Below are 134,446 nucleotides of genomic sequence, written 5' to 3'. Positions count from 1 at the left end.
TCAGATCTCTGTCATTACATTGCCATGACAGGTCTGTTTTCTTCTGTTTCTGTTTTTTTTTTCCAGACACTTTTTTTTGTGGTTAAGTGCCGAGCTGAAAGCTTGTTACTTTATTCCTTGCATTTTCCATTTCCTTGTTTTGGTCATTGTTTCTGGTTTTGTTTTGTTTGGCGATTTCATTTTTTTTTAATTATCCCTTGTTTGCTTGTCACTTTGTTCCCCTTTTTATTTAATAATATCCCTCTTTTTGACCACCAATGCCATTAGTACTTGCTTTCCCCACAAGTCAGGTCAAGTTTATTTGTATAGCCCTTAGGGGAGGGGTGTCAACCCATTTCAACTTGGGGGCCACACAATAGAACATTCTCTCGGGGACCGGACTAGTCAATTGAGCAGAAAGAAATAAGAGAGAAAAGAGGGAGAGAAAAAACGAGAGAGAGAAAAAAAGAGATAAAAAGAGAAAGAGTGGGAGAGGGGGAAATAAAGAGAGGGAAAAAAAGACATCCAAAGAGAAATTGAGAGTGAAAAAGAGAGAAGGAGAGAACAGAGGATATAAAGAGAGAAGGGTAGAAAGATAGAAGGGAAAAGCAAGAGAGAGAGAGACAAAGAAAAGGAAAAGAGAGCAAAAGAAGGTAAAAAGGCACAGAGAAAGTAAGAGACAATGAGGAATAAAGAGAAATACAACTACTGCGTGTTTGTGAGAGGCACCTGGCTTTGGCAACATCAAGTGGACATATTTCAACCAGCAGCTTGTTTTTCTCGTGGGCCTGATTCAATGACTTAGCGGGCCGCCTGATATACGTATATATATATATGTAAATATATGTGTATATATATATATATATATATATATATATATATATATATATATATATATATATATATATATATATATATATATATATATATATATATATATATATATATATATATGCATATATATTATATATACATAAAAAGTTAAACATTTAAGGTATCCCACAGTTGAATGGAGCAGTCTTTTTCAACCTTTTTTGAGGCAGGGCATGTTTTTTACATTGGAAATGTATGTTTAATTACAATAAAATTTATGATACCCCCAGTACAGCACAGACACTTGACAATGACGTAATATTGGCAGAAAATGATTCATAAATGTTTTATAAAATTTTTAAATTTTAAAAAGTGTCACGGCACACCTAACGATATCCCAGTTTGTCGAGGACACAGTGGTTGAAAATCACTGGAATAGAGCACTGTCCCCCTGACAATAGCATCGTTACCCATGGGGAAAGTCTTGCCCATCCTGCTCAACTTTTGCCTGAAGGTTAACAACTGTATTTTTTATGAAGGTTAAGAGTTGGAGTTAGCTTTATGTGATATTATATTCAAAAAGGTATCGTATTTTCATGACCATAAGGAACACACAAAGGTCTCAGATTTTCTTCAGATTGTGCAGTGTGCACTACGTGTCATGCAAGGCGGCAGACGTAGCTGAGGACGTAGATGAGGCTGCTAAGGGGTGAACTGTGTGTAACCACCGCATGGTGAGGTGTGGGCGTGTATACAAAGCTAGGTTCACACTGGAGAGCTCAATGCTCAATTCTGATTTTTGGGTGAAATACAATGTTTTTGTGAGATTGTTCACATTCCCAACTAAATGTGACTTGTATGTGATCTCCTGCGACATTTATCCTTCTTTATGAACGCCATCATTTTGCATGATGCAAGATGGCGGCTGCGCATGGATACATGCTTGCGGCTAGCTCTCCAGCTAATCTTCTATTTATTGCCGTTCTCTTGTCTTTTTTGCTTTCACTTTTGGACACATGTGTGGCCAAAAACACTTACAGTAGGGACGAACTTATTCGGTTGGGTGGGTGTCTAAATTTCGATTTTTCGGGCACTTTTTATACCGCCCATGATATACCGAGCGAACTTCAAAGAGACCCGGCATCCTTGTGGACAACTATTCCTCTTAATAAACGACGCCGACGGCGCCGTAAAGAAAGGAAACAGAAGCGTGGTTGCCGTGCAGGTAGATGTGTGAAGCGTGTGAAGTCCAAGCAGCAAGATGGACGCGAGGATGGACGCGAGGATGTAACTAATTCCACCATTCATTCCTCGCCGGACAACCGACGCTTTAAACTCAGCGCTCACGAGCGGCCACAACGCCGGGAGCTTTTGAAGATCTCGACAAAGACTACAAAGAGTTCAGCTAAGTCAAATGATTCAGCAAAGCTGAAATTTGGTCTGTTAAATATTAGATCGCTTGCTCCAAAAGCTTTACTTGTTGATAACATTATTCGTGATTATAAACTTAACTGTATGGGTCTTTGTGAAACGTGGTTACGCCCGGATGAGCACTTAGCGCTAAATTATGCCTCTCCCCCAGACTACGAGAGTAGTCATATAGCACGCACGCTGAAAAGAGGTGGTGGTGTTGCGCTAATCTCTGAAAAATCGCTCAAATTTAATACACGAACCTCTAATAATTACAAAACGTTTGAGGCTCTTGTGATGCGGTCCCCTCAATTGTCAATTGATGTAATAACTATCTATCGTGCACCTGGGCCATACACAACTTTCTTAGACGAATTTGCTGAACTTTTGTCTGAACTAGTAACCTATGTAGACAAACTTATAATTATGGGAGACTTTAACATTCATATGAACTCCCCACACAGTTCACTTACTATTGCGTTTAGTTCTCTAATTGATGCATTTGGTTTTACTCAACTGGTTGACTTGCCAACCCATAAAAATGGGAACACGCTAGACTTGATTCTGACTCGAGGAGTTTTAACCTCAAACATTATGGTTCTACCGTGTACTACTGTTATCTCTGATCATTATTTAGTGACATTTGAGGTGCTAACTAAATGTAGACTTAATAAAGCTGAGGGATTTAGCGGACGCAATATAAGCACTGGCACAGTTTCTGAGCTCTTTGAACTCCTTCCTGGAGCAGTTGCGTCCTTTCCTAAATACAATGGCTCGATTGACTCACTCATGAATGAGTTCAATACCACCCTGACTAGTGTGCTGGATTCAATAGCGCCCATAAAACTAAAAACACGTCCTAAAAGACGCACACCTTGGTTTACTGATGAAACTAGAGCCCTTAAAAAAGAATGCAGGAAATGGGAGAGAAAATGGCGCGCTACCAAGCTTGAGGTTTTCCATCAAACCTGGTGTGACAGCTTGTTAAAGTATAAAGCGGCCCTTGCCTCTGCAAAATCGGCCTACCTTTCGAAGGTGATTGCGTCTCAAAAGAACAACCCCAAAGCCCTTTTTGACACTGTAGCATCGCTTACAAGGCAACAGGCTATCGCAGACAGTTCGACACACTCTGCTCAGGACTTAATGGTCTTCTTCACTAAGAAGATTCAATGCATACAGGAAGAAATTGCAAAAGATATTGTTAGTACCACACGTATTAAAGGACTGAAATTTACAGATGCACGACAGGGTGCCTGCCCTGGGAAAATGGCCGGTTTTAGTGAACTGTCACTTGATGATCTCAAACAAGTGGTGAATGCGGCCAAACCGACAACTTGCCAGTTCGACCCTCTCCCAAGTTCACTTATTAAAAGTCTTTTTAGCGTCCTTGGGCCTTCAGTTCTAAATATTATAAATACATCACTCTCCTCAGGTGTAGTTCCAGCAGCTTTTAAGTCCGCCGTTATTAAACCCACACTGAAACGACCCAACCTTGATCCAGAAATATTAAGTAATTACAGACCTGTGTCAAACCTACCTTTCCTCTCTAAAGTACTCGAAAGAGTAGTGGCACAGCAGCTGAATGCTTTCATATCGGAGAATAACCTTTTTGAATCCATGCAATCAGGATTCAGGGCTAACCACTCTACTGAGACAGCTCTGATCAAGGTAACAAATGATCTCCTAATGTCAATGGATTCTGGCGCTTCATCACTTTTGCTGCTGCTGGATCTTAGTGCTGCTTTTGACACAGTGAGCCACAATATCCTACTAGAACGGTTGGAAAAATGGATTGGTCTCTCAGGAGCCGTCCTCTCGTGGTTCAAATCTTACCTCTCAGATAGGACGCACTGTGTTAAATATGGTGAAACGACATCTGAGCCCTTTAATGTTACCTGCGGTGTTCCGCAGGGTTCAGTGCTCGGCCCCCTACTTTTCAACATTTACATGCTTCCATTAGGTGATATTATTCGCAAGTACAATATCAGCTTCCACTGCTACGCAGACGACACTCAACTATATCTTCCGTTGGAGGAATCTTCCACACTAAACTGTGGAAATTTGGAGGCCTGTCTCACTGAGATAAAAGAGTGGATGTCACTCAATTTCTTGCGTCTTAACTCTGAAAAGACCGAAATGTTAGTCATTGGTCCTTCTAAATGCCGGGACTTATTCGCAAAAACTGCTGTGAACATTGACAAATGTCACATCACACAGAGTGACTCAGTTAAAAATTTAGGTGTCATATTTGACCCTGATCTATCCTTTGAGATGCATGTAAAGCAAATTACTAGAACTGCCTTCTTCCATCTTCGCAACATTGCTAAAATCCGTTCAATACTGTCTCAGTCTGATGCGGAAACAATAATTCATGCATTTGTTACCTCCCGTCTCGATTACTGCAATGCACTACTCTCCGGTCTCCCGAAGTCCAGAATCAAGTCTCTTCAGCTAGTACAAAATGCCGCAGCGAGGCTTTTAACTAGGACAAAAAAGTACGATCACATAACACCGATTATGGCTAACCTGCATTGGCTCCCAGTTAGCCAAAGATGTGACTTCAAAGTTCTCTTAGTATTGTACAAAATCATACATGGACTTGCTCCCTCTTATCTTTCAGATCTGATCTGCCACTATGTCCCGGTCCGAAGCCTACGATCTGAGAGTGCTGGTCTTCTGATGATCCCGAGAGCAAAGAAGTCTTCTGCTGGTTCGAGAGCGTTCTCCATCCGGGCACCGGTGCTGTGGAATGCTCTTCCCCCTGAGATTCGATCTGCAACCTCAGTGGAAATGTTTAAATCTAAACTTAAAACTCACTTCTACTCCATTGCATACGAATAACCTACTCCTCTTGTCGGTTGAAAATAGTTTGTGTAATATAGTGTAACAATCTGTGAAGCCCTTTGAGACTCTTCGTGATTTAGGGCTATACAAATAAAAATGACTTGACTTGACTTGACATCATTCCCTTTATGCGCAAAAGAGGACACGTGGAGATACACGCAGTTCATGATGACTATTTTTGCACCAAATGCATATTGCACAAACCCAAACATTCTATATGCCGACATTTCTTGGGTAAATTTTGTGTAAACTATAACCTTATCCTCCTTGTTTTATAACCTTATCTTCTCTGTTCCTTTATCTTCTTGTTTTTTTTTACCTCACTGTGAATGTGTGAAACTGGAGTGTCATGCCCAATCTCGTTGTCACAATATGTTAACCCATTTTGTAACAATGACAATAAAGGTGTATTCTATTCTATTCTATTCTATTCTATTCTATTCTATTCTATTCTATTCTATTCTATTCTATTCTATTCTATTCTATTCTATTCTATTCTATCAATTTTACAGAAGCAGTTATGGATGCTAACGCCGTAACGTATCTAGCAATTTGTAAGTTATTGTACTGCTGGAGGCTGAACAGAGTTGTCCCCCCAAATTTTAATTAAAACCAAAACCTCACTTCCCTTGCTTCCCACGGTTTCAGCCACCATGGTGTGTTAATTTCCAAGCTACGTGGAAGAACATGGAAACGCATCAGTCACAAGAGAAGTGAAGATTAATGAATTGATGGAAGCGGAAAAACATACTCTGACTAGTTTTTTATCTGAATTTTACTTTGTAATCAATACTTAAATAAACCACAACCAAATTCAGTTTTCCTCCCACTATATTTTTAAATATGCACACTTATATGTTTGTGTCACGATTGCCCATTGCCCTCACCTATGCCCGCTCGTCTGGCGCCAGCTGCTGCTCGTTGCCTGATTGGCTCTTCCCCTATCTAAACTCAGTGCTCTCATTCACTCCTTGTCAGTCCGTCAACAAACCTCTGCACTTGCAAGGCATACATTTTGACTTTGTCTGGTATCCTGCTCGTGTATCCGGTATCGATCCCGTCAGTCCCGTCCTGTCTAATATCGATCCCATCTGTCCGGTAACCTGCTCCTGTATTCAGTATCCGGTATCGCTCCTGTCTGTCCCGTCCTGTCTGGTATCTGCTGGTGTATCCTGTATCAATCCCATCTGTCCTGTCCGGTTTCAATCTCGTCTGCCCCTGGCTTCCTGTTCTCCCGCGCCTGACTTCTCTGTCTCACTTCTTCTGCCCAGCGATCGGCAAATCGCTGGCGTTTGTATCCTTGCGCATGACTACCCCGTTTCCGTAAAATAAAGCTTGGTGTGAAAACGTTAGGCATTTGGGTCCACATCTATTCAGGTTCTGACAGTTTGTCTGTATTGTTGTCAGGCGGCCGTAGCAGAGGGCACTCGCGCCATATTGGGCAGTGCACCATGTGTATATGTTAAATACAGAAATAGAACTAGAACTAGCTATGGGCAGCACGGCGGCGCAGTGGTTAGAGCGTGTGCGGCACAGTTCTAAGGTCTTGGGAACCTCCTGTGTGGGTTCAAATCCAGCTACCGGACTTACTGTGCGGCGTTTGTATGTTCTCCCCGTGCTCGCGTGGGTTTCCTCCCACATTGCAAAAAAATGCAATTCAGGCCGGTCCAAATTGTCCCTAGGTGTGAATGAGCAAGCGAGTTGTCTGTCCCTGTGTGCCCTGCAATTGGCTGGCAACCAGTTCAGGGTGTCCCCTGCCCACTGCCCGATGATTGCTGGGATGGGCTCCAGCACCCCTGCGACCCTACTGAGGATAAGCGGTGCAGCTAATGAGATGAGATGAGATGAGATGAGAACTAGCTATGGAAACTTCACCTCAGAACATGGTGCACCCTAAAGTTGTGAAAATATGTTGATCAACCTAGCAATGGCGCTCAAGGGCACTTCTGGCAACCAAATAAAACAAAACTGAAGCTACATAATTACATGTAATAAATTAAGAAGTTATAACTGACTAAAGTGTCATATTTCAATATTCCAAAGATTTTCTATGAAGAGCTGGTAACCAGCCAATATAGTTGTGTTTATGTCCACAACAGCGCCAAATATTCCTGTTTTCAATTTTCTCATAATCACTCTTTTTAGGCATGTTTATTTTGCTGGCCAAGGTGGCAGTCTACTTATCGTCCGTTCTGGTTTTTAGATGCAACACAGTTCTTATTTTTATTCCTATTTCAGCCGTTGCCTAAAGCACCTTGTGAAGTATTAACTCTTCCATTTTAAGCTTGTCTTTATTTGTATTCGCAGTCGTGTTTTATTTATTTTTTTCCTATTTTGCTGGCGGAGCAGCTCATTTCTCCTCGCCGTGACTAAGCGTCCTCTCCCGGGATCCGATGTTTATCCTCACATCTCGAATTCCAACCTTCCCAAACAGGGCATGGCTGACCTGCCAGAGTACACAGATACTTTATTCCTGCAGCTCTAATCTCTCAGGACTTCCATATACACGCCACAGAAGCAGCTTGAAGAGATTGCGAAGAGAGGTGTTGAGACACTGTTTGCATCTTAATAGTGTGCACACTTTATCCTCTCTACTGTATCCAATTCACTTCTATTGATTTTTCCACCCCTCTCACTGCTTTAAATCAGTGGATAGCTTTGTAGACTAAATGCGCCTGGCTAGGCTCCCTTCTTCTCTTTTTGCAAGTGTGCTTTAAAATTGTAATGCAATTTTCCTTTAACCACTGTTGACATAAAAGCAGTAAACTGTCTATATAATTTCTGCTAATGTAGCAACCAGGACCATAACACATTTATCGCAAAGAGTGCCTGTACTTGGTACGTTTTGTTGTCGATAAAGCGCTACACACCTTACTGTGTCCAATTCACTTTAATTGTGCTCTTCTTCCCTAGCATTAAATCAGCTTTGTACGTTACACCCACTTCTCGTTTTGTACGCGAACATGCGCGAACGTGTTCAAGGTGTGCTTTTGAAAACTAAAGCAGATGATATCAAGCAGTTTACGCTTCATCCAAACAAATTAAACATACGCTTGAGTATAAATGTCACGGTGCGGGGAGGGAGGCGCATTAAATTCTTCAGTCCTTTGTTTGCTTTTTATTGACTGAAATGCGTCACTGTAGTCGGAAAAACAAAGATAACAAAGGGGCAGGTGCAACTTCCTCTTCTCATTCACATACTGGAGACATTCTGTGGTGATATATGAGCGTTGCACAAACAACAAAACTTCTACTTAGAGCCATTTAACGTCTTTTGTCCGTATTCAAGTGAAAATTAGATTGTGTATAATGTGTTCAATCACAATAATTTTAATTCTCAAATCACAATGCGCTATGTGAATCAGTGAAGGAGTATAACCTGATAACGAAAGTTCTCTCTTTTGCACAATTTGCTAAGAAATATATTAATCTTTTTCTTCATAAAAAACTAAACAAAGACAAATACCGGTAGTAGAATTCTTATTTTTTCTTTCCATTGTTTTAATCCTTCAAGGAGCCATCATGGCGACTATCTCCTGGCTTCCGTTATCTGTGCAGCTTCAAACAGCTCTCCGTGATGTGCATGCAAGTATGTGCATTTATTAGAAACGCTCGAATAAACACTTTGTCAGAACCAGATCAGGCAGTAGACCCAAACGCGTAACGTTTCACACAAAGCTTTATTGGAGGATTGCGGAAGTAAGGTGCAGGGAAACAAATATCAGCGATCCTGTGTTTGCTGGGCAGGAGAAGCAGGAAGCCATCACAAGCGAAGCGTGGTCAGAGATTGGAAGCAAACTGGGCAGCCGGGACGGGAGAACAAAATGTGTTTGGAGGACGGAAGCAAATCGGGCAGGACAGGAGATTGGAGCATGGTCGGAGGACGGAAGCAAGTCGGGCAGCCGGCATCGGAGATCGGAGTGTGGTTGGAGGACGGAAGTAAGTCGGACAGCCGGGACGGGGAAGCGGAGCGTGGTCGGAGATCGGGCCAAGTCAGGTAACCGGAGACGATCGGGAAGCCAGGGACGGACGAGCAGGAAACAGGACAGGACGGGACAGACAGGAGCCAGAGTCAAAAAGTGCTTGCCTTGCATGTGCGGAGGTTCGCTGATGGACTGACCAGTATTGAATCAAGATGACGTGTTTAAACAGGAGGAGAACTAATTAGGAAACAAGGGACAGCTGAGGCTAAATGAGAGAGCGCTGGTGAGAGCAATGGGCAAATCATGACATTCTTTTTTCACCGTTCTTGGTGTGTGGGTTGGCTTTTGGACTCTACTCCACACTTACAAATAGAAACAAAATAAAAATGCGGGGCTCAAGTTAGTCCACCCCGCCAACGCCCACCTACCCCTGGAACCCAATTCCTCCTACCTACCATAATTTTCGGACTAAAGGTATCCCCAAAGGCATGGTCACACAGCCTTTTACGGGCGTATCGCAGCTGAATCACGGCCAGAAGTTTCTGCCCGTGAAGCAGACGCGGTGGAAAATGTGCAAAATTGGCTAAACCCGCTGTTTACCCGTGGTATGCCCGCGAAACAGTCGCCTGCGTTGCCTCATCGCAGGTAACCGCAGCTGCATCGCGTTTGACCGTGCTTACACGCGGTACACGCGCTAATGCACGTGATAACACCGCGATACAGGCGCAGAAAAAAAGTGCTATGACCGTGCTCCACCCGCGATTACCCGCTAAAATTTCGCGTCCTACCCGCGTGTAACCACGTTTTGGCCGCGGCCGTAGCACATCCTAGCACGTTCGTACCGCGTCTTTACCTCGTGTGTACCACGTGTGCCGCACGCGGTTACCCGTGGTCTAAAGTTTTGAGCAGCGCAAAACTTTTTGGCGCGGCCAACCGCGTGTGAATTTCTTACCGCGTGTAAAGCACTGCTGTATCTCAAAGCGATCTCAAAGCGTCCAACAGCGTCTGCTTCACGGGCAGAAATTTCTGGCCGTGATTCAGCCTCAATACACCCGTGAAAGGCTGTGTGACCATGCCTTAAAGTATAAGTCAGACAAAGCCAGATATTCATAGTTACGAAAGAAAAAACATTTTTAAGCTGCATTTTGGGGGGATATTTTTTTTTTTATAAGATCCATCTTGAAAGGCAATTTAAAAACGAAATGAAATGTATAACACGTTATACTAATGTTACACGTACGTGCATATCTTAGACATGCTCATCAGTAATGACGTAAATAATTAAAAGTTATTCAAATAATGGTGTCACTTCTGGCGGTGAAAAAAAAAAACTACCGGTAGTTCCTGAAGATAGACGATAAGCTGGCTTCCTCCTTCTGCTTTTACGTTGGTTCATGGGATCAACACAGGCCTAAAGCGCCCTATTGTGGTTCATTGTGAAAATAACGTGGAAAATTAAATCCTGTACAGTACCAGTAATAAATATATACAACTCAATGATATAAATGGTAAATGGTCTGCATTTATATAGCACTTCTCAAGTCACTGAAGACCTCCCAAAGAGATTTACAATTCGCAGTGCTTCACACCCATTCCCACACACACTCACACACCGATAGCCGCGACGACCATGCAAGGCGCCTACCTGCTTATTGGGGGAATCAGCGGTTCAGTGTCTTGCCCAAGGACACTTTGACATTTAACTCATAGATCAACAACAGTCATCTAAATGTTTTTGAGGTGTGTGTGTGAGTGTGAGAATCTGTACCTGCCATGATTTTGAGGTATTGTGCATGTATTTATGTTTTGTGTTGGGTAGCGGGACCGCTTGTTGAAGAGGAATGTTTATAATAATTACCGTATTTGAAAAATGTCTACTTGCTAATGCTATCTTCTGAGTTAAATCCTAACTGCAACCTTTGTCAAGCTGCTTGTGTGGCAGGTGCAAGTTTGTGGATTTCTTAAGGGCACTCAAATAAACTGCTATTTTTATCTTTTTTTATGATGTGTGCTGGTCTTTGGACTATATTTGAAACATTCCTTTTCTTACTTTCCCTATTTTCATGCTACAATAACAGAAATCCGCAAGTATGAGTATGAAATCTTTCTTTTTGGTTTGAACAAATTTATTGACACTAAAAACAGAAAACAATCATGACAATCTCAACAGCAAATAAGCACATTCACAATATTATATTCCAATATGACGTTTTTAACAGCAAACACAAAGTGAGGTTTGAACAAACCTTCTCGAAAATCTTATTAGCAATCAAGCATATTCACAATTTCATTATATAACATCTTTGTTAGTGTCAATAGATCCGTCCAGGCCAAAGTCGATTGTCCTCTGTCTGAACAAATCCACCGACACCAACAGCAGCAAAACAAACACAACAATCTCAACAGCCATCAAGCATATTCACAATTTTTTTTTATATCTGACAATATGACATGATGATATGACGTTTTAACATTTTTTCCTGACATTTTCAACATCAATTAAACAATTTCCTCCTCCCAACTCCTGTCCTCCAACTGAATGTGTTCAATGGGTGAAAAGCGGTGTTAACCATTATAAAGATGCTTTGAACTAAGTTGGGTGCATATTTAATCGAGAAAGTATTTTACTTTTAACATTTTAAGGAAACCTCAAACAACATCCCACCTTCAATTATAAGTATTTGTTTGAATAACCTCTCTGGCGGAACGGCGTGTGAGTGGTTAGCGCGCAGACCCACAGTGCGGAGGTTCAGGGTTCAAGCCCATCAACCACAACCTCCCCGTGTAGAGTTTGCATGTTCCTCCTGTGCCTGAGTGTGCCTGCACTCCGGTTTCCTCCCACATTCTGAAAAAACATGCATGTCAAGTTAATTTGCCAGTCCAAATTGTCCCTAGGTATGAATGAGCGAGTGAGTTGTCTGTCTCTGTGTGCCCTGCGACTGCCTGTCAACCAGTTCACGCGACCCTACTGAGCATAAGCGGTCCCGATAACGGATGGATGAATAACCTCTCCAAGAATATATTTTTTTCAGTAGGTAAATGGCTAAAGTTTGGTGGCCTTGGGGTAGGGCGCCCGCCCCGAGACTGGGAGGTTGTTGGTTCAAGCCTCGGCCGGGTAATACCGAAGACTTATAACATTGGTACTCATTGCCTCCCTGCTTGTCGCTCGACATTAGGGGTTGGAATTGGGGGGTTTGGTCACCTAATGACTCCCAACACATCGGCTTGAGCGAGTGGGCAGGGAATCCCCTCCTCTGTATCAGTCTCCCAGAAAGAGTCAGAAATGTGAATGTGTTCTTGACTTTAGCCACCTCCCACTAGGGGGATATGGCTAAGGTATATATATATATATATATATGGCTAAATGACTCGAGTAAGCAACTTCATTTTTTTTCCGACAACACAGCTGCTCCGCCTTGAGAAAAAAAGCGGTAACAGATCAATAATACAACTTGTCATCCATTATTGACGGTGCCATTCTTCTTTTGTGTGGACCCACGCCAACTCGGCAACTTCTCCAGTTGTTTTCTTCCACATGCAGCAGGTGGCTCCCGCTGTGTCCTTATTCGATTGCCGTTTGTGAACTTGAGCCCCAATTTGGCACAGGCGTGTCCTCCCATGAGACTCCGAAATTGAGCTTCAGGTTTCCATGTCCCGATCTGTTTGTCGAGTTCTTTTCCCAACTGCTTCACAGGAAGAAAAAAAAATGGACAAATGAACAGGTTTTGGACGAAACATTTTGTTAAAGGGACAGGTTGTATTATTTGACCACAAGATGTCGCTGCATTGTCATGCAAGTGAAAACGAGAAAACGTTGTTCTTCTTATTTTTCTGCGAAGCCACTCTGAAGGTTTTTGGGTTCCGGTAGCAACAACATGTCAGCTCCCTTTAGGTTAGGCTCATGTTATGTGAAATGAATACAAATGTCTTGACCTTTAAGTAGTGAAAAAAAAAAAAAGTTTGTATGATAGTTCGTGTACCGTAATTCCAGCATATAAGGTGCAATATAGTCTTTGGTCATATATGTTTCATACATAAGGTGCACCAGACTACAGACGCTGCCCTACTTATGAACGAGCTCCGGACGATCGTTCGTAAGTTGAATTTGTTCGTAAGTTCCCTCAGTGCTATATTTTGTATGTTTGAGGTTTTCATAAGTAACCGGTATTGTTTTTTTACTAAAAAATAAACATTTAATAAAATAATATTCTCTATAAAAATAACTAAATTGAGGTTTAACTTACTTTTGGAAGATGGGCTTTAAGAGTTAGGCGCATTCTTCCTCCGTGGTGAAAAGTGGCTGGAAAAAAAGTGATCCAACTATTTTCTCAACCGCATCACGCTTTCTTATTCCACTTTAATTTCAAGGGAAACGGCTTGCCTCTTCTTCACACCTTACACCAACCATATGAAATGGATGCACGAGATATTAAAAAATAAAAACGTCAAAGTTCTTAGCGCGCCAGAGATACAGTACAGTAGTATGTTTACACACAAACTAGAAAGAAGAACCAGATTTCTTCTTGGTGTGGATGCTGGGTCACCTCCCACAGCGCCACCACATGACGGTAGCAGCAGAAAGAAGCACTACAGTACTGTCCTATACCCGGAAAAAGGTGCACAAAATATAAAATGTAACTTATAGCAAAAGCTGGATATTTTTCGACATTGCGAAAAAAATCATCGTATCTACCTTTTTTCGTAAGTTAAATGGTCGTAAGTAGGGGAGCGTCTGTATAAGGCGCCACAGTAAGATTAACAAAACAGTCAGATAGTTCAGTCAAACTTTGTTTAGCCCTTACTGTTGAGAAGCCAATTCGGTGTCTGTACAATGTCAACAGTCACTGAAATGCGTCATGCCACATATCATTGGAAAGCTTAAACTACTGGGATTCAAGACATGTAAAGCCCGAGTAACTCACCAAACACGTCCTCTTGCAGCCATCACATTCGATGTTAAAATGCAACCATGGTCCTCTTACATCCATGAGTGTAAAATGTACTTACTCCAAAACGCGATATCACAGAAAAAAAAAACTCTACCGAAAAGTATCTCTGCATTGATGGACACTGCTTGTTGCTAGATGTCTGTTGAGCCCCATTAAATAATTTTATCTAGGCCGTAGACCAACCTAAATTGTGATTCGCGCCTTTTTCGGCCAATTGCAGTCTTTGTTTTACCCCGCTTTAGCATGTACAAGCCTGATAATGCTCAAAAGGATTCGTCTCCTGTAGTGACTGATTCAAATGATGATTGACACGTTTGTTAGGAAATAAAACATTGGTATATGTATCCACTACCTCTACGAGGGTGGGGAATCGAGTCGAGGGCTGCTTACCGTAGTTGCCAGACCTGTTTCAACTAAATATTAAAAGGTGCACCATATTATAAGGCTCATTGTCAGCTTTTGAAAAAAATGAAGGCTTTTAGGTGTACCTTACAGTGCGGAAAATATAGTAGTTTTGCTTTTTATTTTAATCAATTTATTTTTTGAAAGAATGAAACAGGAGGCGCTAAAGCATTCACACTTTTCCGATTAAGTCACCTTCATAACACCTGTAAATCAAAAATCCAAAAAGAAGCATCTGATATTGCAAGTCGTATTCATATTTTTTACTTTTGTTTTTACAAACATTCATTGAAAAAACATAAAAATGACAAAAGAGTATTTTTTGAATATTAAGTGAATTGTAGAAGAACATACAACTTTTTTGAAAAGTGATTAGATTTCTTAAATAGATTGGCTATTCCTTGCACAGGGCAGCACGGTGGGGCAGTGGTTAGCGCGTGTGCGGCACAGTTCTGAGGTCGTGAGATCAAACCCCCTGTGCGGAGTTTGCATGTTCTCCCTGTGCTTGCGTGGGTTTTCTCCGGGCACTCCGGTTTCCTCCCACGGTTTCCTCCCACATGCTTGTCAGGTTGATCGGCCGGTCCAAATTGTCCCTGGGTGTGAATGAGCGAATGAGTTGTCTGTCCCTGTGTGCCCTGCGATTGACTGGCAACCAGTTCAGGGTGTCCCCTGCCCACTGCCCGAAGATAGCTGAGATGGGCTCCAGCACCCCCGCGACCATACTGAGGATAAGTGGTGCAGATAATGGATGAATGGATGGATAGAGACAACACAAGGAAATACAAGATGCAATATTGAATCATGAAATCCATTTATTAAGTCACAAAAAAAAAATCAAAACCTATCTGGCCTTGTGTGAAAAAGTAATAGCGAGTTGGGCAACCTTTGGCAGTGATAGTAGAAATCGAATGAGGAATTTTGCCCACTTTTCTTTGCAAAATTGGCTTGAAAATGGCTTTTTGACCCTTTCCTGATAAATTTCAATCACTTTTTTTTTTCAAATTCCCTCTGGCATGTCTCGTGTGTTCTTGAGATTTTGTTCCCTAATTTACTTTGTCTAACAGATTAGGTGATTTAAGTGATTTTTTTGATTCAACACAGGTGGTGGCAATCTATTTTGGGTGTGGGATCTGGAACTCAATTTAGTTTTCCTGAAACTGTAGTCAATCACCGTTACTTTTTGATTTACGAAGGGGTTGAAGGGGTCTAAGTTTTTGGGTGCCTTAATAAACTGCATTTTGTATTTCCTTGTGTTTTCTTTCTGTGATAATTAAATTAGTTGGATAATCTGAAACATTTGTGAGTGATACATATGCAAAAAAAAAAATCTGAATTCGGGAAGGGGGCAAATGCTTTTTCACAGCATTGTATATTGACGTGTCCCAAGCTTTGTTGCTTTTCTAGTGCGTGCAAAACTAGTGACATAAGTATGTATCCTAATAATTAGACTGAGCTTCTTTTATGCCGGAAACTAGCATTTTTTTAATCTATTTTTTTACAAAATCCAACATCTTATTCACAAAATCTAGCGTATTTTTTTGTCCGCAGAAGACTAACACCAGCTCTTTGCGCCCGTGACAATTTTGTATTTTGTAATACAGCTAATTTAACAACTATTTTAGACCCAAATCTAAACTTCTAACACAAACCGAATGTGAATAGTAAATAATTATACTTGAAAATGAGTCAAATACGTATGGACATTGTATTTTGGAATCATTTGCAACAAACAAGATTTCAAAACACCAGATGTTCACCAAACCACTGGTGAAAATTAACTACATACATCGTATGTAGCTCTGATAATAAAGCTCAATCGCCTTGCTTCCATGACCCACATGTCCTTTCAGACCCTGTTTGACCAGAAAAACTGTCTTGGTCAATCTGGCAGCAAACTTCCTCCACCACTATCCCTCTTCGTTCGGTTGCTGTGGCCTTGTTCCAAGCTGGGCAGATAGCCGTTAGCACAAGGCCTCCTCTTTTTTTGTTGGACGTGGCCCATAATGTCAGTGTCTGAGGGCTGCTGCTGCTTCTTCAAATGCTATGGCTGGTCGCCATACGGCCCTGTGGCCAAGATTGGTGCATTGCTGCTCATTGCTAAGTCTCTAGACCATTTCAGTGTCTTCTGGAGTCTTGTTCTTGCAGACTTGAACTCCTCTGTGACACTGGTTAGGGGAAGCCTGAGGCCACCATCTCCAACTTCCCCACAGTTTTGATATTGGGACCTCATAAAGCATGAGGGCCACAACATTCGAGGTAGGAGTCCAAATTGTAGGCACCAGGCCTTGCGCTTCCTAGGCAGTTGGGTGTCGTCGATAGACTGTATGCCAGTGCTTATGTCCTTGCGGAGTTGTTTCACCTGGTCTTTGTCCTTCAAGCTTCGATCATACGACTCTTTTCATGAGCCTACAGAGAAACCCTAGGACGTCCTGCTGCTATTTTCGTTGCATATACCTGCCTATTCTCCGTGCAATGACAGTAAAGAAGATTTTGTCTTTAGAGTTTAATAGGGAAATTGGACAGAACTGGCTGATGTTCTCTGCATCTTTTTCGTTTTGGATGAGGACTCCACCTGCCCTACGCCATGTTATTTTGCTATCATGTTCTACAGTATAGCTTTGAGAAACTTAAGGGATCTTTGTAGCAAAATATTCTCGGTTGTTCTTTCTTCTATATGAATTTCCATAGGAACTCTTCTCGGTGAAGCAATGCCAGTTGAGTATTAATGTTGACTTGGAGCATATTTATGCCCTACCTCTCCACTTCAGAGGCTTTGTCCCACTGTTTCCCAAGTTGTCTCCTTTCAAAGGGCTTGATCTCATGCTGCCTTCTTGAAACTGGTGCAATGTTTTTCCCACCTTTCTTTTTTTGCACTTCGAAGTTATCTGACCCATATTTATATACCACGTTCCCCGTTTTCTCCAACTTCTTTTTTACTTTCCCTTGTGGCTGTCTAAGGGACAACGCCAGGCCAGAATTCAATGTTTACCACAGCTTTTATCTATGACCTGCAGGCCACTTCACAAGCAGTCTAAGCCCTGCCAGTCTCTTTTTGACTGCGGGTCTAGGGGATTGCGTTGGTGCTAGCATCATTGTCATCAGCTCTTTGCTTGCTTACTTTGTGACAGTATTACTGATGTAATGAGAGCTGTGGTTTGTGTCCATTTGCTGTACTTCACTCGACTGACTTGACTTGGTTTTATATAAAACCATTGCCTTGCGCTGATATTAAGGATACTCCTAAATTAATTCTAACAACTAAAAGTAGGTTTTATTAATCATTTTGTCAAGACAGCATCTGTCCAGCTACTTGTCTACACCATTCCTCCAGTTCAGTGTTCCACACCTACACTGAAACTCGTTACTTCACCATAATGCAGGAATGTATTTGACATGTTGCTAATTCTTTTTTTTCCCCCCAACCACTTTGCAGACCCACATGGATGTTTTTCCCCATGCCAGTGAGAATATTATGTGCACCTTCCCATTCCATTTGATGTTTGGAAATCACATTAGATAGCACTAGCAGAATAGAAGCCGCCATTTGGTTCCACATGAAACAATAATGTTCAGCTGTGTCCTCCGAACTATCTGTGTTTTTGAAGTGTCTCGACGTTTGCCAGCTCCACAAAAATGACTTGGGCATTAATTGAGTGCGTGATGTTGTCAGAATTAGACAGGTGAGTTTATTTGATTGCTGGTTTTTCCAAGCGGACGTGAAGGGTATCATTAATTCGCTCATCTGTATGCTGGACAGTATCGAGACAGAGCTCGGGGGGGAAATTGCTCGTCATACTCTGCGGCTGTTAATTGTTTTCCTGATGAGTTCAGCGTGGGAATGTGTCTATTCACCTAAATGTTAACAAGGACAGCAGTGACCCACTTATTTCTTTCCCCCCTTCCTCTGAATGAGGGATGAATAAAACCCATTTGCAAACCATGAACGCTAGAAAACAAGCTTTGTTGCACTTTAAGAAGTGCCAACATGATATTAAGTCTTTCTAAGAATAAAAGTTTTACTTGGTATCTATTTTCAGGAGTTATATGATTAATCTGTTGATTATTCTGTCAATGAGTCAATACACCTGATAAATCGTGTAATGTATCGGAGAAGAAAGCAGTATTTCAATTGTATAAAATAAATTACAATTGCGTTATAGGTTGGAACCATTGTGTTACAGGTACAGAGGTTAGACCCAAGAGACAGGTAAGCGGGAACAGAGGCAATATAAGGACAGTATTTATTAACAAAATTCAGGAACAAAGTTTGAGAAAAAAACACACACAAGTGGACGCAAAACAAAGGACGAGTCTGAACAAAATAAAAACAAAAAGTCAAAACCAGAAACCAAAGGTAGAAAATGCAAGCTGAAAAGTAACACACTAACAAATGGGCTCTAAACTACTCACACATGTTCAAAAAGAAACTAGAAACAAAAGAAACACATTGCATGGCAGTGGAAATGCAAAGAACAAGGGAACAAATAAACAAAACCAAAAGCATGATGAAACAGCATGATTATTAAAAAAAGCCTGCCCACTCACACAGCCTCACCAATGTACCAATGTGTGACCCAATCGTCTAAATTGTTTACTGAATAATTCGTGAAAGGGTGCACCAAGATCTGAAAGAGCAAGGACAAATCACAGCAACCTAGTGGGCCAGCTCAAGTCATCTATCTAATATCTGAGAGGCGTAATCTAACAATCCCCCTGCTTGAGTAAGTTTAAGGGTCACCCAACTAAACTTGAGCTTTGATTAAAAGTTTTTAATAATGTAATGTGAAAATTCACCAATTTTGAAAAAAAAATCCCAAAATTGTGAAGTTAACTGAAAACATTTTTAACACTGAAAAAATATAACATTTTGATATATATATTCTTTTTTATATTTGCATGACTGTGCCTCACCCGCCTTCCCTGATTATATCTAACCTTCTTTTATTCAGTCTTAATTATACAACTCTTCCATCATATCAGTTGTCCTTTATTTTGTCGTCAGGAGTGGCCTTGATTGTAATCATATCAACACTTGCTGAAACCTGTTTGTACCAAAGCTTACTGTACAAGTATTTACGGTTGTGTTTAGTGAGGAATTTCAACTTATCAGTTTAAATTTTGACAACACATCCCTTCTGCTAGTTTAACAATATGATATGTCCTTTAGGTCTGTGCATTTCTACATTTCTACAGCCGTTGTATGTATTATATTTTTGCCCTGAATATTCTGTGACAAAAACCTTTGCAGGAACTGCTCATCATCCCTGGCCTTTGTTTTAATAGCTTAACTACTTGGTAATTTTGTATTAAACTGATGACAAGTGAGGCACAGCCTCAAATGCCTCACAGGACTGCACGTCACTGATTCATAGTCACAACCCAGTTTTTAATTTTCTGTTTTCACATTTGTCAGTGTAATCCGACACGTCAGTCATTACAGTAGCACCACTGGTTATTTACCAGCTGAAGCAAGAGCAATTTTCCTATCTTCAAACTTTAGCATACATAGTCGAATAGACATCATCCCTTGTGTCGTAGACATTGCCATCACTGCTTTACATCGGCGGCTGTAATTGGCCGACACGTCTATAAAATACGAGCAATATAAATGTCGCGTATACCGAGAAAGCTAGTTGTCGTAAGGAAGGTTGTAAAATGTCATGAGCTGCAGCGTGTTTGAGCAATAACAAGGTAGCACGGCAAAGAGATGCATGAATAATGTATTTTGTGCACACACATACACACAGCCACAGGCACACAAAACACACAAAACAGATCACATCAAATAAATGCTTGATTATAATGTATGAAATGTTTCTGATCAGTCAGCTGAAAAACTAATTTCATTTTCTCATTAGAGCTCTTGCCCGCGGGCCCCTTCTCATGTCAATGTTTATTACTTGCAAAAATAGAGAATGTGAATCATCTGGCGCACTTGCAATCGCATCTGGAACAAGAGAGGCTGTTTGTAATGAAAACGGAGGAAAAATGTGGGGAAAATGGGCAAGAATTGAAGGAATCTATCTTGTTATTGTGTGCGTTTTTTTCCTTTTTGCAGTGGGTTTATGGCTGCTGTGACCTTTCCGTCTCTGGAGATTTGCGACTCTGCACTCATCCATCATCTTTATAATTCACTGTGGAGTCGCTCGGTGGATTGTTTGCGCCAGGTGACCGACGCCATTAATGTTTACCATTTTGCCCTATATATTCGCTTCTTGGGGGACAAAAACAAACATCATGGCAGAATCTTTTGCATGAGGGATGATACAATTGATTGAAAGTCAGTGAACAACATAAACTACATTTGCCTTATCCACCTAGCCCCAGACTTAATTTAGATGTTGCAGTTCTGACTAAACCTGGTCTAGTCTGTTTTACATGTTATTTAGTCCAAAAAATAATCATCTTAAATTGAGTTATTGTCATGGTCGCCTTGGTGACCAGTCTGCCCCGCCCTCTGGGCAACAGCTGAAGCAGTTCAACTAATTGTGTCTGCTATTTAAGGCTGGATTCTGGGCTTTGCGGGTGCTGGCTCATTATACATATCTACACAATCCCAGGTCTGTTATGCCTTGTCCTGTTTTAGGTTTAAACACTTTCTGTCTGTTTTGCCTTGTCCTATTGAGTTCGTGCCGGAGGAACTCTGTACCGTTCTGTTCTGATTGTAAGAATGTTTTTGTTTGTCTTGTCCCTGACTTTTGGACAACTTTTATTTCGTTAAATAAAACTTATGGATCGTCACGCAATTGAGTTCTCCCTTCCTGCCTCCTGCCTCCGTTCTGGTCCGATCACCCCTTCCAGTTCCACCACGCCTCGTGACAGAATGAGCCAGCCACGACAAGAACTCAGCGAACGATCCCAGCGCGATTTGGGGAGACCTGGAGAACGCAGCTTGGCAAGCGCCCACTGAGTCCGACTTCGACTCCCTGCCCGTTCGAACCACGGCCCCGCCCGTCGTGGCCATTGCTGTGCCTCGAATGGGGTCCCGGGAGGAATTGACGCCTGCCTGTTCGACTCTCATGCCTGCCTGCCCGACTCCCGTGCCGATTGCCTGCTATTCAGTCTCCCCTGCGTGCCAGTCCGACTCCGCTGCCTGCCAGTCCGACTCCGCCGCCTGCCAGTCCGACTCCGCCGCCTGCCAGTCCGACTCCGCCGCCTGCCAGTCCGACTCCGCCGCCTGCCAGTCCGACTCCGCCGCCTGCCAGTCCGACTCCTCTGCTCCTGTTTTGCCGGTTCTGATTTTGACTCTCTCATGTCTTGTCTGTTCTGATTCCGCCTGCCCTGCCTTGCCTGATCTGATTCCGCCTGTCCTGTCTGAATCGCCACTTCTGAATCTGCCTGTCCTGAGTGTGACACTTCTGAATCGGTCTGTCCTGAGTGCGACTCTTCTGAATCGGTCTGTCCTGAGTGCGACTCTTCTGAATCGGCCTGTCCTGAGTGCGACTCTTCTGATTTTGCCTGTCCTGCTTATCTGTCCTGTTCTCGTCAGTTCTGCCTGTCTGTTATCCCCTGTCCAGTTTGCCCGCCGGACCCCCCCCCCTGCCGAGCGCCGATTCCGATCCGCCTGACGCAGATGGCGCCTGCCTCTCCCCGTTCCTGCGTGTTCGGAGGAGGGAGCGGGGTTGCCCCAATCGTGAGCGTCGAACCATTCCGGGGCGCGAGGTAGTAATTCTTTCTTTTTGGGACCTCGGGAGCTGTCCCTTAAAGGGGGGGCTCTGTCATGGTCGCCTTGGTGACCAGTCTGCCCGGCCCTCTGGGCAACAGCTGAAGCAGTTCAACTAGTTGTGTCTGCTATTTAAGGCTGGATTCTGGGCTTTGCGGGTGCTGGCTCATTATACATATCTACACAATCCCAGGTCTGTTATGCCTTGTCCTGTTTTAGGTTTAAACATTTTCCGTCTGTTATGCCTTGTCCTATTGAGTTCGTGCCGGAGGAACTCTGTACCGTTCTGTTCTGATTGTAAGAATGTTTTTGTTTGTCTTGTCCCTGACTTTTGGACAACTTTTATTTCGTTAAATAAAACTTATGGATCGTCACGCAATTGAGTTCTCCTTTCCTGCCTCCTGCCTCCGTTCTGGTCCGATCACCCCTTCCAGTTCCACCACGCCTCGTGACAGTTATACTAAGTACATCCAACATGGTCGTGGTTTAATCTAAAAATACCTGATGAGAACAACATTTCATGTTTCTTCCAACATTTACATAAATTAAGGAATGTGGTTCTATTTTGACTATTGAACACCCCGAAAGGATGAAACATGATAACTGATCAACAACGCGTTTAAGGACTTTTCAAAGAGAATGAATAATAACCACTTGATTTAAATAGCCGTTTCATTTAAATGAAAGTGTAATACGGAAGCTTGATGCTGTTGAGAATATGGTTGGATTGCTTTTTTTCGGCCACTTTAAACCACGGAGGAGGAAGTAGCCTAACTCTTGAAGCCCGTCTTCCAAAAGTAGGTCAAACTTCACTTTATTCATGTTTATAGAGCATATTATTTTATAATTTTTTTTAAGTACAAAACAATACAGGATACTTATACAAGCCTTAAACATACTTATATAATCCTTAAACATACAAAATATGCCACTGAAGCAACAAACGATCGTCTCGTTTGTAGGTAGGGCAGCGTCAGTGCACACACTCACATACATATATATATATATATATGTATGTGTATATATATATATATATATATATATATATATATATATATATATATATATATATATATAATTTTTTTTTATATATATCATCTCATCTCATTAGCTGCACCGCTTATCCTCAGTAGGGTCGCGGGGGTGCTGGAGCCCATCCCAGCAAGCAGTGGGCAGGGGACACCCTGAACTGGTTGCCAGCCAAATCGCAGGGCACACAGGGACAGACAACTCGCTCACTCATTCACACCTAGGGACAATTTGGACAAGCCAATTAACCTGTAATACATGTTTTTGGAATGTGGGAGGATACCGGTGTGCCCGGAGGAAACCCACGCAAGCACGGGGAGAACATGCAAACTCCGCACAGGAAGTCCGGTAGCTGGATTTGAATCCACACTGGAGGTTCCCAGGACCTTAGAACTGTGCCCCACACGCGCTAACCAATGCGCTACTTTATATGTAAAGTAATTCTACAAAAAAATAGCATAGTGTGATAAAGTTCATTGTTTTGCAAAGTATAATGATAAAAATGTAACTTTCATATATTTTAGATTCATTGCACACCAGCAGAAATATTTCAGGTCTTTTATTTTTTGAATGATTTTGGTATACAGCTGATGAAAACACAAAATTTGTATCCAAAAAATTAAGGTGCTTTAAACAAGCTACTGAACTAATCATCTGAGTCAACGAGTTAACTCTACGCACCTGAAAATTTTTCTTGAGGCTGGTTGGTTACTCAAAACTGCAACCATGGGTAAAAATGCTGACCTAACTGCAGTCCAGAAGGACACAATTGACACCCTCAAGCAAGAGGGTAAGACATAAAACGAAAATTTTGAACAAAAAGTCAGATTCCAGAGTGCTGTATCCAGGCACCCTAGTGGGGATTCTCTGGGAAGATAAAAAAGTGTGTCAGAAAACGCTGCTCGACCAGAAGAGGGGACCAGAGCCTGAGGCCACCTCCAGACCTTGGGGGACCTGAGGAAGCAGTTAACTAGGTCTGGGGTAGGAGCATCCAGAGCCACAGTGCACAGAGGTGTGCAAAAAATGGGCGACAGGTGCCACATTCCCCAGGTTAAGGCCAATTCTGAACCAGAAACAGCGGCAGAAACGGCTGACCTGGGTGACAGAGAAGCAACACTAGACTGTTGCTTAATGGATCAAAGTACTTTTTTCAGATGAAAGCAAATGTTGCATGTCCTTTAAAAATCACGATGCCAGAGTATGGGGGAAGACGGGAAGAAGCACATGACAAAATGCCTGAAGTCCAGTGTCAAGTACCCACAGTCGGTGATGGTCTGGCGCACCATGTCAGCTGCCGGTGTTGGTGCACTGGGTTTTATCAAGGGCAGGGTCAATGCAGCTTGCTTTCGGGAGATCTTGGAGCAATTCATGCTTCCATCTGCTGAAAAGATTTATGGAAATGATGATTTTAATTTTCAGCACGACCTGGCACCTGCTCACAGTGTCCAAACCACTGGTAAATGGTTTAATAACCATGGTGTTACTGTGTTAACTCTCCTGACCTGAATGCCAGAGAGAATATGTGGGATAATGTGAAGAGGAAGTTGAGAGACACCAGACCCAAAGCTGTGGATGAGCTCAAGGCCATTATTAAAGAATCCTTGGCTTCCATAACACTTTATCAGGGCCACAGGGTGATTGCCTCCATGGCACGCCGCAAAAGGATTCCCGACCAAGTATTGAGTGCATAACTGAACATAATTATTAGAATGTTGACTTTTTAAAAACAGAAACCCACATTTAATGGTTGGATGAAATATACTAATTATTTGAGATAAGGATTTTTGTTTTTTTTCATATTTTTGCCAAAATCATCAATATTAAAACAATAAAAGGCTTGAACTATGTCAGTTGCGTGTAATGAATCTAAAACATAAGAAAGTGAAATGCATATTAGTACATTACAGAAAATAATGAACTTTATATATATTCCTTTCAAGCTGGGGTGGTTTTAGGTTCAGAGCTTTGAGGGGTGCTGAGCATCCAGACTGAATGTTTTTTTTTTTTTTTTTTTTTTTTTTTTTTTTACTTAAAACAATTTCGAATCATTCAACCCAGTTCCTGAGCGTCACTTCCCATTTGTGAACATCACATTACACTTTGTGGTTAACAGAAACACTATTACTAGACTGATCATTGTTTCATTTAATTCAATGCAGTCAAAATGAGGACAAATCTCTAATGATGATAACAAAGTAATGGTATTGGGTAATTAAATAGTTGTTCAACATAACCACTGTATGACATACTCTTACCGTAATACAACGGAGCTTCCACAGACTCCGCTTGTGCTTTATATCAAATGGACTGAACCAAAGCAGTGGAGTAACTTTGACGCTGCGTTGTACACAGTTTTGTTTTGCTTAACTTTCTTATAAATGTCTAGCATTTTTCATCATATGTATGCCTATCTGTCCTTTATAGAGGAATACAGAGTTTTAATTTAATCTATGGGAGTGCTGGGGTTGAATTCAGGGGTGATGGAGCAATACCAAAAACGGCCTGGTTACGCCAAGGCTTTCAGGGCTCACTGAGTCCAAAATGATCCCAGGCTTTTGAGTAAACAAGATTTTGAGTAAAGCGTAATCTGGCAAAGCCCAAAAAAAGCACCGGGGGTCACCACCCACCTGAGTGACAGAAATCCTGCGAAGTCTAAGCATGTTGGAAAGAACTGCCAAAATAAATCTCACCTACTGAATATTAGGTTTGAATGTTTCAAGCACTGATGTCACATCTCACAAACCCGTGTCTCGGTGTTTCAGTCAGCGAACACACAAGCCATGTTGGTATCAAAATCAATTTGTAATTTTATAACTCGGAAGTGTTAGCGCTTCCCCAATGTGAGAGGTAAAAACAGTCTGGGCTGGGCTCCATGGAAATAACATTTGCTCTCCCCTTGACTCGGCCCGCATATATGGCATCCAAGTCAATTAAGGAGCGGCTCATGTCCTAACCATTCGTGTCAGTCCCTTCCTATGCTGTGAGGCCGCCCTACCACACAGTCACTTTTGAGGCAGAGGATGCTTTCAATAGTTGCTCTGTAGAAGTTGAGGAGCAGTGGTGAGGAGAGAACAGTATGTTTCCTGAGGAGAAGATCCTTTTCTGAGCCTTCTTCACCAGGTTGTAAGTGTGTTAGTACACCTGGAGAGGTCTGATGTGATGTAGGGACAGAGGAACTGTATGTTGTCCTCAAGCTCCACCACCTCTCCTTCCAGAATTAGGTGGTGGTCAGTCTTTCTGGAGCTTCTGTACTCTATAATGATCTCTTTGGTCTTCTTAGTGTTCAGCTCCAGGTTGTCCCAAGCAGTTTTGGTCACGTTACTCTAAAAAAGTTATTATTAATCTGTACTTTTTCTAAAAATTAACTCGGTCAGTGATTGAATTACTCTATAGTAGAAGTAGATATACCATGAAAAGTTATTTTTTTCCGTTACTTTAAAAATAGGTTGGCGTATGTCAAGGAATTAAAAATGTTCTGGGCAAATAACAAACACCATTTACCTGTAGAGATGGTAACTTCAATTATTTACCAGCTTTCTCAGCTCGGCTCACTTAAAGGCTGTTTTGGTTCCCAAACAACTCATCAGGTTGTTTTGTTTCTTTAATTCCTACATTACCAGTTATTATGTAACGTTATATGCAGATCAACTTTAAAGGGGAGAAAAAGAAAAAAAAGGACAAAAATTAAAAAAATGAGACAAACATACAATAGGAAAAAGAGAGATCTCACCTCATCTCATCTCATTAGCCGTACCGCTTATCCTCATTAGGGTCACGGGGGGGCTGGAGCCCATCCCAGCCATCTCCGGGCAGTGGGCAAGGGACACCCTGAAGTGGTTGCCAGCCAATCACACAGGGACAGAAAACTCATTCGCTCATTCACACCTAGGGACAATTTGGACCGGCCAATTCACCTGAAATGCATGTTTTTGGAACGTGGGAGGAAACCGGAGTGCCCGGAGGAAACCCACGCAAGCACGGGGAGAACATACAAATTCCGCACAGAAGGTCTGGAGCAGGATTTGAACCCACGACAGGTTCCCATGACATGAACTGTGCCGCACAAGCGCTAACCACTGCCCCGCCATGCTGAAAAAGAGAGATAAAATAAGAAAATATAATAAACTTTACATTTTTATACAAACATGTGAACACTGAAAAACACAGGTAATTAAGTTAAAATGTTTATAAATCTACAAAAAAAAATCAGAAATTAGAAAATAATTTAACCTTTTTATGCTGAACAAATTTAAAGACAACAACACAGAATCCCCAAAATTGATTATTGACCAATCACAGAGAAAAAAAAACACTTTTCTTCGTTAAAGAGCCTGCTTATAGAAACGTTTCTTTCGGAACGACACCAGTCGCTTGCTGTCAAATTTAGGGCTCGCATTTTTCTCGACTCAGCCTTCATCTTTTTTTTTGGCGCATAAGTAAGTACTATTTTCTTAATCACTATCAAAGAATAGGGTAGTCGATATTTTGAAAGGTGACAAGATAAGATTTATTTACATAGTCAAGTCTTTTGCGCTTGTTTGGGGTGGTGATGGCCTTTGGTGAGACCTATCTTTCACCCTGTGAGTCCTTTCTTAAGGGACCTGTAGCACCAGGTTTGGATTGAAAACGTGGCTCAATTTGAGGGAAAAATCTCAGCTAAAAGAAATGTGCAAGGACAAACATCGAAGGGGGCAAACCTCAGGCGTTCAAGTCCACAGTACAATGCAAAGACTTTAATTTTTAGTAAGAACGATCGTCTGAACATCCTTAATATTCAGTCCAAAATAATCCAAAGAAGAGAAGGGGAAACAAAAACTTCCGTTCATCAACAACAATTTGCTCAGCAGGATCCTGGAATTTAAAGAGGAAGTGAGCAGGAACAAAGATAGTGGAGTGGGTGTGTTGCTATTGGTGCCTTGTCAGGATGATGGTGATGGATGAGGTTGCTTGCGACTGGGAACATGACGTTAGCACATTAGAACAGGGGTGACAAACAGAGAGTGTGTCGGCCTCTGCAAGTAGATGGACGGATTATTGATTGCAGAGTCAAAGACAAAGTGGCAAGTTCACCCCTAAACATGACATACATCTATAATGCACAAATCTGAGAAAAATTAGCCTGGTAACAAGCCACATGGTCTATAAATGAATGTTTCTTTACGTTTATGACCTACCAAATAGGTCACGAGTATAAACGGCCAGCATCAAGGTCACTAGTATGGGCCAGGGGTCAGGAATCTTTTTGACACAAGCAGACATGAAAAAATAAAGATTTATTTTTTCAGGTAGAGCTACATCATACATTTTACGCCAAAATTAAACAAAGCCTACAGACCTGATCTTCGGTCAAAAGCTTTGGAGCATTTATTTTTATATTGTGACGCTTGATGATTTCATAAAATAGATTAAATAATTTTAATACCACAACTTGTGTCCCATATCTAAAAATATTGAATTTGTCACTGAATGAAACCTAAAGTAGCATACAGTACACTTAGCCTGTGTCTAAATCATTGATTGTAAATACTGATATGATAATGCTAAAGGACACTTCTGGCTACACAATAAAGCACAACTGCAATACAATAAAATAGAATAGAATAGAATAAAATAGAATAGAATTTGATCGTGTGTATTGACATTAATATCAACATTTCGATACAATGTATCCAACAAGATTAGACATGGCACTCTGGGACATTTACTTATATTTATTTTAAATTGCCTTTCAAGATGCCATGCCTGTTTTGCTGTTGGATTTTATCAAATACATTTCTCCCAAAAAGGCAACTAATACGCCAGTGCAACTTATAAATGTTTTTTCCTTCTTATACATTTTCTGGCTGGTGAGATTCATAAACCAGAATTGAATAATAATATGAAAAATACATAAGACATGCTCTGATCTGAAAGCGTCATGCGGGCAAGGAAAAACTCAAAAACCTCAGCAAGAGAAAAATAAGAAACCTATAAGAAAATAAGAAACCTATAGACAGAATATATGTTGCAACAAGACATGAGCCTCTCCTAGAGGGAGCTACCATCATTGTCCGCCATCTCGCTGCCCTTGCTTCCCTTTTTTTTTATTTTTACCTCTTTTTTCTTGTTGTTTTTTTCTCTTTTTCTTTTCTGTTTTCATCTTTCCTTTCTTTTCGATTGTCTGCCACCTTGCTGCTAAGGGTACCACAAAACACCTGCACAATACATCAGCATTGAGTGGACAAATATTACACACCATGCTGTTATAAATGAAGCTAATTGAGCGTTAAACTGAATGTTATTATTTGGAGTCATGTTGGTTTTTCTGGTCATTTTGTTTTTGTTTTCAAACATGAACGTATTCTTTTATCTCTGGTTTATCCTGCACAACACTTTTCAATCAATACATTTGAGAAATGGAAATTATTTTCTTATTCCGGGTCATGTCTTTCTATTACGGTGCGACGAGGGGTTCTCAACTTAGACCAGTTGAGAACCTCTGCTATAAAGTGAGTCCTTCAATCAGTTTATCCTATAGACTTGAGAAGGTCTGCCAAAAAGGTACCAACAAACAAAACCATTTGTGGACTTCCAGGACACGAAGGCCACGAGGTTCATTGAACCCTCGCACTCCCCTTTGGCTGGCCCCCCATCCTCAAACAAAGAGAGCACTCAAACAATGGATCACTCAGAGAGCTGAATGGATGTAAGGGCCGGGCACTATCACCCAACCCTCCCCCTTCAATTCCCTTGCGCTTTTGACAGAAACATACTTGTTCTTTCCAGTGAGGAACTAATAAAGATGGGCTGGGCAGTAAACTGTTAAAAGAATGGGGGGGGGAACATGAATTGGAAGGTTTGCCAGACAAATGCTCCTTAATGGAGCATGGCTGGAGTCTGTCTTATGTTGTCCACTGTACGCTATCGTGGTCTCGCATTGCAGCTGTTCGCATTGACGCTCGAAACAAGTCGGTCACGTGTGTTTGGAGGTAGCGTCGGCTGATTTGTTAAGCAAACCCGCTCATCTGCCAGTGCATGAGGATTGGCATGCCCTCAAAACTCGTAATGCTCGTAAGTGGTTCCATACTAGTTACAGTTACTGTATGTGTTCAGCTAAGTCAGGTGTTGGGAACCCATAATGTTGAACGAGCCATATTGGACCAAAAATAATTCTGTGGCCGCAAAAGAATAAATGCTTTTTCAAGCCTTATAATCAATGGAACATTTGCCATATGTATCTCCATAGCTATTAGAGGAAAAAGACAACGATCCGGTGCTCGCTGGGTAGGAGGAGCAGGAAGAAGGCCATGGTCGGAGATCGGAACAAGAAACGGGAAGAAATCAAACAGGATACAGCAACAGGTCGGGATCAGAACGGGGGCTGGATTCAAAAAGTGCTTGCCTTGCATGTGCTGAGGTTTGTTGACGGACTGACAAGGAGTGAACGAGAATGATGTGCTTAAATAGGGAGAGGGCTAATTAGGGAACGAGTGGCAGCTATGGCAGAAAGAGTGAGGGCAATTAGCGAGCAAAAGACAGAATCATGACATCCAATTTCCTTGTACTATTTTCTGAGTATTAATGACAATAAAGACCATTCATAGGACTGCAATTCTTTGTTCTGTGTTTTTGGTAAGTCTATAGTCGTTATTTTTTCACAGCCATGTACATTAAATGGTGAAATCTAATAAATAAACAAATGTTTGTACTTTGCAGGTTTTGAGTATAAAAGCATGTTTTTGAAACTCAACCCGGCGAAAAACAAGTAATTACTGCTCTGCAATTCAGTAGGGGTATTACAAACCAGGCCTTCTTATTTCAAGTATTTAAGTGCCTTGGAAACTCTTCTAAGTTGTTTCATGCTAATTACAGCTACACTGACTCATCATGCCTAACTGCAGTAGGTATTGAATGATACATAACATGTATAGATTTGTTAGAAGGTTTTTATTACAGACAATTTAAATGAAAACCAAGCTGCTTACATCCCCAATGTGCGGTTTACTTTCATGGGGTTCCATTGACAAGATGTAGCGGTTAGAATCACATACATTAGCATTTAGCGTCTCTGGCGCACATGCGAACATTAGCACCATTCAGTGCTGGCAGAGGCATGGATTCCTACAAATCAGACAGTGTCAGGCAAACATTTCTGATTTGCTAAGCAACCAAAAAAGAAACGTTTTAATACCCCGATTCAAGATAAAATATCTGTTGTAGCGTACAAATAAATCATATTGTTTACAATAAAAAGTCAGTCTCAGGTAATTTGATTCAGTAAAATAAAATATTACACATTAAATAGATATCATCATCAATCTTGAATAATATTCAATTGGAGAATTCAGTATGTATCCTCAAAAATATTCTGGAGAATAATAGGGTTTTTTCATCCTTTTGAAAATTGAATTTCTTATTATGTGATTGTTACGTTATTTGTTACATATTGTTATGTTATTTGTTACATTTTTAAAAATGTATGAAATGATATGTCATTTTTAATACCACTTGTATGTCTTTTTTACAACACAACTGATAGATACCCACAATTGTATCCATATTATTCAAAACAGGATTTGCAATGCAGTATTTTTTTTAATAATGTATTCAAATAACTCATGTCCGAAGACACAATAATGTATTTTAATGAGAGCACAATAAGCCTCCAGCCTGAGTGCCACTGTGTTGAATTTAAATCCATAACTAATAATTTTTTTAGTGAAAAAAAATATAAATATATTCATTAAATTTTGCGGGGTGTAGTGGGTGGAATTTTTCTTTGAATATTATAAATGATGATTACCATTCTTATCACATTGTAATTTATTTATAAAAGATAATTTAGGAAAATTAGAATTATTTACAGGATGGACTACTTTCTCAAAATATGGACGAACAATCAAGTCATGTTTATTTGTATAGCCTGAATCACAAATAGTCTCAAAGGGCTGCACAGACCACAGATTATTGCAAACCACAGACTATTATGACATCATTCCCTGATCTAAAACCTACATGAGGGCAAGGAAAAACTCAAAAACCTCAACATGAGGAAAAGAAAGAAACCTTGAGAAAGGACTGTACATGAGGTCATCCCCACTCCACGATGACCAGGCTGCAATGGATATTGCAATAACAAATAATAAACATATATTGTCAACATCAAATATAGGTTATTCAAATGCTATAGAATAGAATGTGTTTTTAAGCTCAGATTTAAACATTTCTACTGAGGTTGCAGATCGAATCTCAGGGAAAAGAGCATTCCACAGCACTGGGGCCCGAAAGGAGAACGCTCTTGAACCTGCGGAACTCTTCTTGGCTCTTGGGATCACTAGGAGACCAGCATTGGGACGTATGGGGAAATTAAATCTGAAAGATAGGAGGGAGCAAGTCCATGCATGATTTTGTATACTACCAACAGAACCTTAAAATCACAAACTAACAGGGAACCCATTTTTAAAATGCTTATAAGTCAAGAAATTTGTATTATTTTAGCTAACTTTAGGCTCCACGAGAAGGGCTGACATATTTGTCCGTCATCTTGAATCCTGTCTTTTTTCTTTCGTTTTCCCTCTTTTTAATCTTCTCTTGCTTTTTTCTGGTTTTTCCTCGTTTTTCTATTCTTTCCATCTTCTTTACTCTCTTTCTTTTTTCTTTCATTTTTCTTTTTTTATCTTCTTCTTTCCATTCTTTTTTATCTTTTCTTTTCCTTTTTCTTATTTTTTTTAAACTCATCCTTAAATTACGAGCAAAACTAAATAACCTATAATATATAGGTTTTTTTATTCTTGTAGGTCGAGTAATTTGTATTTATACAACCAGAGGCTTTAGAGGGAGCTGACATGAATGTCCACCCTCTTGCTGCTACAGGTACATTCAATGACCAAAAACCGTTATAGGGCAAAAGATTAAAAGAAAAATGGTGCATTCTGGTCATGTTGTTTGCACTCACTTTTGGTTGCACAACACAATGCAGCGACTAGTGGTCAAATATGACGAATTGTCCCTTTAACATTTGTAGTAAAACAATAAGATACAGAAATGCTCAATTTTTCTATAAGGTTCAGTACAATTCAAAACGGACTAGTGAAATAATTTGAATTAAACAGCTGACAATTGTTGTGTCCAGAATGTTCAGGCGTTTACAATATGAAAACAATTAACTCCTCACCTTGTGCATTAGCTTGTTTCCTACGGAGCAACTGTAAATGTTTATAGTTCATACAGAGCAAATGAGTCATTATTGCTCATCTCTAACCTTATCCCTCCCCCCGCTGCCACCTTTTGTTTGGTAACAGCTGTGATCATGGTTTTCTTTTTTTTTTCTTCTTCATCTTCTTCGTTCTTTTTTTTTCTTTTTCTCGGTCAGCTGCGATTGCTGGGGGGCAAAACAGGAGCAGATGGTGTTTGGCTATGCATGAATGGAGCGTTGGAGGAGTTTGCCTTGAATAGGGGCAACTTTTCAATGGTGTCTACGCGCCACCTGCCCCTTGTGGCACGACATGGAGGTAAAAGAGAAATGGCGAGGCCGGGCATGGTCCGTACAGTGCCTTGCAAAACTATTGCCCCCCCTGCCCAGGAACCTTTTGGCATATTGACATATTTCAGGCTACACACATGGATAAAAACTCAAATGTTTTCTAAGAATCAACAACACGTGTTACAAAATTGTGAAAAGAAACCAAATGTATTCAACATTTGATATCATGCTAAGGAATAAAAAATTTAAAATTAGACGTTGCAAAAACATTGGCCCTTACGTTTTACAATCTCCTGTTGCTGCAATCACAGCCACAAATCTTTTTAGGTATGTCTTTACACATTTTGCACATCTTGAAAAAGAAATAGTTGTCCATTTTTCCTGAAAAAAAAAACAGTCCAAGTTCTTTAAGGTTTGATGCTGATGGTTTGTACACAGCATTTTTCAACTCTTTCCACAAATGCTTTATAGGATTTAGTTTCTGAACTTTGGCTATGTCATTCTAAACCCCTTTTCTATTGTTGCTTTCAACACTACCTTTGTAGATTTTGTTTGATGTTTAGGAACTTTGTCCCGTTGGAAGATTAACCTGCGCCCCATTCTCAGGTCCCTTGAAGACTCCAACACATATTCTGCCAGAATCGCCCTGTTGGCTCCATCAGCCTTCCCATCAACTCCAAACATCTTTCCAGTCCTTAAAAAAAGCAAACCAGAACATGATTTTTCCAACACAATGTTTTACAATGGGGATGGTATTTTCGGCGTTACATGCTGTGTTCCTGTTACGCCAAACGTAACCCTTAGCAATCAGCCCAAAAAGTTAGATTTTGGTCTCATCTGACCAGAGCACCTTGTTCATTGTTCCACATAATATTTGCGTCGCCGCTGTGTCGACTTGCAAACACCACACTGGCCTTTTTATGGTAAATGTTGAAATAATTTGGTTCCACTAAATGATTGTGTCTTAAATGTTGTTGATTCTTAGAAAATACTTTCAGTTCTCCAGCTTTAAGTTTGAAGCCTGAAATGTGCCAAAAAGTTCCCTGGGGAGGGGGTAATGCTTTCGCTAGGTACTGTATGTATCGATTATCCCTGCGAGAGGTGGCGTATGGCGCAAATGGCGGGCTCTCCGGCGTAATTGGATGTGGCACAGCCCGCTTTTGTGTAATCTATCACTGCTGCCGCGCTTAATCAGTTGAGTTGCCATAGAAACATGTCGGCCAAGTTAATGGCTTTTATGATTACCAGTCCGAGTGAGCTGCATTAAAAAGGAAGTGATGATAAAGTAGAGGTGGATTGGAAGGAGAGTATCTTGCTGCGAGATGTGGTATCGATAGAATGCCGAGAAGATACATGGTCAATATCGGAGACACCTTCACAACCCTTTAATGTCGTGATTACCTAACTGGAGCCACCTGAGGTAATCAGCTGGCGTGCTGGAACGCGCTTTCCTGATTGGTGGAAGCTTTCTACTTAAGCTGTCAGCGTCCAGAGATGGACGTTCGAGTGTACTCCTCGTTTCCATGAGTGAGCCTCCAACATTGAAGGTACCCACGTTCCCTTTGTGTATTCCAAGCCTGCTTCTCGTTGCCTGACCCTTTTCTGTTAAAAGTTTACGACCTACTCTCCCGCCCCGGCCACCGACTTACCTGCTACGTTACTCGTCACGCGTTTCACCACGGAGCTGCCATTTCGTCCAAAGAGACTTTCTGCCACCAAGAGACGACGTTCCAAGCCTGCTCCACCGACCCTTGTCCAAATAAATTATAAAACTGACGTGATTGGATCCGAGTGCTTGTTCTGGTCTTTGACATTTAAAGGTTTGGGTTTGTTTAGAAAAGTCCTTACTTCTGAAATAAAGACATTTTTTTTCAATCTAGATAACATGAAATGAAGTCATTCAAGAGCCAGTGGTCAGACAATTTTTCTAATTGTATTCATTTTTTACCGTGTACGAAAAATTTAGTTCTGTCGCTTTATGGGAATATATAGTACCATATGCAGTTTCTACCCTTTACCATTATTTTGTAAACAACAGTTGAACATTGCTACATTTCTTGAAAATATTAGTTTCCAAGAAAACTTTTGAGAAAAACAGCTTTTTGGGAAAGGATGCATTTCCAGCAGAACATTCACTCCATTGCATTTTTTGTTGCATTTGTGGTACCTCCAATATCTAAGCAACACTTTCTAAAAACACAAGGGCACTTTGCTTGCAAAATAACATTTTGTTGCAAGAACACTGAACTTATGCATGAACAATGCATGAACTTTGCAAGAAATAACTGTACTTTTCCATGGATTCGCTAATCGGACCTCACTGCTTCACTATGCGTATACTGGCCATACAGGGCTGCCTATAGACTTTCTATCGCTGGATACAGAGAGCAACACAAGGTAGTAAAGCCGTCCTTGATGTGTGGACAAAAATCTGAATTAAGCCACTCTTGCATTAAATGGTGATTTATCATGCTGAAATCATTTCCAGAAATTTGATACTTATTGATGAGCTGCGCTAAACCCTCCATAATAGTCTCATCTCATCTCATCTCATCTCATTAGCTGCACCGCTTATCCTCAGAAGGGTCGCGGGGTGCTGGAGCCCATCCCAGCAATCATCGGGCAGTGGGCAGGGGATACCCTGAACTGGTTGCCAGCCAATCGCAGGGCACACAGGGACAGACAACTCGCTCGCTCATTCACACCTAGGGACAATTTGGACCGGCCAATCCACCTGAAATTCATGTCTTTGGAATGTGGGAGGAAACCGGAGTGCCCGGAGGAAACCCACGCAAGCACGGGGAGAACATACGAACTCCGCACAGTCCGGTAGCTGGATTTGAACCCACACAGTAGGTTCCCAAGACCTTAGAACTGTGCCGCACACGCGCTAAACACTGCGCCGCCTTCATAATAGTTTCTTTTCTTAAACAAAACCAGCGGAAAACAGAAAACCATGTTGTTTTTTCCTTTTTTTGTATTCATGTGTAGCACTGAATACGTTAATCAGAGATTACCCCATACATTGTTAACATGGTAAGGGACAATTTTAGAAGAAAATGTCTGTTTCTAATGCAATATATATATATATATATATATATATATATATATATATATATATATATATATATATATATATATATATATATATATATATATATATATATATATATATATATATATATGTATAGAGGACAATTTTCAGCAACATTAATCTTGTGTTTTAATAGTACATTATGTTTACTAGTTATGTCAGAAAGCTAATGGATGATTAAAAAAAACTGTGTGCAATCATGTTAGCAGAGCTGAAAACAGTATAGCTGGTTAAAGAAGGTATACAACTGACCTTCCTAGACCTAGTTGGGTATCTGGAGCATCACATTTGTGTAATTATACTTTCACATTGGGCAGTAAAGGGATACTTTTGTGTGAAACCGTGAGGAGTTTTATTACAAGGAAACAAAATAAGGAATACACAGAATATTCTGGGCTTGTGGTATGTACAAAGTCCTCCCTTGACAAACATTAAACATCAAAATTAAACTTAACTGACTTGTGATTCTTCGGAAAGTAAAGGATTCATATCTTTCACAAAATACCTTTTGTTAAGACTGGATCTAGCTGGATTTTGCAGGTGGTATAATACGATTATGGCAGACTCAAGGGCAGACTTATTGGAACAAGTACTGAATAAAAAGATACATGGATACATCAAACGAATACAGCAGGTAAAATACTTGGTTCAAATATGTGGATAAACATAAATTGCATTTATAACAACCAAATGCTTACTATGATTATTAAAGCAATGATGTGATGATTGAATAATAAAACTAGCTGGAAAACACATGCAATTTAACAGCATATTCAGTGACGCATTTAAACAATCAAACATGCTGTTACTCTTTTAGTTGGGACAATAATCGGTTAAAAGACGAGGAATGTGTTGGTATTCACAGTTTCCCACAGCAATATTCTTAAGAAATATGAGCAGTGCAGCCGTATTTCTTGGCCTTTATTGAGTGTGTTAATGGTGAACTACTCTGAGGAGAGAAGGGCTATTTGCTCTCATTAACAGCAGGATGAAGCATATTAGAGCGCTATCAATCAGCTTGCTGCCTTGTTCCCACGTGGTGGCTTAGCTTTGCATTTCGCAGGCGGCTGAACAAAACATCAGTGCACTCTTGATGACTGACATAATCATTAGCAATATTAAAATATTGCTGGGGGGAGCTGGTTTGGAAATAATAACAAATATGTACATTGTGGTATTTTCATTTGCATGTGGTAGACAGTGCACATAAATATTAGTGCTCGGATCAACTATTATGCTTTTAGTTGATGCTGAATTAATACATAACTTATGTCAGTGCAATTCAAACCAAGGGCTTCAGCAGCGGTTAGAAACCTAAGCTCGAGCCTGACGAAAGGGTTGGGCTGTGCTTCTCTTTCGCTGACTTTGCTTTATCATTATCCACTTGTCATTGTGCTTCTTTGTCACTCTTCCTCTCTCTCTTAGTGCAGCGCGTCTTAAGGACAGACTGCTGCTGTGGTTTGTGGTCCAATTTTCAAAAGGTCAAAATAACGGGCAGCCTTAAAATGTTCTCATCAATACTTAGAAAAATCCATCAATGATGGAAAATTGTCAACCAATGTAACCTCTGCAGACACTGAAATATAAAATACCTAAATGTATTTACAGTCTTGTTTTTGGTACAAAAGACAGGCTTTGCACTGCTGGACCAAGAGAACGAGGCGCGCTGGAGGCCTGCTTCGGCCAAAATCACCTTCTCTACTCCTCCAGCGTCCTCACAAATAAAATATTAAAATTCGTGTCTGCTTCAGGCTTTGATCAGTATAACTTTTACCAGCTAGCTGGGGTTGATATGAAATAATGTGTCTATTTATCTATCTGGTCATATCACTTGAGAGGGGTGACGGACTGCAAGACAAACACCTACACAAAAAAGAAAAAAAAAGGAAAAAAGGCAACAAAAGTAGAAAAAACACGAAAAATGTGACCATGGCCAACCAAAATGTACAAACACACAAGCGACTTAAGCACCTCGGCTCCCAAGTTGGTCATGCTTTCGTCCCTCCAGGTAAAACGGGATATAATAAAGTGTCACTCATGTCAGGGTGACATAACACTCTTTTCTTCAACAGCAAGGACAGCTTTCACTGGTTTACCCCTGCCGCATCATACAGGTGCCATGCCCATTCCTTAGAATGCGTCCAAACATCCCACTATCCTTTCACATTATGACATTATTATAATTATGATATGAAATAATGTCATTGTAATTCTCAAATATTACTATTATATACTATAATACTATAATGATTATATGGAGTTTCATAACATGGACTTTTTTTTATAGAAATGACAAGTTGTCCTTCGCACAATTGGTGCTTGTTGTAATATGTAATTGCACAAGACATATGCAAATGAAGGTTGCTTAACACAAAGCTTGTAGATTAAAACATACAAGCAAAAAGCAGGAATCAGAGACAATATATACTTGGATGGAAAAATATTTTGTTTAAATTACCTCCCGGGGAGCCGATAAGGGTCTTATTCACTTAAATGTGAATGCCTTTTTTCTGCCTGATGAAAATACTCTATAAATAATAAAGCGGCCAACAAAATAAACATCTCATAATCCATAAATAACTGGTGCAACAGATGCCACAGCTTGACAACATTTGTTAGAAATCTGTTTTGAAGCTTTTGCACTGATTATCCAACCGTCTCATTTCAGTGTATATAACATTACAATGTAAATTATATACAGAGTGGACAACTGATTAAAAACATGTTTCCAAGCAATGATGATTTGAGCAACTAGTCCCTTACTCATCCCTTCGACAAATGCCTGGTAATTACTGTAGTTGAGTAAATACCCCCCGGCTGCTTTTTGACAGAATAGGGTCTGTCATTGTAAGTAATACAATCACAGGATGACCTAATTATGCCCCCCTCCACTCCGAGTCGTCACGATGGAGAGTGTGTGCAGAGTCAGATGTGCAGGCAAAGGGATTTTCTATTTCAATGATTGATTGGAGTCTTTTGTGGATTTCTCGTCCGCCGCACATAAACAATGGGACTGGCACAAAAGCCGTGCTGACACTGACCATCTGACCAGCAGGCCCACGCCCACCCGCCGCCCTGCTTGCTCGCTGGCAAATTTCAGCGCAAGTCACAACATTGCTAACTCAGCGTTCTGTCCTGTTTTGTTTTGGTTGCAGGGGAGGCTATCCGCAAGCAGATTACCCTCATAAATCCATAAACCCTGAATTATGAAGTCTGCAAGGGAAACACTTTAGACAAATTGTTGAAAAGACGTCTATAAAGGATAAGGCAGTGGGGGGCCAGCCAGGCCTTCTCTGCTACCTAAAAAAATATCTGACTCATGTAACGTTGATTGTATTTTGTCCATCTATACTTATTAAAGTTTGTGCCAATATAATCAAAATGCTCTACTTACCTTCTTCTGGCTAATATCATCATTGCAGCTCCTCACATAAAATCTTCCTTTGTCATTTGGTCCGTATTTGAAACAGTCCTTTTCTTAGTTTCACCATTTTCATCCTGGAATGAAAGGAAATCGCAAATAAGTTCCCTCTCGTTCCTCCATGTGCCCCACCTCCTTTCCTCCGGCGTAGTATGCTTCATGACCAATAGATAATGGGCTTTTGCCAAGATATGTTTTTGACATAAATAATTGATTTACATTTTTTTGTGTCAACGCCTTAAAGATTATTTCTAATGCTAAAAAACAAATTCAAAAACATTGGCATAGAAGAAGCTAGATTGGGGATTAAAAAACGACAATGCTATTTTCGATTAAAACACAATGTTACTGTTGCCCATGGCGCCCAATTGGCCCCGCCCGTTTGGCGCCAGCTGCGGCTCGTTGACTAATTGGCTTCCCTCCTATTTAAGCTAAATGCTCTCACTCACCCTTTGTCAGTCCGTCAACAAAGCTATGCACCCGCAAGACGTGTGATTTGACTCCGGTATCCTGTTTGTGTATCCTGTCCGGTATCGATCCCGTCTATTTTGTCCTGTTTTGATATCGGTCTCCGGTCTCCAGTGTCTGGTATTGTTCCTGTCTATTTCGTTCTATCTTCTGTCTCCAGTCTTCTATATCTGTTATCAATCCTGTCAGTACTGTTCTGTCAGGTATCGGCACCATCTGTCCGGTAACGGCTCGTGTAACTGGTATCGATCTCGTTGTTCTCTGGCTTCCTGTTGTTCCACGCCAGACTTTTGTCTTTCTTCTTCTGCCCAGCGATCGCCCAATCACTGCCGTTTGGGTTAATGTGCATGACTGCCCCATTCCCGTAAAAGAAAGCTTGTGTGAGAAACGTTACGCATCTGGGTCCTCGCCCTGATCGGGTTCTGACACACAAAGCTAGTTTTCCACGTGGGCCCTACAAATCAGTACGTTTCGGCTTTTAAAAAAATAGAGTCACCCTAGTTTTTGGCAAAGACAAAGTTGCTAGTTATTGGCAATGATGATTTCAGCCCGAAGATGTTGTCAAAAAATAGAATATTTTCAAACTACAGACACCACCTTTAAAACTAAAGAAACAAATTAAAAACAGTATAGCTAGTTTTCAAATAAAGGAAGGCAATTTTCTGTTACAAGAACATAGTTTCCGCATAATACCGATATTTGGATCGTTCTGCCCACCATCACTCAGTTGCATGACGTGGGTGACCTACAAGTGGAAGGTGAGCCTCAATTTGTGCCCGGGCCACAATTTGAACCCCACTTTGTAAGCATTACCATTCCTATTCAACCACACTTTTCTGCAAGACCAGAATTTCAATTGTATTTTAGTTGCATGATTTCAGAAGCAGATTCAAATTGTGCGGTGTGAGGCATTGCGAGGGAATCGCATTCATCCCAGCATTAAATGATGTGTTTCCAAACGAAGCCGTAACCTTTTGATTGGGGCGGCTGTGAGATATTTGTCCACACGCTGACCGAGTCAGCTCTGAGGGCTTCTAGGAGCAACCAGGAACTCTTCCATGCATTATGTATGGGGCCTCTGCCTGCAAATCCTCTCAGAATAATAATAACAGCCATTTCCCAGAGGCTCATTATTGTGTGTTTTTTAAAAGCGTGCGTTGCGTCGCCATGGAGACTCAAGCTCCTTCATCCTCTCACTCTCTCTCTCTCTCCATCCTGCATTGACATTCAACTCACGCTCTTGAGCTCTTTTAATTTTCATCACATCATAAGGCTTTTTCTATTTTTTCCTTTTCTTTCATTGTGCTCGCCTCCTCACCAATCACTGTGAAAGAAGTTGGCCTTTTTTATTTGATCACCTTCACACACATACACACACTAACAGGGAAACAAATTAGAGATGTTTTGAAGTCAGAGTCAATTCACACTGCTGATTTGTAAGACGAAATGCTCTCAGTTGCTTTGGAAAGGACGAGAAAAAAAGAAAGGGGGGTGCCTATTGTAAAGATATGATAATTATTGTTTGCCAAGAGACCTCCAACGCTCACCCCTCTCTCTTTTTCAAGCCCTGGGGACATATTGAAAATGAAGCAATTCTGAAGGCAGTTTGTAAAGAGCTGGAGAGTGGGAGGCGAGGGGGGTGGTTATTATGTTGTTGTTTTTATTATAATGATACAGCCCTATACTCCTCCTAACTGGTGAGGAGATTACTGTTAAGTACTACTCTCTGGTCTCTCGATGTCTGCATCAAAAGTTTTTAGCCGGTACAAAATGCTGCAGTGAGGCTTTTAAATAAAACTAAGAGTCATATTGATCACATTACCCCAATTTTAGCTGACTTGCCCTAGGTTAAGTTTTTGGGATATCATTCAATATTTTGCATGGACTTGCCCTCATATCTTTCAAATTTAATTTCCCTCATGTTCCTGCTCTGAGCATTCGCTCGGAAAAGGCTGTTCTACTAGTGATCCCAAGAGCCAAGAAGAAATGCGCAGGAAATGGACGTGTTGAAATGTTGGCTTAAAACACAATTACGGGCACTAGCTCATGAGTATTGTTGACTTCCTACTCTTGTCTAATTGTCCTTGAGAGGGAGGATGAGCCTGGTTGTTGCACGGTGCATACATTTCAAGCCATCACACCAGCACATGGCATCATCTAGAACAATGTTCCCAAACCTTAGCAGGATAGCCCTCCCTTAGCTCCCCGGTGAATTCCTCCCACCTCCCACCTCCCAGTCCACTTGTAGATACACCTTTTTCGTCTTTTACTTGTTATCCTTTTTGACATACAGTTTATTTTAATACGTTACCTTTTAAAGTGCTGGTACAAATTACTTGTGTTTCCTCTGGACCTAGCCACTACGCGAAAGCAAATTCTGCAACAGGCGTTTTTTTCTGTTCTGATCTCTTGATCCTAAGACAAACGCTCTACTTCCTGAGCTAAGATTAATAATTATTTCTTATACTGTAAGTTTCCATTGTAGGTAAACAGTAGACTTTTGATGCATAAGATTGTTGTGGTGTGTTTATCGTAATTATTAAGTAATTCATGATGGGATCATGATTTACAACATGGGTGCCAAACTCATTTTACCTCGGGGGCCACACGATAGAACAAACATTCTGTCGGGGGCCGGTCGAATAGATTAAAGAGAAAGAAAAAGAGAGATGAAGAAATAAGAGAAAGAGGGAGGGAAAAGGAGAGAGGGCCGGACAAATAAAGAAAAAGAGAGCGGGGAGAGAGCGTGAGAAACAAAAGATAAAAAGTCATGAGAGATGGGAAAAAGAAAGGGAGAGAAAAAAATAAATCCAAAGAGAAATAGAAAGACAGAAGGAGAGAAAAGAAAGCGCGAAGGGTAGGAAGAGAGAAAGAGAAAAAAGAGAAAAGGAAAAAAAGGAAGTTAGAGAAAAATAAGTTAAAAAGACACAGAGAGAGAAAAAAACAAAGAGCATCAAAGGAAGAGAAAAAAGAGAGACACAGAGAGTGAAAGAGACAGAGAAGGAGAGTGGGAGAAAAGGGGTGGAAAAGAGAGAGAGAGAGAGAGAGAGAGAGAGAGAGAGAGAGAGAAATAAATACAAGTACAGTGTCTTTGTTCAAAGCACCTGGCTTTGGCAACATCAAGTGGATATATTTCAACCTGCAGCTTGTTTTTCTCTTGCGCTTCTCTGAGTGTTGTCTCGCAGGCCGGATTCAATCCCTTAGCGGGCCTGATCCAGCCCGCGGGCCACCTGTTTGACACCTGTGATTTACAGGGTAAAAGTATCGCGATCGATAACGATCTAATACTAACCTGCATTTATTTGAATTGGATCAATACCAACATTCCCGGCATCAACTACCCTGAAAGTGGAGTTTACTCAATCAAAAACTAACCCTGAACCGAGGTTTCTGCAAACTAATTGTCTCAATTTTCAATAAACAAAGAGTTGAACTGTCATTGACATCTTGCCTTAGATATTCCTGCAATAAACATTTTGCAGTATAATGATTCATTCATCAGTGTGTTTTTTTCAGAAACTAACAATGAAAGGCAAACTCACTCCTGAGACAAAAAGGATCTTGCCAAATAGATATTTGCGATTGAGAGTTTATTCTGAACACACACAAATATATAATACTTCATACAAAAAAAAAATATGGCTACCGTCATAATAAATGCGATGGAATGTCTCTTGGATGTGTCGATGACTTCTCTACTTGGATGGTAAAGCGTATGTAAAAACAAAAAAAAGAGGATCGGCGCTATTAAAAGTTACTTTCAAAAAAAAGTAGAAAAGAGCAGAAAATGCACGATGCGATATAGCAATCCACAGGTCATTTGAACAATGTTTTCATTAAAGCCTCACATATTAAAACTTTACAAGTGATATGAAAAATGTACATATTCTTGTTTTTGTTTCGGGTTTACTGTACAGCTGGCAAAAATACCTCCAATACTTTTTTGATATTATTTTTTAATTCATTTTTTGTTGACTTTGGCAGTGCTGTAGCAGACTGGCTCTGCTTTTAAATATTTCATTTTTTTTTACGGCAAAAATATGTCAGTGTCCTCCAAAGTGTCCGCCTCGAGAAATGGATTATAACATATGCTTTTTTGTTCAAGAAAAATAAAAGATAATTTAATTGTGCGGACGACTGTGTGTAAAGTAATAATGGAGGATTGACTTTTGAGGGAGTGGGTGGAGGCAATTTCATCTTCCTCCGACAAAAAAAACACAGACAGCAGAAAACAGCTATGCTTTGACGACACTGTGGCAGAAAAATGATCCTTCGGGTCTTTAAATGCCCCAAATAAACAAAAAAAAAGACATCCAGAGTCCAGACAAGTCTTTTTAGTCGCTCCTTTTTGTCCATTTGTCGTCGCTTTTGGCCTCCATAAATAAAGCTTTAGCATTAAATTAAAAAAAAAAAACGGGGACCATCGAAAAATGAAAGACACCACAAACGGATACTGACACTCCCCTACTTACGAACATTGATATATTTTTTCTACACAAGTAATGGATATTAGATTTTCTGGGTCAACTCCTTAAATGTGTTTTCATATAATACGTCATGACTCAGCACAGATTAGATGATAAAGAGTAAAAATTAGTGGACAAATTGATTTTATTGGGTAGTGTTTGTGACTGAAATATGTCCAATGATTTAGGACAGATTAATATGAACAGAACCAGCTCGGTAGCCTAGATGGTAGGGCGCCCGCTCCGAGACTGGGAGGTCGCTGGTTCAAGCCTCGGCCGAGTCATACCTAAGACTTAAACATTGGTACACGTTGCCTCCCTGCTTGGCGTTTAGCATTAGGAATTGGCGGGTTTGGTCACCTAATGACTCCCAACAGCTCAGTTGGGTTGAGCGAGGGGGCTGGGAATCCCCTCCACTGAATCAATCTCCCAAAAAATAGTCAAAAATGACTCTAGCCACCTCCCAATTGGGGGATATGGCTGTGGTATATATATTTAATAGGAACAGAACAGTTAGCCCTCAAATCACGGTTTATTTTTTGTGGTTTTGAAACTTTGCGGATTTTGAATTGAGTTGTCTTTATTGCTGTTAATATCAATGTATTGTGCATTGTGCTCTTCAGCACATAGCACACAGCAAATGGGGTAAGTTGGGGAGGGCTTAGTGTGTGTGTGTGTGTGCTGGGTGGGTATGACTGTGTGCGCAACTGTGATAGACTGGTGGATACTGTCAACAGCTAGTATTGTATCGTCTTGTTACATTGAAAATTATTTATCGATTAAATCAGACTTTGAAGAAAGTCAGAAGAGCGCAAAAAAATGCTGGTCACCCCCGTTTTTTCGTGGATTATTATTGGGTCTGGTAAGATACTGAGGTGGCCTACTGCTAGGGCTATGCTACGTGAAAACTCTTAAGACCCTCTGCCAGGCCTGGATTTTACCAACACCAGCTCCATGACCCATGAAACGGATGATGTGGAGCTACAACCCGTGGGCAACCGCTACATTTGTGATTCTTGTATTTAAATCATTACAGAGACCTGGCTCAACCCGTAGATCCCTGAGACTTGACACTACACCGCTCTCTTACACTAAAAGGAGAAGCCCTCCAATTTCATTGTACTATTGTATAATGCCAATAAAGACCATTTATTCAGCCGCAAGTCAGTGTTCTGTGTTTTTACTGGTCGATTGAAAGTTGTATTCATGTTATGTTACTGATATCTTTCTGTTTTGTGGGTTTTGATTTCGGCCGTACTTTGTTGTCATGCGCCCCCACGAAAAACAAGTGATTACGATATTTCGAATAAAAACAAGCTAGTTTACGGTTTACAAGAAGACAATGCTAAATTTTGGTTAAAAGAGGTAACTAGTTTTCGTCATGCGGCGGCGCAGTGGTTAGCGCGTGTGCGGCACAGTTCTAAGGTCTTGGGAACCTCGTGTGTGGGTTCAAATCCAGCTACCGGACTTCCTGTGCGGAGTTTGTATGTTCTACCCGTGCTTGCGTGGGTTTTCTCCGGGCACTCCGGTTTCCTCCCACATTCCAAAGACATGCATTTCAGGTGGATTGGCCGGTCCAAATTGTCCCTAGGTGTGAATGAGCGAGCAAGTTGTCTGTCCCTGTGTGCACTGCGATTGGCTGGCAACCAGTTCAAGGTGTCTCCTGCCCACTGCCCGATGATTGCTGGGATGGGCTCCAGCACCCCCGCGACCCTACTGAGGATAAGCGGTGCAGCTAATGAGATGAGATAATTTTATCCTCGCCAAAAATTACTACAAAAGTTAGCGGCTTAAAAAAAACCCTGCACTTCTTTTTAATGGGAACAATAATAAAGTTTTTATGTGTAGAAAATGAAGCACATTTTTACTAAAGAAGAATATGCTATTTTACTGCATGGAAGAAGACAACAAAATTTGTTCAGTGAAGAAGAAGCAACTTTACAGTGTAGCAGAAGAATGATGTGTTTAGCATGAATTCTGTTTGTTATCTGCTTACATGAAACGTATGCTAGTTTATAAAAAGCTCCATATACTATGCGTCCCGACAAATTTCCCTCTGTGAATTTATATAGAATATTTTTCATGAGTGAACTGCTTTTAAGTATCCATTGCAGAAACAGCAAACCTATAAATAAAAGTTTGGAAAATACGGTTATTCCGAGAAATAAAGTTTTCGTGAAAAAAAATGTAAAAAATTCGTATGAGGATTTTTGAGTCGTAACTTGTTCGTAAGATAGGGAGTGTCTGTAAACGCCGTCCATGCTTGGACGAAACCCTCCCTTTGGCCTTCCATTTCCTCACAAGTGCATATCCGTCTATAACAATGGACACCAGTTCTTCTTGGTTTAACATTCTAAATTGTGACACACTTGTTAAGTGCAACGCTGAAAAGCAACCTGGACCGATGCTTTAATTCTTTAAGTCCTTGGAGGGTGTAGGTTTAGAAAATGCTGACTTGGGAAAGGGCGTGGGCCTGGACCTGGGATGGGTGTTGTGGTGGGGGCGGCGGTGGGTTCTGCTGCTGGGGGGCAGCAGAGGGCTGGGGGCTGCCAAGCGAGGCGGATCCGGCCGAGTGTGGCGTTCCGGGTGAGTGATGCGGAGGGGAACACTGGGACTGGTGCTGTTGGAGATGTTGGATTTGCTGTTGATGAATTTGCTGTTGCATTTGCATGTGCTGCATTTGCAAGTGCTGCTGCTGCTGCTGCTGTTGTTGTTGTTGTTGTTGCTGTTGATGCTGCTGCTGCTGCATGTGGTGCTGTTGGAGCTGCTGCTGGAGGTGGTGCTGGAAGTGCTGATGCTGCATTTGCTGCTGGATCTGCTGGTGATGCATTTGCTGCTGCTGCATCTGATGGTGTTGGAGGTGCTGCTGCATTTGCTGCTGCATAGCATGCTGCTGCTGATGCTGCATGGGTGGACTCATCTGCGACACGGCTGTCGAATGCGGCATGGTACCGCCAGAACCCATCTGGCCCAGCATCTGCGGCATGGCCGGCGACATTCCCTGGTGGGAAACGGTGACCGAAGTGACGATCTGATTGCCGCCGAGTCTCATCTGCAGGGGCTTGGGGGCGATGGCTCGGGGCAAGACTTGCTGAAGGGCCTGGGAGGCTGAGGGCATTGAGGGGTGCTGGTTGAGGGGCGAGGGCAGTACCAGGCCTGGGGAGAGGCTCGTGGAAGCCAGGGTCTGTTGAACTGACCGGATGGTCTGCGCTTCTGCAGATTCCGCCGCAGCCTGGTTCCAAGAAAAACGGCCACAAATCAATTAATTTAAGGTTTCTTCATCTTTTGTTTTCAGTACAAAGACAGAAATATCTGACCTTAGAGACCAGACTTGCGCGGTATGCAGCCAGGGCCTTCAAGTACTCCTTTTTGGCAGCCTCTGTTTTGCTTTTGTACACCTGCGAAAACACAGCGACAGAGAGCTCACTAAAACTCCTTTTCCACAAATCAGTACAGTTATTGCTTAAAGTGTCAGAATTGATTAGCTGGATTCTAAACACGTTTCCCTTCAAGAACAATGTTTTTTAACCTTTTTTCAGCAATGCAAATAAGTGCTCGATCAAAATACCCCTTAACCAGCGCAAGTCAATTTTAGTTGTAAAACTTTGGAATATTGGTTGGGCTAGATATCAAACTTACACAGTAACAGTATATCTTTCTCAATTTTGCAATCATTTGTTCTATTTTAGTTAACGTTTTAGTTACTTAAATTTATATCAAAAAGCAAAACACAAAATAGCCAAATTAATGGATTTGTTGAATTAAGATAATTTGATAATTGCATTAATAGTGTTTTTATTCAAATAAATATAATAATGTAAAATCTACTAGAAAATACATTTAAAAACAATAACAAAAATGACAATACAACAGCAAATAAACCTCAGCCCCGAGGAAAAAAAAAATCATTCTCAAATGAGTCTTTATTAAGAAAATATTTTGAGAAGAAGAAATGGTGTTGAGACAGATAATGAGATAGTTGTATTTCTTTTGTTTTGGACATAAAGTACCTGTTTCTGCTCCTCCCCAAGACCGTCCCACATGGATGCCACAATCTTGGACACTTCTCCAAAGGTGGCGTTGGGGTTCTGACCCTTAATGGCAGCCTGGGTGTCTCGGAAGAACAGGGCATATGCCGACACGGGCTTCTGAGGCTCATTGGGGTCCTTCTTCTTCTTCTTTTTAGGTGTCTTGGGTTTTTTGGTGTGATCGACGGGTGCTGGTCGCTTTTCGCCGACCACCTGCAAAGGAAATGGACTCAATCAGACGCACAAAATTACAGAATGTTCCATAAGTAATATCTCGGAAGCTATTAAGGATATAAAAACACATCTGGTAAATTCAGAAAGCTTGTAATCTCAATTTGTACATGGAATGTTCAAAGATGTTCAATGTAAGCACCATTGGTCACACGACACACATCAAGCCAAAAGTCAAATTCTTGCCAATCATGTTCAGGCATTGCAGTTTCAATGGTAACTTTGACATGCTGGAAAACTGAATAAAAAATAAATTGACTGAGGAAGAGTCTGGTGACTTTATTTTCCAAACGAGTGAAGTGCCCCACAATGTAGCCTCAAGTCAAGTCATGTTTATTTGTATAGCCCTTAATCACAAAGAGTCTCAAAGGGCAGACCACATATCATTGCAAACCATAGACTATTATTACACCAACCCCTGATCTAAAAGCTAAATGAGGGCAAGGAAAAACTCAAAAACCTTAACATGAGGAAAAGGAAGAAACCTTGAGAAGGGACCGCACATGGATTGGACAGTCTGGGCAGAATGGTCACCATCTCATGTCCTGGCTACCGAAATCTCACACCATGAGATTTATTTTGTGGGGAATTGTGAAAGGATTTGTTCATGTATTCCAAGAGAGGTGGATGAGCTGAAGGTATGAATAACAGAAGCTGCTGCAACCATTGACAATGTAATGCTGAGTCGCTTTTCACAATAATTTAACTATCGACTTGATGCGTGTCGCGTGACCAATGGTGCTCATATTAAACATTGAGATCACGAGTGTTAGGAGGAATGTAAGACCCTACCATCAGAGAGTCAGACCTGATTTTAAAAAAAAAATCTTTGTCAAATTGCCACCAAGACTTTGGGAACAAGCTGAATTTATAGAAAACTCTAAGATGCAAATATTTGCGCAGTTCCTCACCCTGTTGCCATCGTCCTGGTCATCTTCATTGATAGAGCTGGAGGGCGAAGGCGTGGCGGACTTGCTTGCCGGTGGCGATGGCGAGGTGTGGGAAATGTGAGCTCCGCCCATGTTCAGGTTCAGCTGTGAGTTGAGATGCGACTGGTTGATGGTTGAAAGTTGATTACGCGAGATCATCCCGTTGGGCCCGCTGATGTTGGCGATAGACTTCATCAGCATGGCTGGGTTAGAAGCATACTGGCGGATATGGGTCGGTCCAACGTTCTGTGGGAATGAGGAAAAGGGGTTCATGATAAATCACGCTTTATGCTCCATTTTTTATGTGTAGCTGGTGTTTGTGCAGGTTAAAATAGGAGGCAAAAACATCATCTAGAATATTTAGTTGATTGAGTGCAGCTTGTAAAAGGAAAGGACTATAAGGCACACCTAAAAACTTCATGTTGGCCAGAAATTTAAAAGTGCATCTTATATTCCACAGAATATAGATCCAAACCTGCCAGCCTTTAACTCATTCAATGTCAGACATTTTAGAAGACTTACATAAAATGTATATATATATATATATATATATATATATATATATATATATATATATATATATATATATATATATATATATATATATATATATATATACACATGGGACATATCAAAATAAAGGTTGAACTCTCATCTTTCATTCAAAAGAGTTTATAGCTTCTCCAACAGTATTAGTATTGTTTTTTTTTCTTGTTTATGGTCTCTCAGGAACTGTCCTCTTATGGTTCATATCCTACCTCTTAGATAGGACACACTGTGTTAAATATGGTTGAATGATATCTGAGTATTTTAGTGTTATCTGTGGTGTTCCGCAGGGTTTAGTACTTGGCCTCCTTCTTTTCAGCTTTTATATGCTTTCAGTATGTGATATTATTTGCAAGTATAATATCAGTTTTCATTGCTACGCAGATGACACTCAACTATATCTCCCGATGGAGGAATCTGCCACACTTAACTGTGGAAATTTGGAGGCCTGCCTCACTAAGATAATAAAAATGGATGTCACACAACTTATTGCGCCTTAACTCTGAAAAGACCAAAATGTTAGTCTATTGAAATGCCGTGACTTGTTGTCAAAAACTGCACTGAACATTGATCAGGGGATGGTGTAATAATCTGTGGTCTGTGCAGCCCTTTGAGACTATTTGTGATTAAGGGCTTAACAAATAATCATGACATCACAGTATGAAAAAATCACCTGAAAAGAAAAAAAAGAAAGACAGGTTGAAGCCAATGGCTTATAAGAGACCCATTCCCAAAATAACTTCTTCAATCAATCATACATCGTTTCATACATCATTATAAAAATTGTTTGTTATCCATTCAAAAACGACCACATTATTGAATCATATACAGTACAGTATTTTACAGTTTCTGAGAAGTTTTTCTTTTCTCATTCTTCTCCTCCTGACTCTCTAAAAACAATAAAATGTGTAATACCTGTGACAAACATGCATTTTCTCATCAAAATGTAAACGTTTAAAGTAGGATTGGACGTGCATCAAGAGTGAGCCACAAGAACCTGACCAGACCATTGCTTTTTGAAGCTCGGATGACATCAGCCTAATCAAGGGTGTACTCAAGTGTCGACTGTTTGATGAAGACCAAGATGGGATCTCGGCGCTACTCACACGGAATGCCATCTTGGCGTTGCTCTCACCAAAGTCGCTACGATGAGCATACTGTATTTGCAGGACAAGGTCAAGCTGAACATCAATATTGTGTCTTCTTTGGGAGGCCGGTTCATGCTCAACACAAAGCCTGCCAGAGCAAAACTTTCACTTGGGATCTTTTTTTTTTTGCATAATTGGGATACCCCAATATCTAACTGATGCTATCCATAAACACAAGAGCACTTTGCTTGCAAAATTAAATTGTATTGCAAAATCACTGAACTGATGCACGAACTATGCAATAACCGATGCATAAACATTCGGTCAGTATGGCATTCGGATTCCCTCGGGCACCACATTTCTGCAGATGTGCACAAAACTTCATCCTTCCCTGACCAGACAATGACAATGGAACTTTGTCATCTTTTGTTGTAGAGGTAATGTCCTATTACTATTTGTCCATACAACACACACTCATTCCCCGGAATAAGGAAGCCACATTTCGAAGTGGGGGACTAAGATCTGATCAAGGCCATTTTCTACAATCTAGTGATGATATATCATACTGAAACCCTTCCCAGAGGCTTGATACTTACTGATCAGCACCGTCAACGCCTTTAAAATAGTTTTAAGTGAAACGAAAAAAATATATATTTTTACAATTTGGAGATCAGTATATTTACATGTTATGGCACTGAAAGAGTAAAGAGACTATGCCTCATTAAAAAATATATTTACTATCTTCCACACAAAACAACTGGATTCATCAGTTTTTTTTTCTAAAGCACCTTATGCAAGGTGCATGTTTTCGCATTGATTGCTGCTTGGTTGAAACCAAGAGCCGTCCCTGAAGACCACCAGCCATATCGGAGAGCTGACATGGAACAGAGGAAGAGATGTGAGCATAACACAGGAAGGTGATTTGTTCCCTCTGGCTGACTCCATCTGGTATTCAGCGGCACAAACTCAATCTGCACCTAAATCAACACATCATAAAGCAGCGCATGAGGCTCCATTGAAGTTGCCCATCTTGCAGAAATATTGTGACACCTTTTAACTCATTCAATGCCAGACGTTTCTATCAAATGGAAAAAGCCTATGCCAGCCAATTTTTGACATTTTGACTCCTTTTTGGAGGCAGACAGAAATACTATATACCTATATAGGCAAAGGACATATCAAAAGCATGCTGGCACCCTCACTTTCATTAGATAAAAGGATGTATTTAGCTTTTCCCATTATTTGGTAAACGGCAGTTGAACATTGCTAAGTGTCTTCTAAAAACTCGTTTACAAAAAAACTTCAGAGAAAGAATGCATTTCAAGCAGAACTTTTACTTTGGTGCGTTTTTTTCCCCGCTTTTTTTTTCATTTGTGATATCTCGACCATCTAAACAATACTATACTTCCAATACACACGATTTCGGCCACCATGGCGTCCTTCCTCTCCGCCCCGAGGAAGAAAAAAGGGACTATGTCATCTTTCTTAAGAAGAAAAGTAGTGTTTACTGATTGTATGAAACCGGAAAACTGTGAATATATCCATATCTTTGCTACTCTGACCACACTGCTTCACTATGACTACACTCGCCATATGGGGCTGCGTACACAATTCAATTGCTGAATACAGAAAGCAAGACTAGGAAGTGGTGGCTTCCTCAATGTGTGGACAAAGATCTTCACAAAGCCCGTCCTGCCGTATAATGAGGATTTTTCAAATTGAAATCATTCCCAGAAGCTTAATACTGATGAGCTGCACCAAACCCTTTAGAACAGTATTTTAAAATAAAACAAAAAAACATTTTTTTTTAAATGTTTTGGCACTCAGGGACAATGTTTATGAAAACGTATTGATATATTATTATACTACTGCGTGAAGGACAAAATATACTGTTTTCACTTATTGCTTATCATACAGTACTATCGTTGGAGTGATGGATGGGCTTGATTAATGTGGCATGAAGAGGTTGTCAAGAAAAAAAAGTTTTGTTTTCTCCAAATATTGAATAAAAGGAATACACAACCTTGTGAGCCTATTTGCATAGCAACATCTCTTCCAAGTGTTTTGTCATTACGGAAAACGTGACGGGTTGCTGTTTGCGCCGTAAAAAGGAGGCATGCTGAGCTCATTAGTCGCGGCCATCTGTATGGCAATGATGCAGGTCGGGCAATGGGCCGTTGCCGCCATTTGTTTGGAATATGCTGATTACCTTAAAATGTTATTCGAACAATACGTTTTATTCTAAAAGCAAACTGAGGGTGGAACCTCAAACCTCAAACAACCTTTAACTGGGTTCATTGTTAAGAAAATAAATATCAATAAAATGCACCTTTTTAATTGCAATAAAAGGAACACTTTCTTTAGATATGTCAAATGTATTTTCAATTTACTGTTTACCAAACTTGTTAATAATAAGATGTTGACGCATACGTTCAGTTTAACTTAGGAGTAAATAGTCTCCTAAACCATTTCCATCGCCAAAATCTGAACAACACGTATGTAAATAGTTTTGAGACATATCTCTCCCCATAAAGGTAATCTGTAGCCTACATTTTCAGTTGCAGGAAGTTCTTCCCGTTACAATTTACGACTGGGAAACACTACCTTCATTTTTCGCATGGCCCATAATAAATGTCAATATTGATAAATAATCCTTGCAGTAATACACATTTAATAGTACCCGGTTTAGATGTAGCATGCACATGTTCTCTTGGGAGCGACCTGTAGGGATCGATGACGCTTTATAGGACAGTGTCATACAAATGAATGCCAGCTGCCGTTTATCACGATGGAAAAATAAATGCAATGGCCAAGCAAAGCCACCAGAGAGCAATTTCAGCGTCATTTTCAAACAGACTTATTATGAAACATGGCAACAGTTTCAAACATTTAGAACCACTTTAGCCAAAATTCAAGCAATCCTAGAAAACACATGAAAATTCAAGCATTTTCAAGGATTTCTAGCACCCATATGAACCATCTCTACAATAATTTAATTGGAAAATATACAAAATTAGTCGCTGTATTGGAATTCCAAAAACACATTACAGTACTCCGTAGTGTAAACATTGGCTTGTTGGGATGGATTACAGGACTGCCATTGTATAAACAGTAGACCATTGAGCGTCCAGGCCTTACGGAGTTTTCACGGTATGAAATAAGATTGTTTTTTCGGCCCTACTTTATGGCATTTTGCGGTGTTTATGCATATGACTTGTTAAGTCGCAAAGATGCATGTCTGTTATTTGTCAACGTCATATAAAACACTGATTTACTATTCGGCATAACGAATGCCAATATGGTATTGGCTAAACTCCCTCCCACATTGCATTTCCATTTATTCAGGACAGAATGTTCTTTGCTTTGTAAATACTTTACGAGTCGAAAACACAATAATGTATTTTGTGCACAGTCTCTATTCATTTTGGGCGCTCAGGCTTGCAGAAATGCTAAAGAAAGAAGCAAAAACATAACTACGAAAAAAAAACGTGCAATCATCAAGTAATATCTAGGAGGCCCATGCATCTTAGTCAATCAATGATCAAGACTATTATTAAAAAATAATAGGGTGGTTAAAGCAAGGACAAATTCCAAAGGCATTACTTTTGTTCCAATGGTTTACAAAGTAAATGCTCATTAAAATCATTAATTGAGACGAGCATTTTATCTACACTCCATTTTTATTTTACAATTCATTCACCCTTTTGCAACAGATTGTGTCTTGAAATGACAACAAGTTTGAACAAACCTACTTTCTCTTCCACATCATTTTCGAAGCAGATAGCAACAATGGAAGCGAGGCGCCTGACAGCTCGTATCACCACATAACGGTAACAGCCAACCAATCATCTCATCTCTCACGATAGACTCAAGTGCGCATGAACGCATCGCTGGCGGTGCACGGCGCTCACCGCTTCTCCTTTGCATTTTGATTGCGGTTTTGTCAGCATTTTGATAGTTTTGATAGTCTGCGTCAATCTCCAAGTAAGTCCTTATCTCTGGTTCTTACAATCCAAACACGTAACAATGTCGTCGTAGGTGAATGTTTATGTACTTACATTAAATTCCAGAGGACAAGCCGGTACTTTTTTCTACATTTTAAACACTGCAGCTTTATATACGGTGCAGCTTCTTCTCTTTTTTTCAGGGAGAAGAACAGCAAAATTCGCTTTTCAATGTAACAAGATACCGAAGTGACGTCTGTTAACAGTTATGAACTTGGAGATTAATTAGATTATTCATAAAATACATAAAACGATTAAATGGGAAATTTAACAATACTTTATATAATATTTACAACACACACACACACACACACTATATTTCAACTTTTTCACCCACAAATCAAGTACTCCATTTACACATCTCAAATGAATAGCATTGGAAGTCATCTATCATCGGCTTCATGACAGGTTGGATAAGCTTCCTTTAATCCTTGAGGAACGATTACAAGTGAATACATTTGTCCGGTACTGCGACAACCTCTAACGACAAGAACTCAAAAACCATCTTGCACTTTTCTCCGCAGTATGGTTATCCTGGCAATGTTGTCCAAGAAAGAGGGCTCACATTTCACACTACGCAGCCTTCATTTGTGTTTTCTTTCACCAAAGGAATAGATATGTGCTCTTCCTTCTAATTGTCATCACCACATGATCAGATAACGCGTGACATAAACGACTTGGAGCAGGACTGAAAACAGCGCACCTGTAGGTGTGCGCAAGGCTTAAAATCTAAGAAATGGATGTCAATTTGTTTATTTTTATGACTGTTTAAGGCTGCAGTTCAGGAGTACACAGACAAAACTGATTTTTGTTCTTTCGAGCACGCGGCTTATAATTTCATGAGCTCCTTAGTCCATAAATTACAGTAGTAAAACTGAGCTCTGTTTCATCTTTATCTTTTGCTTAATTTTGAAGCCTCTGCTGCCATTCTAACAATAATTTATTTTAGCGTCAATGGCTTAGGGAGGAAAAAACTTTTGTAATTGACATACAGTATTATAATGAAATAGTTTTGGTAAAGTTTCCTTTAAGAGGGCACAGCAGCGCCTGTACTTCCTGCAGAGGATGAGGAGAGCCCACCTGCCCCCACCCTCCCTCATTACATTCTACAGGGGCACCATAGAGAGTATCCTGACCAGCTGTATCTCTGTGTGGTGTGGCGGCTGCAGCGCTACCGACTGGGGTAGTGTGAGGAGGGTAACGAGGACAGCAGAGAAAATAATCGGGACTACACTTCAGAAGCACTGCCTATCCCATGCTAAAAACATTACCGGTGACCCCTCTCACCCCCATCATGGACTGTTCACTCTGCTAGCCTCTGGGAAGAGGTACTGCAGTGTGCGGTGCAGGACCACCAGGCTCCGCAATAGTCTAGTCCCCCTGGCCATTAGACTGTTAAATGGTCAATCTAACATATAGTTAACTTAAATCTAAACGGCTGCTAATCTGACTTTTGCACTACTGGCAGTTTTTTTTTATAGCTTGCCACTCCTTGCACATTGCTCTCTGCACTATTGTAATTACAGCGTTATTGTTACAGTGTTAATGTTACTGTGTACCTGACTTGTTAACCTGACTGCCCATTTTGCACATCTGGTTAGCTACTCTTCTTGCACTATCGGCACTATGGTAAAATACTATACGTAGCCAAAATACAATACAACATTATTTATATCTGTACATTCAAGGAAACTGTGGGGGTCAGATGCATCGACATTTCGTTCTGTATACACGTGTACTAGAATGACAATAAAGTAGATCTGAATCTGAATCTGAATCTGAATTTAATCCTTGAGGAACGATAACAAACAAATGCAATGCAAACCACCAATGGGAACACCTCATAAAGACACGTCAAAAAGACACATCTGTGTTGCAATCTGGCACCATTATTAGTACGGTTACCCTGAGGTTGTTTTCTCGAAATATAGGGCTCACATTTTATACTTTCAGCGCAGGAGTAAATAGGTGCTCGTCGTTGTAAATGCCATCTTGTATGGTCCATGATCCGAAAACAAATTGCAGCATTCCAAAACAACACAGCTGAACAGTAAGGTGTGCAGGGGCACGGCGCTGTTTGCTCTCTGCATCCAATGCGTCAATGCCGAATTCTCCACGTGGTCTAAATTGAAAGAAATGGATGTAAATTATTATTGGGCTGATTTGTGCTGGACCCATCACAGCTTAATATGACGTTCCAGTGTTTGGCTCGATAGGAAAAATATACCTGAAAACTAGACCCTAGAATATTAAATCAGCCAACACGACTTGTTAGAAAGTTTCCGAGAATTTATTTGTCACACTGTGTATATCCATCCATCCATTATCCGCACCACTTATCCTCAGTAGGGTCGCGATGGAGCCCATCCCAGGTATCTTCGGGCAACCCTGAACTGGTTGCCAGCACTGTGTATATGTTAATGCCAATCTCATTGATATTGACTGCTGCAGAGACTAAGTTAGCAAACAATTGCGGCAAAATGTGTTACTTTTCTGTACTAGACTTTTCCCTGCCGATTTTTGTAAGAATCGAGTACATTTTATGTTTTTCTAAGCCCGCTGCTTTAAACTCGGTGCAGCTCGTACAAAGACAAAATTGAGTTGTACGAAATAAGTTCTTAAATTTGAGCATGCAGCTATTAATCATGTTTGCTCTGTCGTTCGGGTTTTCCGCTAGTCATATACCTTACATAATGTCACTGAAAAAAAAAAAAAAAAAAAAAAATGCTTAGTGCATTTCTGTTACGGGATGAAAGTCAGAAAATGAAAACCATCTTGGATGACACTCGAGCTTTCTACAAAGATATCACTAAAATAAAAATGGAAAAAATCAGAATTGATGGAGAGTTTATGAAGAGAGGCTAAGCTGCAGGGGCACTGAAAAGAATGTTAACAAGTTCAATTTCCATTCAATCAATGGGTAGAGCTCTTGGAAATGTTCTGTGGCAACAGAGGGCTAAAAATCATCTATATGGTAATTACGGGTGGATGAATCCCCCCAGTAACTTTCGCCAGCATGAAAGGTCAGTCCTATTAAAGATAGTTTATCAGCACTCTGCACATATTCCTTTACTGGCCTTCTAAATGGCGACATCGTTTTTATTTTTAAAACACTCAAACGTGCACATGCACACACATGCATGCACCCCCTCCCGTCTTCCATTTTCTGCCTAAGCCAAATGAGAAAATGCAATTGTGAGTAACGGGATAGCCACAATACAGTTTCAGTCCCCGGAGGGCCGACTTAATTTATTAGAAATAATATGACGTAAAAGTCAAATGTAATTAAATATTTTTTTTGTATGGATAAGTATGAATGGCGCCGATGGAGCGTAGGGATAGGTGCAGTGTTGGTTCACCTTTTCCAGGACCAAATTCAAGCACTTTTAAGGTCTTCAAAGCCGTTTTTCCAATTTCTCCAGTAACATTAAAAGAAAAAATATTTTGCGGAGCCACATATAAATCTGTAAATTACATATGGGATTGTTAATCTTGCGTGTGCATTTATCTAGTTATTCCATTTTTATATATTGAGTCAATCAAGAACATATTTGCTTTTGAGACTCTCCTCATATAGGTGTTAGCTTACATTTTCAGTTGCAGGACGTTGTTCCTTTTACAATTTACCACAAGCTTTATAAACTTTCTTTCTGCTTTTTGGCCATATATTTCACTGTTTGCAACTTGTAATTTGCAGAATAAGATTTATTTTCGGTGCCATTTTGTTCACTTTCACTTTCGTTCGCTGCACGTCGCCGAAATGCACTTTGGCACCGAAGTGTTAACTTCGGCACTGCACTTGCAGTGCACACTTGATTTTAGGAACTCGGCTCCAAGTCAACCTCAAGCTGCGTAGTTCAGCCGAATTGCACAGTTTGGCGCTTAAGTATGCACAGCCGAAGTAAATTTTTGTGTTAACTTTGGAGGAGAATAAAAGCTTCGAGTTTATTTTGGGCTCAGTTATCAAATCAAGTGAATTCTTCGGGTTTGGGCGGGTTCCGGTTTTATATACCTGCGACTCAAGTCGGGTTGGGCAGAATTTCTTAGCCCAGATCTTACCTTTACCTCACACTAAAACAAATTGCATAGTGCCCAGTTGAGGTGTAGCATGCACCTTGCATCTTTGGTGTTACCCGAAGGGGGCGGTGATAGGGCGAGGACAAAACCGTACAAACTAATAGTAGCTGCAGCAATGGCAAAGGGAAGGCATGAGAGAGCAGTGTCAGTGTCATTTTAAAGCAGCCTTGATGAGAAATATTACACTGATTTCAAGCATTTAAAAGCACTTCAACCAAATTTCAAGCATTTTCACTTCACAAAACACATTAAAACTGAAGCATTTTCAAGGATTTCAAGCACCCATACAAACCCCAGAGTAAATAAAATCAGTTTCAGGAGTCGCATTTGCAACATCAATTAGTGCCAGCCATCATTTTTCTTTGGAGAATATTTCACAAGCCTCCTTTCCCGCTGCCTTTGAAATATATCATTTACCTACTTTTTTAATGTCTCTTTTCTCTAAACACGGCAACAAAATGAAAAAAACACAAAAAAAACCAAAGTTGACCTCATATTTTCCCGGCTTTGAGCATTATATTGGAGTGTTGTGTACTGATCCAACACAAATCGACTAAACCCTGCCAATTCCTGAGGTAGTATCGTAAATCCTTTTTACATAGCCTGTAAAAGAAACCGTTTTAAAACGTTTTTATTTGAAATCGCAAAGAGCACCAAAATGGAATGAACAGACATAGTTCATAGGGCACTTGTAAATCTTCTGAAGTAGGGTCAGGGGGCATTTTTAAGGCATACTCTAAAAACGTTTGTTTTACCTTTATTTGTAAGTTCAAATTTTGATTTATTCATTTAACTATCTGACCATTTATTTATTACAGGCTCAAGTTTTTGTTTAACAAATAAAAGTGCCTACATATGTTGGCCTGGAGAGCGATGGGCGCTACCAAGTTGTACTTGCCCATGACACACCACAGGTACGGTTTAGGGATCCAACCATCCAACCAATCAACTGTCAAATTATAATTTTAGAAATAATGTTGCCATTAATTGCACAACTATATAGATTAAGGACACGATCAACTTAATTTTGCTTGATACTTTGCCGCCATCATAAAAACTGCATTAACTTTGGGTTCTGTCCTACATAGACCATACATTTTTCCATTATCAAACATTTTTTAAAAAGGCGAAAGGTAGCCATGAGGGTGCAATGAAGACCCACATGTGGCTCTACAGTCGGATTAGCGGGCCCTGAAGTTTATTTATTTGGTGATAGACCACATCTTCTTCTGTTTAGCCAATCAGGATGCAGAACACAATGCATGATAAATATCCGCAAAGAAAAAAAGACATGACGAGTAAAAAGCCAAACAGTAGAGAATTACTGTGCGACCATTTTGAAATTCACGACACAGACAAAGTGTAAAAACAAACAGGAAAATATACTTAAATAATCTTTTCAAATAATAAATTATGTTTTTCTAAAATAAAATATTGCTTATATAATAGAATGAAAATACATTTTTTTTTTGCAATTGTATTATTTTTTGCTTGCATTCAATATAGATGGATGAATTTTTAGAATTATTTTCAGATGGAACGACAAATGTTTCAAACGAGTAAAAAATGCATGCCATTTTAAATAATGTTGAATGTTGTCTTATTTTATTCATTTTACCCAAAAAGTGAAACATACAACAAAATAAAGAAATAACTAACTACTACACCCCCCCAAAATAAATAAATAAATAAATAAAAATAGTTAAAATCTGGAAAAATGACAAAGTAGATATTTCCGTGAATCACCCATTTTTTAAGTCTTATTTTGGTTGATTTCACTTTTAAAAAAGGAAACAATTTAATACAACTAGGGAACAGAACCATTTTTTTGTGCAACATACATTAAAACCCTTTAAAAAGCTAGTAAATCTCCAAAGTGTCCTATAAATACGGACGCAATTTTGACCATTTTTATCACCAAATACTGTTTGCAATTTGAAATTAGCTTTTAAAGCCGTCACTGATGTTAACCAGGCAACTTTCTGTAGAGGCCACTGCTTATAATGTAATTATTTATAGTCCCTTCTTCCCCATTGTTGCCTATGAATGTCACTTCCCTAAATTACACCCACCAAAAGTCCACGAAACCTAATCTTTCAGATGCATTATGGGCATTATAAACGTGTTATTGTTATTGTGTGGTAAATCACAGAATCAATCACGCAAAAGGTCAGGCCAAGACTTCATTATAAGTACTGGACGGCCGTGTGATTATCTGTCATTTCTGACCAAGCCCGCGTAACACACACTCTCTGTCAAGGCAACAAATGGACTAAAAGAATAAATATGTATGGCTCATGTCAGATGATTTCAGCTGCAACGTTCTTTTTTTAATGAATCTAGTCAATCGTGATGCTTTCATCATATTTGCATTAAATCGTGAAAACATACAGTAATCATTGGTATGCGTTACCGTACAGGGTAAACTTGCACAGTGCTTTCTTATAGGTTAAACAGTCTCTCCATTTCTTCACAAATACATGATAGATAATGGAGAAAACAGAAAGGCAACACAATACGATTCAAAATCTTTTACGTACGCATACATATTAAACCGAGGTTATTGACGCACATGTGAAAAAGTGGAGAGACTGTTTAATGTATCAGAATGCACTACACAAATCAGTGTTGTGGCACTGTAAAAATAGTGTGATGATGAGATAAGCTCTAATGCCTTTTCATACGTCATCAGTGCCACTAATGGTACAATGCTAATGCTTCGACGCTGTCACGCCTTTAGTTGGGTTTGATTCCCATTGCATTAGAATGTACCCCTCTCAATGTCACTTGCCCTATAGTCCGGTGCCTTATGAATGAAACATATATGACTAAAGACTATATTTTGGGGGTCCAGTTCACAGTTCACGGCTTATAGTGTGGATGTTTGGCCATTTTCGTATATACTGGTATATACTGGTAGATATTCATACTTCAGTATGCACCAATACTGACACAAGGTTGTGTTGTGATGTTACACTAATACTTTAAAGATATTACAAAAAATAATGTCAGCAAATTATAAGGAATACAAAATATTGTCATGATTACTAATTCAGATCACCTTGAGCAATCATGTGGCGCCTGGGTGGGCGCCTTCTGATTGGCTGGCACTTCTCTCTTAAGCGCGCTGCGTCCAGAGAACAGTGTCAGAGTGTACATTTGTAACTCTGTGTGTTTCTCCTGATATCCCGTTCATTTAAGAACTCTGCTTACCCGTTTCTGCCTGCCTCCGATCGACCTGTTTCCGTCCCACGCTTCGATTTCCTCTCCAGCCCCGGTAAACACGGCCTGCCTGATTTCCGCACTCCGATTGCCCACTCCCTCCGAAGCTATCTCCCCGGGGCCGCTGCTGACGTCTGACGGCCATCACGTCTCCAGCAAGCCCTGAACGATTCCTTAATAAAAGAACTAAAACGAATGCTCTGGGGTCCACTGGTCTGTTCTGGTTTCCTGATAAATATAATACCCTAAGATAAGGCCGTGATACACAACAAAACTGATAACTAACATTTTGTACAATCCACATACCTAAAAAACATGTTAAACATATATACAACTACACAATATATATTTATTTCAAAAACTGTAATGTATATATTTATAATATATAATATTCAATGTACCCAAAGGATGAATATTATAGGGATAAAACATTGCCATAGCAACCAAAGATAACCAACTTTTACAGGGTCTCATACTGGTGAAAGGGCAAGAAGACCTGGTATCCTTTGTTAATACCTCGGTAGGGCTGCAACAATTAGTTGACGTTGTTGACACAAATAGATAGTAGAATAGTCGACAATGGAATTCATTGTCAACTACATTATTCTAACAGACGGAAGCATCTCTATCCGAATATAATCTTTACCGAGTGTTGTACATGCGCAATAGTGTCTCTGTCTCGAGCCGTAACAGAAACATGCAGGAATGGCAGCATCATTTCGCACGCAAACAAAAACATCTAATTTTTTGGAGCATTTTAGCCAAGTAACAGCGAATAAAAGGAGTTTGCAAAGCAGACCTTGTGTATCATGGCAGTAGCTTGGTGAAGCACTGACTTTCAAAAAGCACATTGGTCAGTCGAACGAAACGGAGTCTGACTTGCCTCAATACAATTCAAGTAACGTTCAAGCTACTACGGCTTTGATAATGTGATGGTTCATTTTCTATGCGTACATTTCACGATAAAAGAGAGCATGTGTCTTGTGCCAGACTGTGCCTGAAAATCATATTTGAAATGAAATGCATGCAGTCCATTGTAAAAAAGTCAGTTGTTAAAACGTTAAAGACGATAAAACTCGGTTGTTAAAACCATTTGATTTCAAACTGTTGATAAATGATATGTTCTTTTGTTACAGACTTTGCAGATGGTCACTGAATGCATTTCACAGAATGCATATATTGTTTGTATTATTTACTTTCCCTCTGCTGCTAATGAATCTGTCCTTGGTTTACATGGATATCTGTTTTGCCTGATTTGATTGTATCAATTATTTCCCTAAAACATGGACAGAGGTTTATTTATGGATTTAGGTCTCTCCTAACTTAGCACTGTGCCTGTTGTTGTTTTTTGTAACAATATGCAGTATGTTGAATAAAATACATTTTTTTTGTTAATTGTCATTCCAAACAAAATTAAATCACCCAAAAAAAATAAAACTTATTTGACTATTCTATTATCCGTTTCCATAGTCTGTAACTAGTCAACGATTATAAGTGTCCTTTCTTGTAGCCCTATATCTAGGATGCATATTTCTTTGCAAAAATATTCACAATAGTGTTTGATCAAAAGATGCAAAGATTGTTTCGTTTGACGGAGAGGGATAACAACTCGATTCAACCGTTTTTTGTCATTTGCATACACTTGAATGACAACGTTCATTTGATGAATGTGCCATTGATTCCCATTTTTGAAGCAAATAGAAATCAGATATGTATTTTGTATTACCTTCCATTTAGTTTGAATCCATCGACTTTCCAAAACATGTCCCAGTTCTTTTCGGTTTTAGTTACACTTCTAGTTAGTATTATAGCTAACCTGAAGAAACTATTCAGCCTATCCTGACTATCTTGACAGGTTATCAGGCAAGAATGTATTCCCATTTCAGACACAAAATTCCAGCTTTCCTGTGACCCTGAAAATGGAAATCGTTAAAGAACATGAATTGGTGGAGGAACCTGACAGTAGTAAACAGAGATTGGGTTACAAGACATATACTGTATGTTTGTAATCCAATCATAAAAGGACAGACTGAGCCAATTTTCTCCATGTCCTTGCACATGTCAAGAAATGGCAAAGGCACCAGGTGCTCTTAGAAAATAGAAACCACGGACTCTCGCTGTGCAGCTGAGGAGATAGGAGGGGCAGAAATTGTGAATAAAGCTACACTGGCAAGCTGTGCCCTCCAGTACGATTGGATTGGAGTGCAAACGAGAGGAAGGAAACATACCGGGAAACAGGAAAAGAAATGAGAGTTCGGACCTTGTTAGGAGAGTGGATTAAAAAAATATTGACTCTGGATTCGGGCTCAGCGTCACCTCTAAAAAGGTGAAGAATTTGCAGGATCTACGCAGTGCAAGAAGAAAATGGAAATAGCGCAATGCTCTGAAAAGCGATTGAAAATTTTGCAAATTAGGACAGTTGTATTCAGAGGCTTGCTTTCATGTATTGGACATTGGTGGGGAAAATAAATTGATATGGAATAGGACTAGAAGTAATACAATTGACAAATAAATTATCAAATTAGCTGTCAACTATTCCATTACTGTCTATATATCTGTAATGATTACTGATACACTTCACCTGTGCCCACTCGGACTCTGATTGGCTCTCTATTTAAACCCACTCCTATCTGTCGCCTGTCGTCAGTCCGTCTGCGAACCTCAGTTTACTCTAGGCAAGCTTTTTTTTTGACCCTGACTCACACCTGTTTTTTGCTCCTGTCTTTCCCCCAGCTTCGACCCGTTTTTGATCCTGACCGCGTCTACTTTCCCGTCCCGGCTGTCGACCTTTTTTGTCTCCAACCACGTCTACTCTCCTTTCCTGGCTTACGACTCGCTTACGACCCCGACCACGTTTTTGCTCTCCTGTCCCGGCTTCTGACCTGTTTTTCCGTTCCCGACACCGCCATCACTTGCCAGGAAAGTCCTACTTCCGTGTTCAGTGCGACCTGCTTCCCGCGCCCAGCGATAACTGGATCGTGGGGGCAACCCTTTCCTTTCTTCCAATAAAACTGAGATCAGAAATGTTTTAAATACAAAGAATTTCAGTTTCTCGAATGTACCAATGATGTTTTTTTGTTCATAAATCACAGGTAAATTAACTTACTGAATTTAGGCAAAGAATTGCTGATGTCCGAATTTAACTTTATCCCACCTAGCACCAGATGTTTTTTGGACCATTTGTCAGGTAAATGTGGTTTGGTCAGTTATCGACCAGATTCAGTCTGAATACAGATGTCTAAAATCGGTTTGTGTGGTCCAAACATGGTCCAAATTGAGTCCAACAATTGTTCTATTTACCTCAAATGATGTGGTCCAGATTTAGTTTCCTATCACAAAAATAATTGAAAGACGTCTTGAAAAGGCGCTTTTTAACCAAATGAAGACGTGTTTTGAACAGAACCTCAAAATATTTTTCATGTCTTTTAAATATCTTCAATATCCATTACCTGAACCGCTTATCCTCAGTAGGGTTACGGGGGTACTGGAGCCCATCCCAGCTATAGTCGGGCAGTGGGCACGGGACATACACATTCACACCTAGGGACAATTTTGACTGGCCAATTAACCTGAAATGCACGTTTTTTGAATCTGGGAGGAAACCGGAGTACACCGACGCAAACCCGGAGAGAACATGCAAACTCTGCACAGGATGGCTGGTAGTTGGATTAAAACCCATGACCTCAGAACTGTTCTGGGGACGCGCTAACCACTCAGCTGCTGTGCCGCCCTTATCTTCAAGATTTCTTTCCTAAATGACATAAATTCCCATTAGAATAACTGACTATTGACCATATATTCATTACATACACCTAATATGGGAAAACCTGCTCATGTATGTGTTATTACTTTAAATTATAAACTGTTTTTCGGGTCACATTTCAAACAGTTATCTAAGAGGTGAATGATTTTGAGCTGATGCTTAATGTGGTGCGAGAAAGACTAAACTAGTATTTTTTTACACACTGGTTTCAGCAGCCCTACATAGGAGACAAGTAGTCTTTGGAGCACACCTTCACCCTCTTTTAGTGGGTACAGATTTGAAATGGTCTTGGGTGATTAGCAACACAAAGCTTTCAAAATAGTGTTTAAAAAAGAACTTGCTTTGTCTGGAAAATACTGATCTTTTGGTGTATTTGAAGTGTGTCTGAAATGAATAATCTAATTGCAACATTGCTTTGGTAATTTATTGGTCCCTGCAGCCATAACAAAGAAGTGAGCTTGTAATCATGTATATAAGCTTGTCATTCCTTTATCAGCATGCTGACAAGAATGACAAAACACCCCTCTCGGGCCCTCGTAAATCACTGCTTGCTAACTGAGAACACTACTTATCTCCTTTCTAAAGTTCCCTCTTGGAGATAAAAAAAGGCAGGTGAAAGGAGCAACGATACCCATTGTAGCAAAGCTTTTGGGGAATCAATCCCATTTCGGAAGAAATTGAAGGACAATCACCAGTTTTTCCCCTCTCGGCAGAATGTGCGATGGCCGATAACGAGAAGCAACCTACTTTCTCAGCTCCAATCAGACATATGAGCCATGCAAATGGTCTTAAAGGAGGAATAAATGCCAGCGAATGAAAATCTAATCCTCCAGCAAGTCGTGAGAACGGTCCGGAATGTAATTGTGTCAAGGTTCCTCCAGATGTACCCAGCTTAACTGACCGTGAAATGAAAATTCTTTAGGCACAAGCCTTGTGGGGCCCTCACTTACTGTACGGGATGCTTGAAAAAAAAAAGAAAAAAAAAAGAAAGGAAAAAGCAGCAATTATCTCGTGGGCCCTAGAGAACGGAGGCAGGGAAAAGGAGCTGTTAAGAGTTTATGGCCCTTCTCCTCTTATGGAATGTAAATAAATGCAGTGGAAATGGGAAAAATATGAAGTGAACAAAAGTTTACCAAAATAAAACTTTGCTGACACTTCGCTGCCCAGCCGAATACTGCCCCTCTTTTCAATACGATTGTGGGCCACATTAGATATTTTTTCAAAATTCCAAGGACCAAAACTGGTGTGAAACTGGCCATTATTTGGACTGATACTAGAGGTTCCGTACTTTGCTTCTCAGTGGTATTAGCACAAAAGTTTGTATAATGTAAATGTCTTACATTGACAAAAAAACAACACGTTAACCTTGATTTTACATTTTTTTGTCAGTATTATGTCTTTAAATGCCTCGTTTAAAGTTTATTCTTTTGGTCCACTGAAGAGATGAGCGATATGACTATACAGACGCTGCCCTACTTACGAACGAGGTTCTGGACAATTGCTCGTAAGTAGAATTTGCTCATAAGTTGCTTCAGTGCTATATTGTGTATGTTAAAGGTTTATATAAGTATGTTTAAGCCTTGTATAAGTAACCTGTATTGTTTTGTACTGAAAAATAAACTTTTCTTTAAATAATATACTCTGTAAAGATAAATAAAGTGAGGTTTACCTTAGTTTTGGAAGATGGGCTTCAAAGGTTAGGCTCATTCCTCCTCTGTGGTAAAAAAGTGGCTAAAAAAGGGATCCAACCGTTTTCTCAACCGCATCAAGCGTTCTTATTCCACTTTCATTTCAAAAGAAATGGCTCCCCTCTCCGTTACACTTCACAGCAAACATATTGAATGGACGCACCAGATATTAAAACATGAAAGTGTCAAAGTTCTTCGATTGTGTTTGGATATATAGTACCGTGTGTATACACACAAAATAAGAAGAGAAAGCGGATTTCTTCTTCGGGGTTTAAGCTGGGTGACCTCTCACAGCGCCACACTCCGGTAGCGGCAGAAAGAAGCACTACAGTACTGTCCTGTAAGCGGAAAAAGGTGCACAATACAAAATCTAACTTACAGCGATGTCCGGATATTTTTCAACATCCCCAAATAAAATGTTTATATCTACCGTGTTTCATAACTTGAGTGTTCGTGAGTAGGGGAGCGTCTGTATTAGATAGATTGAACAATTTTTCGCATGTTGAGGTTTTTGAGTTTTTCCTTGCCCTCATGTAGGTTTTAGATCAGGGGATGGTGTAATAGTCTGGAGTCTGTAACAATTTGTAGTCTGTACAGCCCTTTGAGACTCTTTGAAATTAAGGGCTATACAAATAAACATGACTTGATTTGACTTGATTAGGATCTTATAAAAAAAAATATTGTTTATTTATCTATTTTGGCAAACACATATTGTTGAGATTACATGTAATTAATTTTCATTCATCAAGGCTTTTTTAGTATCGAAGAAGACAATCACCTTCCATGCAGCAATAAAACACATTTTTTTTGGGGGGGGGGGGGGGGGGGGCAAGGAAAAAGAAGAAAGTAGAAGGATAAATTAAACATAAAGGATAAACGCATACAATTAAAATGACAATAAATAAATAAACAAAAATATCGCATGACAGCATGCAATTTTGAAATCTTAAAGGTTGATGTATAGTATGCTAATAGACAATAAAACATTCAAAATTTGTATTTCTACCTTTTTTGATTTCATGAAAAGGTAGACTTGATTTTATTCAGTCTATTTGTCAACATTTCTAAAAAGAAATAAAAAATAAAAACGTTTTTTTGTCAATTGTCTGTTACCACAAACATTATTTAGCACAGGCACCTCATCATCCCGCTTCTGATATTTCCAACAAGGAAAAGCACTAAAATGGTTCACGGCACCTCAATATCAACATTATCTGGACCAATCATGATTTGTCCTTTCCCTTCTACTCTGCTAAATGAATCTGTCGGGTTTTTTTTCCAATAGACAAGCAGTCATCCAGTTGACATTTCCATTTTTCTTTCTCAGCGCGTCCACCAGCTATGGCATTTAAGAACACCTTTTTTCAAACCCGAGACAACAATCTCACAGACCTGCCCGCAACTCTGCGATTGACCGTCTCATGTAGGGGAAAAGCCAGGATAGGAACAATACACAGGTTTGCCTACGTAAAAATCATATTGGTATGAAGCTAAGGTCATGAAAAATGCTTTCCGCACAATAATATATTGTGTGCATCATTACTAGTCTATTCACACAATTTTGATAAATACTGTATTTTCATTTTATTAGTATGAAAAAGTTGGAGCTGAGGGATGATCACATGCCCAACAACCTAACACTGGTTACCCACTAGCTTATAGCAGAGCCATGATCGGTCATTAGCTGAACACTGATGACAACAAAAAGTCTCAAAATGGCCGCCATTAAAAGAACTGACTGGAGCTAAGACATAATTGTTAAGTTATTGTGGTTTAGATTTATCTGAATGTTGTAGTAAGTGTAAGTAGGATAAGTTTTAATACCAATGTCTACTAAAGAATAAACGAATAATAAATAATAATACATTATGATATCCATCCATCCATTATCTACACCGCTTATCCTCAGTAGGGTTGGGGAGGGGCTGGGGCCCATCCCCACCATCTTCGGGCAGTGAGCAGTCGACACCCTGAACTGGTTGCCAGCCAATCGCAAGGCACACAGAGACAGACAATTTGCTAGCTCATTCACACCTAAGGGCAATTTGGACCGGACAATTATTCTGACATGGAATTGGGAGGAAACCGGAGTGCCCGGAGGAAACCCACACAGGCAGAGGGAGAACATGCAAACTCCACACGGGGGGATTGCAGCAGCTGGACGTGAACCCTGAACCTCTGCACCGTGAGGCTGCGCACTAACCACTCATCCGCCGTGCCGCCCACATTATGGTATTGTTAATAATAATTATTATACATTGACTGGGGTAGCGTGAGGAGGGTAACGAGGACAGCAGAGAAAATAATCGGGACTACACTTCCCTCCATTCAGGACATTGGCCAGAAGCGCTGCCTATCCCATGCTAAGAACATTATCGGGGACCCCTCTCACCCCCATCATGGACTGTTCACTCTGCTAGCCTCTGGGAAGAGGTACTGCAGTGTGCGGTGCAGGACCACCAGGTTCCGCAGTAGTCTAGTCCCCCTGGCCATTAGACTGTTAAATGGTCAATCTAACATATAGTTAACCTAAATCTAAACGGCTGCTAATCTGACTTTTTGCACTACTGGCAGTTCTTTATAGCTTGCCACTCCTTGCACATTTGCTCTCTGCACTATTGTACTTACAGCGTTATTGTTACAGTGTTACTGTTACTGTTTACCTGACTTGTTAACCTGACTGCCCATTTTGCACATCTGGTTAGCTACTCCTCTTGCACTATCGGCATTATGGTAAAATACTATACGTAGCCATAATACAATACAACTTTTACTTATATCTGTACATTTGAGGAAACTGTGCGGGTCAGATGTATCGACATTTCGTTCTGTATACACGTGTACTAGAATGACAATAAAGTAGATCTGAATCTGAATCTGAATCATTCTCATTATCATGATTGATTCCACCAACACGTAAGATTTGTTCAAGGTAAGCCATGGAAAATAAATATTTCAAAAATTTAACTCATGTGTGAACTTAGCTACTGTAAATATGAACTGAGACGCTATTTATTCATTTTACCCACTGGCATTAAAAAGGTATTTACTTACCCTTTATTGACCAGCGTTGTTTATGAGGCAAAAAAAGTCACACACAAAAGCTCCACAAAGTGCCTCACAAAACCTATTGTGCGCTGTTCAGAAGAACAATTTTTTGGTTGTTGTTGAATTTTTTGAGGAAAAAAATCACTATCTTGCTGCTTGCAGATGTTGGTTGGTTGGTTGGTTGGTTGGATCTAGAGGTAAGATCTTGGGTCCGGGCCTGAACCCTGAATTCAAAATGTCAATCATTTTGTCGAGCTGGCCGGGCTTATCTCTCCCTGTGTATTTTTCTTTTTTCCCCTATTCATGAAATATCTGCATGGCATGTACTTACTTTTACTCAAGTAATTATTTAGATAAAAAAACATGCTTACAAAACTATTAGCTTAACTCAAAATCACTTAATACCAAAAAAATGTCATCCTCTGTGTTGGGGTGAATGATGCACCGCTTCCTCACGCCAGACGTAACTTCAGCTTCTTGCCAATAGCTTACAAGCTTTACAAACTTTCTTTATGCTTTTTGGCCGAATATTTCACGATTTGCAGCTTGTAATCTGCAGAATATTGTTTTCTTTTCGGTGCCGATTTGTTCAGTTTCACTTTCACTTTTGTTCACTGCACGACTTTGACGAAATGTGCACTTGATATGAGGGACTTAGTCGCAAGTAAACCACAAGCTGCATAGTTCAGCCGAAACGCACAGTCTGGCATTAAAGTTTGCACGGCTGAAGTAAAGCTTGGTGTTAACTTAAGCAGTGAAGTAAAGCTTCAGGTATATTTCGGGCTCGGTTATCAAATAAAGTTAATCCGTCGGGTTTGGGCAGGTTTGGGTTAATATACCCGCGACTCGTGTCGGTTCAGGCGGAATTTTTTTAGGTCTGATTTTATAATACTTTCACCGTTCATGCCAACCCCAACCAACAAAAATGCATTTCAACTTACCACCAGCTGGCCGTTGCTGATCGGCATCCCCTCCTGGACAATCATGTTTCGCGAGATTGTGATGGAGGGCAGATCCAAGCTCTGAGGTGGGAACTGAGGAATCAGTGAGCCCCTGTGTTGGGTCGGAGTCCCCGGCATGGCGTGGTAAGGCGAATCCCTTTCAGACGGGTCTAGGCCGGGCTCCATTTCCGGCGGGGGTGTGATGGGTGGGATTTCGAACTCCTCGTCTCCCAGGCTTGGTGTGTGAAAGGTCTACAAGGAAGAGGACAAAAACACCAGTTGATCAGTCTGGTCAAATACTCTTTGGAAGAGTATTATTTTAAGGAGCTATTTACATCTGGGAGGTATCAACTTTGGCAATCGCAGCAGCATGAGAGAATGAGTGATAAAGGAAGTTAATCTTAGGGATGTGAAATGTTAGGTTGAAGTGCACTGAGAATACACGTCACAGCCTAGATGGCTTTAAAAACATTTTCAAAGACGATTACACTCGGCCAGGAGTATTTCTTTTTTTGTTGCCCCTCCCTTGCACTCTTAAATCTGCTCATCAAACAGCCTAATCCTTCTGCCTTTGGAATTAAAGCTTTCCTACACGCTTAATTTGCTTACGAGCCTTCGTGGAGATGGGAATGTTCACACACTTAGGTCTTGTTTTTATGTGGAATGTTGCGTTAAGCCCCTCTACGGAATCTGCAAATATTCATGAGCTCACAATGACTATATGCACAGCAAAGGACAAAGTGCAGATGACGCTTTTAGTTGCTTTTGAGTAGAAAAAGATCTCATGACACGGATCATATTTGTAAAATAAAAATAGCAAATGTATTCCAAAACAAATTGTGATTACTGTTTGTGTTGAGGTCATCCCTGACAAGATTATATTTGTCAAAAACAAGGCTATATTGAGATACCTCATTGCCGTTGTTTTTAGTGTGGAATAATGGTATATGTTACAGTATTTGTTATTGCTCAAGATAAAACGAGTTAGGAATCTTCAATCATTTCAGTCAGAAAAGAGGAGCTAAAGAACATTTCTCAAATTGTGGGCAACTGTTTTTGTTTAAATCTGCGGTCCAAACCTTTTTTCGTTTCTGTTTCTAAATACAAAACTTACAAATGGAATGCAGAGGACTCTGAATCGGGAATAAAGCCCACCAATAAGGAATGAGTTATATTCCTTCCAACACACAGCGACACGCTATCTGCTATGTAATCGGAGGGAATGGTCATATTGGACACACAACTAGGCCCGAGGTGTTAGTGTTGGTTGAGAATGTGTTTATTTGTATACTGTATGTACCTTTTTTATTTTGGGTACCGTGGGAGTTTGGCCTTTACTTTTGAAAAGTAGAGGAAAAAATAGACCAATACTCTATTGCAATCAGCAGTTGTACTGTAATTGATAACAATGTAAAGAACAAGATAAAAAGATAAGACATGGCACTCCAAGATAAACACATAATACAGACTACAAAGAGTCTTTAATGGTTGCAAAAATAACAAAGTCCTATATAGAAAGATGGACTACTTCCAGTGAGGATATATTGGCACCGAAAAACAATTTAAAATCTAATGCAAAATATTTGTTCAATTAAAACAATTACATTTTGCAAAAAGGATTCACAGATTTACTATTACTATGCTTCCTTAATTGGTGTATATGGGTCGCTAATTTTTTAGAACCCATTTTAGAAAGATAACGGGATGCATCAAATATATTTTTAAATACTTATTTCCAAAATAATTTAAAAAGTGTCTAGTTAACATCAAAGAATTATTGTTGAAAAAAATATGAATATGTATCGCCACTACTACTTAACATCCATTAGCCAAGGGCATCTAAATCTTCACTAATAACCAATAACCACCTAAGGGGAAACAGCCATTAATACCATTTTCATTCACAAAACGAAACAAGGTTACCTTCAGTTCACAATGAGCTAAAGTGCAATTTGTCAAAATGCCAACATATGGCCTCCAAATCACTAAATAGAACTGTTTGTGCGAGCTCTTCGCTGATTTTAGTCCACTAAAAAACATATTAGTTAAGCCAAAATTATACACAGTAAAATAAAAAAGCCACATTTCTAAAATGTAATGAACTACTCTGCCACAAGATAACCGGGGAAGGGGATGGTCCAGATATCCTGCATCCTAGCCTCTCTCATTCATACTTTCCAACGCCTCGTTTCTTCTGATTGATATAATTCATTTTTTAGAATAATTTTGACAGCAAAATGAAGAAAAATGAAAAGACAAAGTCCTGGGCACAGTCCGAGAGCAGTGGTTGTTCCAATAAAGTATTCGTCAAATGATGGATTAAAAGTTTTTTTTTTTCAACAATATGTATGATTTTACATCTACTGAGGCTTTTGGGTTTGCAACAAGATATGATCTGTACACCAGCAAAGTATGTTCATTGCATGAACATAGCAAAAACGTGTTGTGTTAGAAGGTATTTTGCTTATTTTAATGATTTCTAATGCATTTTAATCCCACTTTTTGCAGTGTTTATCTGTAAGCATAAAGGAAAATAAACAATTACAAATAAAAGCACACGTCGCTGTACAGACAAATCCAAGTCAGATCGGAAGTCATCCACCCACAAGTCGACCTCAAGTCTGTATCCTAAGGTACGGCATCCAAGTTTTGTAGGTTATTATATTAATCCATGCTACGTCATTGACCAGAAAAGTACTGTACGACACATAAAAAGGTTGCTCCACAATCTCAAAAAGTAGTTAAATGCAAACAAATAGAAAACAGGTTGGCCATTAAAAATTCGTATTAAGTGGGACAAGAATCATGCTCATCTATCATCAATGGTTTAATTTTTAATGAACGACATGGAAGTTGATGACATGCCGTGTTGGAAACAGGCACCAGTATCACTGCTGGGCCATCTCCTCCGCATGTTAATGATGATACAAATTAACATATGCACCTTGGGACTTCCACGCAGTCAAATCTCATTTGGAACAAGCGGGGTTGAAATATGCCTCCCGTCCATGAGGAAAGACCCTCTCAGGGCTGTTTGGGGGTGAAGGTGTCAAATCCTGCTGGACGTTAGAGAGTGTCACGGTGTTGCTAACACCCCCACAAGTCATGTCCAATAAGGCAGAACTAATTCCACAGCAGGAACGGTTTAGACGGGAGTGGTGATGCAATATTAGGACAGGCACGGTCTATTTTCTTTTCACCAGCCCTGCGTATGTGAATACAAATTGTTCTGGAACTGTGGCAAAACAACGGCTGGAGCTGTTCATATTGACGACTGGGCAACCATGGCAGCCATTTTCAAAGTATAAGACATGTCGAGAATGTGTCCTCTATTTTGTAGACAGAATATGACATTACCGTAAATTCCGGACGATAAGCCTCTACTTTTTTCCCCACCTTTCAACCCTGCGGCTTATTCAGTGATGCGGCCAATTTATGTAATTTTTCTAACAGCTGCCAGCGGCGCTCGAGTATAAAAGGTAAGATTTAGACTGCAACTTCTTAGTTTGTGCACCGATTAATTTGGCGTAGACATATTCTCATCATGCAAATTGCAAAAAGAAAGGCACATGACGCAACTTTCAAGCTAAAAGCAATCGAGCAGTCCGATATAGAAGGGAACAGAGCTACCGCACGCAAACTCTACTTTGCAAGCGTGATGCTAGCATGTCTTTAATTAAGGGAGCGTAAGGTGACGTCTATATGACAAAGTCTCTTTTCCATACTGAAGGAAGACGACTTTGATGACATCAGTTATAAGGCGGAAGATGCGGATGGTTAACCGTGCTTACTATAAGTAGGGTATGTTTTCTTAACAGAGCTGATTACTGTGTTGCAAGCGTGTTGCTAGTAGCGTTTTGCTACCCTTCACAGCCACGGTTTGGGAGGAAAGTTATAATATTATTATTAAAGCTTTGAAAACTATCTCGGTGTACCGTCTTTCTTTGTAAATATGTGTAACCATGTATAATATGTATTTGCAACTGTATATTTTTGTAATGTATTTATTTTAGAAACTTATTCTGATGTGTTTTGTACAAGCAAATGAGAAAGAAGGGGCGGGGCAAACGCGGGCTGACGGGAAGTGGAGTAAAGGTGAGACGTGTTTGTGGACGCGGCCGACAATAGTGGATATATATTTTTCCCACCCTTACCTTTGGAAATATACACTTTTTTCCTTGGATTACTTTCAACAGGCACCCGGACTCTACAGGTCTGCATTAAATATTAAGTACCGGTATCATTTTCCGTTCATTTTGCCGGCCGTTTTTTGGACTGCATCGGGTATGGGTTAATTTCGTGTTTGTATTGCATTTTTTTTCAAAGTGGGCGCATGCGGCTAATATACAGGTGCGGCTTGTTTATGTACAAAATCGGTTTTCCTGCCAAAATGTGGTGGGTACGGCTTATAATCAGGTGCGCTCTATAGTCCGGAATTTACGGTACTTTTGAACTTATTTTGCAGACAGTAGCCAGGCGAACAAGTAAGTGTGGTTCCCCCCAAAACTTTTTAACTCTCTTAACACAAATAATTAGCAAGGTTCATTATGATTTTTTTAAGGGGCTACACAAAACCAAACACGGAATATCTTTGTTGGGTCATTAATTCAATTTATAGTTGTGTCTTCTAACAGTTTATAAATACGGACTCATTGGATATCCTCTTGTTTATATTGGGCCTCAGACCCTTAGGTCCCCTATTTGACAGTTCGACTAGGGGAAGGAAATCCTACTCCTATATAATACATAAAGCGATATAATACTTCCAGTTTTCAAAGTCTCCCTCCTCCAAAAAAATGTAAAGTAATACAATTTTCACTTCACATTAAAGACACCAGGGTTCTTTTAGGTGGTTGAAAAGTAAACCAAAAAGTGAAATGAAAATATCTTCAAGAAGAGATTTAATTTGGACCACTTTGCACAAAGGAAAACACGCCATTGACTGTTTTTGTGGTACATTTTGACCTAGTTAGATGGGTTGAAGACAACTCCAATTTAGATGTCTGTTTTGGGACTAAATTAAATCCATACCAGCTCACATTTATTTTAAAATTAAACACCTAAAAAGATGTCTGGCAATACATCTGTTTGGAAAAGGCAGACCATAAAACCAGGAAGCACTATGTCTTTTTAATACTAGTTTCCTTACACCGGAGAGAGATCCACCTGGGCTTAAGACTGGGGATTGACTTGGCTAGTGGCCTAAAACTGATAGTCTTTCATCATAAATAGTGTAGTGTTTTACGCCAAAAACCAGACTATTTCCCTATTCTGAACACAATGTAATTGGTATAATCTATTTTGTTTGAAAATCATGAAGAATAAAGCAAGGCATTTTAATTAAAAAACAATAATAAAAAAACAAAAGGGTTGAATAGTTTCAGTGGAATGTATCCTGATAGGGTTTATTGTTATGTGAGTGTGTTTTTTATTTAAAACTGAGTGCCATCAGTCTGCTCTTTTAGGAGAGAGAACAAAAAGCTTTTCAAGGCAGTACTCTCAGCCCTTCAATAAATGTACTAATGCAATCCACAGATGCAATAACCAAGACATGTTGAAGGCAGCAGCATGTAATTACTGAATGTAGCCAGCCTGCAAATCAATGGCGGGCAGGATTAAGGATCCTGTTTCAAATCAGCAGACGGCCGGAGTGCAACCGCTCAGATGACAACATTAGCCAACGAAAGCCCTAATCAACATTATTTCAAATTTGTAGTCCATTTCTACATATTTATAGTTCATTGGATGCCTCTAATGTGATTGGCTAAGTAAAGTGATACATCTGAGTGGAAGACAATCTTACCGGACTGTATCTTTTACTGCCAGGGAGGCAGTCAAAGCTTTTTGCCTGCGAGGATGTACGCTTTAGTGATTGCAACCGGGTCATCTTATCTAAGTGCATCAGGTAAATGATACACCAGCTATCAAAACGCCATAGGGGATGTAAAGTCACTCCAAATATAAGTAGTGTATTGGCGACCAACCATGGCGAAATGGAAAACAAATTTTGATTAAACTCCGAACATCTTGAATCACAGTCCTTATTAATCAAATGCAAATAAACCTTTTGATTGGTTTGTTTGAAAAAAATACACATCACTTACTACCACTGATGGCCAAAGACATCAAAGATCCAAATCTCACACTCTCTATCTCTGATCATACGGACCATTTTACACTTGACTAAGGTCCATGGCCTGTTGCTAAGCAAAACAGCAGTTTAGGATATGTGAGTTTTCAGCGAGTCAGCAGTGATTGCTTTCAACACAGAGGCAATTCAGATTCTTCGCAACTGATACCACCTGGGAAATGTCAATGTTTACTCCAAACCCCCAACCCCGTCTTACCACGATTGCATATTTTGTGTCTTCTCTATTTTTATATGTACACTGAAGTGTTTGAACAAGTGTATAATGAAGCCTTCATGCTTTTTGTTTTTCATGCATTTCCCTATTTTGCAGTCTTCCTCAGCAAGGAGCAGTACCATATATGCCCAAACACTGGGAACCGTTGTTTCTTTGGATTAAGTGTGAGTTAGTATTGCCATTTTCCCCTTAGTATAAGTCAAGTAGCAACCCCATCCACCAAATTCTTCGTTCATCCTCCTTCTCCTAAAGTGGCTGATAGGGTGTTCACGCTTAGGGTCTCTCCACATAATATGTACATCTGTCTCTCTGTGCCAAGCAATGATATACCACTGTTTTTATTGTTTTTTGGCAGTTGTTGAAAAGGCCCAACTGTTCCTGAAAGGGAACATGGCAGGGCTTCCAAAAAATGTTTGTCACTTGTTGAAGTAGAGAAAATTGCCTGGTTGTCACCATTTTTTCACCTTAGAACAGTGTACTCTATATAGAATAATTTCAACAAAGAAAAGAGTGGGAAATGTCAATTTTAGTGGGGTGGGGTGGTGACTGGGAGATTGTTGTTTCTTTTCTGCATAAAACACAGGAATGGAATGTGACGGGGTAATTTCGGCCCACTGATCACATTCATCACTGGCTTTTGAGGTTGCATAATAACAAAATATTTATCACTGACAGTGAACAATCTAAATATGTCTGCCTAAAAGCCCAAACATGTCATTGTTTTGAGTAGTGGCCTCCCTGCAGGAAACAAGTCGGCAAAACAACGTATATGTGTACTGGTAATGACAGAGCAGAAAAAGGTTTATGGATCAAATATGTTGGAAAATTTTACAATTATAGCAGTCTTGCCATTCTTATTGATAGTCAGGTAGACAAAAGGTAGCAGAACAATTTTCCAACTTGAAGTAAAGGTTCAAAATGTTTCAAAACTTAAAAGATTTTCTGGAGTACATTGCTCCAACCCATCCTTGCAGTCTGATGCCAATTATACTGCAGTGGGGGAATAACAATGTAGAAAAAGACAAAAAAAGACAATTGTGTCTGTCCATTTGGAACAAAGACTTGAGAAAAAAGGTTCTGTCAAGTTTTGACACATAATGGGGTGCACAGAATCTGCCTGCCATTTGCCCAGCTTTGGACGTAGTGACGTTTTAAAATAAGCCTGCAAGCCATACTCAGATTGTTTTCCAAGCTAAATATGTAAAATTGTGTAGGTTACTAGCAGAATAGCAAAAATGCCACCATTGAACAGTGTGCATCCAGGTCCTAGATTCTTAGACATAACACTAAACTACATGGGATTATGTGCGGTAGGAATACAAAGGAAAGACGTATCTCTGCGAACATGGCCTCAAAACATAAGGGAATTTATATTTTTCTGCAAGAGGAACGGAATGTAAAGACTCATGAGCGTCTTCAATATCTCTGAAAAGTGAAGCAGGCATCTACCTAATAGGGCTGCACAAATCTTATTGTGATTTTCTTCAGACCTGTATTTCAAGTTTGATACAATTTTCAATTTTAAAAGAAATATGTCTGTGCTAGTTTTGTTTTTGGGGAGAACTTAAACATAGTGACATGCAAACTTGTCTTGAGATGACGCAATTCCCGACTGATAGTATACTACTGCAACAAAAAACAACTATGGATCAACAAATAAAACAGAACATAGAAATGCAGTTGAATAAATGTTCTGTATTGTCATTATACAAATGTACAACAAAATTGGAGGGCTTTACCTTTTAGTGCAAGAAATCCATTTAAAGAGCGGGTGGCTAGTTGCACACTAGCACAAACTAACGTCGACTTCTGCAAGGTCTTATATAATAATTATAATACAATTGTCACGGAATACAATTTTCCACAAGTAGTAGCTTCAAGTCTGTTTAATGGGTTATGGATTTAGCGTTGGTGACTAGCCACATTCAGCAGTGGTGGCTTTAGAGTTATTAGCCTAGCTTTGAACTTTACCTTCCGACGCTATCTCAGTCGATTCCCATACGCGATAAAAATTCACGGAGCACCCGCTGGTGATCAGCATCACTTTGGACTCTTCCTACATTACAAGCTGTTGTGTTTGTTTTGGTGGACATTTGTGCAAAGGCTGTTTGACTGACATTTTACACCAGCCTATCACAGTCGCACACACAATGCTGGCAAACCTTGTCTCACATGTTTGGCTAGCCATTAAATTGCCTGTGATTGGCGGGAAACCCAAGCTGTGACAATTCTTGTTGGCCAAACATTCCAACACTCAAATAACAAACTGGAACAACAAAACATTGAAATAACCGCAGTGTTGTGCGATTACACAATAGCACTGAGGAACATCTAAATATCTATTCGATTTCAGTTAATAGTACAGCCCTATCACATGGACTTTTCTTCCAGTATATCAAATGATCACTAAATAAATCTAGACAAAGAACATCAATGTCAACTCCTTGGACAACTGAAGCTACCTGCGTTGTCCCTCAGTCTCGCAACAAATAACAAGGCAGACATTTTCCAAACAATAAAAATAACAGACCGGAAAGCAGTAACAGGAATCCATCGATATGAAATGTGACCAGAGCTTCATAGCGAATCTGGCTTATTATAATGGAATTGGTGCTTGGAATTGGTGAATTATGAGGCACAAAAGGAATGAAAAAGAGCTCTATTATTCATGGAATGAGGTCAATGAAAAGAAAAACTGACTGGATGTGAGAATGAAGGATTACCATGGAAGGAAAGCTATGTTCCTTTTCCTGTTTAAATAACACAGACTTTCATTTTTTTTGAGACACTTGATCATACAACCCGAAGAAAACACTACTTAAGAGAAAATATTGTGTCATTATGGCAAAATATTTCTGTATCTTGTTTATTTAATTAAAAAAAAAAACTCTTGATTCTGAAAACGATCATTTTGTTATTTCTTATGGTTACCTACAGAATACCTCTTTACTGTTTTTCAGCTCACATAGGCATCCTGTTTATTCACAGTTCGTAAATCTTTTTCATGTCCTAATTCAAGCACTTTTCAAGGACTTTCAAGGACAAATCTTTAATATCTCCAGTACCATTAATAGAAGAAATTAGGTGTGAATCATGTTTTTGCAGGGCCACAAATATATATGTGATTCACGAATGCAATTTTTAATCGTGTGCATTTATGAAGACAGAAGATTTTTTTAGACCTTGACTGAATTGCGAATATATTTGAGGATCTGAACAACAAAAATGTGTAAATATTTTTGAGACAAATCTCCCCTCATGTAGGTGTTGGATAAAGTAACAGGAAAATGTAGCTTAGATTTTCAGTTGCAGTAAGCTCCCATTACAGTTTACAACTAGTAAACACTACCTTCTTTTTTGCATCACCCGTAATAAATGTCCATAATTGATACTGATACACATTTTACCCTGTATAGGTATAGGTGTAGCATGCACCTGTCCTGTTTGCCACGACCTGTAGGGGGTGATGATGCTAAATAGGACAATTCTATACAAACTAATATGAGATGCTGTTAATTACGGGGGGAGAAGAAATGCAAGGGCATAGAGGAGTCACTTCCAGGTAGACTTGTTTGGAAACATACAAAAAATTTAAAGCATTCACAAGCACTTTACCTAAAATGTTTTAATACTTCAAGATACAACATCAAATTCAAACATTTTCAAGGATTTGTATGATCTCAGATCAGATACACTTGTCTAAAAAAAACTGTTTATTTTAACTATTTCTGCCACCCCAGATTTCCTAAAGCAGTATCTCTTTTCCTTTTTGGGTATTATTTTTTTAGCTCTCCCAAAAAAAAAAAAAAATTTCCTCATGACATCCTCTTTGCGTTTTTATTCACACGCTTGTTACAAATAATAACCCATGGCATCTTTTGCAGAGTGAGTTAATTTTGTACGAGTTAATCAATTACAATAAGTGCTCAAAGTCAAATGTACTCACATCACTTGCAGCCAGCAGTGAACTGGTGGTGTCCGACATGTTCATGTAGTTGTTGTTCTGAAACTGAAAAGGGAAAAGAAACGACAAAATCAATCGCTGCTCTGTTCACAGTGGACAGCTGTCAGTCAAACACAATCACAACTCAATGTTTACGCACAGACTTGAATTCTCTTTTTGTTATGTTTTTTTGCTGCTCATTGGAGAGCATTCACCACACTGGCCCTGTTGATTGTGTCACTTGGAGAGGCCCTAGTTGATTCAAAGTGGAAAGTAATGAGACACCGCTCTGCTTACTCAGTGCTTTGGGGAATGACAATTAAGTGTGTTTGCATGACAAAGACAAGTATCAAGAAGCATTGGCGCCTTATTAACTTCACACAACCTATGGGCGAGCAGTGATACCATGCAAGGTCGAGTGTGTTATACATAAGGGTGGGAGTGTAACACGGAGTAATCAAAGCTTTTTAATAGCAGTTGATGTTAAAAGGGCCTTCAAGCGCCTTATAATGTAATAACTTCTGAAAATGTAATGCAATTTGAATGTAACCCAATCAAAAATGTAATTGCACCCAATAACGTCATCATTTCACGTACCGTATTTTCACGACCATAGAGGGCACCGTGTGAAAGGGTGCAGTCTCTGTAGCTGTTTCTATGTCCGTATTTAATAGTAAAGAGAGCATACCCGCTCAATAGGGCGCGGGTGCCCTCTACTTGCATGAAATGTTTCCCCACGCGTAAGCAAGATACAAATGTTCCGTGCTTTACTGTTCCATTACACTACCCCAAAAATTAGATACGAAAATGTTTTAGTAATTTTGCACAAGAGGGGACATTTCATACAGGGGTTAGACGGTCGGCGGGGTTTATGGAGGGCATTTTTCGGCACACCACAGACAAGCACACAAGTGTGAGTATTTGAACATACAGCAGGAGCTAAACTGAGTTCGGTTGTGGTTTATTTGAATATTTAGCACAAATTAAAACACATTGATAAAAACTTGTCTGAGTTCAAATTTCAGCTTCTTCTACCTTCGATTTTCAATTCCCTCGCTGCTGCTTGATTTCCATTTTCTTTCGCAAATCAACACTGCATTATGGACAAAAACATGGACAGCATTTAATGGAGGGAAAGTGATGTTTTGGATTTAATTGTCCATTTTGGATGAACAGTTCAAATAATGTCTTAAATGTCTAATCATTCACATTGAAAAGGTAAAAAACTGTTCAATGTATGGCCTACTAAGTAATTAGTAAATTCATTGATGACTGTCTGATAAATTGGTTAAAAATATTCTTATCTTAAATGGCGATAGAAAATAACTTTTTGATGGGATTGAAACACACGAAAATCGTTATGACAGTGTAGTAGAAATCTTCTTGATGAGAGAAAAGTAAACTGGATTTTGTGCACAAATAAAAACATATTTTTGATGAGTAAAATGTGGCTGTATTCCTAAATAAGATTGAAATTGTATGAGGTTATTATTCATGTGTTCTTGAATGTGTCATAGCTGTAGCTGTAGTAAATGTTTTATAGGCATTAGATAGTAAGGGTGGGACTGATCAAGCCTACTGAAGACCAAGTTGTGAAATGCACAGCTCGTTTTAGGGAAAATACAAATTTCAACAAATGTACCGATGTCAGCCACTTAACAATAAACAATAACGATTTTTATCGTCCTTCACTGTGTAAAACTGAAAAAAGTTTTGTGTAGAATTTTAAAAAAAGTACTGAAGTTGACTTGAAACAAAACTTCCAAAGTGGCAATTTAGTAAATTTTAGATATTTTCTTAAAAAATGCATAGCATTGATTAGTCAACAAATGTGAATGTGCGCTGTTGTTACAAATCATTGTTGAGTTTAAAGGTGTTGTCTGCAGTTTGAAACTTTATTACCCTCTGCTGCCATCTCCTGGCTCAATGTCTTGATGCCAGCCTCAGTCAACGTCGTGCATTTCTTAGAAGCACTCACATACTTTTTTCCTTGTTTTGGGTGTCTGGTTTGGCGCTGGACTGTATTTAAAACAGACCTTTTCTTTCTTTTACTATTTTTATGCTACACTAACAAAATTTGTGAGGACGAGCATGAAAGGACTCTCCAACCTCCCCTCTTTACCCCTTTTCCTCCTAACCTAATGAGTACTGAAACAGCTATGCTAAAAGTAAGTGGGAAAAAGAGTGTAAAGGCTATTTAAACTTAGTTGGGCATTGTTAACAAATACTTAATTGAGAAAATATGTTTTCACCTTTTTGAGTACATCTTAAACGACACATTCCACCCTTAAAGTGCAACCGTGACGTTAGAACAACAAGATATTTTTGAGGTCTCATTAAATGTTTTATAATTGTATTTTTATGCTGTTAATTTTAGTTAACCTTTTCAATGTTTATAAAATAAACTGCAAATATTTATGACAAATTTGTTTGAAAATGTATATAACCTTAAATAACAAAAAAACGAAACGTTGGTTGTTGAATATTTCCGAGCTATTTTCAAAGTGCATTATTTAACAATGCCTGATTTAGAAAGAGGTCAGCGTGGGAGTTGTTTGACAGTTGATTTAGTGAGCGTTAAACTAACTCCTGTCAACAGGTACTTAATCAAAGCGAGTGATAACAATTGCTTAACCGCAAAGACTTCTAGGCATACTACGAACATGCACATGATTTAGGAATTGTAAAAGTCATACGGATGTAGTTAAGCAACTAAATTTGAGTACTTTGCAAAGAAATGTAATGTTTTCACAACCTCTGAAACCTCTTTCCCGACACTCGCCTAGCCTGTTCGAAAAGTGGCCCCTACTTCCTTTCTTTAGGGACACAAGCGTGGTGAAAGGTCGGAACAATAGGACATAGAATGAAGAATTATGGGCTAGCAGCTGGGTCAGGCAGCACAATGCATCACTGTGTGGAGTGGGCCCGACCCAGGCAAACCCGGTTTGGGTTGAGAGGGTGTCGTAAGAACCACAGCGTCTTTGTTAAACTTATGTTTCGTTATTTGTTTGTGTGTTAGTGTGGCATAAAATAAGGTAATCCCAAAATTTTGAACATACAAAATGTGAGTAAATAGTACATGGTTTTTGCATTAAATATATTTTTAATCGGTATATTTCAGTTATTTTCCAAGATAATACATTTTGAAAACAGCATGCTTTGTCTTTAACATCCTGAGCTGTGATATCATCTGAGGAACACAGGCACGCTAGATAGATAGATAGATAGATAGATAGATAGATACTTTGTTCATCCCCGAAGGGAAATTGTTATATTGTTTTATGTGATAATTAGTCCAAGAGGTTAATATAGTTAGAAGCAAAGTTCTGGTAGTTCTTGTAGAGAATGCTTATGTGTTGTGTCCCAAGTGAATGCGGTAATGGTACAACAAAGAGCAAGCAGCTAAAAAGGAGGCTATAGGGTAAACATTCAAAAACAGCACTAACGATAGTGTAAGCAGCCAAACAACACACGGTGGCCAGCCAAAGAGTGCCAACCATAAGCAAAGAAAACAGGAAAGTCCTCGGCAGCTCCCACTAGAGGTAACATCATGAGCCTGAGGCCGCCACAGCTTTCGGGTCGGGTCGGGCCTGAAAAGTCAATCTTTACCTTCTCTCACTTTTTTTTTTTTTACCCGTCATTGTTCGTTCTTTCTTTTTCTTTGTGTTGCGCGGTGGAGGATGGATTCAGTCCCCCTCGGCGGCATGCTCGGCGCCCCATCCTGTTGGACTGAATGAATCGCGCAACAAAGAAAAATAAACAAAGAACAATGGCGGGGGGATATTCTTTTTTATTATAAGTAAGGAAGAGAGGAGCCTGGTCCGGGTGGCAAAATTACAATATGAAAGTTTGGGTTTTCTCCAGGCTTGGCCCCTCAATTAAAGTTTATTGGTCACGCTCTGGCTACGTCGGGCTTCAATGTCCGAGGGTCCAGGTCGTATTTTTAGGCCCGACACACATGGCGAAAAACAAAAACGAAAAGGCACAATTGTCTACCTCCAAGCAGAAATGAGCGGTATGCAATCGCTGTTCACTACAATAGCTGTCAGTTTCGGAGAAGGCTTCAAGTGTTGCATTAATGGGATTTGCCATTTTGAAAGTGTTCCTTCTATTTTGTCACAGCTGTATAGGAAACAAGCCAGATGGGTCAACTTTAAGAATAAATTTCTCGAGTCCCCTGGCACATGGAATATTTTACAACGCACAATTGTGTGAAGGAACACTACACGTTATGTGCCTTATTGAAAAAAAAAAAACTGTTTGAGAATCTTTTTTAACGAAGGATCACCAAATCCTAAAAAATGAAGGAGTAACATGATGTCTTATCTTTGTTGAGGGAAAACAATACTGCAAACAAATTAAGATCAGAGCTAACACTTGAAGTGCCTTCATACACTTTCCAGCCCTTTGTGTCCATTGTTCCCCCAGATCTCCTTTTATTCCAGAATGTAAAAGTAATTACCGAAAGGACTTGGGCTAATCAACTAGGAATGGTATCCATTAATTAGTCTGTGCCCAGGAGGAAGGGAAAGAGATAGACTGAGCAGAGGATGGAGTGGGGGTGCTATGTTAAACAGTGTTTCGCATCAACGAGAAGCTGTTGTCGAAGCAGCTGGTTCACAGCCCTTGGTGCCATCACACCTATAGATGCTACTTGAACTAGAAGTACTACAATGTAGTCTGGTAATTGACCCAGAAGCAGGTACCTGAAATTTCAGACTACAACACGCTACTTTTTTCCTACGTTTTAAACACTGCGGCTTTAAATACGGTGCAGGTGTTGTTTTTTTGCCTCTCTCTTTTTTTTCAGTCCTGGCTTGTAATATATTTCCCTGTTCATAGTTGAACAATAATTCAAGGTGTTGTTGATAATTTGGAAATGCTATACTCGCTAAAACCAGCTTATGGCTTCAATTATCATTGTAGTCTCTGTCAAGCTCTTTGTATGTAGACTCACTAAAATAAACGCTTCATTTTTTTTGTCTTTTCGGGGGGTTAGGTTGACGTTTGGACTGGATTTGGAACAGCAGTTGTCTTAATTTTATCAATGCAATGCTACACTAACAAAAACGTAGGGACAAGCATAAAATCTCCCCCACCCCTCTTCATGCTTTATAATGTGCTGCACGTCCTGGAACAGGTTTGCTAAAAGATCATAGGAGATAGGTGCGATGGAAAATCTCTTTGAACTCAGAATATTTTAACAATGCAGAACTATCCATCCTTCCATCCATTATCCTCCGCTTATCCGGGGTCAGGTCGCGGGGGAGCAGCCTTAAAAGGGAAGCCCAGACGTCCCTATCCCAAGCCACCTCTTCCAGCTCATCCGACGGGATCCCGATGCATTCCCAAGCCAGCCGAGAGACATAGTCGATCCAGCGTGTCCTAGGTCGCCCCCGGGGCCTCCTGCCGAACTACTTTCAACTTTTTAAGGACACCTCAAACGACGTACCTCACCAATAGATGAGCATACAAAATATCACAGTGGCATTAAGAAACATTTCTTCAATAGAAATCAATCCCTCATTTTTCACCTTTTTTTGCATTGCAATGCAAAAGTCACGAAAAGCTAGTCCATCAGTGTCTTTCAACTGTTGAAATAACAAAGCTACATTTATTTCAGGTGTCATGTGTAGTATTCTTTTTAAGGCACGACAAAAAGTTGTGATAGGACACTGCAGTACTGGCTCTTCTGATTGATTTATGTAAGCTCTGCCTTAAAGCAAATCAAACTTGTTAATCGCATCCTTTGAAGTCGAGGGGCGTCCCGTTCTTTTAGCTGGGCATAAACACACATCCATTGTAAATTCCACATGCTAGTTCACTATCGACTTCCTCTCTGGTGGCTCCTTTCCGAAGTGTATGCAAAATGCACGTTAAAAACAGTCCATTATTCGGTTTTTGCAACTTCAAGCACGCAATACGCCCCTTCTAGTTGAGTGAACGCCATCGATGGGTCTGAAAATAAATTAAACATCAATAGGATTACAAAAAACCTAATGTAATTAACTTTAAAATGGCACAACTTTTATCCTACTACCATTCATAGTTAAGGAGATACAGGGACTTCAAATGTGGCAAAGACTTTTGGAACGCCCTGTATATGTAAAATCAGGGAGGTACGTTTGGAGGTGTCATCTGCAGTCAACACAATTTAATGAAATGTCACACATGGGCGGTTAATGAGGATGACAACTTCATGAGCACGCAAGAGTTTATACATCAGTAAGCCATGTGTCATAAATGCAAACATCAACAGACAGGTACCGTTTATTCGCACAGCAAAAGCGAGGCTATTGATCAGAGTCCCCAAATCGAAAACAAGACGTACCCCTGCAGTGTTCTTTGTGTTATCAACGGCTTTAAAGCAGTGGTGGGCCGTCAGGGCTTGCAAGGCCTTCTCTGACGGCCTAAACAATTACATTTTTATATTATTATTTTTTTATTGATTCCAAACTGTCTTTCAGCTTCCTTTCATTGCTTCTCCCAGTGCACTGCTTACAAATGTGCACATAATCAAACATTTAACTGATTTTATTCATCACTTGTTACCAGGTTAAGAAATGTGCCTGATAACCTATAGAAGTACATCTGCATTCCCTGAGCATGAGACAAGTGACAAAAAACTGTTCAGATTTTGAGTTGGCGACACCAATGTGTAAGGACATGTCAGCTTGGGGCGGCGGCAATGCACCACAAGCAAATATTTTGTTGTGTTGATTTTAGTTTTTTTGTGAACCCACAATGGCTGAAGGAGAATAAATGAATTTGGTCGCAGATGTATTGTCAAAGCTAGAATTTTGTAACAAACAAGTTAAACAAGAATATAAAAAAATGACATAGTTTATGTTACGGTGTCTCCAGATGTTATATTACCGGCAATTTTCCATGATTGAGGGATTTGTTTAAGAATTGACAGGAAAATGTTAATTCTGTTCTCCATTTTGACAAGTATAATATTGGAACATGAACCAAAGCAGGAGTACATCCCTTAGACGTGCGACACTGTGTGTGACATGCAGAGAGTCAAAAAATTACAATGTTGGGTGAATTATAATTTAAAAAAATAGTCAGCTAGAAAGAAACCCCATATTTTACGCCCGACCCTTGCTGAAATTGGTGTCAGACTCGGGCTAAAGAGTTTACCTCTGCTGAAGGCCTAGGTGTGAAATGCACAACACGCCACTGCCTTTAAGGGGCCCCTTCAAAGTGTGACTACTAAACCGCTCTGTCATATACAACTCTCAAAAACATCTTCGGCCACCTGTATCAATCGTCGCCGCTAGAAGCCGTTTCATGTCTCAAAGCAGAGAGGGCTATAAAGGCTTCAGCGGAGATTGGGATTGTTATTCACGATTCTCATTTTTTTAGAATGAGGAGGGGGCGCTTGGTGTTCTTGGAGTCCAATGCCAGATGAAATTAAGTGTGATTGGAGGGGCCGTGCAGCTGATGATTAAAAACGGGTCAGCTCAGACAATGAAGGCTCTGTAATTAAAAATGATGGGACCATTGAATGTGGAAAGCATGTTCAATTTACAGTGATTTTTACTGCTTCAATTGTCTTAACTGCAAGACAATCTTGCCCCATCATCAGAATATTTAGTTCATTTGAAGTAAAAGTTTTATTACCAGCTCGGTGGCCTTTAGGGGTAGGGCGCCCTCCCCAAGACTGGGAGGTTGCTGGTTTGAGCCTCGGTCAGGTCATACCTAAGACCTACAACATTGGTACTCATTTCCTCCCTGCTTGTTGTTTGGCATTAGGGGTTGGAATTGGGGGGGTTGGTCACCTCATGACTTAAAATGGAGAAAAATCCCTTCTGCCCAAAAAAGTATTATTTTTCCCAGTTTACTTTGTCAGATTTTTTTTTTGTTATTTCAGTTTCACAGCTAAAACTATAAATATTTACAATACCGTTCTAAAGTTTGGAATCGCTTAGAAATATCCATTCTTTGACAAAAGCCGTTTGAAGGATGCTTTTCTTCCCCAAACAAAAATCATTATTTTTAAATTTTGTAATATGTTGTCTATACTTTCTTTTTATTCTAAAAATCATTTGATTAATAAACAAGTGTGACTTTTCAAAGAAAACACACCCAAACTGTTGAAGAGCAGTGTTTGTAAGCATTAATATAATGCTTAGTTGTCAGTCCCTGCGACTGGGTGGCGACCAGTTCAGGGTGTGCCCTGCCCACTTCCTGAAGATAGCTGGGATGGGCTCCAGCACCCCCGCGACCCTATTGAGGATAATGCGTGCAGATAACGGCTGGACAGTTGTCAGTCCTGTATGGAATAAAGGGTATGGATAGCATAAACTAGTCTGCAGGTCAATGCCATTGTCATCAAAGCTTTATTGAATAAAAATGTGAATTTTATGTAAAAACAACAAATACCTAAGCATACATCCAACAACCCAAAAGATTTTTACATAAACACGATATGACAAATTCATTGACAGAAGCCATCTACCTAGGCAGCTTTTATGCATTATATATAGTGCAACACTCAGGAAAGTTGATTTATTCCGCAAAGCCACATCTTAAACTCATTCAGCTGAAATGTCAAGAGGCAACAACATTACTCGCCTTCAATAAAAATGCAGTGCGGTTTTAATCGAAAACTGTGGCTGATGGCAGATCCGCTTGATGAAATTTAGCCCCGTGAAGAGAAAGCCACAAGGTGTTTGTATACCTTTTTGAGCACATTTCTTCAATAAGAGAGTTTTGAGCCCTCCATTCTGATGCTGAGCTCAATGCAAACCGACACCACTGAGGATCTAAACTCAGCACTTCGCTTAAATACAGAATTGTCTTTTGTCTGTGTCAATTTTCTCGTGTTTTCCCCCTTTTCTCACCTCTTCCTTAAATCCCAGCGAAGGAATATTTGTGTGAAAGCGAGGTAGTCCGATGGGAAATAAGTCATTTTGCAGCTATTATCCTGCACAAAATTATTTCAACCTTTCGGGTGAACACAATATTGTGCCTATGTGACCTCAAGTCACCCTGAATTGGATTTCGCGTGACTACAGATCGGCAATCATGAGCGGGAAATGCTAAGATGCAAGGTGGAGGACCATCTATGTCTGATTGCGTTACCGTCATCTGAAAATTGTCTTGTAGACGGAGTACATCATATAAGACACTGGTTATCAACTGGTCTGACTTCAGGACCCACCGTTCCACCCTAATGACAAGCTGCTACTCAAAAAAATAAAAATACACTTCTCAAATGTATCCGATAAAAGGATTGTCCAGTTGAGCCACTAGGATGCATGATTTACCAGAACATAGCCTCTTCCATTAGTGGGGTTGAAAATTACTTGGGGAAAAAGTAAAAACACCAAGGGCTTCATGCCATAGACATGTTTATGAGAAATACCTGGAATATGACAATATCAAAACTTTTTTGTTTAAAGATTTTGAAAAATACCAAACTATGGGGTCATTTTTTGACCCCATTTATGCCTTTAACGAATAAAGAAGAGATAGAAGAATATATTCACCAATTTTTCCCAACATGACTAAGTAGCGTATGTACTCGCATATAAGCCTACATTGCATGTTAGCAACCTCCCAAAACTGCTTTAAAATAGCCACATACTAAAAGAAATTAAAATATTTCTAAGGTGTGTACTCAAAAGTCAATAAATAGTGAATTATATAGTTAATGAAGATAAATATACTGGTAAAATCTAAAATAATAATATTTTAAAAACATTTATTGTACCTTCCAGCTGCGCTTCAATGGCAGACACCTGTACACAACTTTTTTTATATTTCGCAAAAAAATTTACCTTTACAGCATAGTGCTTAGAAAAGGTGGCCTATATTGTATTATAAAAATAATGCAATGCAGAATAATAGTGCATTGTAACAATAATGCACTAGAAATAAGAGTAATGAGATTTACAAGCGCTTCACCCAAAATTCAAGCACTTTCAAATCTTAACAACACATAAAATGTAAGCATTTTCAAGGATTTCAAGAGCCCGTACAAACCCTGTGTGTCGTTGAAAAAAAAATAACGTAGCTGAGGACACGATGAGGCTGCTAGTGTGAAGTGCCGCTTCAAGAGTCTCCCAAACAATACTAAACTGGCTTTTGCTTAAAATATGTCTGGTAACACATTGCGCATGCGTGTATCCCAGCATGCTCTTCACGTCACCGTCACAGTTCAGAATTCAAACACTACGAGAAGAAGGTGTTCCGGCAAGATACCGGGGAGGAGGATGCAGGCCTCATTCTATCAGCCTGAATTAAAGACCTTTTGCCAAAAGTCTCTGATTTTGGGGAAATGAATCACCCGGAAGAAAGTGTTGACAAGTCAGGCTATCCCTCATTATCATGTCTGCCCTTCGCATTTCCGACAAAAGATGACTTCTTAGGATCAGTTTTTCAAGAAACGCTAGGCAAACATTTAATTTTAAAAAGGAATTTGTATGTAATGTTCTGATGCTCTTTTATAATTTATTAAAAAATAGATTACACTGTACTTTTGCGGGGCTTGAATAAGTAAATTTACATTTAAAATGCATCGACTTACAAAGTTCTAAGGTTATTAAGCTACTCCCTTGTATGTAGAAAATCTCTGTGCGAAAACAGATTTCATTTTCAAAATATGTGCTCCTCTACAAGCCCATTCAGCATTAACAGCGCACAGCTGCTTGTGCAGCTCTCACAGGGCCTATTCAAGCCCGGCAGGCTGCCACAGATACAGTGCTGAGCTGACATATATGGATGCATCTCCTCATATGTGCAGAGGGCCACATTTGGAAAAGCAAGTCTACAGAACAGCACGTCCACTCAGTGGGCTCCCTCTGAATCAATAGTTAATTCAGTTTCAAGCTAAAATCATTACTCCCTCGGCCCAGTGCTGTCTGGCACTATTAGGACAGGCCAGTCCTCGAGAAGGCCAGCGCAGAGGGGAAGTTTGTTCCGAGTATCGCTGAATGTCATCTCAGCGGTAGGGCTTGGACTTAAAACGGTAATGATTTAGTTCGCTCATGGTCTCGTCGATTATCTCAGCGAGTGACGATCTTAGTTGCCTTGAGGCTGCAGTTTAAACTACTGCTCTAAATCTACTCCGAGTCCAAGTGTCAATGAAATCCTCTCCTTTGTTGAAGGTACTGTAGAAGACAGGCTATTGTTAGCTTCACTATATTCCCTAGGGCCAGATTTATATTCAGTGGACAAGGTTTACTTGCTTAATGAGAGAAACGGACCAGGAGAGTGTATTTGATACATTTTGTCCATTTCATTTTATACGTGGTAATACGTTTTGACAATTTGCTTTCTGTTTTTACTTCCAAGTAGCTGAATTTCATAGTGCCAGGTCTGTACTAGAGTACATCACGATACATAGGAAAGATGATTAAAATTAAAAAAAAAAGAAAAAAAGATCACATTTCAACTAAAACAATTTTTTCATAATTTGAGAGGATATTGATGAATCAGAGGTCAGGGTCAGGGTTAGTGCACCTGTTTCATGACCAAATTTAATTCAGTTTGTAACAGAAAAAGTGTGAAGATTGAAGGAGTGCCTACATGTAAAACATGTATTATTTTCCAGAAAGCCAGTCAAATAACCTTGCTGGAGTCAGAATATAAAAAATATAACACTATTAATTGAATAAATAGTGACCAAATAATCCTCTCTTGGTTCTTCACAGAACAAAAGTCAGACAATTAAAAAAAAAACACAATTTATTGAATAAATAATAAAAATAGAAAAGTCCATGGAACATAAACTTTTCCGTTGTGCCGTGCACAGTCTTAACAGGTCCATGTTCAGCTTAATTGTCAGAGCACTGACTACCAGTGGTATAGACCACTTGAGACAAGGCAAAAGATTAGATCTTAATATTACACTATTTTAGTCACGGTACCAGAGACGAATGTTAATTTTATTGTGTGTTTCATATGTTCCAATGACAATAAATTATATTAGATTACTTTAATCTACTCTAAGCATTGTGAGTGACACGTTTATCTCAATTATAACACATGAAATGCCCAGAAAATTTAACATTCGTCTCTGGTACTGACGAAATAGTGTGATAATGAGACAAAAACTAATGCCTTTTCATATGACATCGATATCACTTGTATTCCAGTGGTAAGAGATCGGCACGCTCAATGCGGCAACCAGGATTTGATTCCCTTTACAGCCAATCTTTTTTTTTATTTGTGCATCAGAATGCTCTCTGGCATTGTTTAGGGGAACGCAACAAATGTGGAGTCGGGTTGTATACGGCCCGCAGTCCTTAGGAAGGGGTCAACTGTCCAAACCCCAATGTCTGTAAAACATTTGACATTAGAGCTGGAGTTCTGCCGAAACGTCCTTTTTTTAACCAAAAAAACAAAGGAGCAAACAACAATCAAAAACAACCTCCATAGTAACTTGAACACTGTGCTAGTGTAGGTCAACATCCAACATCATCCCTATTGCCTTTCGTCCTTGAGATGAGGCTATTCGACAAGAAAGCTACCAGCATACTGGGGCGCCATCTTTGATCTGGCATGGTGGATCGTCATTAACGGGGGCCACAAAAGAGGCTTAAGAGATGAAGAGGGCCTCAGAAATCTGTTGTAGCCTTGCCACAATGGCTGTGGCTGGTGCACGCTCGCTGAAGCTCGAGTGGAGAGTGTCATGAGGGGCCGGCTTGTGGGCTCTTGTTGTCGCAGCTTGAGCCCCCACAACGTCTTTGGGCTGTTTGTCCCTGGAATCTTTAAAGAAATTCTAGAATGTATTTGTACTAGGATTACTTAGCTGTGAGTTTGAGGAGAATTCAGCACAAACAATGGACAACTAATTAGTAAAAGAGTCACAATGTTGTGGACAATAGCACAAATTTGAATTGTGAAGAATTAAAAATAGGGCTACAGCTAATGACTATTTTAACTCGTCACAGACTATTGAAACAATTACTCAAATAGTAGGATTATTATTATTGTTTTCTTAAATTTACCATTAAGTTGATTCAACTATGTGGCAGGAAAAATGGGTACACTGAAAAATACATATTTAATTGAACATACTGCATATTTGTAAAAAAATAAAATAAGAAATACCATATCTTCAATCAATTAGGCACAGTTCTGTGTCAGAGACAAAAATCCATAGGTAAACCTCAATTCATTTTTGGGATGGTAATCAGCACAAAAAACAAAAACAAAAAAAAAAGTAATGAACAACAATCCCCAAGTTATCACCATAGACATCACCATCAACCACCAGGAGCTTGAACCTGTCACCAAATTTAAATATTGTGGAGCAGTCGCATCAGAAGGGGAGTCAGAAAAAGAACTGGGCCAACAGCATTAAGGAATGGACTGATGTCAACTTTGTCACAAGCCAAAAACTGTCCAGGAACCATCAAAAGTGGTAAAAGCTGTGCAGAGATGCTTCCTCAGTGGTGGCCCTACAACCCAGGGGGTGTAGGGATCTGTAAACTATGAACCATTTTTAGGGACAAGCAAATAACTAATATACTAAATCAAGAGGAAGATCACCTCCAAGTCCGAGACCATGGGTACTCAGCCACAAAAGGGTGGCATGCTCCTTCCCGGTAGGGGACGAGTTCCTGCCCCCAAGTTCAAGTTTTTCAGGGTCTTGTTCACGAGTGAGGGTAGAATGGAACGGGACATCGACAAACGGATCGGTGATGGGTCTGCCGTAATGCGGACCCTGTACTGGTCCGTCATGGTGAAGAGGGAGTCAAGAAGCAAAGCTCTCGATTTACCGGTTGATCTACATTCCTACCCTCACCTATGGTTATGAACTGTGGGTTATGACCCAAAGAACATGGTCCCTGGCTGAAATGAGTTCCTCCGCAGGGTGGCGGGACTCTCCCTTTGAGATAAGGTGAGAATATTAGTCATCCGGGAGGGACTCTGTGTAAAGCCACTGCTCGTCCACATTGAGAAGAGCCAGTTGAGATGGTTCGGGCATCTGACAAGGATGCCTCCTAGAAGCCTACCTCAAGAGGTGTTCTGGGCATGTCCTACTGGCAAGAGGCCCCAAGGACAACCCAGGACAAGCTGGAGAGACTATGTCTCTAGGCTGGCCTGGGAATGCCTCGGTATTCGGTTGGAAGAGCTGGATGAAGTGGCTAGGGACAGGTCGGTCTGGGCTTCCCTGCTAAGTCTGCTTACCCCACAACCCGAGCCCGTATAAGCAGAAGATAATGGATGGAAGGATTAAATCAAATAAACAATTGATATTCCTTTAAACCAAGAACACATTTATTGGCAGCAGTAGAACAGTAAATCAAATTAAAAGTATGTGCATTTTGTGAAGTACATTCAGTGTTCAACTGCAAAGTCTGTAACAAAATAAGTAACGATTCTCAAGAGTTTGAAATGAAACAGTTTTAACAACTGACACGTATTCTTCGACTTGCATATATTTAATTTCAAATATGTTTATCAGGCTCAGTCACATAATGCACTAGCTCTCTTTTATATTGTGAAAGATGAGTATAAAATGTAGAATGCAAGTCATCCAAACAGTATTGGCTTGAATGTTCTTTGAATCCTGACTCCGTTTGGTTCAACCTTCGAACGAGCTTTCCCATTAAACTTTAGTGCTTCACCAAGGTACTGCCATGATACGCAAACTCTGCTTTGCAAACTTTGCATAAGGCGAATATAAAAAATAGTTGCAAACTAAAATTTTAGAAGTTTTGGCACGTGTACTTGATGTTGAAGCCAACAACTATGTTTATGTTACACTTCAAGACAGAGACGCTTTTGCACATGATTGACTCTAAGCAAAGATTATATTTATGTAGCGATTCCTTACTGTCCTGGTAAAGTATGTCTGGCGATAATAGTCCACAATTGAATTAATTCTCAACTACATCTATTATTAATGTTTGTCGACGACTAAACGTTGCAGCCCTAATCTGGACATAATCATAATTTCATAAAGATGATAGATTCTGAGTGTATTCAGAGACTCCAGAAAGAAAACATCGCAGACTTTGATTCAATGGAAACTTTTTGCTGTCGCAGTGTTGCCTAGTGTAACTTTCTTACCTATTATTTCCTTCCTATTAGCGGCTACCATTGTCAATGCGACCAACAAATGTTAGCTACTCGGCAGTCAAATAGCAAAAGTCGGTGTATAATAAATTGAAAAGTGTGCCCCCCTCAATTTTTATGTTTTATCTGTTGCCACCTCACCACCAGAAGACAAAATCTGAATTTGGAAGGAAACAAAAAAAAACAACAAAATGTATTTAGAAAAAAAACAAATTTTCGATTCCATGGGTGCCAACATGCTAGTATGTAGGAGTGCATTGCATATTTAATATTGAATTTTTATCTAATCTGTTCAGTGTTCTGTGAAAAAATAAATCGCAGGGACAAGACAACCATAAATATATATATATATAGGCTTATGGAATGTGAAATAATCACAATCCATTTCTCAAAGTCATAAGAGGAAGTAGCGAAGTACATTTTTTGAACCTATTTTTAGTCCAAGCTCATTTGGGATGCAAAGTCATGTTCAATCCAGTAAAACGAGTTTTGCATGAAGTGGGCTGCTGTGTTTACTTTGACTGGATCGGTGCATCATTAGGGGTACAGAGCGGAAACAGGACACGGAATATCAATAAAAACATCTCTTCTGTTTCGCCTTCCTTTAGTAAGCTCCGGTGCAGCCTCTGTCCTCACTTGTATTCATTGCATAAACTTCCAGCAAACATATAAGCACAAACAGTTGTTCAATCTCTATAAATCTGGAATACACAAACTGCTGAGCGACGACTCATATATCAGTCTATTATATAGCGCAGGGCTCGACTGTATTAAACAAATTGCCCGGGCCTGCAGATGGAAAAGAGAAGCAATATGGAGAGAGCAGAGGTTATTGTCTAATTTAAATCCTGGCAGCGTTCCCAGAGTAGAGCCACATTCCAATTTGTGTCTGTGTTGCTTGGCACTCCTCGACAGAGGTCCGGCACTGCAAATACTCTCGGGCCCTTCTCCAGAAACGAGTCTTGCACAAACTGACAATCAACAAGTTGGCAGGGAATAAACATCAGCAGACGGGCAACATTAAATTGAAATCACGGTGACGTACAAAACTCTGATTGTGTGACAGAACTTATCTTGCATCTGGATGGAAACCATAATCATCACAATTGTTTTGGTCTGTAAAATCTTGTTAAATACATAACAAATGTATTGCAATTATATTTGTAATTCAATGAAGTGACTACAATCTCCAATCACAAAAATATTTGTTCAGGGGCGCACCGATTGATTGACTGTGATAAGACAGTGTCCTTAATTTTTAGAGGACTCCGTGTTTGACCAATTCATTTAAACAACACCAATCTTGTTCAGTGATCGCGTTTCCCTTCTTAAAAGTGAAATAGTTTCTACTGGATAATGGGCTTCTCAACTCATTTGAAAGAAGTTCGTTACATTCTATCAAATCAAACATTCCTACTGTTCAGTAGTTGATTTTTTAATGCCAGAATAAAACATGATTGGGAATCCAAACTATACTGTACTTTATCACACGCTACAAAATGATGAAACACAAATTGCTTGCATTATCCTATATTAAAAGTGTCTAAATTGATATTAGGTAAATTATTTGGTGGTTTGTACACCTTTTTCATGGCCAAATTCAAGCACTTTTGAAGGACTTTAAAAGCCATTTTTCTGATGTCTAAACTACCATTGAAAGTAAAAATCTACAAAACTCAATTCCAATGAAGTTGGGAAAGTGTGTTAATTGCAAATAAAAATTGATCCAAGTAAATTGCAAATTCTTTTCAACCCATATTTAAATGAATGCACAGCAAAGACAACATATTTATTGTCTTCACTCATAAACTTTATTGTTTTGGGAGAAAATCATCAACTCTGTAATTTGATGACAGCAACACGTGCCAAAATAGTTGGGACAGGTGTCAATAACTACTCAGAAAGTGGATGAATGGAAATCAACCAACTATTTGCAGGTGAACAGATGAATTAGCAACAGGTGAGAGTTGTTACTGGGTATAAAAAAGGGAGACCCGAACAAGCTAAGTCATTCACATGCAAGGATGGGGCGAGGTTCACCTCTTTGTGAACAACTGCGTGAGCAAATTGTTGAACAGTTTAAAAACAACATTCCTCAAAGTACAATTGCAAGGAATTTAGGGATATCATCATCTACAGTCCATAATATTGTGAAAAGGTTCAGGGAATCTGGAGAAATCACTGTGCGTAAACGGCATGGCCGTAAACCATTATTGAATGCCCGTGACCTCCGAGCCCTCAAGCGGTACTGCATTAAGAACCGACATCAATGTGTAAAGGACATCACCACATGGGCTCAGGAACACTTTGGAAAACCACTGTCAGTCAATACAGTTCGACGCTATATCCGTAAGTGTGGGTTAAAACTTTATGTTGCAAAGCGTAAGCCATTCATCAACAACATCCAGAAACGCCGCAGGGTTCTCTGGGCCCGAGCCCATCTAAAATGGACTGATACAAAGTGGAAAAGTGTTCTGTGGTCTGATGAGTCAGTTTTCCAAATTGTGTTTGGAAATTGTGGACGTCGTGTCCTCCGGTCCAAAGAAGAACAGAACCACCCAGACTGTTATGCACGCAAAGTGCAAAAGCCAGCATCTGTGATGGTATGGGGGTGCATGAGTGGCCAAGGAATGGGTAACCTGCACATCTGTGAAGGCACCATTAATGCAGAAAAGTACATTCAGGTTTTGGAACAAAGTATGTTGCCATCCAAACAGAATCTTTACCATGGGCGCCCTTGCTTCTTCCAGCAGGATAATGCCAAGCCACACACTGCACGTCTCACGACAGCGTGGCTTCGTAGTAAGAGGGTGCGGGTGCTTGACTGGCCTGCCTGCAGTCCTGACCTGTCTCCCATTGAAAATGTGTGGCGCATTATAAAGCGCAGAATAAGACAAAGGAGACCCCGGACTGTTGAACAGCTGAAGCTGTACATAAAGCAAGAATGGGAAAGGATTCCACTATCAACGATTCAACAACTAGTCTCCTCACTTCCTAAACGTTTATTGAGTGTTATTAAAAGGAAAGGTGATGTAACACAATGGTGAAGAAGCCCCTTTCCCAACTACTTTGGCACTTGTTGCAATTATAAAATTCTAAGTTTATCATTATTTGCTTATGGAAATAAAGTTTATGAGTTTGAACATGGATAATCTTGTCTTTGTGGTGTATTCATTTAAATATGGGTTAGAAAAGGTTTGCAAGTCATTCTATTCTAATTTTACTGACATTTTAAACTTTTTCCCAACTTCAATGGAATTGACTTTTGTAATGTGAATCATACATTTTGCAGAGCTACAAATATATACAATTTTTAATCTTGCGTGTGCATTTATCAAGATATATTATTTTTAGATCTTGAGTAAATTGGGAATATATGCGTCTTTGAGACAAATCCCTTCCCATTTAGATGTTGGGTAAAAGGACAATGATATGTAGTTTACATTTTCAGTTGCAGGAAGTTCTTCCGATTCCAATTTACCCCCGGGAAACTCTACCTTTGTGTAGCATGCACCTCGCCTCTTGGGTGCGACTTGCAGGGGGCTATGATGCTTCATATGAAAATGCCCTACAAATCAATGCCAGCTGCAGTTAAGATGACAAAGAAGAATGGGCAAAACTGCCTAAAGATAGGTGTGCTAAACTTGTGGGATCATATTCAAAAAGACTTGAGGCTGTATTTGCTGCCAAAGGTGGATCAACAAAGTATTAAGCAAAGGCTGTGAATACTTATGTAAATGTTGATTATGTGAATGATTTCTTAGTTTTCTATTTTTAATAAATTCAAAAAAAGTAAAAAAAAAAACTTTTCACATTGTCATAATGGAGTATTTTGTGTAGAATTTTGAGATGAGAGATTAAATTAATACAATTTGGAATGAGGCTGTAACATAACAAAATGTGGAAAAAGTGAAGCGCTGTGAGTACTTTCCGGATGCACTGATATATACATATATATATACATTATATATATATATATATATATATATATATATATATATTATATATATATATATATATACATAGAAAACAACTGGAAAAGACATCTGTGAACAGGCAGTGACAGCCTGGCTGAGTGGGCTTTTAGAGGTAATTAGTGTTTTCAAGCATTTACTTGTTGGTGGGCTATTAAGTGTGTACCTGCGAGGCTGGCGCTGCACTAAGACATTATTAACAAGTCCGATGCACTAACTTGCCTTGATTTTTCTTAACGTTATTGGAGCCATTAGACCAAACATCTTATTTTTGTTTTTTTCAGTTATTTACATTTCCAAATGTCATTTGAAGGTCTTGCTTTGAAGTGAATACCTTCAAACAAATCAAAGTACCTTAGTGTAAACAAACATCTACAAAGCACCTGATTGTGAACAAACGTTTCGAGATGAAAGAAAGCCATCCTACATGTCTGCCATAACATATGCTGTGCAACGGATATATCGCAGAGAGTGGGGTCCCTATTCTCACATTATTGCACACATCTCAGGTTTCTCACATGGCTATGCGAGCTTACACATGCAGCTTGCGAGCTAATGTGATTTGGGAGGAGAAGGCATTGCGAAGACAGGAAGAGAAGGTATACATACAGTGCCTTAAAAAGCTATTTGCCACATTCCCAATTTCTGTGTTTTTGCATATTTATCACTCACTCAGAAATGGGAATACAAAATACTGTTTCGAAATGCGAATTCCACTTAATAAGGCACAAAAATATCAAAACGTATCTGCCCCCCTGACTCAATAGGGAGTTGTGCCATGTTTGGCAGCAAAACTGAAACATTTATGACAATTGGTAATTAGTTCTTCACAACGCCATATAGGAATGTTGGCCCTCTATTTGTTGCAAAATAATTTAAAATCAACCATATTGGTGGGTTTTCTAGCATGAACTGCCTGTTTAGGGTCACTACACAGCATTTCAATTGGATTTAAAACTGGACATTGACTTGGCCAAACCATAATCTTCATTTTGAGTTTTTAGCTATTCAGAAGCGGACTTGCTGGTGTGTTTCCGATTGTTTTCCTGCTGCGTGATCCGAGAGTGCTTTATTTTGAGGGCATTATCTGATGTCCGAACGTTATCCTTCAGCATATTCATGTGACCACTAGAATATATTATTTTGTCAACCACAGCAGGTTGCCTTGGTCCTGAGGCAGCAAAGCAACCACAGACCGATTACTGTTTATGACTCCACCGTAAGAAAGACAATGGCCAAAAACGGCATCCATAGGAGAAATATTGGGCGAAAACCACTGATATCACAAAAGAGCACAAAGAGTCGTCTCACAATTGCCCAAAAGCACATTGAATATACAGAAGACTTTTGGAAAAAACATTCAGTGGACTGATAAGTCAAAAAACTTGTTGGAAAGTCTGCAGCCCGTACATCTGGCGTAACAATACCACAGCAATTGATATACAAAAAAAAACATGGTGGCGGCTGTGTGGCAGTCCAGGGCTGCTTTGCTGCCGCAGGACCAGGACAACTTGCTATGGTTGATGTATAACTGAATTCTGGTGTTTACCAAACGACCCTCAAGGAGTAAGTCCGGCCATCTTTTTGTGCCCTCAAACTCAAGCGCTCGTGGATCATGAAGCAGGACAATCCAAAACACACCAGCAAGTCCACCTCAGAATGGCTCCCCCCAAAAAATTAAGGTTCTGGAGTAGCCAAGTCAACGTACGATTTTTCAAACTAATTGAAATGCTGTGTCGTGAACTTAAACAGGCAGTCCATTCAAGAAAACTCCAAAATAGCAGATTTGAAACAATTTTTGCTTGCAGGGCTTTGCGTTGCCGGGCTTAGCGTCACCGGACATTCCACTTCAGTGAGGTTGTTGAGGCCATGGTTTATTGAAAAAGTGCCAGGAAGCCACTGAGGAGTGCCAAAGGGCAGTATGATCACATGTAGCTTTAGAGACGATAGTACTCCAAAGCAGATGTTTATCGATTATGTTGGTATTTATTGGAGGTGTCCTGATACAAGACCTAGCTAAAGACACTCCCAGATGACTAAAGTACTGCATTGTATATTTTAACAAAAATCTGTCCAGCCACACACACACACACACACACACACATACACACACACAATTCGGGATCTCTGTAATAGTCCGGATAGACTAGATAAATATATCATCACATTTGTTTTTGCAAAGAAGCCCTGAGAAGAAGTTTGTTTAAGTACTGGTTTGTTAAACAGGAGATACTGAGGCAGTAGCTCATTCCATAAGGATATCGTGTCTCTTTAGAGGTAGAGGGCAGCAGTGACTATCAATATAATGGGCAGTGACCTAGATAGAAGAAACAAACAATGTCAAATCGAGTGTCCATTTCCCATCAAATTGATGTCAAAGCTGAAGCAAGTATGATATCTCTCTTCTACTTGGCTTCACATTATGTTTAGTACATGCTTGACCCGCCCTCAACTATATCCAACAGTACTACTTATAAAGTGTAACTTGTACATTTCCAACCAGGAAGGTAATCGTCCCAGATAAATAGACTATAACCTTAGAGATCAAACTGAACACCAAACAAAATGTCACATAGGAATGCAAGAACGTTAACAAGCTTGTGGTCAACTGCTATTCTTCCATTGATTTCTTCATTGATTGGATCAAGCATGTAATTAATCCTGAAGACTTGAGCTTGTCACCCACAACTGAAACAATAAGCAGAACTAAATTAGCGATTATGAATAAAGACCCGTTTGCTGTACGCCCACAAACAAGATCATCATTACACAAATTGCTCCAGTTCTTCTGCCATTATGGAACGCTGAAATAACCTTGTATATTCTGTTGTACGGCCATCCCCCTCTTCTCTGCTATATTGATTTCCTCCTCCATCGTCGCCCCCTGATAGTGCCTCCCGCCCTAATCCGCCCATCCCCCTTGTTTCTCCACTGCAAGTTGCTTTAAAAGAAAGGGGTTCATTGACATTTTCTGCACTTGAGCCTTGACCCGCATTGTCGGACAAGGGGGCGAGTTTCTCTGCTAAAATAGATGAGGTCAGACAACCCATACTTTATGGACTTCACTTTTCTCATTTACACCTCCAAGACAATTTGCTTAGCCTTTCTGAATATGGCGTACACACGCTCAGCACGATGCATGTAGATCCCGAAGCCAAATGGCACTAGGCCAATTAATCCAAGTTAAAAAACAATGGGGAAATATGTTAATTCAACAGGAAGGCACTGAGCTAGAAAAGCATAGAGAAAGCTTTCCCCTATTTAACTCACTTAACAGCAGTCAGAAGGGCAATTTTAATGGAAACATCCTATTTCTATTTGAAAAAACAGTTGATCAAATCATTTTTTATCAGTGGATGCTTAATGGCATGTACGTATAAATTGTTGTATCTACTATGTAGTGTGTGATACAAATGATGTGTGCACACTGCACTGACTATCCATTTTTGGAGTACCTGTTCAGAGTACAGTGATCAATAAGACTGTTGGCTCCAACTCCTGGTAATTCATCTTTACATTCAATTACATTTGTTCATATTATTAACATATTATTGTTCACATTATTAAATTCAAAAAGAACTAATAAAAGCAGGTAGAGTAGTGAAACTACAGATCCTATTGAATTCAAACCATAGCGGAACAATTACGTCCTGAAAAGGAATCTCTGAACGTTTATTGGACACAAATACCAGCCAGCTCATATAACATTGTTTGGTTAAAAAATAGCAATACATGGGGCAGAAACCCCAAAGCCTCCTGCTGAGAAGATATCTCCATACTGTATAGCATTTTTTTCAGTATCCATGCTGTGACCCCAGACGAGCTTGTGTCACGCTGGAAATGTCATACATACAAACTGAAAGATCGAGGGCAAGTACAGCCCAGAGGACGGGTACGATGCCCTCTGACATCTAATGCTGTATGTAAGCTTGATGAAGAAAATGAAAACTGAATAAAAGGAGATATTCTTGGGTTGAGGAGTATCAAGAACAAACTATGTTGTATCTAAATTAGTAGCTTAAAAATATGTTTTCCTCATCTGGTATAATGGAATAAAATGGTTGCAATGCTGTAAAACATTTCTACATGAAATCAGAATGTTTAATTTTAAATTAATGTAACATTTGAAGTACTTCCTTTTGCAATTAATAAAAACATATCAGTATAGAGTCATTTAGCATAATGACTATATTCTGTATGAAAACAGTACACCGTCATAGTAAGGTTAAATAATTACTTTTAATCCGGTTTGAATAATAAGGGGATTAATACAGTACGTCAATCCCTTTTTTGGCAGACAAAAAAGGCATTGCAATCGAGAAAAAAATGGTTCCCTGTCAGATCAAATTGGATTTGTACAAGACAAAATAAATAAGTCTGCTCTTCTTAAAGCTATAAATGAATAAAACGAAAGCACTTGAGCTCTCGTGTGATTTGTCATTGTAATTTAGTGCTCGCACACCTACACTTAAAACGTGATCCTTCTGGATTTTAATTAAGCACCAAGGTAGCTCCCAAGGGGCTCTGACTTGGCAAAGGAAATCACTTTGATTTACTACTTTGTTGTTTCTACTTGAAGCTGGCCTCTTATGAGAGTACTTGGCTGATAAATGGAAAAAGCCAGATCCCCTTTCTTTTTAATTTATTTAATTCGTTCTTGTCTGTAAAAAAAATCAAATTAAAAATAAAAATCTAAGTATTGATTATGAATGTGTCAAACAAAATCTATAGTTGCAGCAAAACTTATAATCAGTACAAAATAAATACAATATGCTCCAGTATTTGAAAGAGACAGATACTATGCCAAATGGGTAGCTGAAGTTAGGTTAAAGCAAAACAAAATATTAATATATGTCAACATTTAACGCAGCTTTATTGAGATCAATGTATCGCACTGGAGCATGTTATAGTGTCTTATATTTTGACATGATCATGCTTTAATGTCAAGAACCAGCAATAATACGCCAGTCAAATCCTATGTAATACTGTATGTTAAAGTTACAATACAATAAAATGCCTTCTTTGCTGTTTAGTATACTTGGACAGAAGTATCAACGTCAAAATCAGTAATCCGAATTGATGCTACTGGCATTGAGAAATAATTGTTTTGTGTTATTTTACAGTTGGAAGTTACCTCAAGCTTGCCTTTGAAATCTGCTGCTGAAATCAGTGACCATGCATGGCTGCAATACACTGCCCTGTGAGAATTAACAATGCAATATATTGCAATAGCCCTGTTTCATTTCACCATTGCAGCCAAAGATAACAATGTTATATCTGTCTCTTGTTATGTTATGACCAGTCCTGGATATGGAACATATTTAATGTAATCCAGGTGTTCAATACTGAGCTGTTTTAACAGCCTGCATTCCCTGGAATAATTTGAGCAGTGCAATGTGCTTCTGATTACTGAGGTCCAATTTTGTACTGTTGTTAATCCCCAAACAGATGTGCTGTGTATTTTAGCTATTAGCTATTTTCTCAGACCAATCAGCTGATCGGAGTTCAACTTTTTGATCGGGATGAAACAGGTTGAGCCTTAAGGTGAAACTCACACAGGATGGCCAACACCAGAACAGAACACATGACCATGTTCCGGTAAGCAAACTGAGCTTTTCAGCTACTGAGAGCGCTTAGCTTCGATTAGCTGTTGGAGCTGCTGAAGGTCACTACTGTGGAGCAGAGCAGCCAGCAGCAGGCCTTCATAAAACCATGCGGCGTATCATTATTTTCAAAGTGTTTCATTATGGACGGTTAACCTTGGCTAACTTTGACCTAACACTGTAATCAGCTGCCAGTAAAGCCTTCCAAACAGGGCAATCAGACCATTCCTTGTTTATCAGCCAAGAAAAAGACATCGAGTGAACAATTTTACTGCCTGTGCAGGTATTGGAAAAGTCAGCATTTAAAAAAGGAGGGGTAAAACCCAAGTTATACCATTTCGGGGCCTACTCTGCCAATGTCAAAACCTCCATCTCAGTTCCACCTCAGAAGAGTATTTCGCCAAAGGAAACAAGCAAACATGCACCGACCTCTCAAAAGCTTCAAAGCTAAGATCAAGAATTTCTAAGAGACCATTTGCTGATTAATGTGAGTTGATATTTCATGGATTAAACCTCAAATATGTTATTTCCTTTTCTGTGTAATTTCAATGACTGAAACACCTGAGAAAGATTTGACATTGCATTGGCATGGTAAAGAAAGGAAAGACAGTGTAGAAAGAGAATGTTAGCTGGATTAGACCCAAGACATGATATTCAGTGCAATATGACAGTGTTAGCCGTTAATACAATAACGGAGAGTACATCAAGTGTCATTCATGATAACTTATCTCACTTTTTGCCGGAACATTCTACTTCTGTTGGGACAAACGAAGGCAGTGAGCATGACATTTTCACTACCCAGAAAGTCAAACGACTAGTTTCGGATCATGCATTCTTCTTAGATGTAACTTTACCACTGAGTAATGATACTATAGCATTTGGTTTTCACGTTTTACAACAAACTCCAGATTTATGATACCATCCTCATGTTAATGTTGTTTTAAGTTGAGAAAGAATAAGTTAAATTTCCCCTTTGTAATTACTGTTTTGATGTATATCATTAGTGCGCAGCACGGCAGCGCAGTGGTTAGTGCGTTTGCGGCACAGTTCTGAGGTCATGTGATCGAACCTTCCAGTGTGGAGTTTGCATGTTCTCCCAGTGGTTGCGTGAGTTTCCTCCTGGGACTCCGGTTTCCTCCCACGTTCCATAAACAGGTATGTCAGGTTAATTGGCTGGTCCAAATTGTCACTAGGTGTGAATGAGCGTGTGAGTTGTCTCCTGCTTACTGCCCGAAGATAGCTGGGATGGGTTACGACACCCCAGCGACCCTACTGTGAGGATAGGTGGTGCAGATAATGGATGGATGTTTTTCATTTTTTTACATTATTTAAATTGAATTGTCTGTCAAAGAAAAAACAAAAACATGTGTTTTAAAGTGAGCAGGCTAAAGCGGCAATAATGTTATTTTACTCATCAGTTGAACTATTGGTTTGGTAGGTAAGGCTTATATTATATGGAAGTAATGCTCATTTAAATGGTTCAAATAATGTCGTAGGTTGGTCAGCAGCACTAAAACAGAGATGATAGTGCTACAGCTACTTATTTCAATCATGTATTGGAAATTATACCATGAGAACAAGTACTGTATTGGGCAGAACAATAAATTACATCAGCCCAGATCATCCAACCATCTCAGGGCAGATTAACCTAACTCCATCATCATTTTAACGGTCCAAATGAATGTGAATCGATAATCATAGTTGGAGAGAAAAACACACTCAAGCTATGTTTTGGTGATGAACGCCATCTTAAAGTGCACAAGTCTCCATAAGCAAATCCCTAATATGGGTGATGACCTGGAGATAAAGATTTGGAGGCAGTGAATATTTGAAGACCGAGTAGCATTGGAATGGTGCAGAAGGCATAATTGATCAACCAAAGACAAACACCTAAAAAAAAACATTGTAAGTTATCTGCCAGAATTGATGTTATTTATATGCTGTTGAACAATGAATGAGTAACAACAATTTCTCTTTTTTGATAGTTAAGGAGCCATTATAAGTGTAGTTAATTATTAGCGCAGGCATAAAGCCAATTTAGCCCTGCAGCTTAGAACCGAATGGATGCAGAGACGAACTAATTGTTGGCCCAGTTTGTTAAAATTCCTGGCAGTAGTCAACCTTTGAAGTTATTTGAGATGGACTGGCTGGATAAAACTGGGTTAAGTTTTACATCCAAGATTACAATATTTACGAGAATTTGAAAAGTCTTTCTGGTTAGTTCAAGACCCCGTTATATAAGATCCTTGTTGTACAACACCACCGTTTGGAAAGGTAAGAATGCAAATGTTTGTTCAAAGCAAACACAAAACAAAATCCAAGGATTTGAGTGTCACGCAACGCAAAAATTGGCTTTTAAGTTATTGTAAGGTATGCAAATAACTATGTTTTTTTGGTATTTCTTTGTGATGCAATGGAATACACATACATACAAAAAATACAGTACATACAGTACATATTATATATATATATATATATATATATATATATATATATATATATATATATATATATATATATATATATATATATAATATGTATCTTCCCATCTTTAGAAAAAAGACACACCAATTAAAGATTGACTGCTCTTGTTAGAATGTTCTTTTGCCTATGAACTGTGTGTCTGTCTACTGTCCTGGAAAATGTGTTACCCTTTTCTTTGCCCAATTATCAACCTGCCTTGAAATAATAACCGCCATGCTTTTTATCTAAGTAATAAAAATAGTCCCATGTCGCACCCAATTGTCCATTAAAGTGAGAGCATTTCTATATAAAGCTAATATTTAAGCTCTGTGTGAGAGATATTTGCACACCTGCTGCTTTTGTTCTCCTTTTGAGTGCAGCCTGGTAACACATTGCATTATGGGACTGTGTCATGTAATGGGAGCAGTGTTGATTGTGTCATGCAGATAAATCATAAGCAACACACAGCCAAAAGGCAGAAATTCTAACCTCATTGTTGAAAACTATTCTTAAATTATTTTAAAAAATGGTTTTTGACAGTGAACTTTTATCTTCTAAATGTATTATGCGACATGTCAAACTTGATCGAAAGCTGAATTGTAGATAAAGGGTGCGTCGAACATGCGTCCCGCGGGCCGAAACAGGCCCGCCAAGGGTTTTGATCTGACCTGCGAGACAACAATGAGAGAAGTACAAAAGAAAAGGAGCTGCAGTTTTACATATGTCCACTTGATGTCGCCAAAACTAGAAACCATTCCCAAAGCAACTTTAGCTAAATTTATTTCTCTCTTTTGTACACTATCTCTCTTTCTCATCCTCTCCTTTTCTTTTTCCTCTTCCACGGTTGCTATTTTTCATCAAGTCTTTTTCTCCCTTTCTTTTTTCTCAGACCCTTAGTACTTTTTGTTTCTCTCTTTCTTTTTTCTCTTTCTCTCTCTCTCTCCATTCTCCCTCTTTTTTCTCATTTTTTCTTTCCCTCTCTTTCTTGTCATATTTCTTTTTTTCTTTTGTCTTTTTCTCTTGCTTTCTCACTCTTTCTCACCTCTCATTTTCTCTCTCTCTCTCTCTTTTCTCTGTCTCTCTCTCACTTTCTTTCTCTCTCTTTTGTCTACTAGTCTGGCCCATGTGCGAATGTTTTTTTTCTGCAATGTGGACTCTCAGTTAAATTTAGTTTGCCATTCCTGAGATAAAGGGACATAAAAAGAATGGAAGACCTAAATCCGTCGTGTCAAGTGAGAAGACAACTGTTTTAATTTGGCCCATGAGCCCATTAGAAGGGTTGCACCTGAAAGCTATGAAACAGTACTACCTCATCTGGAAAGCTTTAAAAATGATGTGTGCCCGAACCAGAGCATGGAGACAACACTTATTGAATCAGCCAACAACAAGTGATTGACTGGCTCTATTGAGAAGCGCTTCTTCACTCAGTATAAAAGCATCTGGACAGGGAGCATTCTCCTTTTTTAATGAGATCAAGTCTGTCAAAGATGTGGAAAGCAAGACTACATCAGTGTACAATTATGTTGAATTGACTTTGACAGAAGGTTTGTTAGCACTTAAAGCAATGCAATAAAGTGACCCAAATCAGTAACTTTTCTTGTTGCTAGGCAGCACTTGATTACGACTAGTCTGAAGAACCCTAAATGCTTCGCATCCATCTATGGCTTCATTAAATTATTGTTTTATTAACTTTTTTCGATTAGTAGATGTATCGGATTTCTTTTAAAAATCAGCTTTAACTTCCTTTTCTTTATTTAAATAATGGACTTTTGGAAAGATTGAAACACAATGACAAAATAACGGAATATCTACATTGTGGAGGTAAGATTGGGAATAAAAAATACAGCCTAATCCGTCCCAGTTTGCAGGTATTAAAGCCCAAACCCCAACCCATTAACTTGATTTGAGGGACCGGGCCCAAAGTAAACCCGAAGCTGTACTTTGGTGCCGAAGTGCAGCATCGAGGTGCAGCTTCAGGTTAACTTTGGGCTCAGTCCCTCAAATCAAGTGACGAACTTTGGCGCCGAAGTGTGTTACTCAAGTAAAATTACTGTTATGTCAGAATAATATTACTCAAGTAAAAAAGCAGTCATTCAAATAATTAGTTGAGTAAAAGCAAGTGTGCCGAACTGTGTGAATACTGTGCAGAACCTCCACGGAAAAAAGATAAAAAACAAAAAACAGCAAGCGAGAAGCCCGACCCGACCTGACTTAAGGATTGCCTGGGTTCTGGCCAGGGCCAAATATCTGACCTCTACATTCAGGTAAAGTAAATTAGATAACCTGTTTTAATATTTTTGTCATGATTTTCCCGAGTGTGTTGTAATAATATAATAAGCCCTTAAACCATTTACGAAACGAGAATTGAACATGTTCAATATTTCCAAAAAAAGAAAAACGGTCCATGTAAAGAAAATGTCATATTCGTCTCTGATCACAAAAAAAACATTATTAAATTGTTATATACTATCAACCATTCCAGGAATTAATTAAAAAAGCCTAGCATCAAAAGACTTCCTGTCTTGTAACTATAACATTTCAGCTTCTTTCTGTGGTTTGATGATTATTATAAAAACTAAATATGAAAGCAGGTATTACAAAGAAGTAACAGCCCTGATTTTAAAACATCACTGTTTTATACACAGTCTCATTTTAAAAACCGACAGCAGACTATGACACTTCTAGCCAGTGCCTACAACAAACAATTGAATCAATAGTTAACGGTCTTAGATCTTAAAACCATTCTTTAGATTTGATCTGAAAGCTCTTGGGCTGACAGGAAACCATGTCCATAGTTGTCAAATTGGAAACTGCATATCTACATTTTAAGGTACACAACCAAGAGATAAACAGCATATTAAGAACTGTTGAGTGAACGCACGGCTGCAGGTTCACACAGACGCTCTGGCGCTAATAGCACTGAGTCAACATGTGCAAACATAATTTAGGGCCTTTAAAATTTGGATTTAAGGAAGTGTTTGGAACGAGAAAGACAAAAACAGGAAGTATGTTATATCATCATGATTCTTTTTAAACAAAGCCCAACCTGCTATTTCATTATTTTAGAGCTAGCTGACATTGATCATGGCAACAACCTTATTGTAGTTATGTTATTCCAACTTTTTGTCAACAAAAAACATGTTCATAGAATTATGTAAAAGCATATTTACTTGTTCTTGGTTAACAGGAATAACAGTCAAGGCCTATGACATATTTGAACTGATGAAAATGGACAAAAAGATAACAGGGATACTCTGTTTAATTATTGATGACCAGTTTTTAAGTTTATAAACTACAAACAAAATGCGTTTTAAGTCTTTTATTGACTAATTGATTTTCTTTATTGTTTGCAAATCACAGAGATGAATGTATGAAAACAATTGTGACATGCCTTTTTCTTGGGTCTGGCACGGCCCTACTAATTTATGTGAAAAACAGTAATTAAGTAATTAATTAAGGAGTGGATTTCCTCTGAATGTTGTGAAAACCACTGGGGAGTTGAAATGATGTCCGTTTCCAAGATACAGTATTACAATTAGAGACCCGATTAACGCCTGCTTGTGTTTTTAAGAGCCTTTGTCAAGGCCGCTTTTTAAAACATTATTTTTCAATTCAAATCTCGTCTTCAGAGAAATACACAATAATGACAATATTGTTTCTAAACATACTTAATGTATGTGTAATGAAAATAATACATGTATGTATCTATGTTTGTTTTAAAGTGCTGAAGAAACAAAGTTATGTTGATTTAGGAAACACGGGGTGCGTACACCTTTGTTTTTTAAGGACTTCAAAATCTATTTTTTTTTCCTAAATTTCTTCAGTAACATTAAAAGAAGAGATCCGGTGTGAATCATTTATTTCGCAGATCCGCAAAAATATCTGCGATTTGCACATGGGGTTTTTATTCATCACATCAAATGATGTTTAGGTCTTGGGAATATTTTTTGTGGATCTGAACAATACGTGTGTTAATATTTTCGATAAAAGAAAACTCCCCGTATAGGTGTTGGGTAAGATGACAGTAGTATGTAGTTCCGATTTTCAGTTATTCAAATGACAATTTATCACTACCTTAATTGTTTGCATTGCCTAAAATAAAAACCCATAAATGATGTATAACCCTTGCACTAATACACATTTTAGAGACAATACTGCCCTTTTTAGGTGTAGCATGCACATGTCTAGGGCGCAGCACGTAGGGGGCGATGACGCTTAATAGGTCAGTCTCATACAAACTCAAATCTGCTGCCGGTAACGAAGGAAGAAATACAATGGCAAAGCAAAGTCACCAGAGAGCGGTGGCGGTATGATTTTTAAGCAGACTTGCAACAGTTTTAAGCATTTATAAGCACTTAACTAAAAATCTGGGACTTTTCAATCCTTAAGACACATCATTAAAATTCAGGCATTTTTAAATATGTTGTACGAACCCTGAAGTCCGCCTTGTAAAAACAATAGTTTTCAACTCATATCTTGTCTTCAGAGAAATGCACAAAGACAACAATAATGCTTCAAACAAAACATACTAATGTATGTGTAATGTAAATAATGAATGTATGTGTCTATGTTTGTTTTAAAGTCCTTTGGAAATGAAGTTATTTTGAGTTAAGAAAAGAGGTTGAACTCTGAAAGACCTTATCGGTCATGTTTAGAATACTGGTAAGGTTGAAATGTGGAAAAAACTGTGTTAATGCAAGAAGATGGTTGTGCATATGATTACATGGTGGAGTTGTTAGTTCCAACATCAAAATGTAAGAGAACTGAGGCAATGACGGCGCTCTAAAAATAGTTCCTCTTTTATCTCAGTTGGAAAATTGGGTGTTTAATAAATCTGGCAAACTACAGTTCTTGACAGGCTGAAATTAAAAGACTGTAAAAAAACGAGAAAAAAACAGCATCAGCTATTCACGTCTTGTACAATTACACATTTTACACGCACCCTTGAGTCCTATCTGTCAACCGTGGGGCTTGAAAAAACAGCTTGCGAGGTCACACAAACACACACACATGCACATACATTCGCACACTCTTCCCTGGCACACAGTTTAAGTTGTGTTTGGATATGTTTAGAATGTGTGTGATGAAATGGCACCAGCTGTGTACACTGGAGGGATGCACAAGCCCGACTAAAGGAGACGAAGCTTTAACCCGTTCCCTGCTTATTGTGCGGAAGGTGGGAATAAAGACACAATAGGACTGATGTGGGGGTAGGGGGTGGCGCTTTTGCAACTCTTCAGTGTCAGGATCAGTTTCTTTTTACAGACCCAGTAAATGCCTTAGGTAATTACCGCTGCAAACCTTCAACTGACATTTTTTTCCACAGTGCAAACATGGGAGACTTGAGAGACTTCTATGTGGCTTTAAAAGAATGTTTTTTTTTAAAGCAAATGCAAATAAAACTGCTCTGTGCTTGTGATTCTGTAAGCCACAAAGAACAGGAATACTAATTCAAATGAGAAAACTGTTGAATGAGAGCACCTTCCAGAAATTGAATGCCCACATTTAATGATACGTTTCCTAAACAAATTAATGAATCCATTATTTAAAATTAAAAAGAGCAGGAAGAAATCTTAAAACACGGTGGGGTAAAGTACTGCCCAGCAACAAAGTTACTGAGCTGCAAGAAGTGTTAGCGTTTGTTACTCCTCCTTCCACCAGAGGGCACCGACCGGGTTTGGAATAGGGTACAGGCGTGTCCAAAAACCAAACACTTGTCCCTAATGGTTCTGACACTTTATATTGACATTTTGGGCAACAAATATGGTCGGGTGATTTTCACTTCTATTGTCATTGCTAATGCTAGTGATGGGCTAAGTGAAGCGTCATGAACCAATGAAACCTTGGGTGAGATGTGTCACACAGTGTTTCACCACCCGTTTTTTCATGAATTTCTTTCCTGACCTCTGCTGCAAAATTGCATTATTTAATGTCGCAATAGACTCCTGAATGATCAATATTTATAGTTGATACGCTTTCCTTAACAAAGACAGTACTGCATGCATGTTATTTTAATGTTTCATTGTTTTATATATGTGTATTAAAGAAAACAATTTTTAAATGGAGTGGGACTTAAACCTTTAGGTCTCTTGGACAAGGTTTCTCCAGCTTGAACTGAGTCAATGAGTAAACTAGGTTGAGGGCTGACTATATATGGCATCATGATTGCTGACAATGAATGACTGACTGAGTAACTTAAGTACAACAGACTATAAAAAAAGAGAAACTTCACTTTGGTCTGGAAAAGAAATGTTCTTTGTCTCACTCGTTGTTTTCTGTGTCTTCTGAACCTCTCAACTCGCTACTTGGGATACGTCGTTCTCGAAAGAAGCGGCTCTATGAGTCGGCTCTTGAAAGTATCAACGGGAGCCCGGTCCCACCCAATCAAGAGTCGGATCCCTTCAAGACGCTTTTTTTCCTCTTGCGATTAATAAGTAAAAAAAAAAAAAAAAAAACATGGATTCTGTGTCATTTATTTTAATTTCTTTGAGTATATTAGAGGCTAAATGTGTGTTATTTAACTTTTTGTGTAGATCTGTAAATAATTGAGTATATGTTTCTGTGTTTTTCAAGGATGATGTGTTTCTTTTCTGCCTTGTTTTCATTAAAAATACATATGTATCCTTGTATTTAATAGTTTATTTGTTGTTGCACTAAAAAGTATATATTTTCAATTTACATTTTGTTGTGGTGTCTGGTCCCGTGACCAACTCCGCTTGATGAGCTCGACTACAACAAGACTCCATTGTCAACGGACGCGACGTCTGAGACACACGCTTTGAGCTAGGGCTTCATTCGTCACACCCACTCTTACTCGACACAAGCTTCAAAGCCACGCTTCATTTTGCCCATGACTCGCTACCGCAGATTTTGTGTTTGGTTTCTTCTTAGGACATGTTGTTTGTAGTTAAGTGCCCAATAGTTTGGCTATTGCATCTTAATTTCCAGTTTAGTATTTGTTTCTGGTTTCGATCATGTCAGATTTTGTTTTCTTTGGACAGTGCAGTTTGTATTGTGTCCCCTTGTTCCTATGTAACTCCTTTTGGTATTAAATATCTTCCTTATTTTGAGCACCCCTTGCCCCATTCTCTGCTTCCCATTTATTTCGGTCCACCCCCAAAAACCAAGAAGCCCATTTTTTTTCCATCTATTGCTGTCGGCAAGCGAATGATTTTGGTTGAGTGTCAATTTTATTTAAAAGAAAACAAAACAACAAAACATAAGCTGACTTTTTCAGAAATTGGATAAGCAAGAGTACACAAATTTCGCATTTCGTTAAACCTTGATCATGAAAGCACAGCAAGGGGTTTATCTAATGTACCAAGTGTGTTTATTTGTCATTTCTAGGCACGTACACAGTAACGTTGACACTCCTGTGTTTTTACACAGAGACTGAGAACAGCAAGACAAATGACCCCTACAGCAAAAGTTAACATTCAGAGTAAAATACTGCAGCATTCAGAGCTAGTATACAGAAACACGTTAAGACAATGTTAGCATGTGTAAACAATTTTTAGTCAGTCCACCGACCTCCACCCACAAAACATGTAACAATCTCTTTTACTACAAAGTTAGTACGTTTCTACATATGTTTAAGCACTGGTGGAATTCTTGTCCATTTTAGTATAAAATTCAGAGCAGGTGAAGAGTTTGCAAGAACATCTGTTGGTAATTCCAATCTTTCTGAACCTAGAGGCAATGAAATCCTACACTAAATGGATACTGTATCTGAAACATTATTAAGGAACATAAAGGGTGAAAGCCAGAACAGATGCTCATAAATATAAAGGCTACACAGGGTCTCTTTCACAAAAGCATTTGGGTTGATCACATTGTAGTTTTACAAATGCTAAAAAGTACGACAAACCCAGAAAAACATGTCGCCTTGAGCACGGTAGCGGAAATGTATTCGTGCAACAGGCATAACTTCTGTTGTCCCATAGTATGGGCAATATACACAGTTCGACAAATAAACATCAGATGCACAGAAATAAACTTCAGTTGAATGATCAAATGCTTTCCAAACAAAGAAAGCAGCTCTGTAAGTGACTTCAACCTTATGTTGATTCATGTGCTCCAAAGAGCCAATCAAAACAAGTGAGTCACAACGCTGAGTCACCAACACAAGAACCAATCAACTAAGAGAAATATTGTCAACAGTTTGAAGAAATATGATATAGCAAATTAGAGGAACACTTGATGACAAACAAGGGAAAAGGGAGTTCTCCGAACATGTTTTCGAAGGACATGTCACCACTTTGTGGTTACCAAAATTTGCCTCATATTTCTGATGTTTTAAATTTGATCTCACGTCGGATTTCTGTTTGGATTTCTCCTTTAATATCTATTAATGTTTTCAATTGACTTTTATCACCTATACTCGAACCTTTACACAGCCAAAGTTACCCAATGTTTAGCATTCAAATTCCAAAATGCACCACTTACGCACAACTATAAAGAATCTACTGATTGAAGAAACTCCAATGTTAAATCAAAATCATTCTCGTGTTTGACGTTCCAGTTTGTTCTTCTTCTATCTCATCTCCATTAGTTATTTCGCAGGCACCTAATTTACTCTGTGTCACTCCTTTGGATTTTCTGTCAAGTTAAAAGAGGATTTTGCATCCCCAACAATGCTGTTTTTTTCTCATCTTTCTGAAGATTATGCCAGGGTGAATTAATAGATTTAATAGTGTCATGCGGAACAAAAACTTAAAGAAATGCTTATAGAAGTGAATAATAGATAAAGGGAGCGTCTGAATGAAACATGTAAGAAGCGTCCATCATGCTGTCATTAGGCTGGAAAATTTGTTTATGTTGTTTTCCTGTTTATCGATACTAGTAAACATAAAGGATACACTTCATTTTGTGTTGGAGCCCATTAATTATTACAAAGTATTACTCTTGATCTGTGGACTTAAGGAGTGAGCAAAGAACAAGAAATAAAGCTAAATGAAAGCAGCATTCTCTTGGGGCTGATGAAGACATGATGAAATAATGCACATACAACAAGTTGGCCACAATGGAGCTGATGAAACCATATGACAAAGCCAGTATTTTTTTTCTCAATTAGACCAGATAACCTTGATGAGGGGGGAATAGAGGGGTGAAAAAAGTTGGGGATCAGTCTCCTGTCAGAGTGATATATTACCAATGCTACAAGTAACACTGACATCATATGGAAAAAAATGGTGTGCCTTATATAACATCGCGGCACTAATAAACATACCACAACTCCCCGGTGATGTGTCACAATAATGCATTGAGGTGACTTTTGGAAATACAGTAATGTCTAATGGACAGCATAATGTGGTTTTATAATTTCATCTGCACGTCAATGTAGCCAACCAAACCAAAAAGACACAAAGATTTAAATCTGTGTTATAGTCAAGGGGTGACCAGTTAATCATAGTAATAAATTAAGTGACGGTTACTATTTAACCTTGAATATTTGAGTGAAGAACTTGGCGGAATTCAGCAGAGGCGCCGTCAATTCAGACAACTTTTATGGACTGAAGAATAACAACACCATGTCAGTTAGGGCATAGATTGCAATTCAATTGCAATCAAAAATTATAGATCTTTTAACTCCACATTACCCAAGCGTTTGGATGTATATTTGGTAACAAAGGGTATACATTTTTTCATGATTTATTGTTTTACTGAAAATAAAAAATACTTAATGTTTACAGGTTCATACATAACTACAACAATGAAAATCGTGCATTTGGGTCGTTAGTGTAAGGAAGAGTTCTATTATTTTTAAAGGTAATTTAAAAAAATTATAATAATAATGAGAAAGCCACAAGTCGTTGACCACGAACCTCCACTGACCCAAAAGAAAAAATATGTTTTCATAAGAATCATTTTCCATAATCAATGTAAAACAATGAAGTTTAAAATAAATATGATGTATACATGTAATGCAGTACCATAGAACTCATTGCGTACCATTCGTGACTTTGAATCCTTAAATAACCAAAGTGATAAATCAAAGACGCTCACTCTATGTTTAGGTGGTCGAAGAGCTTTTTTTATTACCTTTGTGTTCTTTTACATGTGTTATGATCACAGATGTCCACTGTGTGTTGCAATTCCCAGTTTTGAAAATGTAATAACGATTGTATTTTTAGAAAAAAATGCCCTTTTACTTTCCATACCCACTCAAACTCTGGAAAGAATTCCAGGCAGGCAGCTGAGAAGGGTACTACTAATGTTAATTAAAATTGTTTACCAATGACCGGACTGAGGCGTATTGAATTAGTGCAGTTGTATGAAAACACTTGAAATGGAAAACGAAAAAAATAAAAAGCAATCAGTATGGTCTTATCTTCATGAGTCCCCACCAGATTTAATTAGTTTTTTTTTCCTTTGCTCCGCTCACTGTCATTGTAAACTATGGGTGCCTTTCAGACACACAGCTATAGCCATTTTATTTACGATTCATGTTGATTTTCTAAGGGCTTCATAGACTAGTTCAAGACATTTGAGACAAAGAACATAATTGCAATAGAAAAAGGTTGGTTTTTATTAGTCAAAAACAAGAAAAATATTTGTGGTGAAGCGTTTCAACAGTTTGAATACATTCATGTAATTAGTGCTTGCTCAGGGAAACATTGCAGTTCTACAACCTAAACTATGTTACTATTGAAGTAGGTTTCCTTGTGCTATTGTGTGACAAGGTTTACTCCGTATATATATAAGACCAAGTTTGAAACGTGGGGTGCAGGACTTGAAAAGTGTGTTACTCTCTGCTGCCATCTGGCTTTAAATTGTGATGACAGCCTTGGGCAGCATGTTCATTATTTGAGTGCAAGCGCAACATTTCTTAGACGTACTCAAATAGACTTTTTATTTTTCATCTTTTTAGCAGTTTGGGTTGGCGTTTGGACTCTCTCCCAGAAGTAGGCCTTTTCTCACTTTCACCATTTTTATGCGGCACCCACAAATATAAATTGAAAAAAACCTGTAGGGACAAGCATGACATCTGTCTAGCACTATCCCCAGACCCTTTCCACGAACCTAATGTATTTTGCCCCAAAGAGGTCTGATAAAAGTAAGATAAAAGCAGATATGAGCAATGGAAATAAAGCAAGAGGACTATTATTACTCTCTTGGGAGTCGTTAACACATACAGAGAAAACATTTATTTTCTACTTTTGTGAGGAAACCTTCAACGACACAGCCTTTAAGTATTTTAAATAGCAGATGGAATTAGTTCTGACCCGAACCGCTTTGCTAAACGAAAAAAAGCAGAAGCACGGTAGGGGGGGAAATGACAAAGGCTCTTTAAAATCAGTTGGGCATTAATAACACATACTTAGTAGATACATGATTCCACATTCAACTTTTCAACCTCAAAAGACGCGCCCTACCTTTAAGTTTGAATGGTAAATTTGTGACGCTCTTTGCAGATTTTTAACACCCTGAATTAAAGTTTTGGAAGTTTGCTAAATCGCATATAGGATTACTGCAGTGGAGGCTTATTGTAGCAAAGTCATGAGAAAAGAAACGAAAAGAAAATAAATAGTTGAATATGTGTTAATTCAGTTTGATGCCCGCCGCTGCAAACCCACTCACCTTGTTAAAGTTGTAGTATCCCAAACAGTGGGGGAAATCCAGGTTCGCCGGTTCTCCTGGAATACCATTTCCACCGGCATTGGGGTAAAAACGTACATCCATGTCAAAAGGCGGAGAAGAGAGTCCCGCGCGCCGGGTTACAAGGTTGCTTTTCTCAGCTTTACAATCCAAAGCGCACCGCGGAGCCTGATGCTGGTGTTGATCGATGGAGGTGAAAAGAAAAAGCAGTGGGAGAAGTTCACAGAAGTTTGACTTATCCCTCTTCCACGTGCAAGGAATCCTTGCAGGAAAGCTGTAAGAAGGTGCCCCTCATGGATCGCCAGTGGCCGAGCATGTACGCGCAAATGCTGGATACAAAAGAGCGGCTGGGAGCGAGAGTGGCTGAGTGAGCGAGCCTCGAGAGAAGCTCGAGTAAGTGCGGGTTCACCTCCTCCTCCGACTTCTCCTCTTGCTCCTTTGCCCTATTCTAAGTTAAACGACCGGGCATATGAGTTGGAACAAGTTAACCGGGAGAGTGAGCTCAGATCTGAGCTCTGGAGACTCAAGCGGTAATGTGTTGTTGGCAATGATTCGGGTTGTGACCGCCGACAAGGTAAAGAGCGCGGATGAGATGCACACGGTAGGACACGCCCATACTAACTGAAGGCATACACTAAATTAAAATCTTATTTTAAAGGGATTCCCACTGTATTAAACATGCAAAATGTAAGGGAATAGTACATGTTGTTGCATAAAATCTATAGACAATAATCCATCTTTTTTTTTTTTTTTCGGCGGCAAATGGGGTCCAGAAGCCCCCACCACCCCTGCAAAAAGTTCAAATTCGCCAAACGGATTTGCACCTTCATAAAAGCCCCCAAAGGTCAAATGTACCTCTAGATGTCATCCTTATCGCCTGAGATTATATGACTGTAACAAAATAAAAACTATAGATATATAATTAAGGGCAGCACGGCGGCGAAGTGGTTAGCGCGTGTGCGGCACAGTTCTGAGGTCATGAGATCAAACCTCCTGTGTGAAGTTTGCATGCTCTCCTCGTGCTTGCGTGAGTTTCCTCTGGGCACTCCAGTTGCCTCCCACATTCTAAAAACATGCATGTCAGGTTAATTCGCCGGTCCAAATTGTTCCTAGGTGTGAATGAGCGAGCAAATTGTCTGTCCCTGTGTGCCCTGCAACTGGCTGGCAACCAGTTCAGGGTGTCCCCTGCCCACTGCCCGAAGACAGCTGGGATGGCTCCAGCACCTCCGCGACCCTACTAAGGATAAGCGGGGCAGATAATGGATGGATGTATAAATAAAAACAGAATTGCAGTTAAATATACAAAATTGGAGGCCTTCTCCTTTCAGAGTTAGAAGGCCATATAAGGAGCGACTGGCTTGCAGCACGCTAGCATCAGGTAACGTCGACTTCAGCCAGGTCTCCGCGATGATTAAAATACAACCGTCCTGAATGTCGCGGCCTCCCACAAGTTATAGCACCAGGACATCCATTTCATAGATATTGGATCTGGCATAGGTTAGCTACAAGCTCGACAATGGTGTCATAAGATAATTGTTAGCCATAGCAAAAGGCCGGACCTGCGCCCTTTTACGACGCAACCTCAGTCGCTTCCCATCCTTGATAATAATCCACGGAGCACCCGCTGGTTTCAATGTAAATAGATGCTAAAGCTACTAGCTGTGTCATGCTTCTGTTTGTTTTGGGTAAACACAATGACTTGTGCACCCGCCCTGCTTTTTGACTGACAGTATACAGCAGACCGTTGCTGTCTGCTCTAAACACAATGCAAAATACTTTGATATTTAAGACAATAAAAGCAATCAAATCCAAAACACTCAAAGCAGTATACCAGCGAGAGACAAAGCACAAAGAAGCGAGGGGTAATTTTGAAGTGTTGTCTTCTTCATCCAAAAGGGAGGCAGACAGACAGACAAACAGACAGATGGATGGATAATTCTCAGACGGATATATAGTTATCAGAGAAACACCACAACCCTAGCAAGCCAGTTGCCATATGGTTTTACGTATCAATTAGTTGAAGAACTTACAAGTGTTTTAAGCAAAGTTTTGGTAGCTTTTGTGTTGAATGGTTGGGTGTTAGGTTGCAGGTGGATGCAGTAAGGGTGCAACAAAGAGCAAACAGCCTAAAGGGGCTGCCTGGCTGACAGGGGGCTAACCGGGGTCGATCAATGAAGGCAGCCATAGCCTCAACAGAAAAACACGATGTTGGCCGACCACAAAACATGACGTAGGCGGCCAGGCTAACCGTGAACCAACCATGAAAAGTGGCAATAAAAGGGAAGCCCACCGGGAATAAACCAAGGGACATGACAAAACTGGCACTAATGCCAGACCAGCTGATCAAGCCAGGCTAACCGTAAATCAATTAATGAGCGTCAACGATTACGGCGATTAACGAAAAGTTGGACAGGAGTAAACTTTGGGATATGAACTGGCGCTAATGCAAGACTAACCGGCTAAACAACACATAGTGGGCAGCCAACGAATGCCAACTGGGATCAAACTAAACAGGAAAGCCCTCCAAAGCACTGACGCCAACAGGGAGCTAGCCAGACAAAATTATACCAATTGTGACACATGCAGCTAAGAACAGAAGCAAATAGTCACAATCGCCTACCTCCAAATAGAAATGAGCGGTATGTAATACCATTAAGAAATGAAAAATGAAATGATCTGCATTTATATAGTGCTTTTCAAGTCAATGACTTCCCAAAGCGCTTTACAATGTGCTCCACATTTCCCAATAATGGCCTTGTATTGCAGCCATGTAAGACGCTAACCTGCTTATTGGGGGTATTAGGGGTTCAGTGTCTTACCCAAGGACACTTCGACATGTAACACGGACAAGCCGGGATTCGAACTGGGATCCCTTGATCCCAAGATGAGCGCTCTACCTCCTGAGCTACTGCCACCCCCATGTAATACCGTTCACTACAATCGCTGTCTGAAGGTCGCCTCACATGTTGCGTTACTGGGATTTGTACTTTTAAGTGTTGTGTTTTTTTTCAATGCTGTCACACACAGCTCTGCATGAAACAAGTCAGATGGTCAACTTTGATACTAAATTTCTTGAGTCCCCTGGAGCGTGGAACATTTTGAAACATATCTGCACCCTTTGTACCTAATTAAAAATAAATCTGTTTGGGATTACCTTTAAATCATACTGCTTCATTATTTATTTTTTTGGGGCATTAGCAGACTACACTTCAATTTTCCGTTTAGCTATGAACTCAGTAGTTAAATTATGAATTCAATCTACGGATTATGAATTGAACAAAATTCAACTGTTACAATCCATCTTGGGCAGCCATATCAACCCTTCTGTCAACTAAAAATGATTTCATTGTTGCAGCTAGCAACCAATTACAGCTTACCCTTACACATTTTTTATGTAGTGGAGGTAATATGTGGATTTTTATGTAAATCAAAATCCCTAGAGAAATAAGATGCTTTTGCAGACACAAGAGCTACTTTATAACTCAACACGCTGTCACTCGTAGGTCAATCCATTCATATTTAATTTACATAACAGGCAGCTCACCTAGAGGGAGCTGATATGATTGTCCACTATCTTAGTTCTTCAGGTACCCCTAAAAACTGTGTGGGAAGGCTGTGCCAAAAAAAGAAAGAAGAAAAAATGGTGTGGTCTCTTTGAGTCTCTGTTGTTAGTAATCTCCCTATGCTTTGTCTCCGTAGCAAGTATTTGGTCAATACCATAATAATTAGGGTGTTAAACAAAACATAAACCTTTTATTGATGGGCTGTGTACCAGAAAGATTGGCTCAACTGCTGGAGGGCAGGGGAAAAGTAAATAAAGACACAAAACAAGAGTTTCACTTTGTGCAAAGGCACATATTGAATAAACAAAAAATGTAGATGGATAGATATATAGATATTGTCATGATTACTGATGTGACTTACCTGTGCCCGCTCTTTTGGCGCCAACTGCCGTGGGTTCTGATTGGCTCCCTGTCAGTATTTGAACCCAGTCCTGTCCGTGCCTTGTTGTCTGTCCGTCTGCGAACCTCTGTGTATACAAGGCTAGCCTTTTTCGGCCCTGACTCCCACCTGTCCCGTTTTTTGCTGCCGTTTGTCTCCGGCTACCTGTTTTGATCCCGACCATGTCTGCTCTCCCGTTCCGGCTACGACCTGTTTTGATCCCGACCACATCTGCTCTCCCGTCCCGGCTTTTGACCCATTTTTGATCCCTACTACGTCTACTCTTCTGTCCTGGCTTTCGACTTGTTTGCGATCCCGACCACGTTTTTGCTCTCCTGTCCTGGCTATCGACCTGTTTTTCCGTCCCTGACACTGCCATTGCCCGCTATGGAAGATCCATTTACATATTCCCGCGTCTAGCGAGCACCGGATTGTGGGCGCTGCCCTTCCTCTTTTCTTCAATAAAACTTGTGAGAAACGTTACACGATCGGGTCCTGTTTCTGTTCTGGTGCTGACAGATAGATAGATAGATAGATAGATAGATAGATAGATAGATAGATAGATAGATAGATAGATAGATAGATAGATAGATAGATAGATAGATAGATAGATAGATAGATAGATAGATAGATAGATAGATAGATAGATAGATAGATAGATAGATAGATAGATAGATAGATAGATAGATAGATAGATAGATAGATAGATAGATAGATAGATAGATAGATAGATAGATAGATAGATAGATAGATAGATAGATACTTTATTCATCCCCGTCGATAATTATTAACTGCAGTTATGGAACAATACAAACCAGTGAAAAAAATGGCTGTTTCTCCTAGTCTGAGTTCATAAAGAATGAGCAACCCAGAAACTCTGTCCTTTTGGTTTAAGTGAATAAGGTCCGTAACGCAGTTGATCTGCGAACAGTTGGTTGGTGGGAACTCTTGAGAGGTTGGGAGAATTCGTGATAGGCTTTGGCACCTCCTACCAGACCAGGGTCCCTAGGCTCTTTGGCTAACTCCTCAGCTCACCATCCACAACTAAGGTTGGACAGTTGGACACCTGGCCAGGTCAGTTGGTCATTAGTTACACAAACAGGTTCCCAAGTAAAGTGATGGTTCGAATACTAACAGCCTGGTGTGTGAATGTGTATGTGAATGGGTAAGTGTGAAGCACATTGTAAAGCGCTTGGGGAGGTCTTCATTGACTTGAAAAGCGCTATATAAATGCAGACTATTTACCTTTTAAGGCTTCAAAGGGTTCAAAGAAGTGTAATTGTGACTTTGCAACATAATTCACTGCAGTTTAGAATTATGAATCCTTTTTTATTGTCATTGTTAACAAAGTAGTGAACATTGTTTACAATGAGATCAGACATGGCACTCCAATAAAAAACATGTAATAAATATCTTAAAATAAAGAAATAGGATCGAAAAAGAATATTGGGTTATGGACAATATTTCAGAAGTGGGTAGTAACGGCGTACATTTACTCCGTTATTTACTTGAGTAAGTTTTGGGAAATTTCATACTTCTCGTATTTCAAATACCTATACTTTTCCTTTTACTTGAGTAAATTTGTTAAGAAAAAAAACGGTAATTTTACTCTTCTACATTAGGAAAAATTAAAGTCGTCACTTCGTTACGCAGAACTCTGCCAGGCTATACCATGTTTAACCAATCAAAAGTAGCATGTGACCGTATTCATCTTCAGCGGGGTAAATTCTGTTTACGGATGAAACAGATTGAAAATGTCGCTTAGCGATACCGACTATGAAAACTCAGAAGAGGAGGAGGACCCCTGGCCTCACATCAAGAGCATGTTCCCCTTAAAAACTGTGCCAAACGCCAGCTACAATATGCAATGTCTCCTTTGTTTGAGTTCATGGGCTAGCTTGTTGTTCTGCCTGCTTAAGATGAAAATATGCTACTTGGTGCCACATGTGCCCAATTTATTTATTTTATTCATACATTTTTTTATTTCATTGTTTATTAAAGCACTTGAATTTATTTGATTGATTTATTTTAATCTACTCTCAGATCACATGTGTGTTTTTGTTTATTGAATGGACTTGGAGAATCTTTGATGATCTGATTGGTTGTTATAAAAAATGACGTTGCTACAGTTACCTAGTTCTTGAGTAATTTTTTTCACCAAGTGCTTTTTTTTACTTTTACTCAAGTAAGTATTTGGATGACTACTTTTACTTCTACTTGAGTAATATCATTCTGAAGTAACCGTACTTTTACTTGAGTAACATTTTTGCTACTCTACCCACCTCTGCATTATTTACATGGTAGTGCTTTGAGAGTTGCCTAAGTTGTAGGCACATCAGACTAATAGTGCAATATAAATAATTTCATATAACACGCTGCACTGCTTAAAAAAAGGTAATTTTCCTATAAACTGATATTTTTGTAATGTGTTACTGGTACCTCAAACAATGTGATGTTTGTGGCAGACATCAACAAAACCAATCAGGGGTTTCTTTTGACCATGCTGGTTTTCTGAATGTCAAAAAAAATTATTAAACATCCTTAAAACACTCATCTCTTCGTGTGTATCTATTCTAACCTTTCTGAAAGGTGCTGTCCAGAGTTTTGGGGTTTTCTACTAGCTGACACCATCTTCTGGCTTGTGTCATCATTGCAGCCTCCGTCAAGCTCCTTATGTTGCACGTGCAAGTAAGTGCATTTCATTGATGCATGTGATGGATAGAACTTCTTTTTTCATCTTTTGGGGGGTTTGGGTTGGTGTTTGGACTTTACTTGAAACAGGTCTTTTCTTACTTCTTAGTAAATAGGTCAGTGCTTTTCAATAGTGTAATCTGACCTTTCATATAAGATGAAGGTGATAAAAAAGAAAATACAGGACCCTTTTAACACAGTCGGCAATCTACCATGCACAACCTTACCCTTTTTGTTGAATATATGGTTACAGATTTGAAGCATTCCCTGTATTAGCACGTGATGCTTTTCCAAATAAGACTCTTTCTCTGTGCTTTTTACATTCGTTTCTGGCACGGAGCAAAAAAGGTGTGAATAAACATGCAAGTCAATGGCATCGGCCTTGAGTATTACACATGAGTAAAGCTTTGTGTTTGTATTCTGTTTGTCTGCAAAAGGTCACAAGTGTCAGTACATGGAAAACAACAAATCTCCTAGTAGAAATCTATCCAACTGTACTGTATGTGGGCGACTTTTGAGTCCGCGTAACCGTTGAAAGCTTTTATTGCGGCTATTCACAAATTGTAATGCTTTGAACTCTTTTCAATGCTTCTAATAGAGTTGACGCTTGCATTCGACTTGTCACCCACTTCCACCGGGGGAAATAAAGGGAACTTTTGTTACTTTTACATTCGTTCCAGAGTTTCCTCATTCTTTATTCAACATTACATGTTTTCTATTTTGCAAATTTAAAATGCCTAACAAAACACCCAAAAACCTTTCCAGGTGATGTATTTCTTCATTTATTTTTCTGAACATAGAAGTGATATCAATGATTAGACTCATGCAGCTCTGACTACCTCCATATTCCTCTACGTTTGTGAGACATGGGCTCCTACAGCAGTGCATGAAAATACAGGCAATTGAGATGCAATGCTACAGGAAAGTTCTAGGAACCAGCTATATAGCCCATGTGACAAAAAAACAGTGCGCAACACCATCAGATGGACCCTACAAAAAACTCTTGTCAACTGTGTGCAGACAAAAACTGCAATGGTATGGTCACCTCATCAGGACTGGCTAAGATTATTCTTCAGCGTACAGTCTAAGGGGGCGCGAGGAGAAGAAGACCGAAAATGAACAACATCAGACTGGACTGGTGCCAACTTTACCACGACCAGAAAACAGGGGAGGAACCAACAGCAGTGGATAAAACTGTCCAGAGGTACCTTCTAAGTGGTGACCAAGGCCGTTAAGGGATCCATGAACCATGATAACTGAAACCTGATAATCTATTTTAAAGAATGCTGTATATTAGACTATGTTTAAATATTATTGTCATTTCACCAAAAACCAAATTAATTGTAAGGACTATTTTTACATTTTTGCTATGTATTTTTAAGAAAAAGATTACTTATAAAACATCTATTAAACTTAACAAATACAAATAGGTTATTTTTTGTTTTTGTGTATTATTCTTAATTTTAATTGAAGTCATGTTTTTTGTATAGCCCTTAAGTACAATAAGTCATAAAGGGCTGCACGGACTACTACTACATCCCCTGATCCAAAACATAGATCAGAGCAAGGAAAAACTCAAAAACCTCCCCTTTAGGAAATGAAGAAAGCTTGAAAAGAGGCCACACATGAGGTAACTCTACCTTTCAGGAATACGAGGCCATACACAGACAACATTAAATATAGGTAATGACAGAATGTCTAGTCGACAGCTTCCTGCAGCATGACTGATGGGGCAGGTTTTAGATAATAGTTTACGGCTTGGAATGGATGCACCATGCAACATCCAGGGTCGTCATTTTCCCTCAAGGACACAAAGACAATGGTATGACGTGAAATTACTCAAAAACTATGGAGTATTAATGTGTCTCAAGCCTAGATTTAGACACATTTCCACTGAGGTTGTAGATAATTTCTCGAAGGGCAAAGCATTTCACAGCACCGGGGTCAGAATGAAGGATGCTCTCACTCCTGCGGATTGCTTCTTGGCTCTTGGAATCACAATTTTCCTAGCAAGTGCTCAGAGCAATAACATAAGGTTAAAACGACAGAAATAATCTGTTGTATAAAATCATTTTGCCCATGTTAAGGATTGTGTCCCATTTTGTGAGAGAAATAGGCACAGAAGTAAAAAAAATAAAATTATGTACTTAAAATTAGCAAAGATTTCTCCTTCTGGGCTATTTTCTCCCCAGAGTAATACAAAATTAAAAACTCACATAGGCACAATTGTTAAGTCTGGGTTTCTTTTGTTCAAAACAGTGTACAGCTCCAGGGAACATGTCTTGAATTGTTATGTTGGCTGAAAATATGCTTGCATGTCTCCAACTTTTAAAATATGAAACCTTTCTTGTTGTTGCTGATAATTTTGACCTCTAGTTTTGCAAGTATCTGTCTGAAAAATTAACTAATTCGATGCCAGAGTTTTTTGTTTTTTTTTTATTTGTTTTTATCTATATAGGCATAGGACATATCAAAAGAAAGCTTGAACATTTGTCTTTCATAAACTAATATAATTTAATACAAATATAATTCTAGCTTTTACCTTTGTGGCACGGTGGGTGAGTGATCAGCGTGTCGGCAGCACAGTTCTGAGGTCAGGGGATCGAATCCTCCTGTGCGGAGTTTGCATGTTCTCCCCATGCTTGCGTGAGAGCTCTCCGGGCACTCCGGTTTCCTCCCACATTCCAAAAAATACATGAATGTCTGGTTAATTGGCTGGTCCAAATTGTCCTTAGGTGTGAATGAGCAAGGGAGTTTTCTGTTTCTGTGTGCCCTGTGACTGGCTGGCAGCCAGTTCAGGGTGTCCCCTGCCCACTGCCTGAAGATAACTGGGATTGGCTCCTGCACCCCCACAACCCTATAAGCGGTGCAGATGATGGCTGGATGGATCGATGTTTACCATTGTTTAGTAAACAATAGTTGAAAATCACTAAGCTTCTTGGAAATACTCGTTTTCAAGAACTCTTCTGAGAAAAACGGCTTTTGTAAAATTATTAATTTCAAAGAGAAGTTTCCCTTTCGTGCTTTTTTTGCCTTGGTTATACCTCCAACCCCCAGACAATGCTTTCCACAAACACAAAGGCACTTTGCTAGCAAAATAACATTTTATTGAAAGAACACTTAAGTGTAACTATGCATCAATCATGCATGGACTTTGCACAAACTTTCACACAATGTGGTTCACCATGACGATCGTGCTCTTTTGGGCAACTGTATTCCTGTGGACGTGAGTGTAACGTCATCCCTCCGTGACCAGACGATGGGACTTCTTCATCTTTCTTTGAGAGGAATAAGATCCGTTAAAGACATCACCGCGTATTACTATTCGTCCTCTCACCTGACTGGTAACTAAGCCTACTCGCCATATGTGTCGGCCACACTCATTCATTCTGGATGCAGGAAGCAACATTAGGAAGTTCAGCTACCTCAATGTGTGGACAAATACCTGATCAAAGCCACTCCTGCCATGTAATCATGACTTATTATACAGTACTTAGATAATCCCCAGAGGCTTGATACTTACCAATGAGCAGCGCCAAATCCTTTATAATAGTAAATAGTAAACTTATTTTTACGTTTTGGCACTCAGGGACAATGCTGCTGAAAATGTATGTATCCATTATGTTGATGAAGTTAATATCTTTTCAACGATTATCATGTGTTCCAATATCATACACTTAAATTTAACCAATATCAAAGTTTTGTTACCTTTGCCAGAATACTGTACAAGCATAGCAAGATGGAGAGGCTAATTTTAGTGGGTACGGCGCGGGTCGGCATGTTTTTGTGCAAGCGTAATCATCGTGGTACAGTGCGGCACTGTGCTGGAGGAAGATAATCCCCATTTGAACGCTCTCCAGCCTCCTTGCTCGAGAATTGGTCAACAATCCGCAAGTGTGGCCAAGAAATGCGCTTTGTAATTACGGACACATTGATGTTGGCCTACATGCAAAACGTGTTCCTGTTTGATATCGTTCCCCTTCTCCCTCAATACCCTCCCTCACACCTCCCCGCCTTACATATATATGCATAACCAAACAGTGCTACACTTGCAGAAACACCCACTCAATCAAATCCCATTCAAGTAACACATAAAACCTCCCACACAGTCTCCCACATATCACACATCAGATAAGCGAACCTGCACTTTCTGCCTTCTTATTCGATATTGTGTTGGCCATATGACACAACCGTTAGATGACTTTTCACACCTTATTCCATGTTTTTATTTTGGTTTGGCAGTGCTCCCAGCCGATGATATTCATTTCCTCTTCTGCCCTCATGAAGCCAAGATGAGTTTCTCCTCCATGTGTCATTTCCTCTCCGGCCTGGTAACACTGTAGCATCGTGAAAAATAAATAATCATTATTCAATGGCTCTTGCTCGTCTTCACTTTAAAACAAACTGGAATGAGGAGGGCCACTTACTGAAAAGTAACAGATGCACAAATAATTCACGAGCTCATTAAATCAATACTTCACAGTGACCGAGCCCTCCTAGCTGATTCTGTGTGACACTTATTAATTGCTTTTCAAGTGATGACCATAAACGAAGAAAAATAAAATTTTACTTTTAACCCCACGTTCAGTGCCTTGAATTGATTCTTAGAAAATATTTTCAGTTTTTTTAGCTTTAAGTTTGAAGCCTGTTCTGTGGCAAGATGACAAATAATACCTGGGGGTAAAATATTTTTGCCAGGCACTGTAGTAATCATCTATCCATCCATCCATTATCTGCACCACTTGTCCTCGGGAGAACATGCAAACTCCACACAGGAGGTTCGATCTCATGACCTCGGAACTGTGCCGCACACGAGCTAACCACTGCACTGCCGTGCTGCCCTGTAGTAATCAGGTCTACTGCAACTTGAAATAAATAAAATGAGTGTTTCAAGTGTTTCAGAGGAACACATCCTAACAGAATTGGAAACTCAATTCTTAATGTTTCATGTATTTCAATGGAATATTGAGATCTCTGCTTGAAATGTGACGATTTCGTGACCATAGCTACGTACTTTGTTTTGATCGCCCCATTTATGACATTTATGGCTATTGCAGTTTGCACTGTATCGTTTTATTAATACAAAAATCCTGTCCTGGATTCTCATATATTTTACCGCCCTCCCAGAAGCATATTGATCCACACAGGTGCACTTTCTTACGTCAAATGTTATTGCAATAATAAAGAAGTTTAACTGCTTTTTTTCAAACCAATAATGTTCATGCTCCTCTTTTCTGAGGAGCTTTAAAACTGAGTTCACCTAAAACCAATGCAGGACATCCATTTTCCCCCCTCGGGGAACAGAACTAATGTTTTAAATGTTTCTGTTCTCTCAAGTGGTTAGTTGTCAGGTAAATGTGATGTACTATGTATTAAGCAACTGTGAGGTATTGTGTGAATTATTCACAATGTTATGTATTTGTGGACTGAGAGCTCTGGTGCTGTTAGCGTTTGACATTCCCACACTGGTCCCGTAGACTGCAAAAATTCTAGTTGGGAAAAACTTAGTAAATCAAGACAACAATGTCTTTTTTCCAATATTTTTGTTGTTGTTTCACTAGTAAGTGCTCATTTTAAAAATGTTGATTTACAAGAACAATTTCTAAAAAAATTCAAAACAATATTTTTGTAAAGGATAGAAAAAAAAATATCTCAAACAAAGTGGGAATATTTGTATTATATCAGACAGACATGGCTTTCATTTTACCTCTGAGCCAGGCGGCTTATGTCAGGACCAGAACGGAAACAGGACCCAATTGCATTACGTTGCTCACAAGTTTTATTGGAGGGAAGAGGGAGGGCTGCGCCCACGATTCGGTGTTTGCTGGACGCAGAGGGAGCAAGTCACTCTCGTACTCGGATTGGGATCCGACCACGGAAGTGGATCTTCTGTAGTGAGCGATGGCAATGTCAGGGATGAGCAAGGCGTGGTCGGGGTCGGAAAACGAGTCGTAAGCCAGAACAGGAGAGTAGACAGGGTCAAAACAGGTCGTAGCCGGAGACAGACGGGAGCAAAAACGGGACAGGTGGGAGTCAGGGTCGAAAAAGGCTTGCCTAGTATACACTGAGGTTCACAGACGGACTGACAACAGGGCACTGACAGAACTGGGTTCAAATAGTGACAGGGAGCCAATCAGAATCCGCGGCGGTTGGCGCCAAATGAGCGGGCACAGGTGAGTCACATCAGTAATCATGACAGCTTATGCAAAAAGAAATATCTGGCTCACGAGCCATAAGTTTCCAACCCCTGCCCTAGGGTATATTCAGAATAAAAAAGACAAAAACACACATCCATATCATTAAGATCCCTGAAAAATGTTTTAAATTATAAGGTGTA

At 39.6% G+C, this 134,446-nt stretch overlaps 1 protein-coding gene across 1 annotated transcript; it reads right to left on the bottom strand.

Moving 5' to 3' along the window:
• Window positions 1–44,026: 44,026 nt before the first annotated feature.
• tox3 (TOX high mobility group box family member 3) lies at window positions 44,027–122,018 on the bottom strand. Its single transcript, XM_088333917.1, has 7 exons — window positions 121,459–122,018; window positions 82,800–82,862; window positions 72,489–72,740; window positions 50,094–50,357; window positions 48,934–49,164; window positions 48,241–48,321; window positions 44,027–48,155 (listed from the first exon to the last, which is right to left on the bottom strand). The coding sequence occupies exons 1-7, from the start codon at window positions 121,558–121,560 to the stop codon at window positions 47,364–47,366; spliced, it is 1,785 nt and encodes a 594-aa protein (XP_088190043.1). The 5' UTR covers window positions 121,561–122,018; the 3' UTR covers window positions 44,027–47,363.
• Between the last annotated feature and the right edge of the window lie 12,428 nt (window positions 122,019–134,446).

This window comes from Urocampus carinirostris, chromosome 4 (genome assembly GCF_059441175.1).
Source record: "Urocampus carinirostris isolate Australia breed hairy pipefish chromosome 4, RoL_Ucar_1.0, whole genome shotgun sequence".
In the NCBI taxonomy this organism is placed as follows: Eukaryota; Metazoa; Chordata; class Actinopteri; order Syngnathiformes; family Syngnathidae; genus Urocampus; species Urocampus carinirostris.
Note: the sequence above shows the minus strand (reverse complement) of the source record. Positions and strands in the feature narration are given on the sequence as shown.

Bases quoted from the DNA above. Each gene is read 5' to 3' on its own strand.
- tox3 (XM_088333917.1), bottom strand. From the start codon at position 121,560: ATGGATGTACGTTTTTACCCCAATGCCGGTGGAAATGGTATTCCAGGA. The intron at 49,165-50,093 runs GTGAGGAACTGC...TTTCCTTTGCAG, and splicing joins ACCAGGACGATGGCAACAGG to GTGGTCGGCGAAAAGCGACC. The intron at 48,322-48,933 runs GTACTTTATGTC...GTGTTTTCGCAG, and splicing joins TTGGGGAGGAGCAGAAACAG to GTGTACAAAAGCAAAACAGA.